The 137,329-nt window shown below is 40.9% G+C and overlaps 13 protein-coding genes across 16 annotated transcripts; 8 read left to right on the top strand and 5 right to left on the bottom strand.

The window, feature by feature from the left end:
* Positions 1-4,696: 4,696 nt before the first annotated feature.
* On the top strand, positions 4,697-16,774 carry slc6a16a (solute carrier family 6 member 16a). The gene is made up of 11 exons (XM_085453900.1): positions 4,697-4,982; positions 5,773-5,930; positions 6,567-6,693; positions 6,766-6,941; positions 9,840-9,950; positions 10,122-10,363; positions 10,516-10,696; positions 11,567-11,768; positions 11,953-12,112; positions 12,208-12,370; positions 14,107-16,774. Exons 1-11 carry the CDS (start codon positions 4,697-4,699, stop codon positions 14,455-14,457), a joined length of 2,157 nt encoding a protein of 718 aa, XP_085310026.1. The 3' UTR covers positions 14,458-16,774.
* Positions 16,775-17,728: 954 nt separating this feature from the next.
* slc17a7a (solute carrier family 17 member 7a) lies at positions 17,729-32,003 on the top strand. Its single transcript, XM_085453901.1, has 13 exons — positions 17,729-17,850; positions 24,293-24,545; positions 25,294-25,412; positions 25,609-25,723; positions 25,813-25,900; positions 26,114-26,200; positions 26,392-26,534; positions 26,631-26,780; positions 26,961-27,093; positions 27,802-27,912; positions 29,258-29,385; positions 29,510-29,579; positions 29,663-32,003. The coding sequence occupies exons 1-13, from the start codon at positions 17,789-17,791 to the stop codon at positions 29,953-29,955; spliced, it is 1,752 nt and encodes a 583-aa protein (XP_085310027.1). The 5' UTR covers positions 17,729-17,788; the 3' UTR covers positions 29,956-32,003.
* Positions 32,004-35,568: 3,565 nt separating this feature from the next.
* Positions 35,569-39,810, top strand: LOC146711150 (GTPase KRas). The gene is made up of 5 exons (XM_085453899.1): positions 35,569-36,044; positions 36,250-36,362; positions 37,415-37,593; positions 38,092-38,251; positions 38,348-39,810. The coding sequence occupies exons 2-5, from the start codon at positions 36,252-36,254 to the stop codon at positions 38,459-38,461; spliced, it is 564 nt and encodes a 187-aa protein (XP_085310025.1). The 5' UTR covers positions 35,569-36,044; positions 36,250-36,251; the 3' UTR covers positions 38,462-39,810.
* Positions 39,811-40,427: 617 nt separating this feature from the next.
* pold1 (polymerase (DNA directed), delta 1, catalytic subunit) lies at positions 40,428-50,446 on the bottom strand. Its single transcript, XM_085453898.1, has 27 exons — positions 50,159-50,446; positions 49,508-49,703; positions 49,247-49,360; positions 48,906-49,046; positions 48,577-48,702; positions 48,154-48,322; positions 47,693-47,807; positions 47,433-47,562; positions 47,127-47,293; positions 46,917-47,021; positions 46,617-46,757; positions 46,397-46,507; positions 46,124-46,315; positions 45,958-46,046; positions 45,744-45,860; positions 45,224-45,337; positions 44,938-45,085; positions 44,410-44,505; positions 44,181-44,318; positions 42,202-42,377; positions 41,872-42,024; positions 41,677-41,779; positions 41,454-41,586; positions 41,163-41,276; positions 41,012-41,064; positions 40,803-40,900; positions 40,428-40,701 (listed from the first exon to the last, which is right to left on the bottom strand). Exons 2-27 carry the CDS (start codon positions 49,692-49,694, stop codon positions 40,614-40,616), a joined length of 3,318 nt encoding a protein of 1,105 aa, XP_085310024.1. The 5' UTR covers positions 49,695-49,703; positions 50,159-50,446; the 3' UTR covers positions 40,428-40,613.
* A 2,172-nt stretch (positions 50,447-52,618) lies between these two features.
* On the top strand, positions 52,619-62,923 carry gys1 (glycogen synthase 1 (muscle)). 2 transcript variants are annotated; one of them, XM_085453895.1, is made up of 16 exons: positions 52,619-52,799; positions 54,705-54,823; positions 54,921-55,102; positions 57,276-57,467; positions 57,618-57,803; positions 57,966-58,110; positions 58,504-58,621; positions 58,756-58,876; positions 59,022-59,128; positions 59,226-59,285; positions 59,543-59,735; positions 59,984-60,110; positions 60,192-60,287; positions 60,386-60,549; positions 61,294-61,374; positions 61,509-62,923. In XM_085453895.1, exons 2-16 carry the CDS (start codon positions 54,706-54,708, stop codon positions 61,752-61,754), a joined length of 2,136 nt encoding a protein of 711 aa, XP_085310021.1. In that variant the 5' UTR covers positions 52,619-52,799; position 54,705; the 3' UTR covers positions 61,755-62,923. The 2 variants fall into 2 exon arrangements, with proteins under 2 accessions (XP_085310021.1, XP_085310019.1); XM_085453893.1 differs by having other exon boundaries at positions 54,665-54,823.
* aspdh (aspartate dehydrogenase domain containing) lies at positions 62,451-66,761 on the bottom strand. 2 transcript variants are annotated; one of them, XM_085453896.1, is made up of 8 exons: positions 66,604-66,761; positions 66,441-66,497; positions 66,196-66,340; positions 65,947-66,031; positions 64,585-64,734; positions 64,273-64,496; positions 64,052-64,191; positions 62,451-63,144 (listed from the first exon to the last, which is right to left on the bottom strand). In XM_085453896.1, the coding sequence occupies exons 2-8, from the start codon at positions 66,493-66,495 to the stop codon at positions 63,107-63,109; spliced, it is 837 nt and encodes a 278-aa protein (XP_085310022.1). In that variant the 5' UTR covers positions 66,496-66,497; positions 66,604-66,761; the 3' UTR covers positions 62,451-63,106. The 2 variants fall into 2 exon arrangements, with proteins under 2 accessions (XP_085310022.1, XP_085310023.1); XM_085453897.1 differs by having other exon boundaries at positions 66,667-66,761.
* A 622-nt stretch (positions 66,762-67,383) lies between these two features.
* Positions 67,384-68,859, top strand: tmem86b (transmembrane protein 86B). Its single transcript, XM_085453892.1, has 3 exons — positions 67,384-67,683; positions 67,849-68,092; positions 68,281-68,859. The coding sequence occupies exons 1-3, from the start codon at positions 67,633-67,635 to the stop codon at positions 68,730-68,732; spliced, it is 747 nt and encodes a 248-aa protein (XP_085310018.1). The 5' UTR covers positions 67,384-67,632; the 3' UTR covers positions 68,733-68,859.
* A 406-nt stretch (positions 68,860-69,265) lies between these two features.
* Positions 69,266-73,801, bottom strand: hspbp1 (HSPA (heat shock 70kDa) binding protein, cytoplasmic cochaperone 1). The gene is made up of 8 exons (XM_085453891.1): positions 73,503-73,801; positions 73,153-73,283; positions 71,542-71,758; positions 71,236-71,460; positions 70,684-70,839; positions 70,035-70,131; positions 69,830-69,941; positions 69,266-69,574 (listed from the first exon to the last, which is right to left on the bottom strand). Exons 2-8 carry the CDS (start codon positions 73,270-73,272, stop codon positions 69,494-69,496), a joined length of 1,008 nt encoding a protein of 335 aa, XP_085310017.1. The 5' UTR covers positions 73,273-73,283; positions 73,503-73,801; the 3' UTR covers positions 69,266-69,493.
* Positions 73,802-74,264: 463 nt separating this feature from the next.
* On the top strand, positions 74,265-78,582 carry tufm (Tu translation elongation factor, mitochondrial). The gene is made up of 10 exons (XM_085453890.1): positions 74,265-74,419; positions 75,146-75,192; positions 75,283-75,421; positions 75,546-75,712; positions 75,835-76,104; positions 76,369-76,501; positions 77,205-77,309; positions 77,439-77,590; positions 77,812-77,931; positions 78,112-78,582. Exons 1-10 carry the CDS (start codon positions 74,287-74,289, stop codon positions 78,280-78,282), a joined length of 1,437 nt encoding a protein of 478 aa, XP_085310016.1. The 5' UTR covers positions 74,265-74,286; the 3' UTR covers positions 78,283-78,582.
* Positions 78,583-86,989: 8,407 nt separating this feature from the next.
* Positions 86,990-94,115, bottom strand: kcnj12b (potassium inwardly rectifying channel subfamily J member 12b). Its single transcript, XM_085453889.1, has 2 exons — positions 93,563-94,115; positions 86,990-89,440 (listed from the first exon to the last, which is right to left on the bottom strand). The coding sequence occupies exon 2, from the start codon at positions 89,342-89,344 to the stop codon at positions 88,061-88,063; it is 1,284 nt and encodes a 427-aa protein (XP_085310015.1). The 5' UTR covers positions 89,345-89,440; positions 93,563-94,115; the 3' UTR covers positions 86,990-88,060.
* Positions 94,116-101,345: 7,230 nt separating this feature from the next.
* LOC146711142 (uncharacterized) lies at positions 101,346-116,774 on the bottom strand. Its single transcript, XM_085453888.1, has 17 exons — positions 116,755-116,774; positions 116,193-116,253; positions 114,464-114,800; positions 114,160-114,262; positions 113,902-114,037; positions 112,929-113,038; positions 112,513-112,772; positions 112,123-112,346; positions 111,784-111,894; positions 107,713-110,526; positions 106,298-106,445; positions 106,010-106,115; positions 103,755-103,911; positions 103,421-103,507; positions 103,007-103,148; positions 102,769-102,851; positions 101,346-101,776 (listed from the first exon to the last, which is right to left on the bottom strand). The coding sequence occupies exons 1-17, from the start codon at positions 116,772-116,774 to the stop codon at positions 101,720-101,722; spliced, it is 4,956 nt and encodes a 1,651-aa protein (XP_085310014.1). The 3' UTR covers positions 101,346-101,719.
* Positions 116,775-122,586: 5,812 nt separating this feature from the next.
* natd1 (protein NATD1) lies at positions 122,587-126,561 on the top strand. The gene is made up of 3 exons (XM_085453887.1): positions 122,587-122,941; positions 123,905-124,023; positions 124,871-126,561. The coding sequence occupies exons 1-3, from the start codon at positions 122,842-122,844 to the stop codon at positions 124,985-124,987; spliced, it is 336 nt and encodes a 111-aa protein (XP_085310013.1). The 5' UTR covers positions 122,587-122,841; the 3' UTR covers positions 124,988-126,561.
* Positions 126,562-128,028: 1,467 nt separating this feature from the next.
* On the top strand, positions 128,029-131,192 carry tmem11 (transmembrane protein 11). 2 transcript variants are annotated; one of them, XM_085453885.1, is made up of 2 exons: positions 128,029-128,050; positions 130,139-131,192. In XM_085453885.1, exon 2 carries the CDS (start codon positions 130,146-130,148, stop codon positions 130,653-130,655), a length of 510 nt encoding a protein of 169 aa, XP_085310011.1. In that variant the 5' UTR covers positions 128,029-128,050; positions 130,139-130,145; the 3' UTR covers positions 130,656-131,192. The 2 variants fall into 2 exon arrangements, with proteins under 2 accessions (XP_085310011.1, XP_085310010.1); XM_085453884.1 differs by lacking the exon at positions 128,029-128,050 and adding an exon at positions 128,069-128,194.
* The last annotated feature ends 6,137 nt before the right edge of the window (positions 131,193-137,329 follow it).

Below are 137,329 nucleotides of genomic sequence, written 5' to 3'. Positions count from 1 at the left end.
TGCAGACAATAAGAATTAAAGTGCTATGTAGAAAGAAAGATATGTGCATGAGATATACATGAGATATATACATGAGAATAAGAATTATGAGTGCTACGTAGAAAGATATATACATGAGTGCAGGTGGTGATCAGTGCCAGACATGAAATGATGCAGTGACACAGCGTAGGGTCATGTGTTAGTGGCGGGGACAGTCATGTGGTTATTGTTCATGTGTCCAACAGCAGAGGGGAAGAAACTGTTCTTGTGGCGAGAGGTTCTGGTGCGAATGGACCGGAGCCTCCTGCCTGAGGGGAGCAGGTCAAACAGACTGTGTCCAGGGTGAGAAGGGTCAGCTGAGATCCGAGCTGCACGCCGCAGTGTCCTGGACGTGTACAGGTCCTGCAGAGATGGGAGTCTGCAGCCAATCACCTTCTCAGCAGAGCGCACAACACGCTGCAGTCTCTGTTTGTCCCTGATAGTGGCTCCAGCGTACCACACGGTGATGGAGGAGGTGAGGATGGACTCGATGATTGCAGTGTAGAATTGCATCATCGTCCGTGTTGGCAGGTTGAATTTCTTCAGCTGCCTCAGGAAGTACATCCTCTGCTGGGCTTTCTTGATGACGGAGGTGATGGTGGGCTCCCACTTCAGGTCCTGGGTGATGGTGGTACCCAGGAAGCGGAATGAGTCCACAGAGGTGATGGGGGTGTCAGTCAGGATGATGGGGGGGAGTGGGGCTGTGTGCTTCCTGAAGTCCACAATAATCTCCACTGTCTTCTGGGCATTCAGCACCAGGTTGTTGTGGCTGCACCAAGACACCAGACGTTCAACCTCCCTCCTGTAGGCAGACTCATCCCCGTCAGAGATGAGCCCAATGACGGTGGTGTCATCTGCAAACTTGATTAGCTTGACAGACTGGTGGGTGGAGGTGCAGCAGTTGGTGTACAGGGAGAAGAGCAGAGGAGAAAGAACACAGCCCTGAGGGGAGCCGGTGCTGATGGTCCAGGAGTCCGAGACATTCTTTCCCAGCCTCACGTGCTGCTTCCTGTCCGTCAGGAAGTCAGTGATCCACCGGCAGATGGGATCAGGCACATTCATCTGGGAAAGCTTGCCTCGGAGATGGTCTGGAAGGATGGTGTTGAAGGCAGAGCTGAAGTCCACAAACAGGATCCTGGCGTAGGTTCCTGGGGAGTCCAGATGCTGCAGGATGAAGTGTAGGGCCATGTTGATGGCGTCGTCTACAGACCTGTTGGCTCTATATGCAAACTGCAGGGGGTCCAGGAGGGGGGCCGTGAGGGTCTTGAGATGGGAGAGAACTAGGCGCTCAAATGACTTCATGACCACAGATGTCAGAGCCACGGGTCTGTAGTCATTTAGTCCAGTGATCCTAGGTTTCTTGGGGACAGGGATTATGGTAGAGGACTTGAAGCAGGCAGGCACATGACATGCCTGCAGTGAGGAGTTGAAAATGCCAGAAAACACTGGGGCCAGCTCGTTTGCACAGTGTCTGAGGGTGGCAGGAGACACACCGTCTGGGCCGGGAGCTTTCCGAGCATTCAGACTCCTAAACTGCTTCCTCACATCTGCTTCATGAATATGAAGAGTTGTGGTCGGAGGAGGTGGTGTGAAATCCTCTTTTGTGTGGGGTGAGGGGGCGGGTGTTGCAGGTGAACAGTTTGAAGGTGGTGATGGCTCTATGGAGGGGGGAGAGGTGGGGGAATGAGTGTCCAAAGTGCCTCTATTGTTGGGGTCGTTGGAGGTGTGAAGGCTGCCTGATGGCTCGTCAAAACGGCAGTAGAAGTCGTTGAGGGTGTTGGCTAAGAGCAAGTCATCAGTGGAGTGGGGGGTTTTAGGCTTGTAGTTTGTAATATTCCTAAAACCTTTCCACACAGAGGCCGAGTCATTCTCTGAGATCTGCTCATGCAGTGGGTGATGTGGGTTGTTCATGATGGATGTCAGCTTTACTAACATCCTCCTCTCGCCAACCACCTCCACAGACTCCAGGGGACATCCCAGCACGGAGCTAGACCTCCGCACCAGTTTGTCAATCCTGCTCCTGTCCCTGTCCCTGCATCCACTCCCCCGGCAGATGCTACCACAGTGTCATAGAATGTCCTTAACAGAGTCCTGCAGACTCCGAAGGACCTCAGTCTCCTCAGCAGGTGGCGTCGACTCTGGCCCTTCTTATACAGGATGTCTGTATTTGTAGTCCAGTCCAGTTTATTGTTGAGGTGAACACCCAGGTACTTATAAGAGTCCACTATCTCAATGTCTTTCCCTTGGATGTTCACCGGTGTTGTAGGGGGTGACTTCCTGCTGAAATCTATGATCATCTCCTTTGTCTTGCCGGCGTTGATTTGGAGTACGTTGGTCTCACATGTGGCTGTCATGATCGAGCTTCTTCACTGAGTAATTCTACACCTTAGGGACGGCTGAACCACTGCTGCATGATTTTATCCAGAGTAGAAACATAGAAGAGTGGTTCCTTGTTTCCCAAACAGTTCCTGGGACAGATGCTCACTGACCAGGAGACACAAATTTACAACCAGTGCACGTGTGCTTGTGTGTGTGCTGGTGTGTGCTTGTGTGTGTGTGTGTGTGTGTGTGTGTGTGTGTGTGTGTGTGTGTGTGTGTGTGTGTGTGTGTTGGGGTTTGTTGGTGAAAGGAGGACAATTAGGGTTAACCAAGTATAGCAAAAAGGAAAGGGGGGAGAAACCCAGTAGTTATTTTGAGAGACACTGCATTATGTATTTTAAAGTGGGAAAATGTGTTCAAAATTAGAAACATATCAGCCAGAAGTGGAAATAACCACTGAATACAAATACAAAACCCTCTCATTTGTCAAATGTGTATATATTGATAATCTTTTTCAGTAAATTAAAAAACCTAATACAGACTTGTTATGTTCTTGTGGTTTCATAATAGCAAAGACAGTGAAACACTGAAGAGTTGAACAGTATCAACTTGTACTTGCAGGCTCATGCCAATGACTTGTTTTGATGTTAGAGAGATGTAGTAATGTGTAAAAGTCTTGAGCCAACCTCATTTCTTTGTTTCACTAGTAGAAAGTATTTGCAGTGATTTATTGAAACATGTAAACATACATGGAAGTACAGTTTATAAGGCAAAAACAGAGTTTGTACAATTCTAATGAGCTTAACAGTCAATGACCATCTTTATTCATCAACGCAGTCTGAGTTCTCATATTTTACCTTATCTGTAATTTCTTTAAGTAGTCTTCAGGAATATTTCTCCACTCTTCTTGAAGGACATTCAAAGCTCCTCTTTGGAAGCCGGCTACCTTTTGTTCTGCTCTCAGATAAGATGATCCTATGCTACTTCAAAAATGTTAAGGTCACCTTTTAATAATCAAGTAAATCATAACAGTATATTCCATGTACTGCTAAATTTTCCAAGGAGTTGACCAATCAAATAATCTACTAGTCACTTCAGCTCTATAGAAAAGTGTGTTTGCTCTAAGGTAAGTGATCAAATGAACTCACAGGAGTGTGTGAAGCAGACTTTTTCAGTATAGTTTATAGCTCAAACACATGGATCCTTGAAGCTTAATCAAGCTGTTGACTTTTTAATTATTTGTTCAGCATACCCTGATAGCCCTAACCCTAACTTTTTTCCTATATTATTACCAACTGTACCCACTTTGTGGTTTACCCATGCACCTCAGCACCACCCACAGTATGAACCAATGCAAGCCTAACACCTCCCAGCGGATTTCTCCCTCCCACTCCCAACCACACATCACTGTATGGCTTCTGTCCGCCCCACTTTCCCCTCCTTTCTATTTGTGCATGCATATATTTGTCACAGTCTCACACTCTATGCATGTGGGCATGGATATTTCTGAAATCACCTGCCCTATCCGGCCGTGTGTTTTGAACAGCCATGAACTCTTTCTGGGTCTTGTAATTTTCCATTCTAACCAGCTGATACCAGGAGAGGTCATGTTCTGAAGCCAGCTTGGCTTGTGTTAAGCCATTTTGGATCCGTCACTTTCATCTGAGCTGACATTTAGTGTTCAGTGTGGCGGTGATTCAGCTGAATGCTTTTTTTCCCCCTGAAATGCACACCATGACCCTGGTGTTTACATTAAATGAAAGAGAATTGAGGTGATGCAACAAAGTTTTTTATCTGGATAATTTCATAATAAGAAAGAGCACAGTAAGTAACACACATCCATTATTTATGCATTCTATATGCATTTAAACCTGCCATTATGTCAGTCTTGCTAATGAATTGCTAACACCTGGGTGTACTGATGAAGCATTTTGAAAGGTCAGTCACAGTTGGCCTTCACCTCAGTGCTAAATATGCCAGTTGAATGACTTTAACGTAAAAGAGCATCAGTAGGAAATTCAGTGTCTGCATTAGCATTTCTTTATACATCTGACGTAGTGATGGGAGAATGACGAGTTAGAGTAAAGATAATGCCTTAATGTTGGATTACGTAATGCATTGTCTCACTGCTGTGTTTTCACACTGATAAGGAGTAGTGATATAACCTTTGACAACATGACAACATAACAACATAACAGCAAGTGCTTTTCCTCTTTGTTGTCCCTGATAAATTTGTGATAAAGGTTCTTCCATCATAATTTAATTCTTTCCTTACATAATTTTGTGCACAGAGTAGTCTGTTGCCACACATATTTACTCAGCATAACTACAATGACTTTGTGCAGACTTACACGTCAGGATGAAGCTTCAACTGATAATCGGTTTAGTTCATCATATTACTTCTTCTCTTTATAACAAGACAGAAAAGCCTCCGCTGGACGGCAGCGAGGGCAGAACCTGGATGGAAGAAGGCCGGTCCCAAACTCAGCTCACAGCTGTGGATGGTCCCGATGAAGCTGCGACAGACGACGGAGACCGTCCAGCATGGGATTCTAAGATTCAGTATGTGCTAGCCCAGGTGGGCTTCAGTGTGGGCTTAGGGAATGTGTGGAGATTTCCATACCTCTGCCATCAAAATGGAGGTGGTGAGTGTTAAGACAAGATTAACTTACAGGTTTAAGTTATTAACTTAGTAGCTGTTTTGGTGCCAAAGCAATGCAACATGGAGAACACAAAATTGGTCCAAAAACCTCTCATGTTCAGCTGTTTTTTGTAAAAAGATAACAATGTTAGCCTTTTCTGCAGCTATGGGGCATATATGGTATCACTCTTGGCTGGAAGCAGTGCTTAAACAATGGAAAAAACACAAACTTTGTCCAAAAACCTCTCATGTTTAACTGTTTTCCACTTTTTCTTTGGTCATTTTAGCCTTTTTGGCCAGGGTGAAGGGAGTGTCTGCCATCAAACAAGAAGACAGCCGCATGTAGCTATGATGGTGTTTGCTAGTTCACCTTACATGCATTAATGTAATAACGTGGTTAGCCTGCTCAACGTAAATTACACACGAGCACACGAGATCCTGCGAATGTCACTGTGTGAAACTGACTTTTCTTTCTAGAGAAGAGTAGAACTCTAAACCATATTTTATTTCTAGCTTTACAACACATGCATGCAGCATGTTTGGTTAGAACATGAGACTCCAAGCATCTTTTAGAGAGGTTGCTGACATATAAATTTGCTTATTTTTTCCAGCTTCAATGGCAAATTATGAGTTTGTGTTTAAAAAAAAGCCAAAAACTGTTGTTTTTTTTAATGTGCTTAGTTAGACTGTGTTTGCCTGTAACATGTGCAAATGCAAAGTTTTTTTTTCCCTCTGGAACTACAGGTGACTTTGGGTTTGCCTTTAAAATATATCTCCTCCTTTGTTCCTTCCAGGCGCCTTCATGCTGCTGTATGTTTTTCTTTTGGTGGTTGTGGGAGTTCCACTGTTTTTTATGGAGCTGGCTGCTGGTCAAAGCATTCGACAGGGCAGCATTGGTGTATGGAAGCACATCTCTCCAAAGCTGGGAGGGATCGGCTACTCCAGCTGCATGGTGAGCATTTTCTTTTTTTTTCTGTCTGAGACCTTTTTCTGTTTACGTTCATGTACCTGTGTGTTCTGATAAGGCTGCTGTTGTTTGACAGCTGACTTGCTTTTTCCAAGTCTGGGTTTCAAAAGTAGCACCGGGGTCAGTATCTTTAATCTCTTCACCTTCACTTATCTGGCCCCAATCCTGCATCACGTGTCACCGCCTTTATCACCTTTCTGTAAACACCTTAGCCAAGCTGCATGTGTGTGTATATACTTACGCACACCCATGCTGTAACATGAGAAAGGTAGTGTGCTGTGCGTCTGTGCTGGCAGTTGATTGCGTAACAAGTTGGGGAAAACACAGAGTACCCAAGAACGTTTTTGTCCGCACACACAACAGAAATCTACGACTAGATAGCCTGTGGTTTTTATAAAGCGTGTTTATTTTTCTTTAAATAGACCTAACCTCTGTTTGTCATTGTTAAGGTCAATGTCGAACCTTATGGCTACATTCCCTGGGTTAGCCTTTACTTGTAGGCTACAAGTATAAAAGAAATCACAGCATTACACTGAAGCTGCAAACAATTTGCAGCATATTTTAATAATATGATTAATAATACTGATTATTTATTGATATAAATGCTTTCTTCTTCCCCAGGTCTGTTTTTATGTGGCTTTGTACTATAACGTTATCATTGCATGGAGCCTGTTCTACATGGGTAACTCCTTTCAGTATCCTCTGCCATGGGAGAAGTGTCCAACGAATGTAACCTCCAATGACACAGGTAATCACATGACCGAGTGAAATGAAGTGATGTCTGATGAAGCCTACAGTGTTTTCTTTTCTCAATCAACAGTGAAAGAATGCGCAGGCAGCTCCCCAACGTCGTATTTCTGGTTTCGGAAAGCTCTCAACATCACAAATTCCATTGAAGAATCTGGAGAGTTTAACCCCATCATGACAGGCTGTTTATTGGCTGCTTGGGCAATTGTTGCCTTGGCAATGATAAAGGGCATCAAGTCTTCTGCAAAGGTACATGAACACCAGTCCCACCGTTAGCACACAAATATAAAGTGTTTGTGTTAATGTTAGTGTTATCTCTCAGTTAAACATAAGCTGCAGCTCGCCCCTTTTCTGCCTCAGGTTGGAGATCCGTAGCGTTACAGAAAACAAACACTGAAATATACACTACAATGGGAAAGTACAAGAGAAAAAAAGAGACCTCTACTCATGCTGGGCTCCTGTGGGAGGACAGCATGAGAACAGGAAATAAAAAAACTCCTCTGCACAAAAAAGCACATAAATGTCCACAGCACAACATTATGGAACACGTGACAAGCCACAGGGTCGGGTGGGGGGTGAGGAGTAATCCGAAGCAAACACAGCAGCCATCCTGCCCAGCGCTACCATTCCAGCGCGGGCTCAGACACGCCATGTTCCCACTTACATTAGTATTTTTCCATATATTCACTGTGCTTACTTGACAGCTTGTCTTAAATGTATTCGATGGAAATTAGTAACTGCATTTTCAATTATTCTAAACTTTTTGTGTATCTGACAGTACTATAATCTTCTACAGTGATTATAACATTTTAGTACACATTAACACTAAGAAACAGACACGCAAAATCAATGGCTGGGAAAAAGCTGCTGATGTTAGCTAGCCATCTTAAACATGGACACCTGCACTGACAACGCATCTTCCAAAATGGGCAGAAATATTTTTAGTGGGACCTTCTCACAGTGGCTCAGCAGGATGGAGCAGGATGTCTACAAATCGAAATGTTGGTAGCTCTTCCAGGCTTCATGTCAAGGTAATCTTGGCAGGATTATGAACCCAGAGTTGCTCCTGATGTATCTCTGTGAATGTTAGAAAAAGTGTTAAAGCAAAGGTAAAAGCATTGTGTGAATGAGAGTTGCAGTAGGAGGCGCTTTGTGTGATCAACTTGGGTAGAATGGCTAAGATGACAACCACAGTTTTACATTTGGCTGTATAACCTTGAGCCAAATGTTGCACTTACCCAGTAAATATGTTGACATTTGATAACTGTTGGCTGACAGCCTTTTCTCAATGTCTAGTTATGGTGGAAAATCCTATGGGCTCAAAATGTGGTCATAAATATTTTGTACTTGTAAATCAGTTTTGTACTTGTAAATCAGGATTTGTATGTGTAAAAAAGATTTGTGTGTGCGTAAAAAAGATTTGTGTGTGGACTTAGCCAAAAAAAAACCTGCAAGTTACAAGTACGAATTTTGACCCTATTTTCTTCCTTTCATCTGATTGGTCAATGTCATGTCAATCACAAATGTAACAATCCAATCAGAGAACAGATGGGTTTGGCTGTCGGAGGGGTGCTTTTTTTGAACTGCAGGCCTTTGAAGGGAATAAATGCCCTTTTACATGCCAACCCAGCGTTTTCCTTCATCACCACGAAGGAAAACAGTCTGTGGTCGTCCGAGTTTGGTGATTTTTGTGTCACAGGACTACGTGTTTAATACAGGGACTTCCACAGCCTTTTCAACAGCGCTGCGGACCGCAGGGGGGGCAGTGTTTTGGAAATGACAGTCTTCATTACAAAGCTTTCTTCATTATGAATTAGCATACATGTTTTTATTGAACATTTGAAGAACTAGCAAAAAAACCCAGAAACTCTTGTAGAGGACATAAAGTCAGAGATAAAAACGACAAGGAGCAGGTGCATCTAGTACAGGTAGAGCTGCTGCAAAAACCCACAGAGCCCAGCAGCCAGCGCAACAAATTCTGGATCCTTTGCTTTTAGTTAGCAGTTAGCATTAGCAGCACATCCTGCATCCGATGTGAAAGGACTTTTATGCTGCGCACTGTGACTCACAGCAATGGTCCTGGGTCAGCCCTGACATTGTGTTAAATTAATCCTAAAGTAATAATGATATTTCTAACCACTGACATACCACAACTTTATCCTTTCAACAGCAGCTGAAAGTAAGGGGACCTAACTGCTATCAGATATTTATATAGAGATTACCCTTCAAGGACCTGCAGTTCAAAAAAGTTCCCCTCCGACAGCCAAACCCATCTGTTTTCTGATTGGATTGTTTAATTTGTGATTGACATGACATTGACCAATCAGCTTAAAGGAAGAAAAATAGGGTCAAAATTCGTACTTGTAACTTGCAGGGTTTTTTTGGCAAAGTCCACACACAAATCTTTTTTACGCACGCACAATTTATTTATTTATTTTTACACATACAAATCTTTTTCATGCACGCACAATTTTATTTTTTTTTTTGCACATGCAAATCTTTTTTACGCACACACAACTTTTTTTTACACATACAAATCTTTTTTACAAGTACAAAACTGATTTACAAGTACAAAATATTTATGACCACATTTTGAGCCCATACAAATCACTCCAAAATGAAAGTTGAACCTGCATTGTGGACGTTTACCACAATGATGATTCAAGTTACCATGGTCTTTGTTCATAGGAAGGTACAAACCACATACATGCCGTGTGATTGTTGGGGTTATTTTTATTATTGTCATGTCCGTGCCTTGCAAAAAAAAAAAAAAACAACAACACCTTGAAGCGACTGTTACTGTGAATAAATAAAAAGACAATTTTTTGCAATACTCTAATCTGTGTTTTTCACCTTGTAAGAGAGGCTGATGCAATATTTACATGAAAACACCATAAACATTCTAACATTTACGGTTCAGTTTTTTTGGTGCTGTACCATGACCACCGTGTTTGCTGGGTATGCACTCAAATTACTAAGTTTAAAAATAAAAGTATGCAATTTGAGGAACCTGAGGGTTGGTGCTTGGCAGGTAAACTGGTAAACTTTAATTTTTAATAGTGAAGTGAGATTGAGAAAAGCAAATGATCATATTTTACAAAATGCTGCACTGTTGAAATCATTATCCATTTCTTTTTCCAATCTTAGGTGATGTACTTTTCCTCCATTTTTCCCTATGTGGTGCTTTTTATTTTCCTGATCAGAGGATTACTGTTGGACGGTGCCTTGGAAGGAATCACCTACATGTTTTATCCTAAGGTAAGCAATATTCTCTCTCTTCCTTTTTCTTGACATCTTTTCTTTATTTTCATTTAACTAACAAAAGACAAACACCTCAGTGATTACAAAAAAAAAAACCATAATAAAACATTTTAAGCTTTGACGAAAGAATGTAAACCTAAAGATGCTTTTATTTTGTCATATTTGCAGCTGGAGATCTGGGGTAACGTGCAGGTGTGGCGACAGGCTGCTACACAAGTGTTTTTCGCCCTGGGCCTGGGCTATGGTTCTGTTATCGCGTACTCCTCCTACAATCCAGTCCACAACAACTGCCACAGGGATGCTCTGATGGTCTCCTGCATCAACTTCATGACATCCGTGCTGGCCTCTCTAGTGGTTTTCATCGTGCTCGGTTTCCGTGCCAAGAACATTGCACTACGTTGTGTGGCTGAGTACGTATGTCTGTGCATGATTGAAATGGTAATTCAAATCCAACTAGCGAGCACTTTTAGATTGGCAAACTGCCGTAACAATCTTAAGGTGGACTGCTTGTTTGATTGGTTATCTTAGATTTAATTATTATTTTTGTGTTTAACCTTTTCAGAAATCTCAGTGTACTAAACTTATTGGCGTCCAGTGGATCTAACCAGCATTGGTGGCCATGGTTCAACATGACAGATGTAAGCACTGTGACTTTAGCTGAATACAGAGAGTGGTACCATCTCTACAGCTCCATGGTGGGTCCTAAAATCACTGACTGCAGTCTGGAGCAGGAGATGAATAAGGTAATCTTGAGATATTAATAACAACAGCTTTGCTTCACAACATGATTAAAAACAAGCGACTTGAGGCACAAAGTTTAAAACGTCAACATGTCAAAGGTAAAAAAAAACAACAAAAAAAACAGTAGTGTTTTTGCAGTAGTTTAAGGGATCTAAGAAACTGGAACAAGTGGCGTGTAAACGGTAACAAGATGGGAATACACATCTATAAGCATGCGTGAAAATTAGGACAACAGCTGAGATTTCTTATGTATATATGGTCTGTATTATAATACATTATAGGAAGAGGTATGTCCAATAATAAAGAGCAGTCACTGGTATTAAACTGAGTTTCTAATGTGCTGCTTCACTCATCCAGGATTACAAAGTGTTTTAAAGACAACTTTGCATAAATGAAAGAACTGCAGGTGTCCTACGAGGCACAAGATGCTGGATCGGTTACAAAAATCAAAGTTGAACATTTCAGTAACAATTATAGCGCCGAGCGCCGATGTTCCCAGGACCTACGAAGAATCTAGGAGGTGCTATAAAATATCAAGCAGGCAAGACAATGAAAATGTATTGGAAATTGTATCTTGCTGGTTTTCTAGGAAAAATGAAAGCAAGCTGTGATACTAAAGAAGGAGATACTAAAGAAACAGGACAAGATGTACAAAGAGTCATGTTATCTCACGGTGTTTGTTTTATTTAAAAAGAAAAGACCTATTCTCTGTGTTAAAGAGCATGTTATGCAAAAGGTGCACAGGTAATTTACTGGAATAGATTAGCTCTGGAAACAGCATCACAGTTAACACACATTTGTTGTCTGTTAGACTGAGTGGATCTGCTTTTTCCCACGTATTTCCACTATCTTACTATCTTGTGTGCGTTCAGGGTGTCGAAGGGACAGGCCTGGCATTCATAGCATTCACTGAGGTGATGGCCTTCTTCCCAGCCAGTCCCTTCTGGTCCGCCCTGTTTTTCCTCATGCTGCTCAACCTGGGCCTCAGCACCATGTTTGGAACAATGCAGGGAATCCTCACACCTCTCATGGACAATTTCAGCCTCTTGGGGCATCACCGAACCCTACTCACGGGTACTGAACATCAGTTGACATGTGTTCAAACTCTGCTGCTGTATTTTATTGTTATTTTTTTCTTAAATAAAACTACATAAAAACCAAAAAAGTGCAAGATTCTCGTACTGCAGTGGTGTACTATGGGAGATAAATGTAGTCTTGTTGTCTTTGAAGTGGTCTTTAAATGTTTTCTGTCTTTTAGTGTCCAGCTGTGCTTTGGGGTTCATTATTGGATTACTGTTCACTCAGCGCTCTGGCAACTATTTTGTGACCATGTTTGATGACTACTCTGCAACCCTGCCTTTGGTCATTGTGGTCATTTTTGAAACCATTAGTGTGGCGTGGGTTTATGGAACAGATCGGTAAGCAACGTTATCTCTGACTTTCACAGGTTTTTTTGTCTTTATATGTTTGTTTGAAAAGATGCATTTTAAGAAAAGCATTTTGATTATTGCAGCTTTCTGGATGATATTGAAATAATGCTCAAATGGCGCCCTCCGGTGGTGTACAAGTACCTTTGGAAATATGTGTGTTTGCTGGCGATGGTCAGTCTTCTGGCAGCCAGTTTGCTCCGCATGGTCTTCAAAGGGCCCACGTACACCGCCTGGAATCAAAGCACGGTGAGATGTTCGACTTCAACTTTCCATCAAATCACATGATTTTAAACTTCAAATAGCCAGTTACCATTTTAAAATATCAGGTGGTGTTTGCATAGCTCTTTTCTACTATGAGCACTCACTGTGATTTTTAACACAAGCCTTATTCACCCAAACACTCACACTCTTTCTGATGAATACATCAGGAGAAAGTCAGAATTCATTGTATTTGTCCTGAAGACTGGACAATCTGGGATCAAACATCCCACTCCACTTCAGTAGACAACCTCCTGACCCACAGTACACACTATATGCATGTGTGTAACACATATATGCATGCTGGAAGATGTTGTGGTTTTAGCACAGTGTCCAAAACAGTGGAAAAGAAACTTTTTTTGTATCAACTCTGATGATCTCACAGACCTTCAGTGCAACCACCATCTCAATGTTCTGGATTCTCATTTCCTTTATTGTGATGCTCAACAAATGGAAAGTGCTTAATTTATACTGATATTAGGAGATTCACTTGGCCAGACAATAACATTGACCTTAGGAATCCTGAACTAGAGTGTTTATATTTATTCTACATATGGCATTTTTGTGCAGTTTATTCAGGTTACGCAGGGAAGACCAAATACACTGATGATGTGGACGTCTGAAAAACTCTTCTTTTTTTTTTTTTCTTCTTTTTTTTAAATGACATCAGAAACAGCAGTATGCGACATTACGTGATGGCAGAGCTTCAGTTCATCCTTTGTCTTTTTTTTTTTTTTTTTTTTTTTTTTTTTAATAAATAGGACAGGGGGAATGAATGAGAGAAAGAGGGGGAGAGAAAGAAAGAAAACCAAAGGGGAGAAGAGACGGTGAGAAGGGGGGGGAAGAGAGAGAGAAAAAAAAAAAAAAGAACTCCTGGGTCACCTGTATGGAGAAAAAAAAACAAACAAACAAAAAAAACAAACAGAGGAGACAGCAAACAACAAAGAGCAACATAATAATAGAGAAAACAAAGCACCATCACAATAAACTAGCTAGCCATAGATATCAATATTTACTAAATAATAAACGATATTGTGCAGCACGCAAGATAGACAGCGCACAGTGTGCTTTGAGCGCATGCATGTCTTAAAGCCAAGAAAGCTTTAGTCCGCGTCTGTGAATACCCATGTGTGCATACCTGTGTGGATCAGCATGCTTGCATTCCAAAGGTTTCTCCATGTAATGATCTGCTAGGGAGTGTGGGGGGGCCACAGCCCCGTCCTCCAGGGTGAAAAACTCTTCTGACATTATAGCGTTAAACCTCATCATCACCTGTCCTTCTGCATCATATTGACTCCCTGTATGTTTAGGATTGTTGTCCTGCTGACTGGTGACATATTTTCCAGTGAGCGTTCATTCTGAAGCTTGTAACAAAATCATCAGTAAACGAGAGCGTGTGGTTTCATTGGCACAGCTGTGCAGTGGTTATACTCACACCAAGATGCGATCCAAATACTTATGTCTGGATTCATCTGCTGTGACATAGCACAACAATATCTCTGTATTTATTCTTCATAAGAATAGTGAAGTTAGCCATTTTTTGTAGCGTCAACCTGCTTATCTGTTAACTGCATTTTTATGCTTTTGGTAACGAGTTGCTTAACCATCTCTTATCTTTTTAATTTTATAGCTCCTTTTAATCCCACAAGTAAACATTTATCTACAGCCAAAGGTAATTCTGCCGGTGTTTGTCACTCTTAAGCTCTGCGTCTCTGCCTCTTCAGGCTTCTGAGATGACTCTTGAGTACCCTGGCTGGGCCCTGGCTATGATCATCATGCTTATAGTGTTTGCCAGCTTGCCTGTACCTGTCAGCTACATCTATTCCTTAGTGAAGAACCGCTGGGTCCGTAGCACTCCCTCCCAGGTTGAAGTCGGCCAGGAAATGCGTCGCGAGTTGTACACCAAGTGCAGCTCTACCGAGCAGCCAGATTCCCATTTCCAACCTGTCCACTTCAGGGAAGACGAGGTTCATCCCAGGCCTGCCTTCCTGTCGGTGGGCAACGAACATTACCGGCTCCTTTCCCAGGAGGAGGACGAGGAGGAGGAGGAGGAGGAACAAGACACGGGGGTGTGAGCATGGTGGTCAGAAGGAAGTTGTTTGAGAAAGGACAAAATTCAAATAGAAAGAAAAGTACAAAGACAAAAAACTAAAGCAAGCAGAGCCATGAACAGCGTTATCCTTGGATTTTATGTCTTTATATTCAGTAAACCTTTGAGAAGTTGTTTTAACTATGTATTTATATTGTATCATCCTCCTAGTGCCTCCCTATACTTGTTTTCTGAACCAGCTTTGCTGTTCAGAAGATAGAAACAGTTGTACATAAACAATAAAACAAACAGTTGTGTTTTTGAAAGGATTTAAAGTAGGAAACGTATGCAACATGCTGGTGACAGTCACTACTTTCATGTCTGGTGAATGCAGCAGCTCATAAAAATGCTTATGGGATCTTTTTTTAGCTGAAGGACTAATATGTATTTGCATGAAAACATTCTGCCTTTACAAATGCAAATCACTATCATATTTTCTGGGACTGTCACGTTATTAAAACTTATTGGAAGGGAATACATGCAGCAACACAAGAGACATTTGGAAGATATTTACCTTTGGAAAGTAAAACTCTATTTTTTGGACTTATGGCAGAAGGATGGACAAAGAACGATAAATACTTGTTTAATATTTTACTGGCAGCAGGCAAAAAAGCCATCACAAAAAAATGGCTTTCTTCAGAGAGCCCAACTATGAACATGTGGATGAACATCACAATGGACATTTACAGAATGGAGAAAATGACAGCAGATGTGAACTACAAGAGGGACCTGTTTGTATCACGATGGAAGAAATGGATGAACTACATTAAAAAACGCAGGCCAGTTTTTGCTTTAGATTTTGACTTTGTTAACTACTAGAAGACTAGAGGAAATATTAGTTACATTAATGGAAACAAAAACACACTCCCTACATTTATTTAATTATTTTTCTTTCCTTTTTCTTTTTCCTTATGTATTTTTTATTTATTTATTGTTTCCTGTTTTGCTTCTATTTCTTTTCTTTTTTTTCTTCTTCTTTCATTCTTATTGTATGGATATTTTAGTTGTTTAAATATAGAAAGAAAAAAAAATATATATATATATATATGTACTGACAAATTGCTGAAGTTGATGGTATTGTATAGTGATTCCAAAATGTCAATTTAAAAAAAAAAAAAGAAAAAAAAGAAAAAAAAAGGAAACGTACAACCTTCACTGCAAACTAGCTTTATCAATGAAAGGTTTCATTCTGAGACAGCTTTCTGCCTTGAACTGAAAACTATAAGAACTTTTGTTTTAGTTATCTGTGTTCCAAACTGGAAATTAAAACTAGTTGTGAAAAAAAATGTTTTAGTCAGCGAAAAATAAAAACTTCAGATAATAAAGAAAAAAAAAAATTCAAAAGATTTTGTGAACTTTTTTTTTTAATCCTATCTCCCACCCCTCACCCACAACCGGTCATGGCAGATGGCTGGATGTGGGTGTTTGTATCTCCTGAATGACATAGTTGGTGTATGCTCATGTGTATGTGTTTTTATGTGTCTGTATGTCTAAGTGTGCTAGTCAGTGAGTCAGTTTGTGCGTCCATAAGTTATTAAAGAAGAATGTGCTGGCTGCAATGAAGAGAAGCGAGCTTATCGCCATTCTATAGCTTACCCTGTGCACTGCAAAATTTTGTGCTACTGAACAGACCGGATCAGCAGCTCAGAATTTTAGTGGTCCATGTACATGTTTTTTGGCCTGCAAAAACAAAGCTTTTATTTTCATATTTGTAAATATTTATAGAATATCATGAATAGAAATATTGTATATATTTCACTTTAAATCTGTCAAAATAATGCCAACGTTCTCTTTTCTTCACATTGGAATCTGTTGATCAGGTGGTTTGATGAAGGACTCCCACCAGCTTTTTCCCAATTAAAGGTTTTACTGGTGATCACAGTAACGGGTGGTGCTGTTTTGAAGGCTAGGAAAACATTTTCCTTCACTCCACCTGAGCTCACCGTCTGGTTAACAGCTCAGTCTCTTTGCTGTGTTTGTAGACCCTGGCTCAACATTAAACTATGAGATCATCATAGTGTAAAAAAAAAAAAAAAAAAAGCATTCTGCCTTGAGTAACTGTGTGTGTGTGTGTGTGTGTGTGTGTGTGTGTGTGTGTGTGTGTGTGTGTGTGTTTGAATATTTCTGTAATGATTTAGGCTGGTTTTGAAATGTGACAGGGTTTTTTTTTTACTTTTTTTTGGTTTTGGTTATTTTTGTATTTCTATCATTTTACCTCATAAGAGCACAGCAATGTTTTTACGTGTTCACAAAAAATGTGCAGTGTAGCAGTATTTTTACTGTATTTTAATAAACCTCTAGGTGGCAGCAGCCTGATTCTCTGCTCTATTATGATCCACAAACATTCATTTGTTTTTTGGTCAAGAAAATAATACCTAAACATGGGTGGGTTGTAAATGGACTGGGTCTTATATAGCACTTTTTTACTCTGAGTAATCAAAGCACTTTACACAACTTGCCTCATTCATACAAGCACTTTTGTTTAGGTTTTTAATAGGGCCAATACACAAATATTTTGCACGCCTTCTTAGTAACATTTTTTTGCCCTTTAACCTTGAAATGTTAAATATTATATTAAAATTTACAAATCTATCTATACTTCATATATGAACATACATGCAACACAAAAGCACTTAATTGTGGATCGATCAGTGTTATAAACTGACTTCATGGTGAACACAACAATATCGGAGCATAAAGATAAATTAAAAACAGAGAAAGATTAGAAGACGTATTTCATATGTTAACATGCTAGGTGGCATTTCTCCTGGACATGGATTCAGCCTTGTCTTAATCAAGGGGTCTTGAGCTTGAGGCTCCATCTCCACTGTCTCCCTGTGGTGGTGACAAACACCCCAGATGAACATGAATTCAGATTTTCATAGATTTTGGGACAAGGAACTTAATCCACGTGTGAGAAACCTGCTGAAAGAGTACTACAATATCAGCCCTGCTACTTTTTTTTACACCACACGCACAAAACAGAGAAGACATCATATTCCACCATCTTATTTATTCGTGTTTTCCTGCACTATCGCTAAGGGCAACAGTGAGTATATCTCCTGTTTGGAATAAGCATAAACGAAATCTTACCCAACTCGAGAGTCCATATCGACCAGAGGCTTTCGATCCTTTTACAAGGAAGCCCGGAGCCTGAAAGGCCTACACCTGTCGGAGCGGAGGGGGCAGTGCAGTGAAGGAGGGATTTGTGCTCGATAGAGAGAGAGCGAGAGAGAGAGAGAGAGAGAGACGCGCTCGGGCAGGACAGGAGGGCGCACGGGACATCAGCACACCGGCCGGGTCAAGGAGCTGCAAAGATGGAGATCCGACCAGACAGGTTTAAGGCGGTCGCGGGCAAAACTTTGGGGAAAATTCACAGGTACACTGATATTTCAAATGTTCTCAACTCACCCCGGATTTGTGCGCGTTTTTACGCCTTTTTTCTTGCAACACATATCAGTGCTGTTGGTGCATCCGTCATCTCGCTCTCCTCAAAGCAGTAATTTTTAACACTTAAAAAGTTGGTTCTTTTTTTATTTTAATTGTAGAGGAATGTGTTGGGTTTAACCCTTCACAAAAAATAGCGACAGAAGTCCGCGTTTGCGCAGTAGGGAGTTTTGATTGTCACAAGTGAGAGGAGAAGTGTTTTATAATGGATGAAATCCATAATATTTTGAATAATTTGGTTTATTAGGAGGAAAAAACATGACACACTGTCGTCGCTGTAACAGAAGCCCATAACGGGTACTCCATAGTGTTACAGAAGTTATCAGTGAGAGAAAAAGAGTGTTTGTTCTTTCTTTCTTTGTGGTTTGATGCTTTATTGCATTTATGCTTTTTTTTATTGTTTGCGCTTTTGTTCGATGTTGTGAGGCTCAAAGTGGTGTTGGAGAGAAGAAGAAAGTCTGGTTACATAATGTTTCCGTGCGTTATTGGCACGACCAGGCTGAATGAAAGCGCTGGCCAGATAAAACCGGAAAGTTTAAATCTTTAGTTTCCCGGTATAAATTACATTTCTTGCGCTCCAAATTGTTTTTGCCGTATGTTTTTTTTTCTCTTTTAAATAATGTGACTTAAAAAATGATTTGCAGTTTTTTGTTTGTTTGATCGTCTTAAAGCGAAAGAAGGATTTCATTTTAATTGTTATGAAAACGTGTTTTGGATTATACTAAATGAATGAAATGAATAGAAACGACTGGAATACGGTGTGAATTTCTAAAGTTTTTTAATATTTCAGGCTGAGTTTTGAGTGACAGGCATATAAACTGTTATTTTAATAATCACCTGCGTGATAAAACACACAAAACCTTGTGGACACGTTTCCTTGAAACTGTGTTTTTCCACATCTATTTTTTTCCTACCTGACAATACAAACCAAATGATTATTGGTTGTTGCCATCAATTAAGAAAATTATATGTAGGTTAATTGAGACTGAAAATAATTGTTAGTTGCACCAATAAATAAGAAAGGTCGATATAAAAAAGACAACTATGTCACTGCTGGAGGTGCATGCAGGTACTTATTTTAAAAAAAGAAAAGAAAGCTTCATAATCCTCTCTGATTATGAACATTTCAAAGTGCTGCATATGTGTAAATAAAGTACACATGAGTGTGAAAGTTGCTACACAGATTGATGTACTGATAATATTTCAGTTTAAAAATAAATAAATAAAAAAAAGGCAGATTAAAGACAATCATAGAACCTCATGCAATAACCATTGCTTTAAGCTTTGGCTCTCCCAGGATTTGAGGTAGCAACCAAACGTATAAATCCTGTCCTGAAATAGCCTGTTTTTGCAGTCCAGCTGTCGAGCCATGCAAATCCCTAAACTCTCCCCTCCCACTCATTCCATCCCATGCAAGCCATGTCACTTCCTCCAGCCACTGCCTCCTCCTCCTTCTTCCTCATCCTCCATCCATTGAGACACCAGCAGCTTTCAGCCTACTGGGGTCTCTTAAATCAACACACACATGCCTGTCTCGTTTCTCTCTTACTGTTCCACACATGCGCATCATCACCACAGCTGATTCCATGAGAGATGTGATGTGTTGGATTGGATTCAGGTTGACTTTAGTGGGCGTTTCCTCAGCTTAGCGTGACCTCGTGGTTTTATGCGGTTGCATGTGTCAAGTGCAGCCAAAGAATAAGAGAGCAGTGTGTTATGGTTTTGTGTATGCATGTGTGTATATAAAGCTGTATATGTGTGAATGCGTGGTGAAACTTGGGCATCCCTGCACTGTGTAAGCAGACGAGTGTGTCTGCGTGCAATCTCACCACCTCACAGACAAAACCGTGATCCCTCCTGATGAAAGCAGCCAGGAGTTCATCTATTATTTAAACATTTTCTCCATCAGAATGCATCTCCTGTTTCTATATTAAACTCCACTAGGTAAGCACAAACTTCAGCGCTGTAAGGTCACTCCACATCTCTGCTTACATTATTTGCTCTTTTATAACGTTTCCAGATGGATCCCCCAAATCTGGCTATTCTCACAGCTCTGCATGAAATATAATCACACAACTGCTTCTTGGTTTTAATTTGGGTTGTGTGCAAAAGTTACTAATAGTACCCCAAAGACGCTATCATAAAAATGCCTCGCTTCGATTTATTAAAAGACTTTTAAATGCATCTGCAGGATTGCTTGGCTACACAATGAGAGGCTGTGCTGTACTACATGTGAGGCAATACAGAATATGACAGGTAATCCATTTTTAATCCATCTTACTTGCAGTGGAGTGCATTTTTCAGCTACTACAGTTCAGTGTCATTGCAGAAATGCTCTGAATAAAATTTTCAAATAACGGTGAAGCGAAAAAATAATTATTTGATATGTTTGCTTGTGGTGAAGCACAGGGAGGAAAGCATGCCATCATTTAATCCCAGCATTTAGCATTAGTTTTTGTATCATATGTAGGATGTCTTTGTCATGGATTTCCTGTTAGTCTTGATAAAGCTATGTCTAAGGAAAAAAGCAGGTTCAAGCTTGAACACAAAAGGCAAAATCTTACAAGACACCAAGTCCACATTTGAGACACTTCTGTGTTTCCTATTCTTATCTTTTATCCGTTCATCTGTCTCTGTTGTTTTGTGTGGAACATGGGCACAGGTTTGTGAAACAGTCTTCACAGATGACCAGAGATTCATCTACAATAGCTGTGCCACTTTGGAGAGTCAGCTGCAACGACTCAGCATGCCTGGTTTTTGGCAGCGATGCTGTCCATGCTGTCGATTTCAGCATTTAGTGTCTGCTTCACTTGTTCAGTTTGTGAGGAAATATTTTAATGTAAGCTAACACGTGGTTCGATTATCATATTACGACCCCGTGCAGCTCATTGTTGAAGTGTTGTTCTCTGGTGAATGTAGCGAGAAGTGTTGTGTGTGTGGAGACAGCACTCATACTGCGACTGAGTTATACTGTGTGAGTATTTAGATAATACGTCTATGAAGGTCACACGTGTAACTGTTAAACGTGTGTGTCTGTGTGTGTGTGTGTGTGTGTGTGTGTGTGTGTCAGCAGGAGAGAGAGAGAAAAAGTGGTGTGACAGGATGGGGAGGAGGGTGTCTCCCTGGGTGACACAGTCCCACCGAGACCCAATCTGTTCACTTCAGGGAGAGCGAGAGGCTCTCAAAGGATGGGAGAGGAGGGGGACAACAACAAAATCACTATTAAAACTACAAAGTGCTCGGAGAAAAAGTAAAAATCTAATCTTTAAGCTACTTTGCGTGCTCCAAAATGCTGAAATGAGACAAAAAAAAGAAGAAAAAGAAAAGGAATAAAATCAAGAATCAATTTAAGCTCACAAATATGGAGAAATAATCACCAGGGTGTCTGGTGTTATATAATATTTTTACTCCCTCGCTGTCTCACTCTCAGTCTCGATCATCCTCATATGAGAGGATTACACCGAATACTCTGTGAATTGGTGATTTTAATACAGAGTCTAATAAAGGCCCCGAGTCACCTGAGAGTCACTGTGATTTTATCAAAGCTGACAGAATATTACAGAATCAAAGTGTGCTTACAAACACTCACAGTTTAGCAACAACTGTTTTATTTTTTTATTGTTTTAAGGAGTTTCATATAACATACTTTTAATATATAATCAAATTTGTGTAACACCTTACACCAGTTAAACTCAAGAGGTATTGAAGTCTTCACGCTGGGGTTAAACAGGTTTTAGGACTTTGCTTCTTTTGTCTAGGTGAAAATCATGAGCTCTGTTTGAAGCGTGTGCCTCCACTGAGCCTGCTACTATTGTAATTATGATATTTCAGAGAGCCCCAGGTCGCAGGACTCCTGCCTGCTCATGCTCGCTTGCTCATTAATTGTTGACAGCTGAGACCAATCAGCTCCATCAGATGAGTGGAAGCAAGCAGTATTGTGAACCTGTGTCTCTTCTTCAACACAGAGCTGGTAAATTTTACCAGTCAGCATGTTAAGAAGTAAGAAGTTTGTGTATAAGAATCTTTTAAGTCTTTGCTTCTAAGCTGGAAATTCCCTTGCTTCAGCTTTGTACACGAACACAGGGGGTGAGGCTGCCTTTTAGTGGAAAGCATCTGTAATTAACGACCATTTTTTGCTGTGGGGTAGCCTCGTTAGCTCTTAGCATATGGGCAGGTGTCAAGCTGCAATCTGTCTTGAGGTTTAATGAGGATTCTCCTGCAGCCTTCACCAACTATGAGGGAGGAGCTCCACGCGGGGGGACAAGTCAGCACATTTGTTTAGCGGCAGGAGCGTGAACAACTGATTCAACAAATTTATGTGCACGACTTTGCTTCTGTCGTGCGTCGCCCTTTTCAATGCTTCCAGGATTTGGTTGCAGTTTTTTAATTTCTTGTATTTGATCCACTGGGAAACACATTGCAAATCACGTCCTTAGGTCAGGACACTTTGTATGAAAGGTCAGCAATGAACACATGATGGTCCCATTTCCAAGTCAGTCAGATGGGCCATTCTATAAAAATGTAGACCATTAACTAACAGGTGAGGCACAACCTGAAATTTTGCAGCTTGACGCAAAAGCTGAAAAAGGCTTTCTGAGTTACAGAAGGACTAAAAAACATGACCAGCATGAACTCAACAGCGTGCCGTGATAGAGGGAGAAACGTGCTGAATCGTGCCCAGCAGAGTCAGTCTGTCCATCCATATTCATTTCCGGAAGTAAATCATTTTTGTAATCCTAATCTTAGTGTAGTGACAGATTAAGAGGGAGGGAGGGAGATGGGATGCAGCCTCTCTAATCTCTCACAAATTCCAAAAATGTTGCTTTCCATTGTGTTTTCTGTTATCTACTGAAGAGTAGAATATTTCTTTATGTAGGCAGTTTTAATTATACTCGTAATTGCACTGACCTGTCTTCTTGTCTTGCGTTTTAGTTTGTTTTTGACAGATTGCATGGATGCATATCGAGATTATACAGAGTGTGCTGTGTGCAAAAGGGGGAGGGAGTGGAATTCACACGCATAACTAAAATAAATATAATGACAGCGGTGGATGACAGACGGACAAATGGTGGCAGATTGTGGTGTAAAAGCTGGAGTAAATAATTTATCTAAAAAAAAAAAAAGGTCAATAATTAATCAGCATCAGAGGCTGACTTGTCTCGACTTTGCACACTTGCTTTCTAACCTTGTTTAAGCCCCGACCTCCAATGAAACACTATCTTTAAAACACAACCATCGTCACCTCGCCAGCCTGACCCCCGTGTTGATTGTGCTTTTTTCTGTGCACGATTCTCCAGCTCACTGGCTAACTGGATCACCTCAATGGAAAGTGGATGGCGGACACATGATTCGCTCTGCTGCGAACTCAAATTTAACAGACAGTGAACACTGATATATACATTCACTGAAAAAATGGTGACACTTTTGTCTAATGTATATCTGTAGGTGTTGTTTACTTAAATCTGATGGAAGTGTGTGTGTTTTTGTTGTGAGTATGAAGGTTGTAATACACAGATGGCTGCTCTCTGACTTCTCTGTATGACTTCTGTTGAGGGGATGCTCGACATGTTGTTTTACAAAAATGGTCACACAAACTGAACAATAGCCTGGAAAACAAGCAGATCACCTCACATGGGCTAAAACCATGGGATTTTAAGCGGTTAAAAAACAAGCAAACACATTTTAGACACTTGCACCCCTGTCTTTGCAGCTCGGTAAAGTGTAACTCCTTAAAAGCTGATTTCCTACAAAAGTTCCTTTTGTAGTTTTAAACATAATGCTAATTTGTTAAGCAGATTCGGCTGAATGATGTCATAAAAAATGAAGGCATTTAGTGGTGAGGACACTATCAGAGTGAGAGGACCAGTAGGTTCCTTGGATCCTGAAGCAGAGACGACGCGGCTGTCGTAGCTCCTCGGCTTGTGACAGCTGCTTCCACACACTGGGACGTGCTGAGTCAGGCGTGACCCCGGTGTGGAGCATGATGTCAGCCTGGAGGAGTGCGTTTGTAGGAGGAAAAAGAGAGAGAGAGTGCAAAATCTTTGCAGTTTAAAACATGCATGAAGAAAAGATGCAAACTCTTTGTCACAGGCTCAAAATAATCTGGTAACTGCCGGTGATGTCAGCATGGAAGCTGGAGACTGAACCTTTCATAGCTCCTTTCTAAAGGAAGCTCACACTTTTGTGTTCCTGCTTTTTTTTTTTGCAGTTTTACTTTGATTTGTTAGATCAGATCATCTGTGAGGCTAGGCATAAAGATCACCGAGGCATCGATTTCATTGCAGCACATTATAATACACAGAATTTTGTCTTTTGCACCATTTTGTTCACTTTTACCCCAAAAGCCTAACACATATTCTGCTGTCTCCCATCAGGCTGATTGAGAAACGGCAGCCAAATGGAGAAACTATTGAGCTGTCGGCGGAGGGTCGTCCTGAGCTGGTGGAGGAGAAGGAGCTGCCTGTGGTGGACTGCACCTGCTTCGGCCTGCCCCGGCGGTACATCATCGCCATCCTGTCTGGCCTGGGCTTCTGCATCTCCTTTGGCATCAGGTGCAACCTAGGTGTGGCCATTGTAAGCATGGTCAATGATCATACTGTCTACAAAGGCAACAAGGAAGTACTTGTGGTGAGTAGCAGAAGAGAAATTAAAACTTCTGTGCCTTTATTGACCTACTTTATGAATTTGATATTAAGCCACATCTGCAATAATTGTGTTGGAACACAGGTAACATGCAGTATTTTCACAGTACCAATGAAAGTTACTGTCTTAAGTCTTTTTCTGTGGGATCACTTTAAATCTTCATTGGACTATATCTAATGGTTTATATTAATCACAGTATGCAGTGTGTTGTATTGAGGCTATCCCTTTTACAATGTAGTTGGTTGGAGAAGAATAAAATTTTGTAATTATGTAACTTTTTAAATGACTTGATAAGTCATAATAAGTAGTGTCATGTATTAGAGTATTAGACTAAAGCTGAAAAGTTCTATTAAGGCGTTTTGATGTTGGCATCATCTTAACTGCTGATAAACAAACTTTACTTTGTGTAGTGATATCAAATTTTCTAAAGTCCTGCAGTCTAGGCCAGCTCTGTGCCAGCTTGCCTTGGCTGTGGTTCAGGAGTTAAAACAGTTCATCCACCAATCGAAATGTTGTTAGTCGATTCCCCAGCTACTCAGGTCTGCACGTCGAAGTATCCTTGAGCAAGATACTGAACCATTGGTTCTATTTAATGTATTTATCAGGGACATCCAACTCGTGGGCTTTGTGGTTGGGGATGATGAACCAGAGTTGCCCTTGACCTTAAGTTTTCAAGGTAATCTCCTCTGTTGTGAAGTGAGCTAAAGTCATATAATTTTTTTCTTCTCTCCAGGCTGCACAGTTCACCTGGGATCCAGAGACAGTGGGGATGATTCACGGCTCCTTCTTCTGGGGCTACATCGTCACACAAATCCCGGGTGGCTTTATATGTCAAAAATTTGCAGCAAACAGGTTAATATCTCCACATTTATGGTGTCAGATCTGGTTGAATTTGCATACATGCTAGGTGTGGAAAAAAGAATAATTTGAATCAGAACAGTAAGAGGCAAAGCAGCTGAACCAGCATTCATAGAAAATGCCAGTATTGGGATGTATTGGGATTTTTTTATGTTCTGATGCCAGTGTTACTGTCCTTTGTGTTTTTAAGAGTTTTCGGCTTTGCCATCGTGGCCACATCGACGCTCAACATGCTGATTCCATCTGCCGCTCGCTGCCATTACAGCTGCGTCATACTTGTCAGGATATGCCAGGGCCTTGTAGAGGTAAATATGAGTTTTTGTCCACATCTGGACTCTGTGTAGGACTATTCCCACATGCACAGGTGTTTCCCTGACTGTATTCTATCCTTTAGGGCGTATCATACCCAGCCTGTCATGGGATCTGGGCCAAGTGGGCACCTCCTCTTGAGCGAAGTCGATTAGCCACGACAGCTTTTTGTGGTAATGTCAGCTTCCTGTCACCTCACAGATCAGTATCTACAATGTCTGCACAGGTTCTGTGGGTTTGAAGACACGTTTGTGATGAAACTGCTAGAAGTTCATCTAACGTTTAAGAGTTTAAAAAGACTATGATGGATCTAAAACATGTTGAGTGCAAGAAAGAAAGATATAAACAGGGTTTGTGCCTTCTTTGTGTGTGTGTTGTCTTAACAGGATCCTATGCTGGGGCAGTGGTGGCCATGCCTTTAGCTGGGATACTGGTGCAATACACTGGGTGGCCTTCTGTATTTTATGTCTATGGTTAGTACAAATATGTGTTATGTTACTTTTATTACTATCTTTCTCACCAAGACTGCTCATGCAAATTTCCCTAAATGTCCACTATTTGATTCTCTTTAAATTTCCACAACTCCTTTAAATTCTCGTTCTCTCTTAAATGTTCTCTTTGTCTCCTATGTCTGTGTCTTTCTTTCTCTCTCTCCCTCTCCCAGGCAGCTTTGGGATATTCTGGTATTTGTTTTGGATTCTGGTGTCATACCAGAGTCCTGCAGCCCATCCCACCATCTCACCAGAGGAGAGGAAATACATTGAAGATGCGATCGGAGAGTCTGCATCATTTCTCAATCCCCTTCAAGTATGTGTATTTAGACCCATGCACTTGGCTGAGTCTGCAGTTCTTAATTGGTGGAGTTGGTGCATATCATTAATATCTTATTACTTTTTGTGGTAGAAATTTAAAACCCCGTGGAAACACTTCTTCACCTCCATGCCAGTCTATGCCATTATTGTGGCCAACTTCTGCAGGAGCTGGACCTTCTACCTGCTGCTCATCAGCCAGCCGGCCTACTTTGAAGAAGTCTTTGGCTTTGAGATCAGCAAGGTGAGTTAGCATGGCATCCAAGCTGTAGGGTCAAAGCAAGTAAAACTGTAATTTTCCCACTTGGTCAGGACAAATTTGAACATCTCATCATCCTCCCTTCATTTTCCCCCCAAAAACACTATTTTTGCCTTTTTCACGCACATGTACACACTGTCTGCCTCTCCTATACATGACTTTCAGGTGGGCATAGTGTCAGCTTTGCCCCATCTGGTGATGACAATCATCGTGCCTATTGGGGGCCAGTTGGCTGACTACTTGAGAACCCACAACCTGATGTCCACCACCAACGTCAGGAAGCTCATGAACTGTGGAGGTGAGGCTATCAAACATAAGAGCATGGCTTATGGTTTATGAGCAGAAACTAAATAACTCTATACAGCTCTGGTGAACCGTCTTAGTTGGCCAACAGAGCCTATTAAATGGGTATGAGGGTACCATAATTCTCTGACTCTGCAATTGTCATCTGACACTCCTCCCAGAGCACCAAGGTCTACGAACCAACTGCTCTTAAATATCTTTAGACCGTGGCTCAGAAAACTGACAAATTATTATTTCACTAAAACTTCATCCTATTATCAGCTGGAAATTATAATAGCATTTCATTTTTGCTGCAGAAATGGCTGCAAAAAGTTAAACAATTCTTTCAGTACTTTCTGACACATCACAGTGATTAAAGCTAAATTAGAAGCATTGCAAAAATAAATAAATAAATGTGTAAAGATGAACTTATTAATGATGCTGTAGTTCTCCTAAAATTAAACATATGAAACTATGCTGTCAGTTGTGGGGCATTTAGCAGCTTGCAGTTAGAATATTTAAAGTGCAGTAGCTGCCAGCATTAGAAGCAAATTAATATTTCAGCACAACTTAAAGGTCAAATCAGCGTGTGCATAAACACGTGTACAGCTTCAAACACTGAAAATTACGGCATATTGGCACTGCCTTGACTGTAACAACAGGGTTTGTTATTAGTGTTCGTAATTCCTTTGTGTTGATGTGGATTTCTTTGGAATTTCCACAGGTTTTGGGATGGAAGCCACCCTCCTGCTGGTGGTGGGCTTCTCTCACACAAAGGGTATTGCCATCTCCTTCTTGGTCCTGGCGGTGGGATTCAGTGGATTTGCTATCTCAGGTAATCTATGTTCTAAACATGTAAGGTGAAAACCTGACTTGTCGTGTTACTGTTGCTACATGAAGGTGATAGTAAGGTTTAATGAGAGACAATGGAATTTTAAGTATTGCTTTAAATGTGAGCAGGACACCGGTAAATCAAGTGTTTTGGATAGTTATAAGTGAGGAAGAGACTGGAAAGAGAACAGGGCAGACACACTGCAAAGGACCAAGGGTCAGAATCGAGCCCAGGCCTCGTGGGGTGTGTTAACCTGCTCAACTACTGAGCTAAACTGGTTCCCGTTAAAGTTTTAACTTAAAAGTATGAAAATGACACATTTTCTAGATTCTGTTGACATGTGTTGCCCTACTTACATTTTCCCAAATGTTTCCAACAATATTTAAAAACAAAGAAATCTGCACAATGGTTTATTTAATTTTGTTGTGTGTCATCTCCCCTTTACTCATCCCAGCCATTGTTTTATAGTCACAGCACCTGGGAACTTTGCAGTCATAGAGTCAACCACGAGCTCCTCTGTATAACAAAGTATACAGAGTGAAATTTGGGGCCATCTGTTTGATAGATGAAGCTTGGCTAAAATTGTGTCATGCAACAGGACAATGAACAGAAAATCTGCAACAGAATGGCTGAAAAATAAAGAAAGAAATGATCTTGAATGGTTCAGTCAAAGTCCACGCTTCAACCTGAAAGCATTGCTGTGGTGAGACATTAGGAGAGGTGTGTATGAATCAGTTGATGCGAATCACAATTAACTTTGTAAAGTTATAAAGAACAGTTGGGCCAAAATTCCTCCACATTGATGTGAGAGACTGATGAAGTCATAAGAAAATTGTTATTTCATGTTATTGCTTCTGAAGGTTTTCACAGTATTATAAAATCCTGTTAAAAATGTTCCAATTTACATGACTGTAAATGAATTTGCCATATTAGTTAGCTAGGTTAAGTTTGTTTAATGGTAATTTACCAATCAAAATTAATGAGTTTTGACAGTTTGATTACAATAAAGCTACATAATGAGAATAAAACTTGACATTGATAGGACTTTAAAATATGACCTAATTTGCAAACATGAGTCTGTCAGTCAGCTGTAGTGTTTTCATTGGCAGCATAGACTGTATATCAAAGATGGACATGGCATCCCCAGTTGGTTTGTGGATGACAAGCTGTGCCCGCTACTACCTGGAAATGGCTTTATATTTCACACACAGACAGATATTAGATCATTATCTTATTAAACTGTTTGAAGTGAACGTCGTTAAGACGAAAATGTGTTTTTAAAAAATGATATCATTTTTTCTATCCCCTAAGTGTAAAAATCATTCTGTGTTTTTGCTCTTTCACTCAGGGTTTAATGTCAATCACTTGGATATCGCGCCTCGATATGCCAGCATACTGATGGGCATTTCGAACGGAGTGGGAACGTTATCTGGAATGGTGTGTCCTCTCATAGTTGGTGCCATGACCAAACACAAGGTGACTCATTCACGTGTATCAACAAAGCTGAGCATAAAGCTCAAGATGTTTAATGAGTAAAGACACACCAGGGAGACTTGTTCTTGCTCTTTCTTGTGCTAAAATACCTTTTGAATCATTTCAGACGCGTGAGGAGTGGCAGTACGTCTTCCTTATAGCCTCACTTGTTCATTATGGAGGAGTGGTTTTCTATGGTAGGACTTTGGCTCTACAGTGTTTTGTAACGCATCTCTAAAATATCGCAGTTTCATTGCTGATCTGTTTTCTTCTTCACTAGGACTCTTTGCATCAGGAGAAAAGCAGCCTTGGGCAGACATAGAGGACACAAGTGAGGAGAAGTGCGGTATAATCGACGAGGATGAACTGGCCAATGAAACAGAAGAGATGTACCGTGGAGGGGGGCAGTACGGAGCCATAAGCCAATCGGGGGCTGGTTTCAACGGTGGAGGAGGAGGAGGAGGAGCAGGGTCAGGATGGGTGACAGACTGGGATAAGTCTGAGGAGTATGTGCAGCCGCCCGGATATAACTCCTACATGTACGGGGGAGAAGTAGAGAAGGAGCTCACATAGAAGACTGACGTGACACAAGTTTTAAAAAATAATAATAACAAGATAAAAAAAATGAAAGAGGAAGGGTGTTTCTGGAGAACGACTGCAAGAGAGTCACTGAACAGACCTGCTGTGTGCTTCTTAAAATTTATAGCAGCACATATCAAAAGAGTGGATCAGATTCATTCCACTGTAGGTGTGTGTGTTTGTGTGTGTGTGTGTGAGAGAGAGAGAGACAGTGTGCGTGTGCAAGCATGTGCATGCAGAGTGCTAAATTTACACAAAAAAACTGATTTCATCTTCATCAGAACTCATCTTACATCCTGATGCTGATGCTCATTGTGATTGGTCAGGAGTTCTGTATCCGCAACTAGGAAATCCTGTGTGTGTGTGTGTGTGTGTGTGTGTGTGTGTGTGTGTGTGTGTGTGTGTGTGTGTGTGTGTGTGTGTGTGTGTGTGTGTGAGAGAGAGAGAGACAGAAAGAGCGAGAGAGTTGTGGGCCTGTATAGCAACTTGCTGAAGCCACTGGGATTGTGTTGTTTTTAATTTTTTATGTGTGAGTCATGCATTTACTTTTATTTTGCTGGGAAAGCACCTTCAGAGCCTCAGTTTTAAAAACCTCACACTTCTATTCAATGCAGAATTCATCACCAAATCCAAGCTCTCAAAGCTCCCAGATAAACTAAACAGACGCCACCAGCCACGACGCCACTGAGTTTAACTTTCAAACTTCCTAATCAAAGTGAAAAGAAAAAAGGTGCTTAGGTGTTGTAAAGTTGTACGTAGATGAGTGTAAAGCTGTAAAACTTCCCTTCACCTGTGTGCTTGACTTTGCCGCCTACAGTTTCTCACTGCATCTCATGTCCAGCCACGCTTACAGGTCACAGTCGCCAGTAATCATCTGACAATTCCCACTTTCTATTCAGTGTGTATAGTCTCCCTCAGCTTGGTACATATTTATAACACTCCCAGGCCTCGCAGCACTTTCTGTTTATGCCTTTTCTTGTTTCTCTGGCAGCCTCTCCCTCCATTTTTCCTCCTTGTCTTATCTTTCTCTCAACATCAGTCGTGTTTGTGCGGGTAAATCCAAGCTTTTCAGATCGACTGTGTGTGTCTGTGTGTGTGTGACAGCAAGTGTGCTGTTGTGTTGGGTGCAGGTGCTGAAAAGTTGTGCAGTGAGCATATTTAATGGACACAGTGGTGCAGTACTGTGCCAGCCCTCATATTTTCCCTTTTACACACAAACACACACAGGGGGGCTAATTTCATGCGAGTGCACAGTGAATCGTGCAGACAGAGTTTGATAGGCGAACATTATTAGAGAATGTGTGAAGTTCAGCTTCACTTATATCTTGTAAGAGTAGAGAACCTCAGCTTCCTGCCTGTCAAGCGCACTGGCAGCTGGGAAATGGAGTACAGTCACATACGGGCGAGGTAATCTGTAGTAGTACTGGACTTGTGTACACACAGACACACACACACACACCACTCCTGCATCTGTTCGTGCTGACAGACAGTACATCTGTTGGTGGTACTCAGTGGGTCATGTTTGCGAGATAAAACTGCAGTGCTGGACTGTTTAAAAAGGACGTGTTTGATTCACTTGGGGGTTTAGTTTTTAAATGTGTTGCTGTGTCGAATAATTACAAGAAAAAAAGTGCAAAAGGTCAGTTGCCATTTTTTGAGTGAAAAGTCTTAAAGACGTGAATGATGATAACTGTGAACAAGTTCATTTTGTGCGTGTTGTATCAGTGTATCTTTGATCTGCTTTTTTCTTCTTTGTCTCAGTTTATGGCTGCTCCAATGTTTTCCTTCCCATCCTCAATGAAATGTGTGGTTATCTGGTGGGATTTGGTGTAAAAAAAAAAATTAAAAAGACAAGAAAAGATCTGTATTTAAAAATGCAAATATATGGAAAATATTTTATGTAAAAAAGTGTACATGTGAGATAACCTTGTGTATAATAAAATTCAAGCAATTTAAGATGATGTCACTATTTCAGTGCAATTGTGTCATCGGGATTTTATCACCTAAAACATGATGACGCATTAAAATGGTGTTGGTTTTCAGATTGTCGGTGCTTTGTCTTTCACTCTCTCTCTTTCTCTCGGAACAGATGGATGCAGGATTATCGCTGTGATTTTAGGCAAAGATTAGATAGGACAGCAGATGCACTCAGTGGGAGAGTGAGGGGGAAACATGGACGTCACAGACAAGGGAAGTGAGCATGATGGATCAGGCAGGGCCTGTCCACGCCTGTTTGTATGTGCGGTGCCGCTTCCTCTAAAGCGCTTGTAAATAAAAAAAAAAAAAATTAACGATTCGCCGCAATAACGTATTTATTTTTGCTCTATTGAAAGAATTGAGTTCTGCATTTTTTATTGTTACAATTATAAAATCATTCTGTTTCCAACGGAGCTGAAATAATCTCCCCAAGCGATTTTCATCGTCATCTTTTAATAATTTAAAATCCACTCAGTCAGCGCCTTTATTAACGGTTCAGTTGGTTCTTTATTTTGAAAAGAATTTACCGGAAGTATTGCCTACATTGACATAACTCAAGGGTTTAAAAGTTGCTTTGAACACTAGAGGGCAGTAAAGATTCGTGATTTTTAATAATCAGGTCCAAAATTCTACAACCCTGACTCCAAAACAAAGGTTGGACTCTGTGTAAAATGTAAATGAAAAGTGAATGCAATGATTTGCAAATCTTATTTTAAAAAAATCTCATGTACCATTTTAACAAACACAATAGGGCAATTTTGAATGTAGAATTTGAAAAAAGGTTGGGGCAGGGCCATGTTTACCACCTCTTTTTTTAACAACAATCGATAAACATCTGGAAACTGAAAGATCCGCTGCTAGACTTCCAGATGAGGAATGATGTCCCATTCTTGTTTAAAATAAGATTCTAGCTATGCAACAGACTTGGTATTGTTGTATTTCTTGTTTAATGCTCCTGATGTTTTCAGCTGATCTGAACAGCACACAGACCAGTTCAACACCCATACTCTTCTACTAGGAACCAAAGATGGTGTAATCTGATTACTTTTTTCAAGTAACGAGTAAAGTAAGGGATTACTATTGCAAAAACGGTAATTAGGTTACTTTCCCGTAGGAACGCTGCGTTACTGCGTTACTAAAACCATGATTTTTTGCGAGAATGTCTCACGACAGTGACGTAAGCGAGTGCGTCGTTAGTGACAACAGCTGTGTGCAGATCATATCGATTGTGGGAGAGAGTATGAGCTTGCGGCGTTTAAAGCGTGGAAGTACTGACCTTACTTTGAGTTTGATTCCATAAAAAGTGACAAAAACATTAGCGTCCGCTGCTCACTGCGTGGGAAGAAAACTTCTTTTTACACCGAAAAAAACCCCTAAACTTCCAAGCAAGCACCGAGTGCGCAACAACGTAATGGGAAACTCACAGAGAAACTCGCGGATTCTTCAACTGACCGCGGCACACCTGCACCAGGGTAAACCTCCGCCTACCCTACTCCTGCTTTACAGGTGAAAATAGAGCAAAAGGACCGCTGAGTCTTTGACATTATTTATTTTCTGCTGTGTTTTACTTGCATCTATTTGAAAGACTGAGTGTAAACACAAAAAATATTTTATTTTATGTGCTGGAATGTGTAGAAAATAGGTTTCAATGTTAAACTAATTTATTCAAGTCAGAATGTTGCATATAATTAAATTTTCACTTGATGCATAAAGTTAAAAGATTAAAACTGATAAAACAAGTTAAAAAGGAGACTTTTCCATTTGATTACATTTTGTATGATGGATTATGCAGAAAAAGTAGAATTGGGCTGAAAGATCTATCACTTTATCACCTATTCAGGTTGTAAATCGTGTTTTTAAAAAGTAACTAAGTAATTAATTACTTTTGAAAATAAGTAATCAGTAAAGTAACGGGATTACTTTTTTGGGGAAGTAATCAGTAATTAGTTACTGATTACTTTTTTCAAGTAACTTGACCAACACTGCTAGGAACCCATGCTGCTGAAATAGATGCAGTGCGCGGTTTAGCATTGTTTTGCTGAAACATACATCCCTTAAAAGAATATCATCTGGATGTTGCTGTGAAGCCTGCCTTTTAGCACTGATGATGCCATTCTAGATGTGTAATTCCACAGGATTTACAATGTTACTCCATACTATTGGAGGTCCTTCTCCTCTTTAGTCTGAGATGCAAATGTTTTCCACAAAGAATTTCACTTTCAGTGGCTTCTTCTTTGCTTTAAATTGCATTTTTGGATGCCAACTGTGTTCAAAGACAATGGTTTCTGTACGTGTTTCTGGGTCCATGCAGTGATATCAATGACAGAATCATGCCTGTTTTTAATGCAGTGCAACCTGTGGTCTTGATCAACTTTGACTTTTGGTCTTGTTCTTTGCACACAGAGATTTCTCTTGTTTCTCAGAATTTGGGGGTGATGATCTGCAAATTATTGCCTTCCATTTTTCATCCATAGTTTACACAGTGTCACATTTAAAAAAAAATGTGCAATTGGGGTTGTACTACAGATGGTAAGGGTGTAAAACAAAGAATATAAAACATGGAAATATGAAACCACTAGTGCGAAGTTCTTGGACTAGCTGTACCACGCAGCAAATCATAAATAATTGTCAGATGATCCATTAAATGCCACTACAAACATGGCTAGAAATCCAGTTCAGTGACTCCAGCTTTAGGGATAGAGTAGTGGTTAACACACGTTTGCTTACCAAGCAAACGGTTGCTAGCTCAATTCCTGCAAGAGACAGAAATTCCCCTTGGGGATGTCAGACAGGAAAGCAACCTGCTGTGAAGACCCATATTTTTCAACTTTGGAGATTACCAGCAGTTAAAAGTTATTGCCACATGGTACTGCTGGTTGTCTTTGATAATTTAATTTTGAAATTATAAAGACTAGCAATGATTATAGCTACTACCAGTGATTTGACAATCAGCAGTGACTCCCCCAGCTTTACCCGAGAAATAAATAAAATATTTTTGTGTAGGTGTGTAATATAGATAATAAGACGAGATAATAAAACGTAAAACAAATCAACACCATGACACACCACTAATAAAAAAATCGAAAAAAAAAATCTAAGTGTTCCTAAAGAAAGGTATTGCATGAAGTAAAGCGCTTTAAAGGCAAGTAAAAGAATATGTGTCTCTATCCCACTTGATGATTTGTTGAGTGTGCTGTGCAGTTCTTGTCTGTCTGTAACTCTCCCTATAAACCTAAAATTAAAAGTTTTTATCCAGGTTGAACTGCAACAGGTCTGCGAAATCCAAATGTCATTTGGGAGACATAAAAATAATATTCCCATATTACTATTATTTTATTTTATTTATGTTGCTGTTTTTAACTATGGTTTTTAAAGGATTTTATTAATATAATAATTGCTGTATTAATAATTACATAGTTATTGTGCATTAACTAATTTGCTGTTGCAGTTCCTCAATATGGCCACAAGGGGGCAATGACCACACATGTACTGTATAGTGCCGAGTTAAATATCGTAACACTTCCCATAAGCACTTTGAGCATTTACAAAGCTGCTGTTTGCTTCAAACTTGTTTTTTGGACGTATAACGTCGTATTGTTCGGTATTCAAATTAAATTTAGTTCTCTTTGTGAGCATTTCGAGGAAGATTGCCTTTTAAATACCACGCCCGTTTTAAGCCGTACCTTTTTATAATTGGACCGCAGCAACTCTGGGCGAGGTCACGAACCAGTTCCCTGCTGTGATTGGACAGTTAAGATGTCCGTCTTCGTGCTGTGGTCTCATAGGCTGCTTCACCCGGGGATTAACGTAAAGAAAAAACGCTCTACTTCCAATGAACGACAATGAAGAATAAGTAGGAACTCGAACGAATCTGGGATTTTAATTATTTAATAACATAAATTCTGATTTTTACTAGTGGCTCAACAGTTTTACTTCAATATTTTTTGGACGCGCGGGTCAGATAAGAAAGTTCTGGACACATCCTTAAGTGTTTCTACAAGTGTCTAAAACAAGGAAATCAGGCTAACGTTATGTAGCGAGCTAATCTCATTTATCTAGTCCAAAACTCCGTTTTCATTTTACGCCGTTATAACTTCTTCACAAAGGTAAGCCAAGCAGTTTATGTCTCCATTTGGTAATCATTTCAGTCGACTCTACATTTTTGCAAAAAAAAAAGAAAAAAAGAAAGACTTTAAATGTCTGCCGATAAATCTGGGTCAGTCAGTGTCTTCTTCGCCATGTCAGCTCAGTGAGGAAGGGGGCAAATTATTAGATGTCTTAATGGTCACCTGTTGGCTTCATTCTCTGCAGGTATGACCGAGTACAAACTTGTGGTGGTCGGGGCAGGAGGTGTGGGCAAGAGCGCTCTCACCATCCAGCTCATCCAGAACCACTTTGTGGATGAATACGATCCAACTATCGAGGTAAGTGACCAGCAGACGCAAAGTGCTGTAATACATAGTCTAATCTGGCGCTTAACTAGCATCCGTACTGCTCATTAGTGCTACAGATGTGTTATTAATCAGGTTTTTATTTTATCTATCAGAATTAGTCCGGTTTTAATGGTTGATATGTCCCGGTGTTGTTGGAAGAATTGCCGCTTGGAGCAGTTATAAGGATCCCGTGTTTATTTAATAAATTCTTTTCATTTCTGGCAAATGTTTGTCCATAAAACTGAGTATCCAACACAAGCAAAGTCCCAGTTTATGCCCTCAGAAGGAGCGTTTCTTTTAAGTATCGCCATTGCATATTAAAAAGAATCAGATTAATGTAGATTTTAGTTTTACAATAGTGCAGTTACATCACAGGATTGCTATTCCTGCTGCACGACCTCGTAACAAATCTTTTAAAGTGTTTTTGTTTAACACTGAGCTGATTTTAACACAATTTAATTTCATGTTTTTCTGTTAAGAGATTCACAGTCTTTATATATTTTGTGTCTGCAAATGGTGTACGTCACCACGTGGACTGCTGCTGTCACAGTCAGGCCAGAAACCTTGTTAAAACCTGCCCAAAACCTTCTAACACTGTAGTCCTCTGCCAAGGCAAGAACTGGAGGTGCAGCTTTGTCAGCAAGACTGTGCATGAAACACCAAGATGAATAGGTGATGCATTGGGGCAAGGGATGAGCAAATATCCGTTAAATTTCTGTGCAAATCCTCTTTAATTTAAAATTGTTAAACAGACCTTTTGCCTCAGCAGAGCTCATGTCCTCGGGATAACCTTCTAGTTTAAAGATGGCAATATTTGATAAAAATATAATCATCTTACCTGCAAATAACTGTCACGTTCTAATTTATCCCGTGTAAATAAACGTCAGCCTTCGTGCCAGTAAATGGTGCGATTCCATAATTGCTTATAAAATATTCACACTTGAGCACATTGATTTCAAAATCACCAAGATCTTGTTGCTACATGATGCAGCAGCGTGAGACTCAGGATGATGCATTGCAGCCTAACTCGTGCTGTCTTGCAGGACTCGTACAGAAAGCAGGTGGTGATTGATGGAGAGACATGTCTGCTGGACATCCTGGACACTGCAGGTCAGGAGGAGTACAGCGCCATGAGGGACCAGTATATGAGGACGGGAGAAGGCTTCCTCTGTGTGTTTGCCATCAACAACAGCAAGTCCTTTGAGGACGTTCACCTTTACAGGTAAAGGAAGTTTCGCGGGTTCACGCCAGCACAGACAGCTGGACAAAGAATTCAAACAGTAGTCTCCAAGTAGGACTAATTCCTTATTTCAGTCACACAGAGATTTAAGACAGCTGTGCATAGCTGTCTCAACTGTGCACATTTAGGCACTCAAAGGCTATTTCCTGTTTAGCGAGAACTGCACTTACTTGTCTACCAAATATCTGCAGATAAACTTAGCGTTTCTGCAATTTGTGTGGGGTCATTTGTAGATTTCGTAACTGTTCCAAAAATGTTTTGACTTGTAAATATAAAACGTTGCAAACAGGGAAGCCACAGATAAAAAGTGTAACACACACAGAACCCAGCGAGTGTTGCAACACCAACTAAATTATTCTGTCTGCAAATGATAAAACTAAAAAGACCACAGGTCTTCAGTCTGACCTGCTGAATAATATCGTCAGTCTGAACTGATCGACCAGCGTTTGCAACGTGCTCTGTCGCGTGTGTTCTCCTCAGAGAGCAGATCAGTAGGGTGAAGGACAGTGACAGCGTCCCCATGGTGCTCGTGGGGAACAAGAGCGACCTCAGCACCCGCACAGTGAAGACGCAGCAGGCGCAGGAGCTGGCGAGGAGCTACGGCGTGCCGTTTGTAGAGACCTCCGCCAAAACCAGACAGGTAACGGTAACCTGTCAACAGCACTCATCAATCCATTCTTGTGTTCCTGAATAAAACCTCCTGAAACGTCGAATCGGCTTCTTCTCTATTTTGCAGGGTGTGGAGGAAGCTTTTTATTCTCTAGTACGGGAGATCAGAAGATACAAGGAGACCAACCGCAGCAACAAGAAGAGCAAGAAGAACACTCAGAGACGTTGCATGATACTATAGCAAACCACACACAGAGCCAGCATCACTTACAGCACTTGTTTCTTCCTCCCCTCATCCCCACAACTGCCCCTGCACCTTGGAGACATCGCACACACCTCCACACAAGGACGTAGACATGCGGGGAAAGAAAAAACATCTATTTTTATTGGTGTTAAAGTTTCCAGTTATAGTGTGTATTCACAAGGTTTGTTATTCATACATTCATGTGCAGTGTCAATTTAGCAGCGTTTGGGAAAGTGTACTTTTTAAATGTGGTTTTATTGGAGTTTAGTGGGTCATTTTTAGCTTCTGTTGACCATTTAGATGTCAGGAGTTCACGGTAATGCATCACTGCACTTTACACTGTCACATTTCCATTTGTTATTGTAGTGCTCAGCACATTTCCACTTTTTTTTTTTATAAAATTTGCTGAATGGTCAGTGTTTGACTTCATGAGGAAACTGTTTAAGTGAGCTGGAGAGTTTGGAGGTTGTGTTATTTTTTTCCTGTGAGACCACTTTACCATGGAAACGTAGTTAGTCAAAACCTTTTCTAAAATCGTTCCCCTTGTGTGCATTTTTTGAAATACAAATAGGTTGGTGCAGTCTCTGGGGCTTGAAACACATCAGCATTATTTACTTTTGAATTAATTTTTTTCTAAAAGAAAAAAAAAATCTTGTAGGATTTCCCCGTTAACAAACCTCAAAACTGTGTTTCAAACTCCCAGGTGCACTTTAGTCACTTCCTGTTGTGTGGTGAATGCAGATTTTAGAATTAGTGCTACTTTAAAAGCTACTCAGGAATACAGCGTCGAATCAGACGCTGATTTATAACAGAGAAAAATCGGACGATCTGATTCCTCTGCTCGTCATTTTTTTAAGGCCGTTATTGGTGTGAACATTCACACTTGACTCCAAAGTCCATTTTTAACAGTTATTTTGCCAGTGTTGTTGTCAGGGGTTCATTACTGTGTCCAAACACTGTATATGTGACACCAAACTCCACCACAGCATGTAGTTTGTGAAAACAACGCTGTGGTACTACACAAAACATGTCGAGCACAGGAACACTCGTGAGGTGTGGTCATTTTTCTGTTGAACTACAAACATCCGACAATTTAAAAACCAGCATCTGTGTATTTACTAAAAACGACGTCACTGTTCAGTGAACTAACTTCAGGGGAGTTGCATCTTGCTAACAAGTCAATCCATCCATGTAGGATTTTTACTTTTTTAATTGTCTTAACCAGAGGGCTCTGACTGCCTAATGCATATATGATTATTATATGATCAAGGAGGTTAACTGAGTAAGACGTTGTAAATCTGTAATGCGCTCTGCTGTAAGAAACGAGTAAAAGTCTTCAGCTTTTACATGGTGTCCGTTTTGTTCATATAATTGTTACTTGCGGGCTTTTGAGAGGGAATAACTGATAGGCAACAGGTGCATGTACCTGAATTAGGATGCAGCTTATGATGTAAATTTCCAACGTTTAAGAGGTTTTTTGGCAGCCCTGCCTTGAGAAAGCGTCACCTGCACTTGCACAGGTGATCTTCAGACCAAGCCTCACAGAAGTTATCAGACTGACTTTTCACCAAACATTGTGTCAGCTCTCAAAAAAGGAAATGAAAAAAGGAAAAAATTGTTTTACCTATCAGCGCTTTTGAACATGAAGTTGTACTAGCGGTTTCCCCAGACCTGCTTTGCTCTCCCGTTGCCGCTTGCAACTATATTTACGGGTTTTTCTTCTGAAGTGCAAAATCAGTGGGGAGGAAGGGCTGTGGTTTGAGGTTTGACTGAGACAAAGTGCTGAAGGTAATCAAGTTCCCCTTTTCATTTCTGTGAAATTATGCACTTTGATGTCAAAGACTCGGGTGTGTAAGTACGTACACAGCTGAACAGGGTCATTCAGAAACTGGAGATGTGACGCTGTTGACGTGTTGATTCATCACTTCTAATGAGATTCCCTTTTAAATGTTCAGTGAGTAAAAACCACAATTTCTTTTTTGATTTTATTTTACAAAACTCTACTTATTGTCATTTATTCATATTAGAAAACATTAAAAAAAAAAAATAGTCATATATATGCATTTCTTTTTTTTTTAACAAAAGAAAATACAGTGAAAGGTCGTCTGAAATTAGGCACATGAGCGATCGCAGCGAGCTAGCGTCTCCCTCACCATCCGAAACGAGACACCAGCTTGCTCTGGTCGTCCAGGTCTTTCTGAACCTTTTTCCTCATGTAGAAGATCGGACAATCCCGGCTGCAGAGGAGACAGCGGGTACAGCGTTATTGTAATTCTGCTGCAAACCAATCAACCGTTGTCCGTTATCATGAAAATGATCATGTCATTCATATACACACCTGGTGCACAGCACATCTTCATGGAGTGAGCCTTGACAGCGCTGACACTGAGTCCACAAGCGAGAGAAACGCTCCTCCAGCGCATTCAGGTGAAAGATCTGTGGTGATAATGTGGACTAATTAGCAATGCACTAAGACCTAAATTTTATTGGTTTTGTTTTTATCTCCCGACACTGATAGAGCAGAGCTATTCTGCTCTGCCACTTTACCTCTTTTTGGTAGAGCTCAGATTCTTTCTTCTTGCAGAAATCACACACGGCCGCTGCAAAGATGCACATTACATGTTATGTGCAAAACTTCCAGCTTTGTCATTTTCCAAAACACCAGCTGAAGTAAAGAAGGTGGAAATTGCACACACACCATCTGTCTTGAGCACAGCTTTGCAGCCAATACAGGTGCTTCTCTTCTGAGCAAACGCCATGAGGCCTCCAACCTTTGAGGTTAACACAGTTTTACAGCGTGTGTGGTCGCCCTCTGAAACACATCACCAAAGAGCAACGATAAGATTCACAGTAACACATCACACCTCTTACGATTATGTTCACAATAACGGTTTTTGGAAAGTCTAGTTCTTATTTTTATTTCAGTTAACTTTTTTAAACTTGTATTTTCCATACATGTTAAAATACTTGGTCAGGTGTGCTGACTTACTGAGCAGGATGCTTTCTGCTTTGCTCTCTCCCAGGATGGGCTCAAATATTCTCAACAGAGGTTTGGACAGCTGCTGCTCCAGGTAGTATTGTGTGTCAATGGGAATGTTGTTCTCCAGCACGTAGATGGGGTCCTGAATGGAAATGTGGTATGGGGATCATTATCAAAGCTGAATGTTTCCACTAAGAAAGAAACAGATGAAACATCAACACGCCCTACACACCTCTGACTTCATGTATGCCGCTGCTCCCTTCGCAGCCTTGATGATGACATATGGGACTCTGTCTCCCAGGTTGGGGGCGCTACCTGCATCTCTTTTCCTCATCCTGTAAATCAGATTTAAAGGCTTAAACGTTTTTTTCTCTAACATCTTATTTGAAGGAAGACATCTTGGTATCTAGTTATCAACCAATCGGACCTCTCTGCTAGCTCCACGTGCGCCTGCTTGCCAGCATACTCCTGGGCAGTGCGCGTTAGCTCCTTGGTGATGACCAGCTGGCTGATGTCGATGCGATTGCAGAGCAGGTCTGAGATCACCTCTTTGGCGTGTTCCACGGCCCCCTGGGGATCCCTGAAGAAACATCACAACAGCTCTGGTTGTTGTTTTTAAGCCATGTCAGCATCTCTGGTTCATAATCAACCAGACTGTCAAAGACAGAGCTGAGCAAATTAAGTCCAAAGTTTAGAAATCATGACTTATTTCTGGACTCCACAAAATAAACTGAGTGCAGCCAGAGTATGCGTTTACCTGTCTATGAGGATTTTCTGCAGACAGGTGTTGATGAGGTTAGCCACCAGAGGGCAGTTGTCTCTGCGGACGGTCTCAATACCTTTGCAGTCCATTTTGTCATGCGTGCTTGCACTGGAGGAGAAATACAGGCCTGCGTAGCGCTTCTTATTGATCAGCAGATATGGGTAGTACACCTGGTGAAATATTAATAAAGACATAATTAATACAACAGCTCTTTGAAAGCATCAGGTCTAAGCTAAGAGGACCTGACTGCAAACCCCGGTCACCTTTAGACCTTCACTAGGACTCAGGATAGAGGAAGACCGTGACACATACAGAAAGCAAAAGGCCAAACACGGGGCAGCTGAACTGAAACATGACACACAGTCCTGGACTGTGCTGAACAGCGCGAATCTGGTAAATACTGGAAATTACTTGCTGGCTTGTACTGCTTGGTTACAATTGAAAAAGAAAAAATCCATCTAATTATCTTTCTAATTATCTGATATGCACCACAGCAAAGGTAAAATAATGAAGGTCATTCCAAATTAACCAAACTCTCAATGCAAACTAATTTTCAATCACAAAGTGAAAGTGAACTTTGTAGTGTTTGTTTTTATTTTTATGTGGCCAATTATATTCACAACACAGACCTGCATCATGAAATAAAGCCATAATATGAGCGCCCCCTGTTGGAGTTGGGGGGGCAGTTCCTGCTTCAGTGACAACAACAGGCTACAAAACTGTTCGGGACTTTATTATCTTGCAGAGTCAGTTTTTCAGGTAATAGGTCAGTGCTTTTTGAACATTAAGATCTTCAGATCACCTCATCTTAATCCATTTGAATCACATTTGAGGTTTGAAAACTAGAACCCTGCCTTGCAGCTGCATGTTTCTGTCATACAGTCACACTGCCGTTCATAACAGTGTTTAACCAGATTCATAACAGGCTGCTTAAATAAATTAAGGGGAACGCTTAATCATCACAGCATAATGCAAAATTATTTCAGCTTAAGGGATGCAAGTCTGTTCATTTAACCTGCACCGATGTTGAGGCGCCAGCAACATTTGCAGCATGAACGGTATGAAGCGCATGTCGTGGCATGACTAGATTGTATTTGCAGCGAATAAAGTGGGCGTAAAATGCAGAGACAAATATTTACAAGATATAAAAGATAAATAAATAGATCTGCAGCTGTTATTTATTAAACTACATTCACACCAAAACTAAGAACTTCAAGACAGACAAACATGATTCCATCACATTTTTACACTGGTCGCTCCCCAGTTGGCCTTGCACCCAGCACATCCTTGCTGTTGCTCCACTGGTAGCAAATAGGTATTTACATTTTTTCCCCCTCAATCAAAAGAAAGTTTTCCACAGTCATGCATTTGAGTGAACTGGTGGACATGCGTACCGGATGTACTGTATATGATCAGTTTTCCTACATGTATTTTTGATGATCCTGATGGAGTCTACAGGCCAAAACACACTGGTCAAAGAATGAAGTTGTTCTTCATACTACAAGTGTTGCTGAAGCAACTTTAGCTTCTTCAGCCGTTTTTGGATCTGCCAGTTCTGTCATTCCCCGGCAAATACCACTCAAGCTGCACGCCACTGGGCTATATGCAAAGGTCACAGTAAAAGCTGTCAGACCCTTATACCATGGTCATGAAGCCTGTTCCTCCAGGAGCAGATGACAGTGCTGCTGTTGGGCTCAGAATCTTCTATGTGTGCTTTGTGTAACAGACTGTAAAACCAGTCAGGAGGAAAGAGGAGAGACCGTGACCACCACCTGGAAAAACCACTTCTCTTTTTGGGGGCCATCTTGTTGTTGCCTTTGGCATGCACTAGTTGTCACTTTCATTTGCACCAAAACAGCTGAAACTGTTTCACAATGGCTCATCTGTCCTAACAGGACAAAAATATCGAGACCAAGTGTTTTAAGCAGTGCACATGTAGAGAAGTCGAAGACATTTCTGGACTGAACCGGTACCTTCTCAAACTCCAGTTTGATGGGTGGTGTGAAATGGGATGATACCCACTCGGCCGCCTCTCTCCCGATATCCATGGCCTCTTTTACTGTTGCAACTCCGAGCTTTACCATGACAGAGTCCGTGTCTCCATAAATTACCTGAACAGGACAACAAAACATATAACGTGTCAAGTGTTTTTGATACATCAGATCATCAAGGAATAAGAGATTGGTTCATAACTGGGCTCACCCTGGCGTCAGCCTGGTAGCCATTGGAAAGTGTGTACTTAGACTCCACCAGCTGCTTGGTTTGCTCAATCATCTGTCTTCCAAAACCAGTGACACTCTGGATGAGACAAAATGCAATATTTCAATACATTTAAATCACTAAATTACCAATGATGCTGGAAAAACATTTAGCATTTCAGCCACACTGCAGGTCAGAAGTTTTGATGTTTAGGGAAAAGATCTTCTCACAAAACAGCCTGAAACTGAGATCACTGTAGTTCAGCTATCACCTACAGAAAGTCTTTGTTTTTGTATTTTTTCAGGGGGGGTAGGGTAACATTTTTCTCCACCTGTTCTGTGGTTTCTTTTTCAACACTAATCTTTGCCCTACATCTCTGATGTTTTCTGTTTACATCTGTGCACAATACAAAGTACTGTGCAAAGTAGTTTAATGAAGGCAACCTGGTTTAGACTGACAAATGCAGTGTTGCAGATCCTGAATTGTGAACATTTGATGTCCAAAACAAGTCATCCAATCTAAAGCGCTGACCTGTGAGATCTCTAGGCAGGGCAGTTTGCCCACTTGGGCCCCCGTGAAGCCATACACAGAGTTCGCGCTGATTTTGAGGGCCAGCTGTCGGCCGTCCAGCACCTGCTTCTTGAAGGGGTCTGTTTCCTTTTTTAGCTCTGCTTTGGCCCTGCAGACAGACGGTGGGATCACACAGGTTGTGAACTCATAGATCAACTATTTCCAACTCAACTCTTCTTCTACAGCTTTTGGAAGATCGTCATTCCAGTCCAAACAGTTTCTGTGATTGATTTTAAACAATTCAAACCTCTTTCGGGCAGACAGCAGGTTTTCCAGGATCTCTGGGAGAAGTCCCTTTCTTAGAGAACTCTTCACAAAGAGATCGCCTGTTGGAGTCTTGATGAAGTCCTCGGGAGCCAGGCTGAACACATACAATCGGTTAATGACTCAGCTTTCACTCAAATATAATATAAACAGTGCATGAATAAAGTGAATTCACATCGTGCACAACTGTTCTGATCTTAACTTGGTTAATGGCCTTAAACTAGCTAAAGAAGCCTACCTATAAATTCAATTGCTTTGTTAGTTTCACATGACCCTTTGAATACTGTTCAATATAATTTTTGTAGTTTTCAATGGAAGTAGACAAAACACATTAAGCTTGTTTGTCTGCATGCTTTATTTGGCTGACTTTTAACGCTGGTTCTCTGTCCTGAGACAACCCCAAAGGGATGCAAATCTCAGAATCTCTGAATCCTGAGTTTTGCTTGTTAGGAGAATGCATAAACCATTACACCACAGGATCACCTAAAAAGAAAATTGCTTACCCCAGTTTCTCCACTGAGCCTTTCTGCAGCAGAGTGGTGTAGCACAGATTGTGAGCCATCATGATGGACGGATACAAGGAGGAGAAATCCAATGTGGTAATGGGAAGGCTGTAATATCTACACGGAAGAGAGCAGGGTAGAAAATTACATGACAAGGCTGCAGATGTAACACGTGAAGACAACAGTGGACTGACACAAACATAGATGCATTTACCCTTTCTCTGGCTCAATGACAGTAGCTCCAGTGTAGTCCTCGCCTCCTTCTGTCTTTACAACGGGCATTACCAGATCCTGTTTTGTGGCCTAAACATAAACACGCACTCAGTTTCCAAATCCCAGGTATGCAAATGCAGGAGCCATGTTCGCTTCGGCATTGTTACCTGTCGCAGCAGCTGAGAGACTACTTTGATCTGCTGGCCTCGTGAGAGCAGGTACGTGAGAGGCACACCGGTCACTCTGGCCATCTCCATGTAGTTAATCACACACATTAGCTTCAGCAGCAGGCGCAGGGGCAGATAGGCGTCTTTCAGACAGTAGACTGCCAAACGACGGCGCGTCTGTTCATTTCCATTCTGTGACAGAGGAAGAAAGGGAAAAACAAATTAATATTAGATAGTTTTTTTAAATTCCCAACAAGGCTGTCTTGATCTTACCTGCAAATCAGTGATGATTGAGTGCTGCACATCCTCCTTCTGCTCTTGCAAAAAGTGGAAACTCACAGCGTTCAATGTGTATGAGCGCAACTTATAATCCCTGAGAAGAACCTGAAAGAAAAGGCACCAACTCAAAGCTCAGTCTTCCCCTAACAACATTCCCAAATACAAAATGTACCGCATGTCTTTGTTGACCTGCACAGAAAGAGAAAGTACTGACCTGCAGCAGGTCGAACTGAACACGGCCCTCCATGTTAATGGTCTTGTTTTCTCTGCGGCCCATCTGCTTGCTCTGAAAATTCAAGTCTTTCAAAACTGATTTGATGCCTCGCACTCGGCCCAAGTACGGAAAATAATTCACCTGAAAATGAGAGAACATTTATCACCTAGTGGATAAACACGGGAATGAGTGCGCAATTAGGTTTTTCCATTAAATCGTCAATATACATGTTGAAGCTTCATCTTTCAAGAATATTTCAGGCTTTGTCAGTGGACTAAAATAAATGAAGCTCCATCTAACCTTTAAAGCAGCTGCCCTGTTGAGCAAGTACGGAAAGTCAAAGTTTTGGATGTTGTAGCCAGTAATAATGTCCGGATCAACAGTCCTCAAAAACTCAGCCCAGCTCTGCTCATACAGACACAAAACAAAAAAAATATGACTTGAAAGGAAACAAAGAAACCATATCAAACTATGTATGCATTTCACTGCTTTAAGTGTACACGTGTATACCTGCAGTAACTTCGTCTCTTGTGTAAAGCACAGTATCTGAGAGCCAACGATGCTGGCGCAGGACTGCAGGGTGAAGACTGTGCGAATGAAGGGCTCCATTTCACCCTGACGCTGCACCATAGATGCAATTTGAATCACAGGATCTTTGTCCGGTTCAGGGAAGATTCCTGGAAGTAAAGAGGCAACACCAGAGTCATTTGATTTTCATCAAGTTAGACCAGCCTTGGTCATGCGCTTAAATAACGTTTTAACAGTTATTCTAACGCGGAGTAAGAACTCCAGAGAATTCTTGTGTAAACAAAGCACCTTTTCTTCCTGCGCACTCTATGTCAAAGCTGAGGACTCTGAGTGGTGCAATCCTCTGCCACTCTCCCTCTGCGGGGTGACTTATCAGATCCTTCCATCCCACATCCACCTCATACTGACACAAGGAGGCCTGGAGGAAAAGAACAAGAGTGGCAAAGTTCACAAACACCATTTACCTATACAAAAACATTAAAACCGCACGATCGAACATGAAATTAAACTAGTGACCAAGGTAACATCGTGAGAGATTGTACACCCACCTTTCCTGGGGACTGAGAACTCGTGTTACCCGTGCTCTTCTCTTCGCGCACTCTGTACTTCCCTTTTGGGAGCTCAATCCAACAGCAACCCACCACGTTGCTGTCCACCATAAACCTAACAACACATACACATGCATGAACATATACACACACAGTCTAAAGAGACACAATGTTGTTGTTTTTTTAAATTTACTGGCAGTTTTCTACATACAACATTTATCCACATAACTTCGTTAATTACAATAAATGGCTTCCTTTGAACACTTTAACAATGCTGGGATTTCAACAGTGTTTTTGCATCAACAAAACGCTACAGTGAGTATAAGTTTAACCTTCGGTTTCTTTTGGTATTTTCAAAAAAGGATACAGCTTCCTTTTGTGTATTTAAACGATAACGGTCATTTTCATCTCTCCACCATGTTTTCCAAATTATTTTGTACCTTTTTCTTAAGCACACACACCTGATTTCAAAGTCTATGTTGGCCTCGTAGGATTGGTAATTGCTGGTAGGGAAATGGGCAAACTTAAAGCCCTGTTCCAGCAGTCTCTTTGCGGGGGCGATGAGACGAGGCATCGCCATGGTTATCCGCAAGAAATCGATAATGCATTTCCCATGGTAACCATACATGCCTGTGAGAAAGAAACAAAAAACAAAAACAAAAAGAGGGATAAGTGACGTTTTCATCTCAAATGAACACCATTTTGTTTTATAATCGTATAAGATTGTAACACACAGTAATAAAGTATAAAAGTTAATGTATTACTGAATGTTGCTATCCAACAAGGTTCAAGACCTTGATCACAATACACATCTGCATTTGTGCTTGTCTTCACAGACTCTGTTTTTTTGTTTGTTTTCCACTTAATAATAAACTTGTACTCACTCTCTTTGCGGGTGATGTCCACAGCCAACACTGTGACTGAGATATTGTCCTTATTGGAGCGCATGTCCTTCAGGACAGCAGAGTTCAGCTCCTTTTTAAATTCCACCAGGTGAGCAGACATGAACCCTTTTCAATTAAAGCAACCAGAGGGCAACATTAGATTTAGAGCATGAATTACATTTTTATTATTTTCTCCCTAAAAGCAGAAATTAGACAGCTCAGAACAAAGAGAAGAGGTTACAACTGTAACAGCTACTTTAAAGCTATTTATAGTGAGGAAACATAGTATACCACATAAATGCAAAGTCAACATGATGACAAGCACTCACCATTTGGAGCAGGGACGTAGAAGTAAGGGGCAAAGCCGTGAACATGGCAGCACACGCTGTTGCCATTGTCTGTTACACCAAACATCCGAATGATTGGCACTTTTCCTTGCGACTGACCGGGCATGCCCGCTACCGTTTCCCCTGCATGACACAAAACCATTGAAAGCCAAATTACACACCACAATATTCATAAGCAACAACGAATATGCTCTGAAAGGTTGATATAACTGTAAGTCAGCTCGGATGTTTTCATATCATGCTACAAGCTCGCCAGGTCGATATTTCTGGGACTCAAATTTAGAGCAAAAGCCGCTTTGACAAACATTATATTTGATAATTACCCAAATAGTAGTCCAGATCAATCTGCTGGAACACCAGAGTATCAGATGATGGGTCCAGTGAGGGGGCAGGAGGACGTCGCCAGCGAGGGTTTAGGTCTGCTGAGAAAAGGTCACCTGACAGGATGGAAGAAGAAATTAAATTATCATGCTTGAGGGATCTGTAACTTTACTACAGGTCACTAAATAACTCATTAAATTCCTCCTGTGTGATGAGAACATTTACATCACCTGTGAATGTGCGCTTTGCAGTTTAATACTCACCTACTGGAATAACATCGTGTCCCGCCTGCCCCTCCATTTCCTCTGCATCCATATCTGCTTCTTCAAACATGGACAACTCCTCTTCAAACTGCGAAGGACTGTCCTCCCATTCACCCATTGTTTTACCCCGTTTGGCCTGGGATGGACCACCCATGAGACGGCTGCCGTTGTGTCGTTTATGATCCATGCCTGCAAGCTGATTTAATCAGAACACAGTTTAAAAGGGAACACATGCAGTCTCGACACCGACCGTCAAAAACACAGTAAAACAAACTGGTGCTTATTAGTCATGGGACTAGTAGTAATCATCCACAACCTTCCCACCGCACAGCCTGTTGCCATGTTACTGTGAGTGCTGTCGCACACCTTGTAGCTCCACACAGCACACTACACAGTTAGCCTAACATCCAAACAGTGCAGGTCTCTGTCCCCTTCACCTCTACATTTGTGATAATTCATCCACGTGTCAGTGGCGTACTTTCAAATGTAACATTTGACTGGAAGGTATGAAATTATATGACACTCAATAATGGAGCAGTAAAGCCTCATGACAAGGTACACGGACGTTTCTTTTCTTTGTAAGAGCTAAGGCAGTAAGCTAGCGCGCGGGTATAAACACATACAGGTCTCGCGCCCTCGGGCTAATCTTACCCAGTTGTAGAAGCAATCCTTCCGTGAAATCTGCCACGAAAACTTATCAGTGGCTGCTGCGTTTCTAACTTCTAAACGCCTAACAATGGCACTTCCTCACAACAGAACCGGACTGAGAACTGCTCCCGCCACCCTTCTTTGATTTGCAAACTTTCACCGACGAACGCGCGGAAATTTTGCGTCTAGATACCAGGCTAAGAAATAAAGCAATGGCCAACCACGTCACAGAATGGGCGGAAACCTAACGGCATAAAAGAGGAAGTTGAGCGCGACTCGACTAAACCCAGTGCAAGAAAAAGACGGTGTTTTCCCGGCAAAATGACGTCGGATAGTACGTAGTAGTAATGGAGGGAAATTTGCTTTTTTTTAACCGTCTTTCCTGTTTTTTGTTTTTTTTTTTAGATAGACAGATAAATAGATATTTGGCATGCTTCATTCATTTAAGTAGTATAATTGAGTTAGAATTGGCAAATTAGTTAATTGTTTATTCATGCATGCTTATACACGTATTAAATAGTTAATGCATGCCTATATATGGATATAAATTACTTTATTTTTCTTATATACTCATAAGAACAGACTGAATATATAATATGTGTTGTCACTTTAAATGACTTCACTTTTAATAAAAACTGTTAAATCCTCATGGCAGGAGGAAATGGCTGATAAAGTGTCTGCACTTGTATCTGAACTCAACAGTCTCATCCAGCGAATACGTGATGGACTGGACTAAATCAAGACTATACTTTCTAAACTATGACTGCTCCAGATGTATTATTGAGCAATAGAATATAGTTTGGAGATAAGCTGTTTTGCACAATTTGGAGTTGACAAGAGGAAGTGTACTAATCTACAGGTGAAAGAAAAACGTAAAGTGGCTTTCGTAAAGGGTAAGGTTACCACGTGCCAGCACAACACTTTTAGTACTGGTTCTTCCAGCGTCCTCGGAGCTCTGCTAAAAAATATGAACATTATAGTCAAAATATTTTCTCCATTTTGGTGGTTTGATGATTTTGTGCTGGGAAAAGGTTATGGATTGCACAACACTGGTCACTACATTCTTCATTTCCAGTTAATACTTGTACAGCTGCTGTTATTGTGTATATATATATTTATATTTCTTCATACATTCTTATATAGTTCTATATTGTGTATTTTGTTGTACAGTTATTTTATTTTCAACTTATTTTCAATTTATATATTTTATCTTTATCTTATTCTTTCCCAGTTAAATTTACCCTTCATTCTAATTTGTGTTGTACAGTTATTTCATTTTTAACCTTAATTTATATTTTATTCCTTCCTAGTTAAATTTACCCTTTTTAATTTTTCATATTTATTTCCTATCTTATTCATAGCCTTTTCCTTTTTTGTTTTCTTTAGGTCACGAGCAGTTGTCCAAGCATTTCACTACATATCGTACTGTGTATGACTGTGTACGTGACAAATAAAATTTGAATTTGTTGTATCTTACAGTAAAGTACTGGCATTTAAATGCATCTTTTACAGTATTATTACTGTATTCGCATTTACAATACACTACTACTGTGTACTATTTTAAATGAAGTTACAAAAGAAGAATTATAGCAGTGATTTAATATTTTCCAATAATCTTTTGCAGTTAGAGTAATATACTCTATACATATAGTACGGTTTCTTACTGTACACATAGGAAAACAGCATTCCTAAAGAAAGCTGAGATCCTTCATTGTGTGCAGCAACATTTATAGAGTGGCAGCAGAGATCATTTTCGGTGGAGAACACCGTCACACTGGTCCAGTGTCTCCCACAGGGGTTCGGTGGTGGCTGGGATCTAGTGGAGGCCATAGCATATGATTCACATTCTCATCACACCATTCAGTGACTCCCTGTGGAGGAGCACTGCTGTCCAGGAAAAGACCACTCCTATCAGACTATAAATGCTTTTTAGTAAGTTCAATGTGATCACTCAGAACTACTCTGTGTCCGTTTGCCCTGACCCCTCTCTCAACAACATGCCAGCAAATATCCGCCCGCAGCATAACAGAGCCACTGGATCTCTTCACTGTAGGGATGGAGAGGTCAAGGTTTTACTTTAATCTGATACCTCTAAGTAGCTCCATAGGTAGGATAGTCCACGAATGTCTCTAGTCATACTGTATTTTTTAAAAACTATAGCCCTCTGGGAAGCTTATAAATAGCTCTGGCTCTCCCCCTTCTCACAGGAAACTAGAAAAAGCTCCCTGCTGTACGTGACTCCCCTCTTGTGTACGGCTAAAACATTCGTTCACCAATAACAGCAGCTCTTTAACCACTTCCCAGCCAATCGCACGTCCCCGCCGAGGAAAACACCCAGTTCCTGTGGTGTTTTATGTAAAAGGCGGAGACACGGAGAAGCCAGGGGCCAATAGGAGTGCAGCTCATGAATAATGTGTGGGCGGAGACTCCAAGCTCACCAACCCAGCCTCCTTCCTGCATCGCAGGCCATGAGCGTCCCGTCCCTCCGCACGACCCGAGCGCACCGGGCCAATGTGAATCGCTGACATTTAACCAACGCCGCCCCCTTCTTCTTCTCACTCTGCGCTGTTATTATTTTTATGGACGGACTGCGACAGCTGCCAATGCGTGCTTCATCTTCGTGAAGTTGGGACAAAACTGAAGGGTAAGTGAACATCTTTATTTCAGCCTGCCCGGTGATAATAGAATACATCCTAGGCGTGCGCGCATCGGTTCGGGACGCGGCGTCTGTGTTTTTCCGCAGCAGTGATGCAGTAGGTGCTTCATGTCACGTTCGCCCCGAAACTCACGATAGACACGCACACAGGCGTGTTGTTGCTCCCTGGGGTCTCAAGACGTGCCTGTCTTGGGACATTGTGCCCTTTTCCCAGCAATGTGGACCTGCTGAGCAGTAACCACTCTATTCACTAAAAGGGACGTCAGCAAGGTCACGATGGTAATGATGATGATGATGATGATGATGATGATGGTTTACAATGAAATCCTAATGAGGCAGATAGGAACCCCTTCACAGAGCCGGGGGGAATCCCATGTGGATTTCCAGAGAAAGTTTAATTCAGCAGTAAGGTGTTTACGCTCAGGATCGGTGTAAAGCATGGTGATGATGGACTGAGGACCTTTCATATCTCGCTATAAAAACACAATCAGAACAGAATCTTCGAGGGGCTACATCCAAAAAATAAGAAGGCAAATTTATGCAAAGCTTAAGTGTTTGGTTTGTCATCAACTTGAAGGCTTCTCCGTCTGTGAGTGCCCGGGGTCAGCCTTGTGTTCAGTGCTATCAGTAGCAGCTCAGCGCAAACACGCTGGAATTTGAGTATCATCTTCTTCCTTACAGTAAAAAAAAAAATTACCTTAAAAAAAAATCAAAGCGCAGACAGGATTTTTGTAACATGTGGAAGAGGCTATTGGTTTGCATGCATGAACATCAGCTGATTGCTTTTTACAGTAGCTCATCATCAGCAACATTTGCTACAGGATCAAGTTTATACCTGATCAGTGTCCTTATCTGTTTATCCGTTCTCATGGCTCTCCCCACTTTGTGGGGCTCTCTGTCCTGGTCGTTGTGTCCTTGGGCAAGACACCTACCGCCTACTGGTGTTGGCCAGAGGGGCCGATATGGCAGCCTCACTTCTGTCAGTCTGCCCCAGGGCAGCTGTGGCTACTACAGTAGCTTGCCTCTACCAGTGTGTGAATGTGAGAGTGAATGAATAGTGGAACTGTACAGCGCTTTGGGTGCCTTGAAAAGCGCTATATAAATCCAATCCATTATTATTATTATTATTATTATTATTATTTGTGCCAGAAGTTTCATCAGATCTACAAGCAGGAACAGAACACCCGGTTTTGAACTCAAAGTAGAGGACTGACCTTTAAATGTCCAGTACTAATGATGCAGGTGCAGGAGTGCTTGGAAATAAAATGTTCTGTCAAAGTGATGTGCATTTCTGTGCATGTGTGAAGAAGAAGCCCTGTGGTTCTATTAGATGGTGACCCAAGGAAACCTGAAGATAGACTACTGTTACTCAACACTTTAGTGCGTTTGTTTGACCAGGCGCTTGGTTCCTGTGAGAGCAGCTGCAGGTTTATCTTATATCAGGGAAAGAGGTGAAATGTGTGGAAATGAGACTTGTGAAAAGAAGTGAGATATGTTGAGTTTGGATTCCAGTTGTGTAATGTCGTAAGAATGATGCAACCGGGTGTGTTGTTTAATGAAAGCGTAAAGGTTTCATATAGCTATGTGAGGAGATGTTGGTTAAGAGGAAATTGCTCATTGAAGCCGCTTGAGGTTAACCTGGTGAAGTTTAAAGATTAAGAGTGGCTTTTGTTTATGATTTAGACAACGTATTAAAAAACTTGACATGCTTTTATCAAAGATGAGGAGTTTAAAATCAGTGTGTGACAGAAATAAACAAGCTGGCAACGTGTATCCAAGTACATGTGAACTGCTTGGAAATAACTGCAGCACATGACATTTACGTTTTGTGTCTGTGTGTGTGTGGTTGTAAGGTGTCCCCGTCTCAGCGGAGTGTCTTCTATATTTACCCAGCATGCCGCTGGCTCGAAGCCTGTCTGTCACGTCCCTGTCAGGACTGGAGGAATGGGACGAGGAGTTTGATTTAGAGGATGCCGTCCTTTTTGAAATAGCCTGGGAGGTTGCTAACAAAGGCAAGTGTTTGGTGGTTTTTGAAGATAATTAAAAAAAATTATGCCAAAAGACAATGTCGTTTGTGTTGAATCACATTATATCTTTCTATGTGTGAAGTTGGAGGCATCTACACCGTCATCCAGACCAAAGCCCGTCTGACCTCAGAGGAATGGGGGGAGAACTATTTCCTGGTGGGTCCCTATGTGGAGAGCAATGTGCGCACTCAGGTGGAGCTGATCGAGCCCACAAACCCCGCACTCAGGCTGACCATTGACAAGATGAACTCCAGTGGGTGTAAGGTACTACCATATGTAAACTAAAACACAAACACCCCTACACACACACACACAGACACTGAGTTAAATTTATACGATCCACTGACGGGCAGTCATCCTAACAACTCGTGGCTGAGGTACTAATAGTTTATTTGTGTATGCATGCAGTGAATGTGCGCTCTAACGCCCAATTAGAGTTCATCTTTCACTCATCTTTTACATCTGACACACTCCCACTCTGCCCAGCCTTCTGTCCTTGACCACAACTCAAAACCCAGTGACATTTCCCCCGCAAAGGTTAGAAGTTGTATCAATGTCTCTCTATCTCTCTCTTTCTCACAAATGCGCTCCAGAAATAGATGACGGAGTGTGATACTTCTAAAGCTTTGTGCTGTGTCAGTCTGAGTGTAATGTGGAGTTGTGGGAAAAGGTTAGGACTGGTAGCGGTACGCTTTTAAAGGGGTTAGTGCAGCCAGGTCAGTAAAGCCGGTATGGTTTACTTTCAGCCACAATTGATGGGACAAGAAGAGAGCAAAAGCAGGCTGCAGCAACACTGAATTTGCATGTTTCATATTATGTTACTAGTTCCTTCCCTCTCCTCTGCTCTTTGTTTCTGTGTGCACATGTGGTTCAACAGCAGAGGCATCTGAAGATAACATTACTTATGTTACATTGCTAATAAGGGTGTCCCAGCAACACTCGGTGTGTCTGAAAGTTTGGTTTGTAATGATAGTTTTGTTTAGTTTTGCCCAGTGGATTACAGGTATCATCCCAGGACCCTCCCATTTTCAAACAAAACGTCTAAGGTTTTATGTACCGGTATCAGAACATAATAAAAATCTATTGATTCTTACTAAATACTGAAATAATTTATATACAACCTGATGAACAACAGTACATGACATATTCACTGTGCCATTGTTATTTTGCAGAAGCAGTGTGGGGGGGGAAAAGAGTGCACCCCGTGACTCAGTAGTTTGTAGAAACAGCAGCAGTAACTTTTAGGGATTGTTTTGTTTTTTGTTTGACATTATCAGTCTCTGATCATGGTTGTGGTGGAATTTTGATCCACTCTTCTTTAAACGGTTGCCTCAGTTCATGCAGCTCTTTGTTAATGTCCCACCAGAGTATTTCCATCATGTTCAGGTCTGGACTCTGACTGGGCTAAGAAAATGCATTGATTCTATTCTTTTTCAGCCACAAATTTCCTGCCGTCCTTGTAATCATTGTCCTGTTGCAGGACCCATTTTCTACCAAGCTTTAGTTATCGGATATTTGGGCTCACATTTGACCCCTTAATACTTTGATATACACACGGGTTCATAGTGGACTTCATGACTGCAAGGTGCCCCAGTCCTGGGGTTGCAAATAAGCCCACATCATCAGTCCTCCACTGCCGTGCTTGACAGTCAGTATGAGGTATTTGTGCTGACGTGCTGTGTTTGGTTTTCAACAAATATGGCTCATTGAACAGTTTGACCTTGAGGGGAATTTGCTTTTCCACTCATGGGATGATTGAGGGATTGTTAACACATACCTGAATGTTCCAGACAAGCAAAACTGGCAAAACGTCTGCTTTTATAGAGCTGCTCACAGTTAATTATCATTTGATTGACTAATTTAAAGTTATCCTATCAATTCCCATGCAATGTCTTTGTTTTTCATGCACTTTCATGCAACCTTTGTTAAATAACAAATTTTTCAGACCTGCTAAAGACTGTAGTAGTGGTAGTAGTTGTGGACACTGAATGAATGGGGCCCAGGGTTGCTTACAGATGCACAAGTGGTGTGGGGGCAGGGTGCCAGCAGTGGAAAGTGGGAGGAGGGGAAATAATTTGCCTGTTCATGGTTCTGTGCAGCCTAAATAAGGCTGAAGGAACATAAGAACCTCAATGTCATTTTAAGAATTGAAGATGGTGATTTGATTACCAGATGATGTGTTTTTAAAGGTTTATTCATTGCTGGTACAAATTTTAGATCATTAGTTTTGGCATTAGTGTATTAAACTATTCCACTTTAGTTGCGTTCTAAGCAGCATGAATTGCAATTCTAACAACGAGAAATACTCAATCCAGGCTTTCTTAGACTGGAATACATTTTTGTAAAGACATAGAAGTCATTCACTTACGTTATGTTAGAGAGAGAAGGACTAACCAGTTTTTTTTTCTCCCTTTCGCCCTTGTCTGTTTTCTTACAGGTCTACTTTGGCCGCTGGCTTATTGAAGGTAGTCCCTACGTTGTGCTCATTGATATCGCGTTCACCGCCTGGTCTTTAGACTCCTGGAAGAGCGAGCTGTGGGAGCTTTGTTCCATTGGCGTGCCATGGTTTGACCGTGAGGCTAACGATGCGGTGCTGTTTGGTTTCCTGACCGCTTGGCTTCTGGGAGAGGTCAGCAGCTCAGACTTAATACTACACAGCTGATGAGAACGGGCATAAAACATAAAGATGGATTATCTGTAGGTCCTCCAGCAGTTTAAAGGGCTCTTTAAAGCAGCATATTAAACTAATCTGAACCCTTTCTTTCCTTCCAAATCACAGTTTGCAGCCCAGTGTGAGCAGCCTGCGCACATTGTGGCCCATTTCCATGAGTGGCTGGCAGGGCTGGGGCTGGTGTTGTGTAGACAGAGACAGCTTCCAGTGGCAACCATCTTCACCACACATGCTACACTCCTGGGGCGCTACCTGTGTGCTGGAAACGTGGACTTCTATAACAACCTAGCAGAGGTATGTAGCTGCTTTTTTATTAAGTATCAGTTCAATAAATAAATAAAGATGCCATCAAGCAGTTGTTGGCTTTGAATGTGTGATTTATATGAATATAAATATGAACTATTTCAAAAAATAGCTGACTACATTATAGACTCTCTGTGGTCTGTCTGTGTTCAGTTCAATGTAGACAAGGAAGCGGGCGATCGACAAATCTACCATCGCTACTGTATAGAGCGTGCAGCGGCACACTGTGCCCACGTCTTCACCACAGTGTCTCAAATTACTGCCATTGAGGCTGAACACCTGCTCAAGAGGAAACCAGGTGTGTAGCAGTGGACTGGTGTGTGTAAGACGGCAGCATGCCTCCAGCTCCCCCTGCAATACTCTGAATATAGAAGTCTGAATATGTAAAATATAATATATATAATATAATGCTTTCAGTGTAGTATTATTTTAAATTAACCCTTAGAAAATCCTTAAAAATCATGACTCATTTTGTCTTAAGAACAAAAAAGTAACAGCTTCCCAAAAACCACTTTAAAAATGTTACATAGTAATATTTTTTTCCACTTTAAATTACTCACTCTTTTAAAACTACTTCAGCCTGAACTATACATATCGAGTATTAATTATGCTTTGGAGATTTTTAATCTACCTGACTATCAAATCATCACCTTTTCTCTACTGCATGCTTATGCTTTGCCTGCTTCCACAGATATCGTGACTCCCAACGGGCTCAACGTGAAGAAGTTCTCAGCTATGCACGAGTTTCAAAACCTCCACGCTCAGAGCAAGAGTCGGATTCAGGAGTTTGTCAGGGGACACTTCTATGGGTTAGTCCGCACGTCACAGCGTGTGTAAAGTGCTTAAAAGTTAATGAATTTAGCCAGAAAGGGGAAGTGACAAATCAAGTTGTGTATTTTTTTTTTTTTTTTTAATTGTATGTTGGTGACCATCTGACCATCAGACACCTCGACTTCAACCTGGACAAGTGTTTGTTCCTCTTCATCGCTGGGAGGTACGAATTCTCCAACAAAGGAGCCGACATCTTCTTGGAGGCTTTAGCCAGACTCAATTATCTACTGAGAGTACGTATGTGTGGCTGTGTTCACAGATGTGCACATGTGTTCACAGATGTGGAAGGAGAAAGGTCAATCCTAGGTGTTTTTTTTTTTGTTTTTTTTAAAAAGATAAAACAAAATCTAACTCCAGTGTCTGTATGGTCCATCAAAGGTCAACCACAGTGACGTGACAGTGATCGCATTCTTCATCATGCCAGCTCGGACAAACAACTTCAATGTGGAGACCTTGAAGGGCCAAGCAGTCAGGAAGCAGCTCTGGTGAGGTTCTTTAAAGATGTAGTTATTCATTTTGAACTTAAAGGAGTAATGGATTTGAATTTTTATTTTATTTTTTTAATTTTTTTGTCCCTGGCAGGGATACTGCTCAGACTGTGAAGGAGCGCTTTGGAAAGAAACTTTATGAGTCACTTCTGGTGTAAGTCGACCCCTTTTTAATCCTGCCTCTTAAAAACTGTAAGATGTAAAAAGTATTAGACACCCAGCTTATTACAACAAATATCTCCTAATAAATAGTCCCCAATAAAGTTATGCATTAAACTTGGATATACCTGAATTTGTAAAAATGTTGAAATCTTATTGGTTTTATTAAATTCAAACCTGCTAATTATTTGATTTTTTGTTTTTTTTGTGCTGTGAGTTTCGTTTTAACATTAACTCGAGCTTTTTCTTCAGTGGGCAGCTGCCAGATGTGTCGAAGATGCTGGACAAAGAGGATTTCACTATCATGAAGCGCGCCATCTTTGCCACTCAGAGACAGTGCCAGCCTCCGATCTGCACTCACAACATGCTGGAGGACAGCAGCGACCCCATCCTCAACTGTGTTCGCCGCATTGGCCTTTTCAACAGCTCTGCTGACCGGGTCAAGGTAGGTCACGTGGCAGGAGGTGACCGCTGGAAGATTCCCTGTCGCCTTTCTGGGATTTAAGTTGTTAATTTATTTTGATTTATTTTTTTTAGTTTGTGAGGTATCATAGTCACACCTGAAAGAAAAAAGTGTTGTGAGCATGATTCTGTAATTTTATTTTTTCCTCAATCTGAATTACCCCTCATGCTGCTGGTTCTGGCAGTGTGCCCTATCTGTCTGTAACACTGAATTTCTTCTTCATCTGTTAGATTATCTTCCATCCCGAGTTCCTTTCATCCACCTCTCCTCTTCTTCCAATGGACTACGAGGAGTTTGTAAGAGGTTGCCACCTTGGCGTCTTTCCCTCTTACTATGAGCCCTGGGGCTACACACCTGGTATGATTCATTCATGCTGACAAGATGCATCTATGTGTGTATTAATATAAAAGTACTAATTATTGTTTCCCTGTTTATCAGCTGAGTGCACTGTCATGGGAATTCCATCAATCTCCACTAACCTGTCAGGTTTTGGCTGTTTCATGGAGGAACACATAGCAGACCCAACGGCATATGGTGCATCTTCATGCCTTCTCTTCTAAATTCTACTGTTTTTCAAAAGAAGTCCTCTTTTTAAGATAATCAGGAAAAACTGCTGCTTTTTCGCTTTGCAGGTATCTACATCCTGGACCGCAGGTGTCGGGGTGTGGACGAGTCATGTAACCAGCTCACTTCCTTCCTGTTCCAGTTTTGCAAGCAGAGCCGCCGCCAACGGATCATCCAGAGGAACCGCACTGAGCGTCTGAGCGATCTCTTGGACTGGAAATACCTCGGCAGGGTAACATTACAAATCCTGTTGCACATCTCTGGACCCCTCGGCCTTCATTGTCTTTGTTGTTTTCCTTCTTGATCAGGGGTGTCAAACATAAGGCCAAAGGCTCCAGTTCAGCCTTTTTGGCAGGTTTGGAAAATGTGAAGGGGGGCATACATTTTTGAGCTTTTCCTGCTGTTAAAGTCCTCCCCGTGGCCATTCATACTACAAAAGTAATTGAGTAATATATAAACAATTAAATGACAAAAGGAGAAAAAACAAGGAACTATCTACTATAGAAATGTATGCTTCTACGTTTGGTTCACATTTAAAAAAACAAAACTGAACAGTCTACACAATGAATGAACAGAACTTTTTCTGTGATTTTGCACATTTATATCTTATGGTTTAATCCAAAGAGACGCACTGACAGGCTTTTGTTTATCACGAGATGTATTGTTGAAATTGCACTTCTCTTTCTTATGTCTCAGGAGTTAAATGTGTAATTAAAATTCTTTAGACTGACAGACAGGAGAGTTTCACTCGTCGGCCTTCTTGAGCTCAGTGGGCTGTGTGTTGCCCACCATCTAACATCAGTTTGAGATCCTTGCTCTAGATTTTACTTAAAGTTCTTTAGTTATTGAAAGAAACTCCTTCTTTGGAGTTTCTTGTGTATTTCTCTACTATTTGCAACAACGAGTCTCACAGATAAAATCTTTACAACAGTTATTTATTTATTTATTTTTAATTTCTCCTTCTTTTCTTCATTAGTATTATATAGCTGCCCGCCACATGGCCCTGGCTAAAGCCTTCCCTGACACCTTCATATATGAACCTCAGGATACAGCCCAAGTAAGTTAACTTGTATTTTTTTTTAATAGACACAGTATTTAAAACAAATGTGAGGTTTTTTTTTGTTTTTGTTTTTTTTTCTTGAAGCGTCCTCTTCCTGTTTATGTTTTTAATACTTTCACTCCTGTCCTCAGACCGCCGGTTTCCGTTACCCCCGACCAGCCTCAGTGCCACCATCTCCAGCCCTGTCCCGCCACTCCTCCCCGCACCACAGCGAGGCTGAAGACAACGAAGATGACGAGTGCTACGACGAGGACCTGGAGGCCGAAAAGGACAAGGTGAACATCCGCCAGCCCTACACGCTGCCTATGAAAAACAAGTCCATCGCCATCATCGGGGCCAACGGGAATGGCGACGAGGTGACGAGCGAGAAAAACTGAGACCGACGCACTACTGCTAAACCTCACTAGTGAAACTCTTATCTGTGGTTCAAGTTGTCCGTGTAGACGACTGTGGCTGCGTGAACGCGTGTGACGAATTTAATATTGGCATGTTGTGACAAAATGCATTACTGTCAGTGTCTTCCCAACCTGTGCGTACCTCAGAATTTTTAAAAACAGTATCTGTCAGTTTGATATATTTTGGTATTGTTTCAGTTACACCAGCAGTGTGACCGGTAGTTTGCTTTGTGAAGTAAATGCAGCAACTTAAAAGGAAAAAGGTTAACTGACAGATCAACACATAGGAAAACAAATCAGGATTGCTGGATTTTTGTAGAATACTAACAGTGAGTAACGTGGATCTAACAGAGGATCATTAATATTAACAGCAAACTGTGGAGTCGGATTTTATACTTCATTCAAACGTAGGTCAGGGCTGGGAGAACAGCTTATCTCTCCTTTTTTTTTACCAGCTTACCATCTCTACAAGTTCAAAACGGGAAGCTTCCTGTGAAAAAGCCCACATAGCAATATTATGCATTAAGAGCCAGAAAGAGCATCTGTTCTTTTTGTCGTTTTCACTCGTGCCCCACATGATGTGACAACCATACAGTGCTTCACACTTGACTTTCTACCTTTTTGTAGCATTTTTTTTTCTTTTCTTTCTTTCACGCGCCTTGTTTTTTGCATAACCTCTCAAAATAGAAACAAAATGAAGAGCACACACTGATAATGCTGAAAACGCTCTCGTTCGGAGAATGGTATCGCCTTGTGTGTGAGTGTGTTCTCATTTTGTTTGTGTGCCTTACAGTATCACAGTGTGTCCACTGTACTCCTACTGTGTTTGTGCGCGCTTGTGTGTGGAGATTATTCCTTGGTTCGCCTGTTTCAGCAAGTATTTATTTGTGAAATGAAAAGAGGTAAGACAGAGGGGAAAGGGTACTGTGTCCTAAGATGGAAACTGTGTTTACAGGTAGAAGACCTGACAGAGAGAAAGGGCTGAAAAACAAGCTACTGTATGTCTTGAGTATTTGTTTTGGAAAAAAGGAAATGGTTTTGCCAGCCGTATACTGTCACTATCACTCCATTTCTCACAATCTTGCACCAGATGAACATATAATAAAATTTAAATATCTATATACACCTGTTTGGTGTTTTATAAACAGTAACGGGCTCTTCTTTCATTGTGTTTGTGCAGTTTATTGGAACAAATATATCCAAAGATTTGCTTCTTTGTAACATACTGATCTTATCTACACAGCATCTCCTTCATAAATCATTCAGATCAGCTGAAATGTTGCAGTGAATCCTCTTCTTCCGTTGTAGGTAATCCTCCAAAGTGCTTGGCTGTTTCAGCACAGGTAAACTCTGCCCCCGTGACCTTTGCAAACTGAGAAAAACAAGAATGTAAAAATCTGAGTCTTCACATGAAAAACATACTGAAACACACCGTACTCCACACTCAAAGAGGACCTATGATGCTATCACACTTAATATAATCCCCATATATCTTATGTTTGGCCTCGGCGCAGCTCCCAAGTTCATAAACTAAGAGAAACTTCCTTTAGGGCCTTTAAGGGCATCTGTGAGCCAGTTTTCTTTCTTTCTTTTCCTCTTGGAAAGGAAAGCTTTGAGCAGCAGGTGTCATCATGGGTTTGAAATCCTTTATTCTCATGGTGCATGTGCTGGAGATGACTATAATAAATATATGTGCATTTACTAGCGTCATAAAAAGCCATCGAAAAAACTGTAAAACTGAATACTTTTACAGTTTTATACTTTAATATGAGCACTCACCATTGTAATAGTGGTGTGTGTGTGTGTGTGTGTGTGTGTGTGTGTGTGTGTGTGTGTGTGTGTGTGTGTGTGTGTATTATGGAATAAATTAATGAAACACTTAAACCACACATAAGATATTAATATGAGTAATTGAGTGAGAGCGAAATGATTCAACAACGGTCACCGGAAACCAGCCATTAATCATTTGGAGCCTGAATTTAAAATTACAACAAAAAATGAAATCACCACCGCTTTCATCATCCAGGAACTGCCTGCACGCTCTGCACACATGAGGTCAGGCATTGTCTTGCACCACGAGGAACACAAGGCCCACTGCACCAGGTCTAAAAATAGCTCTGAGCATTTCATCCCTGTTTATAACTACTTTAAGGAGTTTGCTGTGCTTAAGTACAATTTGGAGGTGTTTGTGTTGACATGATAGATACCTTAAAAGGGTGACACAGAGTGCTTTACATCAGATTCACTGAGAAAGTGTTTGGCAGTCATTTAGGACTTACTGAGTAAACTATTCCAGAAAGAGCTGTAAGTTGCGCTGCCAGTAACAGCCCCGAGTTTGGCTGGATTCCTCCTCACTGTGTGTACTGAGAAACCATCAGGCCCAGTCACCTCCACTTCCACCACATGGTAGTCTCTTAACCTGCGGCATGAAGGTACATGAAGCTGGAAGATGCAGGCAGGATGGTTTCAAACAAACAATCCGACTTTTAGAAGCACTCACGCTGTATCTGACACAATCTCTCCCTGGACACCAGTGAAGCCCAGTGTCCCTGCTGCCACTGCTGCTGCTGCCATGGTGTTCACATTGTTAGGAGCGAGTGGGCACAACTCTGCAACGGAGCCTCTGAACAAAACACGCCTGCCTTCTCCCTCCGTCCAGTCAGTGAGGACGTCTCCTGTCAGCCGAAAGCAGGAGGGATGCTTGGACATTCTGATGAACAAAGCCTAAAAATAAACCATGAAAGGAAAAAGCAACATTAAATCGCTTATGTTCATTTCCATGGTTTTAAACACTGGACTATCCTTGTTTTACCTTTATTTTCCCACTGTCATTCAGCCTCTGGATGTCCTGGCCTCCCCATAATGCACCACTGGGGACGTAGAGAGTCCTGCCATACTTCTGAGCAGCCTGACTCAACTTCTGGTTCAGATCAGGATCAGCGAGGGCAGATGGAGAGCCCACCTAGAGGAGGAAAAAAACGAAAAACAAAGGTGCAAAACAAATGATGAAGTGTCGTTGACTTCTCAAGTGTTTGTGGGTTAGGATGACCGTCTGTCGACTCTGAATTTTGAACCTGTTATTGAATTTAAATCTACAAAGCAAACGCTATCAAACCAAACGCCCGTGTACATGCGAAACTCTTCAAACATTAATGTGGAGATATATTTAAAATGTGATTTGCAGAATGCTTCATAGTCACAGCTGCAGTGGAGATACCATGTGCTTGGTCTTTTATGCATTTAAATCCAGTCTGTGACTGAGAAGTGTTAATTGGAAAGTATCAAAAACAGATGAGGGTGAATTAAGACTTTGCTGGGGTTAATCCTGAAGCATATGAAAGACTATTGTCTGCAAAAAAGTGAACATTGAAGTATAGAAATGAGCATTTTCCTTATTTGCAAAGCAAATAGCCAATTTAAATAGCCAGATGCTCTCTCTGCCATCCTATTTCTGATGGTTGAGTAAAAGTTATGATTAACATTAACAGTTTGTTTCTCTATGTGAGGAATGAGTAGTTTGTGAGAAAGAATTGTGCTTAACAGTCAAATACTTTTGAGGGGTCCGTGAAGAGGACAGTGGAGGACTTTTCTCCAAGGAGGAGAACATTTAATAACCTTCAGCTGGACCGAGATGGCGATTGTTTACAGTCGAATGACATGATATTCTGTCCATTTTATGTACGCTCACAGTACCTTAAGGAAACAGTACCTCAACTGACCACTCGTTAAAACCAAGATATGCAGAAGAGCATCTCTCAATGCACAGCTTTGAAGCAGACAGGCTACAGCTGCGGAAGACCACATCCTGTCAACTAAGAACAGGAAACTGAGGCCACAGTTTGAACATATTCACCAAAATTAGTCAAAAGAAGATGCTGCCTGGTCAGATGAGTTTTGATTTCTGCTGTGACATTCAGATGGTAGGGTCCAATTTTGTTGTAAACAACATGAAAGGATGGACCCATTCTGCCTCGTATCAGTGGTTCAGCCTGATAATGATTTAATGGTATGAAATCATAAAAATGACAGATTTAAATCAAACTGTATCAGTCAATTAAAATAAAATCTGTCAAGTACTATAAATAAAATATAACATTGGAAGAATCTATCAAAAAAACAAACAAAGAAATGTACTAGCTGTTTCACTGAAATAGCAAAATCAGAAGTAGCTCACCATGAAATGAGACTGAGACAGAAACTGGAGCCCAAATTCTTTAACTATTTGAGGATGGCACACCTCAACAATCACATCGCATCGCCTGCAAAACACACAATGATTATTCTTCAAAGTTCAGAAGGGAAATTCCCGAAGATAAATACAGTACGTTTATAGCGTTCCTGATTTAATACATAAAAACACGTGTGCACAGAACAATCATGCTGTGTGCACGTGGGTTTTTAATGCTTATGCACATGTTTGCACCTTTCTGCAAAGGACGATAGATCCCCGAGTATGAGTTCAGAGGGGACTAAACCACTGAGCTTGCCAGAATTCCTGTTCCAGACAAAACCCAGAGTCAAACCGAGGGCAGGTCCATCTTTATTGATCCTCTCCACTAGGTACTGACCTAAATTGCACACACATACACACACATGCACATGCTTTCAGGAAATAATATACAGCAATTTAAAGAGTGTTTGCCTGGGATTTAAAAGGGGAATTCCGACCTAGATGTCCAAATCCTACGACTCCAATCCTTAAAGAGGAAGAATCGGTCGCCATAGCTGTACAAAGGAAGCAAACAAAGCAGATAAAAGCCCAGAGTGCAGTCGCAAAGCAAACCAATACACATGCACACATATACATGTCTATATTGACCTTAAGCCCTACCTGATATCAACCCCTTCTTGCACAGTTACTGCATTTATTACTCTATACACCCAGTAAACTTACACCCCCTCCAGCGTTGTCCCACACCTTGAATTTCAATAACCAGCCCAGAGCTGCAAGAACTGTGTTCAGGCAAAGCACAAAGTTTGACTCAGAGTAGCCTGTAGTTAATCATTGTTGCAGTTCTGTGAAATTATTACACGCAGGGCTCCTCCTCCATCTGCTTGAACTTAAATCTCAGCTTCAGAAAAATGTAATTGTTTGAAATTTTCAAAACAAAATCCAGTCAAGACGAGCACTGAACATCATTCAACATACAAAGCATTTTATTCTTCTTCTATGTCAGAATGTGTGTCATACTTTCTTTGATCACAAACAAAAGAAATGTGTCATATTCATCAGTATCTATGAGCAAACGAGCCCTTTCCTTTACTTTAAATGTGAAGCACTGGAAACTGGATGGGGCTTTGGCATAGCGTGTTTTTCATAACCATCCACATTTTTTTGAACAGTTGCCACAAAAAAACCCCCCAGTATTGTTATAACAAATTTACAGCTGTTTATCAAAGAATCCAATCCTTTCCTGTAAAATGAACTTTTTTTTTTACACATTTGTTTTATGAAACATTGAGACATAAAAAAGTCTCAACAACAACAATCATCAGGTTTTGTCAGTTTCCTGATATTAAAGTTTACATTTCACAGTGATAACACCTGCACAGTTCAACTTTGCTCCTTCTGTGCTGATGTCACCAACGTAATCCTGCTGGTGAGGTCAAGGGTGAGCAATTTGACCAGCAGAACTCAAAACAGGGAGCGAATTGATTATCAGAGCGCAATCAGACAGTGAGGATCGGTCTAAAGTTCATCGACATGAAATGCAGGCAGATTGAAAGACACGACAGAGGTTCAAGGCGAGGGGTACAGGAGCTGAGGATCGTTGGAGCTGAGGATCGCTGGCAAACAAGACAGTAAAGACACTTTTATCCTTCTGAGACGTCTGCCCACAGCAGTGCTGTTTGAGAGAAGATGGACATCCTTGAGACTCACGCCTATCACAGGCGGCAGAGGAGAAATAAGGTACAGTTCACCTCTATTTACAGCCAGTATTTCTTTATTTCTAGCAGCACTTTGCTTAGTGAAACCAGATGGAAAGGAGATGTTTGAAATCATAACTTGAATCTACTTCTGTACAAAAACTTGATGCATCTCTCCCTTTTCTTTCTTTTCGTCCATTTCTATCAGTCCTGTGCTCTCTTTCTGTCTCTCTTGCCTTTCTTTTTGTCTGCAGCTCTGTACTTCTACCTTTGGACTCCTGCTTCGCCCCCGTCCATCATGTCTGCAGGTGTCAAATCTGCACCAGTACTCCTATTGGCTGCAGTGGTGCTGAGCTGGAATGGAGGTCAGAGTGTCCTAGGTGTGGTGGGAGGACTGGTCTTCTCTGCTGTTGGTGACTGCTGCCTGGTGTGGCCTGAGCTTTTCCTGCATGGTAAGCGCTGGTGGTGGATGAGTTCAAAAAATTGAGCATTTTTTTCTTTTATGAAATGTCTATTGCTCGCACATGCCTCATTATTGTAAGAAGTATTTGTAATAGTTACTTTCAGAGAGTAAATTTAACACTCCAGGATTCATAAATTGCAAATCACATGCCCATTATGTCCTCAATATCTGTTTCAGGAATGGGTGCATTTGCTGTGGCTCATCTGTTGTACTCAGTTTCCTTCCTGTCCAGTCGTTACACAAAAAACTCCTCTTCCTGCTGGAGCCGTTTTCTCTATCTGATCCTGTTTATGGTTGGAGGAGGTTATTACACATTTTTATTTCCATTTCTGCAAAAGGACCCAAACTCTGAAGTGCTAACTCCAGCTGTTGGAGTCTACTTTGTCTTAATTACTCTAATGGGTCTATTAGCAGCTAGAACTAGCAATGTAGCAACACTTTTGGGAAGTCTGAGCTTCATGGTATCCGACGCAACGCTGTCTCTGCAAGTTTTTAAGGTGGTGGCACCAATGCAGCACGGTAATACTGTTGTAATGGTGACCTATTATCTGGCACAGCTTCTAATCGCTGTGGGTGACATGCAAGCAGTAGAGGACACGGATGAGTTTTCAAAATGGAAGAGGTCCTAACCAGTATCCCTGTTGTACTCCAAAAGCTTGTACTACATTAGCTCTCCATTTCCATAAATATTTGTTGTAAGTGGTTAAAAAAAGAAGAAGAAAGAAACAAAGAAAAGGAAATACATTCAATTTGCAATGTTCTAAAAATGAAAGAATTTATTTCCAAATGAAATGGAAAAACATTCAGTAAACTTCAGTTTATAATATTTATATTCTGTGATTTAATGATCAAAATATTTTCTTTGACATGCATGTTTACATGTAGATTGTGCATATGGTGGCATGATGTGAACTGCTCATTATACTGTATGTTTATACACGCAATCCCATGTTTTATTAACAGTAATAAATATTATGTCAACAACTGGGAGTTTTGTTTCAAGAAAAACTGAAAAGAGACAGGAAATGTAAAAGTAAAGCATACTATAATAAAATAAAATAGATTTAACTAAATTCAGCATTTGTGTTCTGCCAATTAAAATACATACTACCTTTAATGGAGATGCTTGGGATGACAGTTAAGATATTAAGAATGGCAAACATTGGACTGAAATAGTTGTTTTATACATTACAATATACAATACAATTATTTACACAGTGAAATCCAGGTACTGGATCATGTGCAACTGTCTTAACAGACCAAACAACAACAACAACAACAAAAAACATGTCCCAGCTCATGAATGTTCTGTTATCTTTTCATACTGATGCCAAAACATGTCAGGGTAAAAAAAAACAACAACAAGCAAACAAAGAAAGAATTAAAAAAATCAACGATCCATCCCAGTGTCATCTGACTGCTGCCTGGAGAAACACATAACCCTGAGTCGCTCACAGAAATCAAGTTCTTCCTGTTGGAAACAAACATGTGACTTTAAGAGGAAGAAAAATAAGATTCAGCTTATTTTTTTAATTTTCAATCTTTTAAACTTAAAAAAAAAAGCAGTCATATATCTCTTTATTGTTTACAACTAGTTAGCCTTTAACCACAATCACCTCTAGTTTTACATGGAAAAAACACATTTCATGACTGAAATGAAATTTTGTAGCATAATCACAACATTTCTATCGAGTTTTACGATCTGATTCTCAGGCACATGAATTACCTGACTTTCTTCTTTGCCTTGGAGCTCTTTGGATCTCTGTCTGAGTAATTCCTCCAGGCCCAGAGCAGGATTCCTGCAGTCATTGAGCCCTTGTGGAAAGTCTTCGACCAGACTACACCACCATCAGTAACAAGGACGGGTACAGTTACTAAAACCATCCATGAAATAATGTCAGATTTTCAGTATCATAATGAATGTTTCTTACCAGCAAAGGGCACCAAGCACATGTTCATGGACGGGTGAATGCGGTGTACGGAGAACTGATACCAGCTGCTGTACCATACCCATGGCAACAAGCGTGTCTGCGGGGGGAAATAATCAGGAATATGCCTGAGTTTATATTGAGTCAAGCCATTTTTAAGGAAAGCTTGCAAAAACTTTAGATAGATGTTTAAAGAGTAAACCAATTAAATATCCAAAGTAAAAAATCTGCTGTAGTTCTTCTTGTTATGGTCTACTATGTATGTGTAGTTAAGATTAAAATAGTTTTTCCATGTTTTCCCCAGACAAAGGTAGCAAGATCAGTGAGAAACACACATACTGCAAGGATAAAACTAAAAGGGAGAAAGTATAAAAGTTTTAACACGAGATTTAATTGCTAAAAAAAATCGTTTAAAAACTTTTTATGTTATTTTACCCTTTAACTGCAGAACTTGCCATATTGGCGACTAATCATGGATGAAGAGCAAAGCTGCAAATAAAATATCTTCATTTTCCACAGAAAAGGTGTCTCTATAAGCTTTTAGAGACATTATTAAACCATGTTGTGTCTTAATAAAAGGCTACAAAGTGTTGTATTGGTACTGGTGCAGGTTTACAGCGCTATCCTGTCTGAATGTCCTTCCCATCCATACCTTTCTGTTCGGGATGCGACATCAGCAGATTGAGCAACAGGAAAGCCGACTTGGTTCTGAGCTTCTCGTTCTCTGACTGCATGCCTCGCATCAGCACTGAGAATCCATCGTGGGACAGGAAGGCCTGGAGACCTGCCTCCTGCTCTCGAACCAGACCTATGATTACGACAGGACACAGTTTTGTTGAGGGTTGTGAAGCACAGAGCTGGGACAAAAAGACGGTGCCATGTGTCATTTGGCACTAAAGAAGAAAGCAACAGATAATTTAGGCTTAAAGTTGAATTGACAGGAAACATGAGATATAACAATATCATAAACACAGGCGATACAGTTGGGAGGCTGGCCACTAAAAATAGCTGTTGAATAGCCTGTCCATCTAAAACATCAACTATGGGAACCAACTGTTGACCGCACTAAAATTCGCAGACTGTCACATGGACAATCCGAGGTTCTGGATCATGTATGTGAAATGACTGATGTGCAGCAATTGGTTGCAGGCTTGTTGTCATGAAGCTCAGTTTTGAAGCATGCGTGCATTATGGCTCTACTCACATGAGACAGCGTAAAGAGCTTTCACCCTGACGGTGGGGTTTGGGTCAGAATCTGTCAGCTGCAGAAGCTTCGGCAGCGCCCCGATGCTAAGCAAGTGGAACTGCAGCTGTGGCATGTTCTGGGCACAGGAGGCAATGAGCTGGGCAGCACGCCACCTCAACCCACTTTGAGCATGATTAAGATACTGGGAGACGCACAACTCCAGCCCACCAAGGGTCATCAGGTCTGCAGAGGACAGGATGCAGTGAGCGTACAGTGAACACACGCTGTCTTTAGCGTGCCCTCTGCTCTAATACCATTTATTACCTCTGGCATTGTCCAGATTCTCACACAGCTCGGACAGCATCTCAAAGGCCGTTTCCCGCTCACAGTCCTCATCATCATCTTCCCTATCTTCCTCTCCACCCCTCTCCCTTTCACTTCCTTCTTTGCACAGAACAGCCAAGCACTGCTTCATCTGCTCCACTTCATCCATCTGCCCTTTGCACAGTTCTGTAAGAGCTTCTCTCAGCCATGTTTTCCTCTGGAAGAAAGGCACAAAAAAGAGCCTGAAGTAGTTTGTCATGCTGAATTCAAATTCTCTGATGTGATACCTCCAAGCACGCATTAAGAAAAAAAATAAAAATAACGTATGTGGACATCAGTGTCTTACTCAGACACATGAGATTTCAAGTGATGTGCAATTATATATTACTGTACGAAAGTCTTGAGTCACTCCTCATTTCTTTATATTTGACTTCCAAGAAAGACTTTCTTTGAATTTTTAAGCAATAGTTGAGCAATAACTCTCCAGGATTTCCAAAGGTCTTTCAAAGTTTTTCTTTCAACATTGGCTTCTTTTTTTAAAAACTGACTTTCAGTCCAGTCCTTCTACCTGACCATTTTTAGAAGAATGCTTCTTTGTTTGTCTGTTGAACCACTTGACATTCAAGCACAAAAAAGGCATCAAACTTAAGAGACAAGGCCATTGCTGTGTCTACACAAGACAGAAAACTTAGCAAAAAACAGTTTAACATTTTATCTTTAAACATTGTTACAATTTCTTTAATTGAAATTAAAAAAAAATGTCAAAGTTTTTAATAGTTTGAAACAGTGTTTTAGAGCCAACACGGTCATTCCCAGAGAGCTGCATGGTGTGCAAGGTTTCCTGAATTTGCGGAAACTGCACAAAGGGAGGACACAAGAGGAAGTAGCACGCCTGAAAAACTATCTACAGCAAATTAACAGTATACATAGCACTGTAGGTTTAAGATATCAAGCCCCTAAGTAGTATCAGTTATTGGCTGACAATTGAATAAAAACATTTGTGATAAATCAAGCTAAGAGAGAACATCATTGATGGCAATGGCATTTATTTACTTATCAAATTTAAAAGTGTTGTCAAAGATATCCCCTTCCTACCAAAATACTGAGGACTAAGTGGGGTGGGGGGCTGCCAGCAGTTCTGATTGATATAATTTCTATACCTTGTTCACTACTTAAATTAAAAGTTTTCTGTGATCCAGTTTTGTCCTGTTCATTTCTGGCCACAATGTCCGGCTTTCTGTTTGAATGCAGTATTATACTTTTGTCTCTCAAAGCACTCTGAAAACTATGAAAATGTGATATATCAATAGTTTATGGTGGGATGTTTTGCAAAGCGGAGCAACACATGTTGCTACTGTAAAAACAAAAATATTTATTATTGTTGTTGTTATCATTTTTGGATCTACTCTACTATATTATTATTATATCCTCATGCAAATAAGGCTTTTAGTTGACTAGTTGCTCATTCTACTTATTTAAGCCGTAGTTCTGTCAAAGCCACATTGTGAAGCTATGCTACAAGCATGTGTGTCCTGGTGTGAGCTACAAAGTCGACACCCAACAGTTTGTGTGGTCATCTGGCCTGATCCTGCTTAGGGTACAAGTACGTACCTCTTCTGACATGGGTTCAGGAGGGGCAGGACCCTCTGCAGCGGATCCAGCCTCCACTGCGAGCTGAAGGACCCCTTGGAGGTTCTGGGGATGTCTCCTGGTCTGCCTGTCTTCTGACATGGTGTTAACAGCTAAAGGGTAAAGTGGAGAAAAGAAAAAAAAATCAACAAGACAACTAAAGGAATATTTCAAAATAACCTCAGATTAATTTAAGTGTACTAGCAGTGGTACCAGGTAAAGCCCCACAGTTTATATACCAGGATCATACTTTACTACAAACATACAGCTCTGCTAATAATGCAAAACCTGCTGCTAGCCTCTTATAACAAAGGGTATTATTGCCCACTTACCTTTAAACTGACTCAAAATCAACGTAAAGGTAACAGACAAAGTTTCTCTCTGAGCTCAAATACAGCTCTCTCCCTCTATAAACACAGAAACGTGAAGCGCTGGAACGTTCTAGCTAGCTCTTCATCTCACGAGCAAGAGCTCACGAGTGGCAAGGGGGGCGCCATGTTTTACCGTAAAAACTAAACCAAACGGGCAAGCAAAGTAATTTTTGGATACTCTTTGCTCTCAAATCAACGTCATTTTAGACTTTCCATTTTTTGCTTTAAAGTCAGCTTTTCAAAATTATAATGCTGAACATCTGACTGACAGTATTACCTCAATATTTAAAAATTCATAGACGCAATTTTTTCCTATACTAGTATAGTTACGGTAATCCAGTAACGCTGGTACGCACAATTTACAAAGAGAATTAATTACGTCAAAATAAATATATGCAAATCCCAGAAGAAACGTGTCAGAAGAAACTAAGGCATATCGATTGCGATATGTTTGGTATTATTTATATATCTGTTATAAAATACACACACCTTAATAATGAATGTAAAAAATAATATTTGCCTTTTAGATATCAGCAAACATATTATTAACAAACATTAAGTTCAGGTTACTTGGGATTGCTCTCTTAATTTTTTTTTTAATATTAGCTACATAACTCATACTTTCTTTAAATGGGTTTCAGTCTTTTGCTTAGTCTAATATAATAACATACAATAGTAGTATTAGTAGTAGTTACATTAATAGTTACTGTTTTGCAATGTGAACATTTTACGCACCAACTTAAACATGCGCATGTGCATGTACGTAAAGGAACGACATCGTTGGGGCTGGGAGATTATTTTCTTGAATTCCGATCGTCTTAGGTTTGTCAAGCCAGGAAAGATGGCGGCGCTTGTGGGGCTGCGTGCGTGTTTGTCCGGTAAATATTGTTTAATTCATTTAAACTATGTGACTCTGCTTGCATTTCTGACAGTTAATTGATTTACACCACCTTTATTGATTTATACATAATATCAAACACTGTTCGGACATTTAGAAGTACAAGAATATGAAAATAAAATGTGATGCTGTGTCTTCCGACAGCAGAGCAAGGTCACGTTACCAGTGACGGTTAGCTAACAATAAGACTAACCGAGGATGAAGAATGATTACTAAAATCAGCACCTGGTAACCAGAAACGAAGGAAAACATACTGCTGATATAGGTAGTCTTTAAAGAGAGGTGACGCCGTCCTTTTTGGATCTAAAGTCATCAAAATTGATTAATGTTAGCTGCAGCTGTTAGCATGATATAACCTGCCTGGTTTATGCAAAACTCTTTTTATTAGCGCTCTATATGGCACAGAAGCATCACGGCCGGTGCGAGTGCAATACATCCGGAGCTGTGCAGACATGCTGGCTGAGATTTTGAGGAAAAATGTGTGTGGCAGTCAGTGCTAATCTCATCTATGTGAGGGCACGACTGCACTGATTGAAAGGGAAATAAGGGCATGGACACCTAAATGTTCACTGACACAGAATTAATACATATTTCCGCATTTTAGAAAGATACATAGTTTAAATATGTTTGGCAATGTTTTAATTATTGTGTTGTGGCACCAAATAGTCACTCTTTATGTAAGTTTTTTTTGATTCCCTCTTCTCAGCCCTTCAGCTTTCTTCACCAAGCCTCCTGCACAGCTCCTTCAAATTGGTAAGTAGTTGCATGAAACGGCATGCTGCACGCTGCGAAGCACAGATTTTTTGCAGTGGTTAAATTATTGGGTTCTTCTTTGTCACGCAGTGTGCTGTGCCTCTGAGCCGGCGAACCTTCGCTGCGGAGGCGAAGAAGACATACAGCAGAGACAAGCCCCACGTAAACATCGGGACGATCGGCCACGTCGATCATGGCAAAACCACCCTGACGGCAGCCATCACAAAAGGTAGACCCACTCAAGCTGCTGCTGTCACACCGGTCTGGACACAGTCTGGTGTTAATGTGTGTAATAACTTTGTTTAGTGAATTTTGTAAGGTGAATTTCTATCACTCAATTCGATCCTCCCCAGTGCTCGCTGATGCTGGTGGTGCCCGCTACAAGAAGTATGAGGACATTGACAATGCCCCTGAGGAGAAAGCCAGAGGAATTACCATCAACGCCTCGCATGTAGAATACACCACAGCCAACAGACATTATGCTCACACAGACTGCCCTGGACACGCTGACTATGTCAAGGTATTCTTTTTTTTTTTTTTTTTACCTTTTTTTTTTTACCTGGATGCAGCCTGATGTTACCAGGTTGTAATCCTGCCTGTTTGTTTGATCATATTAGAAATGTGTCTGCTTTTCTTTTTCAGAACATGATCACAGGCACAGCTCAGATGGACGGCTGCATTCTGGTGGTGGCAGCCACTGACGGCCAGATGCCTCAGACACGTGAGCACCTGCTGTTGGCCCGGCAGATCGGTGTAGAGCACGTGGTTGTTTTCATAAACAAGGCAGACGCCGTGGAGGACAAGGAGATGCTGGAGCTGGTGGAGATCGAGATCCGCGAGCTGCTCACGGAGTTTGGCTACGACGGCGAGAACACACCCGTTTTGATTGGCTCTGCACTCTGTGCTCTGGAGGTGAGGAGAAACACTTTGTCAGTCTGTCAGTCAAAGAAATTTCAGAGCAATTTAATTTTGACATCCAGAAGTCAAAATTTTAGGTGATCTCAAATATTCAGCTTCTGAGAAAATAAATTGAATTTTAAAGCTGTCAAGTCAAAATTTTGAGGTGACCTCAGGCAAGTTTGTATTTTCATTTATTTTATTTTCCTCAGTGGTGGAGAACAAGTTTCAAACTAGAATGTGATGTGTTTTAATCAGATTTTTCCCGCTCTATTTCAGAACAAAGCTCCTGAGCTGGGGGTGAATGCAGTGATGAAACTGCTGGAGATTGTGGACTCTTACGTTCCTCTGCCCAAAAGAGAGCTGGAAAAACCTTTCCTTCTGCCCATTGAAGGGGTTTATTCAATCCCAGGTAGGAGAAAACACTATCTGATATTGTCAGTCTGAAGCTAGTTGGGTAGAAATAATGGTGATTTCTCTTGATTTCCATTGGTTGCATCATGTAAAGTTGTAGGCAAATGGAAAAACAAAAGAAAATGATAAACTGTTTTTAAACCAGGATGCAGACCCCAAAAATCTAAACATCCAAATCAAGATTCACTCTTTTAAGAAATAAGGCTGAATTTTTAACCATCCTTGGCTCCGTTACTTTGTCAGACGGTCTTCATGCACAACAATTCTAAATATTTTAGGCAAAGTACAAATAAAGATTTAAAGAAATTTATAAAAGAAATTTATATGCAAACAGTAAAATCAGTCAAAAGGACCTGAGCTTGAAAATCTGGGTGTCAACTTTGCCATAGAGAGCGATGCTCCAGTGATGTATTGTGCAGTTTTGTCACATGTTGCAGAGCTTTGCTGTACTGAACAGTGCAGCTTCCAGCAAAGCTCCAAAGAAACATTTGTACGGTGTTTTTGTTTTTCATATCCCACCAAGGACGTCTTCAAAGTTAATTTTGTCATGATGCAGTCACAGCTTTGGAGCGTCAGTAGCACAACTCATTAGTGATTTTACCAATTAGCAGTAAGAAGATTGCAGATCTCTGACTCTGTTTCTGATCTGAGAGCGAAAGCGTCGTGTACTTTGAGTCTGAAGGTTCCTGCTTGTGTTGCAGGCAGGGGTACGGTTGTGACGGGCACTCTGGAGAGGGGCGTCATCAAGAAAGGAGACGACTGTGAGTTTGTGGGTCACAACCGCAGCTTCAAGTCTGTAGTGACAGGTGAGGAACCTCCTATGATGTTAAGATATGAAATCATGGATAAAACATGACAGTTTGCAAATGAAATGTATCTTGAAGTGTGCATCCCCTTTATTTGGATTTGTTTGTTTTTATTTTTCTTGGGTGCAGGTATTGAGATGTTCCACAAGTCTCTGGACCGGGCAGAGGCAGGAGATAACCTGGGCGCTCTGGTCCGAGGCCTGAAGAGGGAGGACATAAGGAGAGGGATGGTGATGTGCAAGCCAGGGTGCATCATGCCTCACCAGAAAGTCAGAGCTCAGGTGTGAGAGCCACAGAGTTTGACTACAGAGGGTTTTAATTATTTAAATTGGGGCAGTGTGACACTCAGTGGACAGATCAGGAATAGCACCACCTTTTATTGAGATTTAAAAAAAATAATTTCATGAGTTTTCTACAGTTATCACAGTTTTATAAGCAGTAGTACGTGTTTATATATAACTGGAACTCTGCTGTGTGTGTCTGTGTGCGCTCTGTGTTACAGGTCTATGTACTGAGTAAGGAGGAGGGAGGCAGACACAAGCCGTTTGTCACCAACTTCATGCCCGTCATGTTTTCTCTCACCTGGGACATGGCCTGCAGGGTCACTTTACCTGCTGACAAGGTGTGTGTCTGTGTGTGTAGTTGTAAGTGTTGTAAGACATCTTAAACCTTTCAAGTGTTGTTTGAAGCATTGAGTGGTGATTAAAGCTGGTGTTGCCTCTCATTTACTGCTTTCTGCATTTATAAACACGGATTTCAGAGGAAACTGATGGTTTTCTTGCTCTTTTTTACTTTCCTTTAGGAAATGGTGATGCCAGGTGAGGACACCTCATTGACGCTCACTCTCCGCCAGCCGATGGTTCTGGAGAAAGGCCAGAGGTTCACTCTTAGAGACGGAAACAGGACCATCGGCACCGGGCTGGTCACAGAGATTATGACAACTACAGATGAAGACCAGTGTAACTGGGGCTGAGGAGGGCCTCTGCAGAGGGCTGGGCTCACGGATGGAGTGGGTTGAGGGGGTGTGTCAGGCAGGAGGGTGAATGTGTGGCTGTCTGTGTCTGGTCAGATCAAATAATTCTAGAAATACAAATGAACAATACATAAACACACACAGATGAACAGGATTCAGGAGAGGACCTGCAAAAACGCATGGCTCTGTTGTGCAGGTGCGCCTGACTAAAACACCTGTGATGTTCCACTGTCAGTCAACATTGTCATTTATGTAATAAAATGTATTTAATAATAAAACCGCCTCCTTTGTTTTGTGCTACTTGCTCGTGTATTCATGTGCTTGTTAAAACAACACAGATGCTGCAGAGAAGATTTATTTTATTTTTTAACCAACATGATCGCTGACAAAAGTAAATAACTGCTTTGGATTCACTGCAAAAAAAATTAAAAATCAATAAAGTTAAAAAGAAGAAAATTTCCTGGTAATTTTCTCCTACTACATTATGGACATTTCCCTAAATGGGAACATTTATAGTTAGGTAAAAAATAAATAAAACTACTAATGCAGAAAATTCATTCATTTAAAGCTATGTTTTATTGTATTTTTAGGAAAGTCTCCTCGAGTCGGTCACTTACAATTATATTTTACACAACATGACTGCACAGCACAAACAGTATCCCTGTGTGTAGAAAGATTAAGAAGCCACAGGAGGGCAGCAAAGAAGTTCCTCATCAAAGAGTCAAAGTCTGTTGTATCGTTTATGAGATATAACACACTGAAAACGCAGGATTTTACCGAGCCACCTCATTAACAGTTTGATGCTCAGCAATGTGAAAAAGTCGACATCCCACAATAGGAGCCAATCTTTGAGCAATAGCTCTTTAGACTTTTTTAAGGTCCTTTAAGGAGCATTCATGATTGTTTTTCTTTGTTTTCTTCAGTTACATGTGTGCTGCACCCATCCTCCCTGATTTGAGCAAAGGTGGAGGCTGAGGGTGAAGTTTCTTTAAAAGCAGAGGCCAACCAAATGAACTACTAACTAACATGAGGATAAGTAACGTTTACATTAAACGGTGGGTGCATACAGTGTATAAAACTCACCCAAATACTCATTCAAAAAAGAGTCGATACTGCAGGTCAAATTTTTCAGGTTAAGAAAAACTGTTGTTTTTTTTTAACATAACCAAACAACCATGTGCATCAAATGAGATTAATGGGATGATTGTTTCATAGCTGTTGGATGGTGACAGTGTTCGACTTTAGCAGCAGGTCTCAGCCAGCCTGACCTCAGTGTGCACTGAGCAGTCGGTGTCCCTCTGCTCGTTCATTCCCAGAAGGAAGCGCTCCAGTTGCTCCATGTTTGCTGTCGGTATTTGAGTCAGTGCCTCCTGTAATCCAATCAGCTCCGTGCTGTAATCAAATACTGTATGTCTGCAGGAATCAAGGCTGGAGCAGCAAGTACTACTGAGTGATGTGCTCAGCTGGAGGGTAAACATCTCCATGAGCAAAGTTACCTCTGCGAGACAGACACAGATGACCAGACTGAAAACCGTAGTATGTTTCACTGATACAAACCTTGGCTGTGTGTTAACACTTAATGCTGAATGTGGTTCAGTTGTGTTTAAACCTGCTGGGGATGTTTGCTGAATCATGCAACAACAGTTTTCGTCTTCATTTTAGCAACAAGAGATGTTTTAGGGTCGAGACTTGGTTACAGGGTTAGGTTGGACCTCTGTCAGTTCTCAGCATAACTTGTTTGGTTGCCTGAATTTAAAAAAAGACAGTATAAAATTTTATTGATTATAATCATGTTTTGATAAAGACTGGTTTAAACATTTCCATTCGCTTCTGCTTATCCTTTTCAGGGTCACAGGGGGTGCTGGAGCCTATCCCAGTCTGTCGCAGGGCCAACACACAGAGACAGATCATCATTCGCGCTCACTTTCACACCTATGGGCAATTTGGATTCATCAATTAATCTATCCCCACAAACTGCATGTCTTTGGACGGTGGGAGGAAGCCGGAGAACCCACGCAAACACTGGGAGAACATGCAAACCCCACACAGAAAGACCTGATGGTGGCATTGAACTCAGCACCTTCTTGCTGTGCGACAACAGTGTTAACCACCGTGCTGCCCGTTTAAATGCTTTTGTTTCCCCAACTATTAAAAACAACAATTAGCAATAAAATCAGTGGAAGGAAGGAAAGTATACATATACTCACTGGCGATTTTATTAGTTACACCTTGTTAAACTTAGTTGGATCTCGTTTGGTCAGCAGAACTGCCTCCATTCTTCATGCCATAGATTCAATAAGGTGCTGGAAACTTGCCTCAAAAATTTGGTCTATGTCACGTTGACATGACAGCATCACACAGCTGCTGCAGATTTGTTGTCTGCACGTCCATGATGTGACTCTCTTGTTCCATCACATGCTAAAGATGCTCTGCTGGATTGAGATCTGGTGACTGTGAACTCACCAAAACCAGTTTGAGTTGATTTGTGGTAAATCTTACTGGAAGCAGCCATTAGAAGATGGATTCAACTACAAGGCAGAATGGGTCCCTGCTTTCACGCTACTTAAATTCTTACAAAACTCATCAGACCAGGTGACATTTTTTCCAAACTTTTGTATCCCAATTTTGGTGAGCCTGTGCAAACTGTAGCTTGAGTTTCCTGACAGGTCAGTGTGGTTGCACCTGTTGTGTACAGTCACATTTCTCACATTTTAGATTTTTCCCCCTTTTCTTTATTACATAATGATATCCAAGCAGGCTTCTTTAGCACAGCCTCTATTAGAATTTGATCATAGTTTACACTGCAGTCAAAAACGCCCTGATTTCCTCCCACAGTCTTTCCCAGACAGGGTGGTGTTTTTCTTACCAGCTATGTTACGTTCACGAGTGCACTACTCTAACCTTTAAGCTGCTCACACCCTTCAAAAGAATAGCATGACGCCGCCTTAGCTGCTCGGTGTTGCTGTTAATGGAAGGAAAAGCTGCAATATAATATAATAATAGCAAGAAGACGCTGGTTTCCGTGACATGTTCAGTCTTGGTTAGAAGTGACACTGGAAGGCCAGCGAGAGCTTTAATGGTTTCGTTATCAACGTGAAGACTCATTACCCAGAGCCTGATTATTAGGACATGAACGTTGGCTAACTAGGATTTATATCAAGCTGAACTAGGATCTAAATGCAGAGACCTCAAATCAACTTTTAAGGTTTTTCTGAAGTGATGATTAACGACATGGGAGCTACGTTAAGCTCCAGGCTGTTTTTGTTATTGAACCTGTCCTAAACATTTTCAACTCCACTAAACTGAAATGAGGAGGCAACAACAGTGCTATTTTTGTCTTCTCTAAAAGGGCCACATAGAAGAATTTTTTTTAAGAATTTGTCCGTTTTGAGATTAAACTCAAAATACTATTTAGCACATAGACATGGTGTGGTGACGAGTATACAGACGTTGAACAGAGTGTGCAGAAAGCTGGACGAGTCGGCTGGATTTGTGCAAGATGTAATAGTTGGCAATGGACAGATGCAAGGATATCGATGGTTACACCCTTGAGCAGTATAGAGGGGGTATGTTGTATCACAAGACACAATAAGACTAGTTGTTTCACTAACTCATCTACACTGGGCATTTTGTAAGGGGGTATAGCAGCCGTGGCAGTGGTTTGACTTTTTGGCACTTTTTGGCTTATTAGCAAAATTAGCAATCCTTCTGGGTTTTTTGCCTTTTTTAAACGTGTTTCAAATACTGTCTCGTAACATTTAACCTTTTTTAAAAACAATGTGTTGCATTTTAACAACAGATAGAACACACAGGAACAGGAAGCAAAGTGTTAAGAAGCACCCATGCCATATATGTTCTTGCACAGAAAGAGTGTGTCATATTTTGGGGTTAAGTTTTATTTTGTTTGTTTGTTTCTTGACCAAAAGCTCCAGAAACAATGAGTTTGCAGCGTTTAGTAAGTTCCACAAATTGAACTCTATGCGTGATTTTATAGAATATAATCTAGGTCTAAAATGTCCGGAGTTATTGCTTGAGGAACGGAAATGCAGCTGTTAGTGCTGCATCATGTTATTTTCTTTTTTCCACACTCCACCTCCTTCTAGGAGCTGAAGTAAAGAATAGAGCTGGTCCAATTAAGGCTGAATTTGCCTTTCAGCAACCCACTCTGCATGTTTGAAGGCTGACCCTCAACGGCTTCTCATCCTCCACAACAGTGCAGAGTGGGTGGGAAGGATCCCAGGTTTATTCTCAGTGCTCCTTCCATCACACACAGCACATCTCAGAGGATACAGACGGATAAAAGTAAGAGATTGTGCTTTCATTTGGCACTAATAGCATGAAAGTCAAATGTAATTATACACAGAACAGTTTGCCACGAGTTTAATATTTCTCACAGCCTCACTGATATGCCAGGTCACATTAGCTGGTAATTGAGTAAAAGTAGATCTGGGTAGAATTACGATTAGACAGAGGTACCACCAGCACATAGGGGCAATAAAATATTTGCACATTTTAACCAAATGTGGAGTGTTTTCTATCAGTGGAGACTTTCTGTGACTGTGAAAGAGAGCTAAAGAGAGTGAAAATAACCTGTTAAACAACAGCAGGAACAGTGACGAAGGCTCTACATTAGATTTCTGTGGTGTGAGTATATGTGCATGTGATCCCTCTACAAGTGCTCAAGGTTACAGGGCAGCGAAATCCAAAAGAACTGCCAAGTCTTGCGTGTGTGTATGCAAAGACGTGACTGATTGGTTGCATAAGAGCGAAAGAAGAAACCTCTGACCCCAACCAGATACCCTCAAACCAAATCACAGCCATAAATCAAAGTCCATTCCTTTCTGCTTATCAAACGGCTCACTTACTTTCCTCAGTCATGCTACACCATACGCACTCATCAGATGCTTATTGTAGGATTATTCATGTCGTTAGTGTCTGACTACCACAAAGGGCAAAAAAGAAGGAAAGCTTGGCTTTATCAGACAATTTTATTGTGGTAATGAGAGGAGGAGTCTTTCTTTTTTCTTCTTTTTTTTAGTGCATCTCCCACTTTTAAGGTGTTGTCTCACACAACAAACGAAACTCTGCAAGGAAACAAAAAAAGTGTGGCTTCAAATGCATTTAGTGGAAAAGAGCAAAATGAGGTCAGAGATGTTCAGTTCATTAGATGTCATTTCAATCCTTTAGGCAAAAAGAGTATTTCCAGTTTATTTATTTCTCAAGACACTAAAAATTCCAATCCCTTACTTTTATAAAACCGTGTGCCAACTTACACTCACCCCCCATTTTATTAGGTAAACAGTGTGTTCACCTGCCACCAGAAGATCACCCGAAACATTAGACCATCAACACCTGATTGAATGGTTCAAACAAGGCAGGATGGATCCATGCTTTCATGCTGTTCATGCCAGATTCTGACATTACAAGACCAGATAACCTTTTTCCAATCTTCCACTGTCTAATTGTGGTGAGTCTGTGCAATCTGTAGCCTCGGTTTCCTGTTCTTAGCTGACAGGAGCGGCACCTAGTCTGGCGTTGTGCTGCTTTAGCCCATCTGCTATAAGATTTCACGTGTTTTGCATTTGGAGATGCTCTTCTGCATACTTTGGGTGTAACAAATGATTATATGATGCTTTCCTTGAAGCGGTCTGGCCATTCTCTTCTGACCTCTACCATCAATAGAGCGTTTTTTCAGGGAGCTCATTGAATATTTTCTTCTGTTGTGTGGGAAGATCTCAGTAGATGAGCAGTTTCTGAAAGACTCATACCAACATCAACAACCGTGCTATGTTCTTTTCTTCCCCAGTGGCTGCAATGTGATTGGCTGATGAGACATTTGATTAAGAGAGCTGGACAGCTGGCTAGTGAGTGTATATATCTCTCTGTCTATAATTATGAGCATTCAGCCTGACAGATCAGAAGCAAAAAATGTATTTACAATACACTGACAGATATATTAAACTTTTTGCTGTTTTACATGGAAAAACTCTTTGATCAAACTCTTGGTGCATTTGAACCAACATTCGTTTTCTAGAGCAAACCTATTCTGATAGTTTCAGCGCGAGTCAGCAATATATAGAGATATACAAATGTGTTGGAATGTGCTGAAATGGCAGTTAGACGCCTAAGTTAACCCACATGGAGTTTTTGGTTTGATGAATATGGAGGGGAAACTAATTTGTCTCTCCTGAGATAAAACACAGTCTGACCTATTATTCTTATTAAGACGAAAAGGAAGATTAAGACAGTATTTCCTCCTCAGGAAAAGCATCAGACTGTTAAAAATAGATTAAATACCAGAACAAAAATTAATAAAGTGCATCTGTTCAGTGGCTGTTATCATGTCTTTTTTTTAGCCCTGCATGTAGTCTTCCACCAGATGAGCAGGTCAGAGTAAAACTGGGACGCTCAGGGTCACTTTGCTTTGCTTAGCTTTTTTTCACATTCATTAATCTCAATGAATAAACAGTTCAAGGTATCTTGCACAAGATTTGATTAGCTTGCACTGATTGTGAATATTAAAATGTTCTGATTTTACTCTAAATACCTGTTTTGCAGAAAAAAATATGACATATCTTCTGAAAATCCCCTCTGATCTGAGACTCTATGAATCAACAGACTTTATATAAACATAGTTGTTGTGTCAGGCATCCCCTTCTGGATTTGTCCTCATAAAGGGCTCAGATGTGCCACAGTATTAGCCCACTCTGTGTCCCATGGGTCACATATGGCACAGTGCTTCATTTCAGATGACTTTAATTAGACGCTTCTGTTGCCAATGGGGTCCCTCCAAAATTAACTTTCAAGTTTTGTTTTGTTTTGTTTTTTTTAACCAGTGAGTCGTTAGATCTTATTAGTCTTTGCTTATTTCTAAATATATTTTTTCACATCCACACAGCTCAAGTTGACATTTTGATTTGCAGGATAACATTTATAAGGAGAAGAGTGGGCGGTTTTATTTTTATTTTCATAGTCTGTTGCCTCTGAGAAGAACGGACAGATTTATTTCCAATGAGAGTTTTCTAAGTTCTGACTCAAACTGCGAAATGTACAATCGTAGCTCAGGGGCTGTAAGTGAGCAAAGCATGTCTGAAACATTGCTGACCTTGGTAGTAACACCAGGTGAAGTTATCTAGGTAAACCTAGCAAACATGCTTACTTTACATTATTACAGGGTTCAAACATCCAAAGAAATGATCTTTTTTGTGCAGTCCCTGGTTTAGCAGAAGATAATAAAGGACGTGCTCAGATCAAATCCATTGTAAGCTAATGTTAGCATGTTAGCATATCTGTGGTTCATTTTCCATGGTCTAGTTTCATCACCAGCCAAGCTATAGTTGCAACATTTACTGTAATACTGATTGTAAAAGCCTTTTCTCTGCATTTTTAATCTGTGGAGGATACAAAAGGCCCACTAATAAAAATATAATCTCTGTCTTGATCGTAGTTTATAAGCTATGCCACGTTTCCTCAACAAAAGAACTTCTACTTTTTCTTATCATAGTTATATGGAGGAGTGAAATCTGTGATAGGGGACATGGGCTGTTCTGCACTATAATCTACCTCCACAGTTGTTGTGGGGCATCGGCGCTGATTTTGGAGTGGATTTGTGGGTCTGTGTGTTTTTACAATTGCTACGAGGCAACGACTGTGCTTTTGTTGGGTTAATTGAAAGCAGGTATATTTGATTGTGCTTCCACTCTAGTCTACTTATACTCCACAGAGCAAACAATGCTGCATATTTTTTTCTTTTTCTCTGGCTTGCTGAGGATGGGGTGGTCGTTGATCTAGCAGGATAACTGTGATTAATACTTTCCACAGGACCACTCCCAAGGGCACAGCCATACTAGGGGTTAGATACCTGAGATTCTCCACCACTTGTTTTAAAACTGAAGAAGCCTCTTGGGTGATAGGCAAAATGTTCTCAGGAGCTTAGAGGAGTCCAGTTGCCTTATTTTCAAGCATTCAGGACTGTGTTTTGTATCCATTTTGCAAGTTGGACTCTGTCCCTCCCACCCCCCAACTTTTAAGCACAAAATACTGTAGCTGGGATTGTTTCATTCTGATTTAAGTGTTTGTCTAATAATTCCCTGAAGTGATCTTTTTTCTCATAGATGGCTTTTGCTCAGACCTAGAATTTGAGTGTTACAAATACCTATTTATGTACAAGATCAATGCACTTTCTTTATTAGAAGGTTTTATGCACTGGTTCTGCAACTTGTGAGAGTGCACGTTTTGGGCTTGAGGCTTTTAGCCTTAGTCTTTGTATCATGATAGTCACAAGAATTTCTATATTTAAGAACCCTTTTCTTGTTTTAAAGACTTCACAAAGTCAGCTGGACACAGCCTTTTCAGTCAGATCGCGAAACTAACAATACCTTGATTAAGCAGCTAGGCAGAGCAGTTAAAATCATTAGCCAGACAAAACCGATAGTCCCAACCTGGAAAAACTGATCCTGTTTATCGGGAACTGTCTCTAATTAAGGAGCCTTTGTTTGGAGCTTCTATTATGAGAGTAAACTGCATAATGTGTGCAGTAGCAGTGGAAAGTTTGACAATGATAGTAATAGTTACCAACAGAAGTGAGCAAACTAGTTCTTCAATGGTATATTAGCAATGAAAACAAGTGATATCAGGTTACAGCATACTTGGAATACTTAATACATAGTAAAACAGTTCTGCGCAGAAAGGAAAACAACCAAAAAGGGAAAAGGAATCATGTGTTTATTCACTGTAATGTGGTGTTAGTTTGTTTCTATGTGTCAATATTGTAATATATAGTACATAACAAGAATAATTGATTTTATAAACATTTCTAAATTCAATTAATTATCCCACTCGTTCCCCTGCTGTCTAGCACCACTTTCTCTGTGTAAGCTTCTTGCAATAAATTTAATTTAATACACACTATGAAGTGTCATGACTTGGTGTCCCGGGTAAATCAAACTAGCAGGGGAAACAGTTTGGAGCTCCAAGATTATCATAATTTCCAGCAATGTAACAAGCTGTACAGGAGAGCTATACAAGATATTGCCTTATCCATATTTTGTCTCACTCCTACTCGTAATGCCACTGAGTTTCTAGTAAATGCAAGTAATTCAAATGTAAATTTAAGATCCAACATTTGTCACTGGCTGAAATAAACAGAGATGAATAGTTTTCCCTGCTATATACAAAACTTACAAATGATGTGACATCATTTGTTTCCCCTTTGTGATAGAAATATGTATAACTCTACCTTTTCTTGTGCTCATAACTGCATTTGTGCCAACCAGCCAAGTCAGTCGCTAACGGTGTTTAATGAAGAGCATTTAATGTTGTTGTCATTCAAAGAAGTGTTACGTTTGCTTAGAATGAAAATCTGTCTCTCATCCACTTTTGATTTGCACTTTAGTTTTTATCAGTTGAGCTCGGAGAAGTATTGTCCAGGTTTAGTTTCCTAAACAATAACTTCAAGTTCAGTCAAGTTCACTGCACACCTCGCTGCAAATTTGAGGAACCTACAGATAGTCCCGCCATGACTGGGAAACATTTCTCAAAATATTTATACAAAACTATGCTATTGTCATGCATTTTATTACTAGGAACTGCAATTGTAACATGACAGCTGTTTTTCCATAAAACTCAGTGATCATCTCTGGAGAGCCTGAAACGTCCACGGACGAGCTTCACTACTCTGTACTGCTGGTCCTCCACCTGCCTCAGCGGTGTCCTCATATCAGCAGGATGACAGTCATAGGTCACTTCATGTGGCGATGTTCAAAACAAGCATCAAAGGTTAAATCTCAGATTCTCTACGAGAGGGCGTTTCGTGTTCGGTAAATGACGACTCATTCACTAACTCAGATGGACACTCTCTGTCCTGCTCTTTCTCCATGTCTCCCTCGTCCTCCTCATCCCTGCTGATGAAGGCCAGCTCATTCTCATAGCAGAAAGAGTTGGCGGCAGATGTTGGGAATTTTCTCTCCTCCATGTCTTTGGCGCTGCACCTAGGGGTGGATGGTACTTCAAATGTTTTGTGAAAGTAGGCGTAATCTATCCTGTACTGGTTCTTCTCCTCGAAAATGACGGGCTCAAAGCGGTGACCCCACAAGATCTCCGAGGGCAGGTATGAGCTGCGTGCTTGCGTCGTCATGGCTGTGGCCTCCACCATCCCTTCAAGTATAATTACTATCTCAAAGTCGGCTGCTTCGAGATCTTGTTTGCTGATGCCAAAGAGTGGACTTTCTTCATCAATTTCGTGTATGACGGTGAGCGGGGCAACCAGAAACAGGCGGTCCGTGCCTTTGTCGTATCCGACGTTCATGTCGATCTGATCCAGGGGGATGTACTCGCCTTCCTCTGTGTAGCGGGGCTTCACCAGCTGGGCTCTCACGTGAGCTTCCACGATGTGGCTCTTCCTTAGGTTTGCAACTCTGAACATGAGGCACAGCTTCCCATCACGCATAGCGATTACTGCATTGTGGCTGAAAAGTAGCGTCTCTGCACGCTTTTTGGGCCTTGCCATCTTTGCCATGATGGCGCCAATCATAAAGGCATCAATGATGCACCCCATAATAGACTGAAAGACCACCATGAAGACAGCTGCTGGGCATTCCTCTGTGACAAAGCGAGCTCCGTACCCAATGGTTGTTTGGGTCTCAACGGAGAACAGGAAGGCTGCCACAAAGGTGTGAACGTTCATGACACAAGGAACAAAACTCTCGTCCCTTCCTTGATTGTCCATGTCACCATGGAGCAGGCCAATGACCCAGAATGCAAAGCCAAACATTAACCAGGACACCACAAACACCAAGCTGAACAGCAGGAACATGTATCGCCAGCGGATGTCCACGCAAGTAGTGAAAATGTCAGATATGTACCGCTGTGACTTCTCATCCATGTTTGTGAAATGGATGTTGCATTGGCCGGTCTTGCCGACAAACCGGCTGTGCTGTTTGCGTCGTGTGTGGATCTTTCCATTGCCAAAACTGCCCACAGCAGGCATAGTGCTCAGTCTAAAGCCTTCTTCTTCACAGGACAAGAAGCTGTGGTGGTGGTGGTGGGCTCTTCCCACACTCATGCCTCAGTGGTGCACAGCCACAGGGCTTCACGCTATCAGCCTGGCTCATACAAAACTGACCAGGCTCAGGGGAAGTGCCCAGCACTGTGAAGGTCGCTGTAAAGGAAACACAGGCAGAATATTAATACACAACATCAAATAATAGGGACACAAAGAGAATTGTATTTTCCTTCATTTAAGCAAAGAACTGAGATAATCATACAGCTTCAGAAGGTCACATGGTTATCAGCATTGTGTATCAGATTCATTAGTCAAGCCCAGTGAAAATGATGCTCTTTTCTACTTCAATTTCCCCTTCCTGAAGTACCTTTGGCATGATTGCATTAATTTTTCTCTATTCATTTTGATGTCTTCTGCCATCCACATTACAGATATTACATTTCTTTCTCCACCAAAGCACGTCTACACTTATAAATGTGTCACTGCTGATTTCGGTTCAGCTCTCCACGTAGCTAAAATGATCATCTTCAGGGTTTTTTTTAAGTTGCTTATATGTTGCTGAAGTAAAATAAAACAGACATTTAATAGATAAAAGATTTTTAATGGTATCCAATTAAAAAAACAACAACTCTGCTTTGCTTTCATTCCACCTCTTCTGTCAGAAATTCTGCGGCATATACAATGAATGTTTCACTGTTCAACAAGGTACAGAAATAGCCAGCTAATCCAATGCCCTGCCATTTTATGTGACGTGTCTTCTGTTTCTTCCAGCTGGCAAAACTATTAGAGTCACTGGAGTACAGTGATGAGGCTGTGTGATTCCCTTGTGAGGCTGAACTGAAAAGTAATATGGGCTGAAAAAGATGGGGCAGAACAGCGGGTGCCATGGAGATAGAAATGGTTTGATGGCAGAAATCAATGGCATCACTTCAGGCACTTAATGGGATTTTTCTTTCTGAAAAAGGTGCACTTTATGTGGAGTAAACCCTTTTTTCACATGTGTGTTGGACTAAGTAATAATGTTTTACAGCATGCAGAAAGTAGATTTTCAAAGCAAAGTTTTACAAAGCTTTTGTATGACATTGCACCTCCTTCCCAACCAACGAAAAACCCTTCAACTTACTGTGATTCAGTGTTAAAAATAATCTTTGCTCTCTTATTTTCTTAACTGTATTACACCTTCAGTTGCGCAATATGCATGCAAAGGTGCATATAAAAGTTTCTTTTCAACAAAATGAGTAAATGTGTTGGACTGATCTACCCACACCTCATTTTTTGAAATGTTTTACCCAAAATGTAATAACCGTAGAGAGTTTTCATTTCATATTTGGTGCTGACTTAAACAAAATTCTGCTGTGGACAAAAATTTTGGTGACTGTTAATTTATGTTCGGGGGGTGTACGTTTAGCTGGACACTTGAACCAAACGGAAATGGAGAACACAACACAGCATTCACAGGGGGATGATAAAATGAACATAATATATACAAAGTAAGGATTTATAGTGGAATAGATTATAATAGAAAAAAATATATAGATATGAATCATCGCTGTATGTTTGACAACATTTGTGCAAAGTTTTGTTTGATTAGTTAAAAAAAATCTGAAGAGAGCATGAAAATTTGCAGACTGGTAGATTTTTAAAAAAAGATTCTCTGTTGTTTTGAAACAGGGCGCGCACGCTCTGGCCAAATCTGCAGCTGACATCTTGTTTTTAATAATGGCCAACATGGTGTAGGTTCCTTAATTATTTAGAAGTCGGAAATTCTGAGTTTCCAGATGTAATTTTTTTATGGAACACCTCCTCAACTCGGATTTCCCACTCGGAGAGTCGGAACAGACCAACATACCCCGAATTAGCAAGCCAAGATGGCGGCACTGAACGTAACCAGTAGCATCTCTTCTGCTACTGTTGTGTATTTTTCACTCACTAAATAAGCCATACACAGAGCACTGATCAGGCTTTATTCATGAATGTGTGCACAAAATAAGTATTATACTGTATTGCTAGTGATAACTGAATGGCTTAGCTAAAAACCAAAACAAATCCTGTTTGCCCTCACTTTTTCTGGAAGGTGCTAACTCATGAGTGACGTCACTCCTGAGTTTTAACTTCAAGTTCTGAGGTATCTGAAATAGGTTACTGGTTTGAACAGGTAACTCATATACAGTAAAGCTAATGTTGAGGCCTGGGTTTGAATTTGCTCCGACGCTGTTAACCACATTTTCTTTGTTTTAGTTTTCTTATCTTATGCCTACTGTCCTATAAAGGCTAAAAAACACAAAAATATATATGTGTATTAAAAAACACCTATTAAAATGCATGTTTTGAGAGCACACTGAAAAGGTAAAAGCCTCTGCGCTTCTTTTACATGTGGCTAAAGCGTAGCTGCACCTGTGATTAGGTCTGTGTCACATCGAATTGTTTGCCATAAGACTGGTGTAAGGTTTTATGTGATATTAAAATGTTACATTGCGACATTATTGTTATAGCTGTGTCATCAGTTTACACTCCCCAGTGTGAACAACAATGCAACAAGCCCGGACGTGTCTGTGCTTTGTAAAGTAAGCAGAAAAAGAACATTGTTTTTAGTCAAGATGGAAATAACAAACTCGTTTCACCACTCAATGCTAAAAAATGTGCTGTAGAGTGCAACCAGGTTGTGAAGGACGAGATTCTAGTGCGACCCAAATGTAAACAAACAACTCAACCTAGCAATGCTAGCTGCTTTCCATGTGACAGGAAGAGCAAACGGTGACACAATGGAACAGCAGGAGTTTAGGCAGCTGGTCAAAAACCTCGACCCAAGATTAAACATCCCAGGTAGAAAATGTTTTTCATTCTTGTGCGACAAAGTGTTAAACAGTTATTTTACACCTTTACTTTAAATTTCATGGGGAAACACCACCTAGGCTACTTTTATGCTTGCATTTGATTTATGATGTTTTACTACTAGTACACTATATAATGCTACTGCTGGTGCCTAAATCTATTGAAAGTAGCTCATTGGAAAAGAAGGCTGCAACCACCATGTTTTTCTATTGTCAGAAATATTGTTATTGTAAATATTCTTGCCATATCATGATGTAATTTTAAGACTATACCACCGGCACAATTTTATTAAACTCAAGACTCGGCTATGCAAGGCAGGGCTTGGAGCTAAATGCTAACATCATCTTGCTGACTTGGTGATTGTTTCGTTTTTCACGTTAATATACAAAAATGTGTTACTGTGTTGTGTGAGCCATGATCAGAGAAACCCTGAATGCAAACTTATGTGACGTAAAAGATGATGTTAGGAATATAAATTCCACGGAGGTAAAATATGTTTTTAAATCTCTTTTTGCTGTCAGAGTCAGCTAACTTGTGAAGCAGTTTTCATCAAATTTAAATGATGATTATGAATTTTTGATTGTGCTTTTCCAATGTCCTGGTGACTACTGAAGGTAAAGTTATTTTAAGGTATTGCTTTAAAATAACTGCCCACGTAAATGCCCAAATTGTTGAGTAGAGAGACTTCTAGAAACATCTAGGAAATATTATTATTATTATTATTATTATTATTATTATTATTACTAATTTTATTTATTTTTTGGTTTCCACTGAATTGAATGATGTGGCTGCATTCTGGTCTGTTGTACCTTAAATAATCTGAATTCAAAGAGCCCTTAAATAGGAGGCAGTCACATCACTGCCCTGGAAACAGAAGAGATTCAGTGGAAAACACCTCAACTACAGGTTTGCACAAGCTGTGTCCTGCTTACTTTCAGATATTTTTATCATGCTTTATGTTGTTTGGACTCTCTTTGGTATGTCTGAGAACATTACAGGAGGCTTGTCAGGTGATAAATAGGATAAGGGTATAAAAGATGCATTAAAAAACAAAAGTTAAAAATAGAAGCTGACCACACCATGGGTAGTTAGACATTAATACCCAGTACATATAACAGACCACACAGAAGTCAAGAAGGGATGTATTTGTTAGAGCTTAAAGTTCAGGATCAAGGATGACACTTATAATAACAAATCTGACCATATTTCCCCTGTGAGTGAGTGTTTCTCGAAGGTCTAGTTGCTAGGAAGCAGGATGTTGAGTGTCCAAGGGATATTAATATCTAATTATTTGTGCGACTGCTCCTTGGCTCTCTCAGGAGCCACACTCTGCCTGCTGGGCTGTGATCTTAACTCAGGAGCAGCGATGAGTCTTTTTATCTGCTGGCATTTATCACAGCAGAAACTGTTTTCACCGAAAACAGCAGCAAGAGGCAAGCGGCTTACCTTATTCGCAAGAAAACGCTGATTTCCAACTTTCCTTTTCTTCCAAATCTCCAAGCTTTTTAGCCAAGCTGCTTCATGATTGGCTTCCTTCAGTTCTTCTCTTCTTCTATCCTCCTGAGGTAGAAAAGTAAATAGCCACAGAGTGTCTTCATCTCTTTCTCCACTGAATGAGGAGAGCAATCACTCGTGCTCTAAAATACTCCAGGGTCACCCCCGGATTGATATCCAGTTGATTGGGAACAGACCAGAAATAACAAAATGGTTTTCGTGAAGCAGGGAAGTTGTAATTGTGATCTTCAAAAACCGAACGGCACCTTGATGGCAGTCATCCCAAATCAAATGAATGTAGTGGTCACGTGGCCTGTTGAGTCCAGTCCAATCAAAAAAGTCAATTCTTCACAGCTTATTTTAGAGTCTTGGGAGAGTCGACAGTCTCTCTTCTTCCACGTGTCTCACACTTTCTGAGTATATCTGCTATCTGATCTCGTTCTGCTGCAGATCCCACTCTGTATCCCACATCTAGTGAACTATTGCTCACTGCTCAGCTCCAATCCTCCCCCTCCCTTCCACAGTGTCACTGTAGATACTTGGCATTTGGAGACTACATGCGCTTCCCCTACAAAGTGTTGACAGTCAGGTGATCATCAGTGGCGTTGAAAGAACCGACTGGCTTATTCAGGGCTGTTGTGTACCACAGAGCGATGGGGGACACACTGGTTTCTTTGGGTTGTGTTTTTTTATGACAATGTATTTGATTATACTTTGGCAGAATCGCCTAAAGAACACACCACACTGCTTCTGCATGAGTAAACTTCTTATTTCCAAATATAGATTATACTTCATATGTATACCCTATTTTCTAACTAGAATCTAGCAGATCACCGAGTGGGTAGTCTCCATTTTTACTCAGTGAGAAAGCAGAGCAGCTCTTGTTGAATATGCTGGACTTTGAAGAGACCATGTAGGCAGTTTCTGAATTTTGTGTGCGTGCCTGAGTGAATGAGGACGTCTGTCAGCGTCTTGTACATTGCAAGGCCACTGAGAAGTTGTTAAAGGTTGCACTTGAAGCTTAAAGCAGTTATACCTATGGATGGTATCAGCATGCCTACGAAGTTGAAATGAGACTATGTTGCGAATTTCTTACAATAGTTACCATTTGAATTCAGTGTGTTTGGGTGATTCATTCATTACTTAGCAACTGAACTCAAACCGCTAATCCCAACAGGAATATCAATGTTTTTAAAGGTGTGTAACCATGATTAGACAAAGCAGCATTTTGAAATGATGGTCATATGATGAGTCACGTGAGTTTGCAAGGTTGTTATCTTACAGTATAAAATGCCTTCACACGACTGGTGTTGTGATTGTGGGAGAAAACTGGAGTAACTGGAGTGAACCCACGCAGACACCGGGAGATCACGTAGATGCCACACAGACTGGGTTTGAACCAGCAAAGCCAGGACTGCTAACCAGCAGCACTGCTAACCACAGCACAACCATGCTTGCATAAACATATCTAGAAAAAATTCAATTGACTGTCTAAGTTCTAAATAAAAATAGACTGGGCTTCAAATCATTTAAGGTATATTTATAGTTCAAAAAAAGAATATCTGATGTTCAGACTGACAAATGGTTTAGATGATTTGGATGGCTTTAAAAAACAAAATCAACTTCTGGAAATTGGGGGTTTCATTTTCTGAGCCATTAAAAGAATCAGAGAAACCTGAAAAGCAGCACTGACCTTCATGACTGGATGACCTCTTATGGTCTGACTAATGAAAATCTGAAATTCTGGTAATTCTGGTCGCTGCGTCCTCTGTAGGAGGAGAGTCTGTGGAGGTTACAGGTTAAAAGCCAGCATGTTATGAGCGGTGCATTAGTGCCCAAGGCAGTGATAGCCTGCACCTATGTGAACATCTAATTACTGAATATATGCAAATCTTAGAGCAACATATGCTGTCTTCCAGAGGGTATCTTTTCAGGTAAGGCCTCACTTATTTGCTAAACTGGAATTTTCACATATTACAAAGTGTGGCTCAGCAGTCTGCCTCTAGTCCACAGATGTGAGCAAGTGAAAACATTTAGAGATTATGAAAGAAAACAGAGCAAAGGAAGCCCATCTCTGCTGGGCAGCTGAAATCTTATAACATGCAAGAACTGCAAAACATTTGGCTTTCAAAACTGCAGCAGCTGCTCCTCCAAGTTCTATAAAATTTGCAGAGTGCTACTGAAAGGGAAGATGATGCAACACAGGGGTAAACGTGTGCTTGTACATGTATAATTTTTTTTACAAATATTGTGATTGTAATGTATTTAAACACAATTTACGTGTGTTTGTGTTAAAAATTGCATGGTTGGACTGAACATGGGTTATCTACAAGCTGTGTGTAGCTGTCCAGCACTTTGCAATTCTCAAACAAGACAAAAACAGGATTATCTTTCCAGTGCTAGCCTAACCCAGGTTCACTGGAGAACGTCACAGAGCAGAGGGATCGGTGGAAGGTTTACGTGCAACGAGCCACTATGATGGCCTGCAAGGAAGCTAAGGCGAGATGGCTTCGGTATCAGTTTTCTAAATATAATAGGAAATAATATTTGACCTTTGTGAGTGTTAGTCCCACTGGATCTGTTTTGGGTGCAAGCATCTTGCATGTGATTCACTGGCTCGCATACAAGATAATGCACACAAAAAAACAACATTCATGAAGAATTGGCCAGACTACAGACAAACACAAGCACTACAGATCTTAGCTCTCTAAGTGCTCATAATTATTACTGTACATGTACACTATGAAGTCTTACTATGATGTCAGACCTGTAAATAGGTTATGGGTTCAGTTAGGGGATGGCGGCCCCAGATGGGGATGTGGAGTGTGCTATCAGGACAAAGTGTGTCCAGTGCCCGGCCTATACTTCATACCCAGCGAGTTATTTAAAGAGCCCTTCTCTGCAGCAGGATAAAGTGGGCCAGGCTCGACTGCACTGATAAACATACAAGTGTTTGATCACCTTTAAGATTCTCAGCTCAATGCTGATCAGCACACTACACTTTCATTTCAGGTGTTTCACCATGTTGTGGTTATCCCTGTGTGGATAAGGGCACACGGTTTTTACTCAAGCTCCGTTAAACAAAACTATTACTGCTATTATGCAGTAATAACCCAGCAATACTCTATACTGCTGTACTGGTGGTAGCTTGTAATGTGCTCCTTGTTAAAAACAGCAGGGAGAAACGAAGTCAGAGTAGTTAGGGTGTAAACTTTGCAAAGCTCCAAGACAAGCTTGTTTCATGCAGCAGTGATCAAGGAAGAGAGAGAGCAAACATGAAGGATGAGATGCAGTACAAAATATCTGTTGGCAGCCAACACAAACTGTTCGTGAGTGGGGAAGAGAGGCGTTGTTCACCCAACTGACAGAAACAAAAAGCTGAACATACACAAGATACATGAAAGTAGCTGTTCTCCAACCTCCCTGTTCCAGTTAGTGAATATGCTTCAGACCTGCATAATGAACATAATAATAAAGCACTCTCAGTTCCAGTAACACATAGAGGCAATGATAGCTCCACACTGGAGGTTGAATCCAGGTCACTCTTTACTGTACTCAGTCAAAAGCCTAATTAAATCTTTGTTTCCCTTATTCTGCCCTATACAAGTGAATAATGAAAGAGTGTGGATTTTTTTAAATCACATTATTTCCATCAGTCATTAGATATAAAATAAATAAATAAATAAATAAACCACGGTCTGGTCTGTCAAATCACAAACAGATCTCATGAACCAAACTTGTTTAGTTTGTTCTTGGTATATTTTCCTTACAGCACAAACACCCATCAGCCGCATCACCACCCCTGGTCCCAAGGCTGGTATGCTCAGGTGAACAACGAAGGATTTATCCATTGTCATGGAAACGCTGACGAGTTTGAGTTAAGTTGCATGTAGGTCACACGCCTCTAGACCTGATTTTATAACAGTGTGGTTCAAATCAAAGTGGATATGAAGTTTGCGCAGCTCTATGCCGATTTGAGAACACAAACTTGGGCTCCCGTCGCACAAATAATCAAAGCCGTGGTCCCGTCAGCAGCACTGAAGTGTATCACTGGAGAAGCGGACTGTGCAGGTCTCCAAGCCAGTTGCAGTAATTGATCTTTGCATGGCTAAATGGGCCACTTATTTTTACAGCTCGAGCAGGTGCACCTGTGTACTGGTGTTTCTTCACCAGTTGCTGATCAGTCATGAGGGCCTGGTGAGTTTGTGGGGCAGGACTAAGAACAAACCCTGCAGGTGCACATGAAAACACACACACACAAATACAGTGAGGAAACTTTATGTTTTCCAGTCACTATTACTCTGATGTAGCAATTTGAATACATTTTACATAGTTATTTGAAGAGAGGATCATTTTAAAAAGTACATGGTAATGGTTTTATTGCCATGAAGAATGATTTCTAAACAGGTTTTGTATTTAAATTCAGTTCTTGGTTGACACTGAGTGTCTAGTAACTGTTCTGAATGATGAGGATGGAGAAGATTAGGAATGAATGCATCAAAGGGACAGCTCAGGTTCAGCCCTTTGGAGAGAAAGTTCGAGGGACAAAGCCGAGGTGGTTTGGACACGTGGAGAGGAAAAGAGCAGGAGGAAAAGAGGATGACCACAGTGATGGAGAACATGGAGATCATCTGCTTTGGCAGCCAAAAGAAGAAAACTGAGTAGATGTAGAAGTATTTAGAGGACTGTCATGAATCATCTACTTTATGAGCTTTAATTAATGCAGCAATATAAACTCAAAAATTATATATACCAGGAACTCTGTCACCCTGCTGATACAAAAAGAAACGGGGCATTAGGATCTGGAATAAAATGCTTAAATTACAAAGAAATTCAGTTAATGTTTATCTGATGGTACTTTTCTGCATTCAATTCCATCAGTTTTGCCAACAGCACTTGCTGAAATGCCACACGAGAGTTGCAGCAAATACTTAACTTTTCAGTAAGAAAGCATATTTGTCACTTTAGGACGCAAAATCTTACTTTGTGTCCAAAAATAAAACGAACATGGATTTTCACACACCAGCTTACAAATTACATCCATGATGCATAACACAAAGAATCAGCTTTGGTATTTCAAAGTGTCAACTACCATGACTGGAGTTTCACAGGCAGTCACAGGGAAGGAAAGATGGGTGTTGGGTTTTAATGAGGTGCGATGTTCCTTTTTGGAAATGCGACTCCAAAGAACAGGGTACCTTCAAAGTTATGTGCTCTGCAAAAGCACTGAGAGCTGTGACATAGACAGAAATGTGATCTCTGGAGATGTGGGTCAGTGTTTCCCAAAAATAAAGCTTAAAAACATGTTTTAAAAAGCCCTTAGAAATGCTCTGCTGATTACACTAATTAATTAATAAATACATTTTAGCATACATAAATCTTCAGGAGCTATCTGAGCTGTGTTTGAGTAATATGAACCAAGTCTGTTTAGTAAGACAGTTATTTTAGAAGTAATTAGAAGACTGTTTCTACCTTGGAAGAGACACACAGTTTGATCCTGAGCTGTGCAGCAGCAGGTTTTTGGTGACCAGACACCCTGGCTTCATCCTGTAACCCTAACAGCTCGGCTATATCTACACACGGGATGTCCTGTGAGTAGTTAAATGAACATTTCTGCATAAACATAAAGTCTAGTCAACTTTTTTATGCTTTGGAAAGATTTTTTTTGTTCTGGAGTAATGTATGCTACCGGTATGTTGCCTGATCCAGACTAGCAGGGGCGTCAAATATAAATCCCGGGGGGCAGAGGTAGCCCAGCAAAGGCATAAATTGGAAAATATAAAGGAGGGCATAAATTTTTGGACTTTTAAATTTATTTTTACAAGTTTTACAGCTTTTTCTTCTGATACTTAGCTTCCCCTCAGTCATTCACACTACATCGAAATAGTTAATCAACAGATAAACAATTAAATGACACAAAAGTTCCTTTTTTTCCATTGTATACTAAATTTTGTTTAGAAAAAAGAAAAAAAAACATCAATCAACTAAAACTTTATGTTTTATAAACATGGAAGAGTCTGGCCATTGAGCGACCAGAATGTTTTCTGTGTTTCAAACATTTATCATGCGGAAAAACTGAGACATGCTGTTGAAATTATACTTCTTTATCTTATATTAGGACATCATAATTTATTGAATATGTAGTTAAATGTCTTTTCACTGACAGGAAGTGGAATTTCACTCATCCAGTCCACTTAAGTGTAAAGTGGTCTGTATGTGGGCCTCAATGTAAAATGAGTTCAGTTAACTTTATTTTTTTGCGTCATTTGTCCTCAAGGGGCAGTTTCCAGGTAACATTATAAGATCACTAGAGTCACATTTTACATGCTGAGGTCAGATGCCTCTAATGGTTTCTGTTTAGGTTTGGACACTGTGTGTAAGAACGTAAATAAAAACATAATGCAATGAAATCTCATAAAAACATTAGAAGTTTAAATGTTTAAGTGGGTAATTTTTAATTCGATGGTAATAACACGTCTCTAAAATGTTGTGACAGGACTGGGAAAATCGGCTGGAAAATTAAGTGGTGGTAAAAAAAAAATTCAGCAGTATGAGGAAGTTTGAGGATCATTAGGTTAAATTAGTGATTGGGTATAAAAAAGACCGTCTTAAGAGAGGCAGAGTTTCATTAAACTGCAAAAAAAACCCTACGTCTACAAATTATGGAACCTTTTCAGAATAATGTGTCTCAATATAAGATTACAATGACTGTGAATATGTCATCATCAGTACAGAGAATCTCTGCATTCTGTTTTTAATCACATTTTACACAATTTTCTTGCTTTTTTAAAAAAAATTGGGCTGTACTTTACATCAGTTAAATATAAGTAAATCTTTATTGCTCTCCACTTGTTTTAATTTGTCTGTTTAAGGCCATCATTTTCTTTTTTCTGATTGATCAAACAATTTAATAAATCACTGATAAAATCAACAAATTCACTGATTATAAGTGACTAATAGGGAACAAAGGAGGGAACAACTAAGCTGTAGTGCCTCTTCACCTCACTGTGCAATACCTTTTGTGCAATACTTTTGTAAATAGTCAACGGTGCAATAGACTCAATACTTGAAATGTGCAATTCACTTGTATTTTTATTTTTATTCCTATTTATTCTATTTATCCCCTTCGTATATTTTATTTATATTGTCTCTGTATTTATATATATGTGTGTGTGTATAACTCTGTAACTTCTGTCGGTGCTGTGCTTTTTTGGAAATCGAATTTCCCAGAGGAACCCACCCGAGGGATTAATAAAGTTCTATCTTATCTTATCTTATCTTATCTTAATAGTTTTAGTTCAGCTGTCATAACACAGCGAGACACAAAATAGATGATGTGTCGCTGTCACAAAAGGTAAGTCAGATAGACTAGGAGACACATAAGATCTAAGCAATATATAAGCAACAAATTATAGTAAGGTGTAAACACTGTGCTTTGGTGTACTGTTTAACAGATCATACAAGGAAACCATGTTTCCCTTTCCTCCTTTCATTACCAGAGTTTATGTTAAATGATATTACCCCATTCTAAACTGTTTTTCTTCCTTTTGCAGGGTAATTATGATTTTAAAGTCCCTTTTTCTTCCTGAAAGCGTAAGATTGTGTACATTGTGTGAAATCCAGTCAGTGTTATTTTGTTTGTAGGAAAAATCCAAACAAGCACAGAAACACTGACTTTAGTTAATGGTTGTTTAAAAAATAAGAAAACAGAGATCCACATTATTTTTGACCAACCTTGTTTTACTTGAAAGCTCATTTATTTGAAGTCATAAAGCAGCTGTTTCGAATAAATATGAAGGTAATAAAAGTACAGTAGCATCTCTTCTCTTTCAGGAATGTATTTCCTCTGCTGGAAGGGTAAATGTTGCGTTATGTGGCCTATAATGTCAAATACAAGTGATCCAATACGCTTATGTGAGCTGTGTTTCAATAAAAATACAGTTTGTCTTTAAGTTACAAAACCTCTGTGTAATGCACTGAATGCATGTGTAAAATGACCTGTGTTTGTTGCGCCCTCTAGTGTCCTGTTCTGATCATTCAACACACAAAAAGGTTATAATAAAACAGATTTCTGAAAAGCTCTGATGTCAGCTGGTCATCTTCTCTGGATCAGAATGACTCGAACAGCTTCATCCTTTCTTGGACAGAAAGGCCCTCTTTTAAACTCTGAGGAATGAAGAGATGCACAAAAATGATTTAAATAATAAATCTTATCTGTTAAATGTCTTTTGTCATGATAGAGGGCAAAAGTTGTAGTCATGTGATAGAGAAAGTGAACCCCTATAAAAAAAACCTGACTACACCTCTTCATTTAACTACTTGAACCATCTTTAGCGGCAATAACTTGAAGTAATCAGTCTCTGCATGACTTTATCAGTCTCTCACGTTGTTGTGGAGCAATTTTAGCCCACTCTTCTCTACAACATTGCCTCAGTTCATTGAGGTTTTTTGAGGGGGAGTATTTTTTTATACACAGCTTTTTCTTAATTTGTCTCCACAGCTCTTTGGCCAAGTTGAGGTTTGGATCTCCTGCTGTGCCTCGGATCATTGTCCAGTTACGGGACCCAGTTTGAGCCAAACATTAGCTGCCAGAGAGACGGCCTTACATTTCACCTTAGAATAGTTCATGGTAGAATCAATGAGTGCAAGATGCCAAACTCCTCATCCCTCCTTCACCGTGCTGGCAGTTGGTATGAGGTGTTTACGATTATATGCTCTGTTTGGTTTTCTGGTGCTCTGCATTACGGCCAAACATCTCAATTTTGGTGTCCCAGAAGTCCTGTGGTTTGTTTAGATACATCTTTGCAAACCTAAACTGAGCTGCCAGGAGTCCACGCTGGACGCCCACTCCTGGGAAGATTGTGGCATTGTGCTATAACACACCTGAATCCTGCAGACCAGCAAACTGAGACAAATTCTGATTACATGGAGTTGCTCACTCTTGCTGATGATCAGGTAAGTAGCAGCCAGAAGCTTTGATTAGCAGCTTCTGACTGCTACTTACCTTCTTCATTTCTATGGAATTAATAAGAGGAATCTGTAAGTGCGCTTTTTTAAAGTGTTTGCAGACAAGATTGCAACAGTAGAATCTACTTTTTAAAGATTTTAAAACTGATACTTTTGCCTTCTGGTCAAACTGAAGACGCATCAGCTCTTACCTTCGATCTGACATCTCTTATTTGTCGCACGAGGGATGATTTCTTTGGAAAAGTAGCAGTGTTTGTCTTTCCCTCAGAGTCATCTGAGGGGGGGAAAGAGGAAAGACAAAACAGTCTATACTTGAGTTTAACTTTATTACCTATGTGCTGATAAATGATATCAGGCTTCACACTGAGGCAGCACACTTTGTATGAATGTCACACACTTCACACTTTCACATTGTGAAACGTGTCTCACCGTGGCTCGGCCCTGCAGTGACTCTTCTTCGAGACCAGGTGGAGAACTTAAAATCTTCACCAAGCCTATTGACATGTTGGTGGGGTTCACCTTGGTTGTTTGTATAGGGGGTCTTGAGCCTATTCTCAGCATATATTTTGTCCTGTGTGACACACACACACACACACACACACACACTTTGGATTAGGTTATATATATTACTACATACAGGATATTAGGTTAAATTGTAAATTAAACATGGTTGATGTGGATCACTTGTTTTTTTGGGGGGGGGTTGTTTTTGTTTTTTTGCTGTTATATTTATCCACTAATTCCAGTAAATAAGTAAATATAAAGCACGACATAAAAGTTGACATATAACAAAAGTCTAGTCTAACAAAGTTAAAAAAGATAATAATAAATTAAAATTACTACCATCTGAGCAATCTTCAACTCTTCTCTGAGAGAATGAGATTCCTGTCTGAGAAACTGAATTTCTGCCTCCCTCGACCTCAGAATCACCTGTAACATAGATTAATCGTATCAACACACACACACAGCCTATAATTTCCGTCTAACTATATTAAATATAAATGAGATGAGCAGATAAGGAACTGGACTATTGCTGTTGCTGATGCCTGTTTGGAATAATTAAACATACAGGAGCTGTATTTTCTGGACTCTGTTGTATGGACAGCAGGGAGCACTCCCTCTCTGTGCGTCTCTCCTGAGATGCTGATATAAGCTCAGTGAAAAGAAGTCTGTCTACCTGTTTCTTTTTGAGTTCCTGGTTTTCTTTTTGGCACTGCATCATTGATTTTCTCTCATCTTGCAGTTCCTCTCTGAGCTGAGAGTTTTCCAGGCATTTCTCGGTGTGCTGAACCGACAGCATCTCCAGCTCCTTCTGCAATAACTGGATCTCCTTCCTTTGATGACAAAGCAAAGCACAGATGATGACGAACGGGAAAGCAAGCAGTTGTCTCTTCCTCCATGATCTGCACTGGTTTATTAATTCATGAATCTTATTGCAAGTAAAGATTGTGTTTTAAAACAGCTATTATAAAAGAATGTGTATTTGTCATTTGCCATCTGTGTTTAACAGATTTCCAATGATGACCACTCTCATTACAGTTTTTTACAGACGCTAGGACACATTTCTCAATACTTAGGTCACTTTTGCAAAACTCCTCACACGGTGAGCACAACAGAAGTCTATGTGGGCTAAACTGAGGATCAGTTATCATTGTTTTGGCACAAAATGCATTCAATGACTACATCTCTCAAATTTCATGAATTATTTTCTCACTCAGACACAACAACTGCCAAAAATCTTTGTACGTACAGGACATTTTGCATGTACTTACATACTGTTTTCAAAACTGTTAAACTTATGGCCAAAACAATAACACAATGCAAAACTTGAAAAGACAGCAAAATTCAACAACAATATTTTATTGAAACATATTTTAAATCTAAAAATGCAGTTTACATCCCACAGATTTACAATCTTGTTACAGTTTTTTCTGATTGCTTAAGCACATTTTTTGTAACTATTGGCTAATTTTGCAAAACTCTTCACACAAATAAGAAAACCTGTCACCCAATAATCAAAACATTGTAGTTCTCTTGCAAAAGCAAACACAGCTAGATTAACTCTTCACACCTTCGTAAAAATGGTGTTTCCGTATCAAACAGTACACACAAGCCATCATCTCCTAAGCACACAATGCGCCAACTGCACACTGATGGTATGAATACAAAACACATCTGGCTTTTGCTTTCTCTGTGCACAAGGTAGGCTATGTCAGTTTGAGCTCATACTTCTGTCATAGATCCATAAGCATAGAGGGATCCAAACTTCAAGTATTGGTGTTTATTCAAACACATCAAAACAAACACAAGTGTTTATTTCCAAGTATAGGATTATTTGCAATCGCCATAATGACTATATGGGTTACTTGGTCTGCAGTGAACATGCTTCCTCTGCCCCCAGCATCTGGTCATCTAGCAATTCTGTAAAGTAACAATTTCAGTATTTTTACATCAATGGTATTGGTGTGTTTCTCATTGGCATATGGCAGTGCTACAAATCTTTGTGCGAAGTGACTGTACTCACCGATTCTCATTTCAAGATGTCCCTATGGTGCTTGCTACAGTGTAGCGGCTCGAGTTAGGCTGGACCCGTTGGCCAGCTACCCTCAGGGTCATTCCACGGTTGATTACATGGTCCACTATTGTAGCTCTGATGTCATCAGCAATTCTATTTCTTACTCTTCCTACCCTTCCTCTCCCCCCTCCTCATCTTCCTCTCCCCCCTCCTCATCTTCCTCTTGCTCCTGCTTGTCCTTGTCGTCCTCTTCATCCTACTTCTTCACCTCCACGTCCTCTTCCTCGGCCTCCTCTACTTCTCACTCTTTCTGCTCCCTCCATTGTACTCCGCACACACAGCTTACCTGTATTATAGTGCTTAGGCTGATTGCAAAGTGAACTAATTATCTAAGAAAGTTTTAACATGTGAAAGTGTGCCAGACAGTTGGCAAATTAGTGTTAATGATAGCCATACATGTGTATACTTTTGCTAGGAGTGTGTTGGAAATTTGGTAATTGAGTGTTGTGCAGTGAATTGTGCCTACCGTTTTGCAAAGTGTGTGTTACAAAATTGCAAACTGAGTGCAAAGCAGTTTTTGTGCTTTTAGTTTTGCAAACTCAGTGAGTGGTTTTGCTATAAGTCTGAATAGTTTTAGAGATTGTGCTACAGGAATCACAGTTAGGGTTTAAGCATTCAGAAAAAACTGTAAATGAAAATGATGTTGCACACGGAGGGAAAAAATAGCACGAATTAACCTGCAGTTCTAGAAACATTTCATACCATTAACACTGTTACCTGCTCACGATATGAAGTACAGGTAACAAGTACAAATGCAGTACAACACCTCTACAGTAAATGCTGCAATAAAATACAAGCTGGTTTTTTTTGGGGGGGGGGGGGGTTTGGCAAACATTTTGAAACCACACGTCACTCACTCGTATTCGCCGTGGAGCAGCGTGACATCATCGCTTTCCATGATGCGCTGGGACTGTCTGCTTTTCTCTAGCTCCAGTTTGTGAGCCCTCCTCATTGCCACAATAGCTGTCGAGAAGCAGAACTTACTTTCAGTACTGCCTTGGTGGAATTATTCCTATCAGGCATAACTCTAATATAGCATTCTTACAACTAATTAATCAAATGTATTATTAATTAGTATTAAACACAACTTAGCAATAAAAATGTTTTGACAACAGTGCATTTATGTTCCATGTTTTCTTGCTTGCCTGCCATTGTCGCGGCTGTCTCCTCCTGCAGGAGCTGCTCTTTCTCCTTCAGAAGTTCAGCCACCTCCTTCTGATGCTGCTGCTGCAAGTCTTCTATCAGATCCCTGTGCATTTCCTCCACAGCAGTCAACTCCTGTTCACAGGAAGCCTATAATGATATTTAAAGGTGGTTGTTGTGCGATATGAGTGGCTCTGTGGTGTGACGGTTTTCACATTTGCCTAATAGGTTTAATTTTAGGAGGATACCCAAATCCATCGGGTGGTGTGTCAGGAGGGGGAGGTAGCTGCTGCGACGACCTTTGTGAATAAGAGAGCAGCCAAAAATAACTTTTGTGCTTGATATAGTCTATATACACTCAAAACGGCTTTCTTAAACATAACAAAGAGTTAACTGTACTCAAATGGCCTCCACAATCGCCACATCTCAATCCAGCAGAGCACCTTTGTATCAAGTATTTATTTATTGTCATTGTCAAAGAACAATGAAATTGCGTTTGGAGCTTCCGTACAACCCGTTAAAATAAATAAATAAATAAAATTATAGTGTACTATAAATTATAGTAAAAAACAATTTTCCACAAACTGCAGACAATTTTTTTGTTTCCTTGCCAGCTTTAGTCAGGCATTGGAAAAATCTCATTAAATACATTTTTTTAAATCTACCAAGATACAAATTTTTATACCCTATAATTAGTTTGGGATTTGGTGAAGCAGGAGATTCGTGTCATGGATGTAAAGCCGACAAATCTGCAGGAAATGTGTGATGCTGTCACATCAATAGGGACTAAATTTACATCACTGTGAATCTGTGCCATGATATAAGGCAGGTCTGAAGGCAAAAGCATGCCCAACTCTGTACCAGCCTGGGGTACTAACAAAGTGGCTGATTATTATATATGTAAAGTGTAGAGAAATCTACACCAGCAGCCATAACACTGAAACCAGCAACAGGTAAAATCAGTATCATTTATTTATTTAGAATTCAATGTTCTGCTGAGAAATCATGGATGCTGCGGTATATTCATTGACTAGCTGGGACCACATCCTCATTTAGATTTAACAGCATTTCTAATAGGTAATGGCAGATGGAGTAAGCATGAATTGAGGGGAAGGCAGAAGTCAGTGCTGATTTCCCAGGAGGAGGGAAACCAAAATCAAGCAGGTGGTTTTACAGTTGTGGCTGATTGAGTGATTGTATTTTTACTTTTAGGAATAGTGTTTGTTCCATAGTTACATTGTAGCCTTGCTAATTCTGATGTAACCCTAATTGATTTAAGGCTTCAACTAAGTAAAGTAATGAATAAAGTGATGAAAGTAGAATTTGAACTTGATAGAGAAAAATAAATCTGTAAAATGAATTTTAAAAATACATACTTTAAGACTAATTATCTCACGTGATGCAAAGTCTTGGTTACCTGAATGTTTTCCAAATCTTTCTTGTAATTCATTTGGATCCCAAAGTCCTCCTCTGTTTCCCGCTCCATCACACTCTGCTCTGGTAGACAAGATGTATTTGGGATGTAAAGAGGTGCCTCTGTGCGGGATTTGCTCTGTTTCTCTCTGGAAACACAGGACTTGGTGTAGTAGCCATGTAAGTGCTTCATCTCCTCTTCGTGGATCTGCTGCAGTTCCTTTATCTTCTCCTGAAACTCGCCTTCCAGTTTTTCCACTCGTTCTGCATGATAATCCTCAATCTTCTGTATGTCTTCTAGGAGTTTCTGGTTCCCGGTCTCTACTGATATTATCTTCTTTTCAGCCAGCTCCAGTTCTTTTCTCAGCGCGCCGTTGTCTTCTTGAAGCTGGCATATTGTGTCATTTAAGGCCTCCTGCTCCTCTATTCCATCGTTGCGCTGCTCTTCCAGTTTGTTCACGTCAATTTGAAACTCCTGCTTTAAATCCATGTACATCCGCTCTGACAAATAAATTAACTTTGCGTGGTCCAGCATACATTTTAAGTCAAAGGCAGCAGCTTCCTTCCCTCTATGCTCCATGTCATCACCACCGACAGGTCTGCTGTCATCAGAGTTTACCAGGCAGAGCTGGTGTAAAAATGTAGCCCTTCTCTGCAGCCGGGATATTAGCCTCTCTAACCAGTCTGGTTTTTTCTTTTCCTCCATTTTTTTGTTATCTGATTGGTCCTCTTCTTCTGGTTCTTCCAAGCCCCTGGCATCTTCCTGCAGTCTCTCCTCATAAGAAGCCAACTCCGAGGGACTGATATCTGCCAGACCCGTCATTCGGTCCTCAGCGTCTTTGCTGTTTACTGGAGTCACACCCTCGTACTGTTGATGAATTTTTAAGGCAGCATAAATTAGCTCCTCTTCAGCACAAACTGTACAGATTAAACTTTCTAAAAGTTCATCGCTGTCACACCCTGTTCTCTCAGATCGCATCCTTTCTTGTGCTTTTAACGCTATTCTTCGAGCGATTATGTTTTTGTACCTTTGTGCCACATCCCCCTCATCGTTTCTTGATATTGAGGTTATCTGACCATGTTGGCTCTGAAGGACAGACACGATTTTTTCTACTACGAATATTTCCCCCATTAAGCACCTCTCAACACTTCCACCCTCATCCAAAGAGGACCAAGTATTAGTCGGTTTACTCATGTTACTCTTAGCCCCGGCTGATTTCTCTTCATTGAGGATCTTGCCCTCTCCTTTGCTGACATTATATGATTCATGCTGGTGTTTCACTGCATCTTTCTCTCCTTGCTGAAGACAGGCAGCGACCGTAGCCAGCTGTTTCTCCAAGTCTGGAATATCGAGGGGACTAGCATGAAGTCTCTCTCTGCAGGCCTGTATGATGTTCTGAGCCACCTGAAACCTGCCGACTAGCATCCTGCAGCGATTCTCTGTCTCTTGGGCAAAGCGCTGGCTCTTCTTGGCCTGATTGTGAAGAAGTAGACTGAGGTGCTGGGTAGTCGCTCGACTCTGGGTCAGCTGGGAGCAAAGCTGGGGGTCCCGGCAGCTGATGTGACTCTGGTGTTCCTCCAGCCTTTGTGTGATGTCTCTTAGCTTCTCCTCCGTTACATAAAGCTTGGTTTCAAGCAGCTGGATTACAGACATAAAGCGCTCTGGGTCATCTCCTGCAGTGATGAGGTATTGATATGATTCATCCAGTGATTTTGGGCCATTTTCTGCAGGTTCTTTAGAATTCATCATCTCCGCTGAGTTATCCTGCAGCTGAGAAGAGGCACAGGTGCATGCTTTCAGCACCTCATTCAGTTTCACTTCCGTCTCCTCCAAGCTGTTACCCAAGACTTCCATCTTTAGCAAAACTTCACTCAGCTCTTGCTCCTTCCTATCAAGTTGTCTCTCATATCCTTCTCTTATGTCCTGCGTATCAGACTCCCTTTGCTGCAGTTTTCCCAGTGCCACCTGCAGTTCCTCACAGACTCTCTCATACGTGTGCTCCAGGTTGTAGTAGTGCGTTTCTTCTGTTTTCAAGCGCTCCTGCAGCTTGCCCACCTCCCTGTCTGCCTCTGCTAACTGATCCTGCAGCTCAAGGCAGCGACGATCGAGTTGCTCCCTTTCCTCCTGGAGTCGCTGTATGGCAGATATTGTACGTGCCAGCTCTTCCTGAAGCTGCCGTTGTGCCACCTCGATTTCTCTCGTCCACGTCTGGGTCTTAGTGAGACTCTCCACCTGCTGCTCAGACCTGTCCAGTTTCTCCTGGAGATCTTGTGAATGCTGCTCAGCCTGCGCCAGGCTTGCCATCAAGCTCCGTCGCTCCCTCTCCTGACTTGCTTGAAGAAGCATGAGGTGCTTCTGTAGCCGAGCATCTTTTTGAGCCTGAGTCTCTTCATAGTTATGAAGCTTTGCTGACACCTCATCAAGATTTTTCCGCAGCTTCTCAGCCTCCAGCTGAAGGTTTTGGTAGCTATCTAATTCCTGCTGAAGCTGTGTCAAGCGAGACTCGGACTCCCTCCTCTGCTCCTCGCTGATGTTCAGCTGGGACTTCAGTGAGGCCACACAGCGCTCCCACTCCACCTGCCGCTCCTCAAACCTCTGGCGATCTTGCTCGATATGGGCTTGTGCGAGTGCAGTGGCGTCACCCGTAACCAGCAGCTGAGCTTGCTGGGCTAAGAGATCTACTCTTCGCCGTAGTTCTGCCTCTCTGGCTTCCTCCTGACTTCTCTTTTGTGCTTCCAGCTCAAAGCGAAGGTCCTGATTTATCTTCTGCAGTCGCTGTAGAGCCAAAGATTGCTGTGAAGATGAGTTGGTGTTATTCTACAAGACAAAAGGTTTTGATTAAGAGAAAACTTTATATTGTATTGTATTGTATTGTATTGTATTAGGGCTAGAAACTCTGACAGAAAAGAAAAGTTAACGTTTCATGGATGGAATCTGCTGCTTTAAAGCATTTTAACTTGGAAATTTGCTCAACATTTAAGGATGCACCGGAATATGAACTGAATATCACTACTAGCCAACAATGCCCTTGCTAATTGATACTATCATGGCATTTATCAGTGTCCATGGCTGATGGTTAACTGCTAAGCTTCACTGGTTTTGTTCCAACAAAGAGGGAAATCACTATTTATTTAGTTATTTATTATTTGTTTATTTATTTTAATTTAATCTTTACCTTTTATTTTTCAAAGGAGACCTGCCAAAGAATCCACACCAGTATGAAAGGAAGTCAACAAGTAAAAAGCTACTTTCGACTGTTGCATTATTCATGAACAGTCAGCACAGCACACAGCTCAGCACGTTTGGATTGACATATTTTACAGAACAAGCTGCCTGCATGTAAATTATTTAACTGTAATCAAGCGCATTTAAAAAAGCAGCTTGTACATGTGTTTTCTTAACAGATACATTAAGACAGGCCCTATTTCAAACTCAGCCTAACCTTCCCTTTTTTCAAGTGCTCAATATGCTCTCTGAAGGAAAGTCTGCCATCGGACTAGATATATGTCATGGTCCCGGAGTCAGATTTTGACTTCTGGACTTGCGTTTTTGAAAGTGTAATATAACGATGTCTGTCTGAATATGTTGTTTTCTAAGTTATGATAAGTTTTGTGTTTGAGCTTCAGTCTGCTGTTTATGTTCTTTGTTCTAGTTTCTGTGAGTTTAGTTTCATCTTTTGTGCCTCCTTTCAATATCCTGTAACCCAGTTGTGTCCCAGGTCATGTACCCATGTCTGTCTCCATTCTCCCTCTTTCTTTGTGTGTGTGTGTGTGTGTGTGTGTGTGTGTGTGTGTGTGTGTGTGTGTGCTGGCCTTTCCGCATTGCTCTGATGAGCTTCTTTGGGCAGCTTCATAAGGAAGCAACAGTGGGTTAGTCTTGCTCTGGGTTGTTGCCTTGAAAGCAGACAGTGAAGCTCTACTCTTGCTCTTGTTACAGTTTGGAATTATTGTTATATTCAACAGTCTGTCCCTGTGCACGGAGTCAGGTGTGGTGAGCTGACTCGTGTGGATTCTGGGAGAAAATTGATATAATCTAGATTTAAATAGAAGACTTAAGGAGTCTCATGCATTATACCTGTGCGCCAAAGCAATCCCTTGAATGGATCTCTTTCTCTCTTTGCAGCTCGTCCTGCAGATTCCTGTTTAACTGCTGGAGTCGAGACAGTTCCCTCTGAGTTTGTTCCAGCTGATAAAAAAGAGTAATAAACTGGATGTGTTCATTTATTCGACTGATTCATTCATTCATTTTTCTTTAGTAGATTAAAGATATCTGTATTGATGTTTCCTAAAAATGCAGACCAAAGATCAGACTTTTGTACCTATATAAGTTGGACTCTGCTTTTTGGTTTGATGCATAAGAAAATATATCACGTGTGTTCTTGTTATTGTGGTGGAAATGCAAATACAATCTCACCTCTTTGACAAGTTGCCCAGTTTGCTGCTCACATGCCAGAGTTTCCTCAACTTTTGTGCAATCACAGGTGCTGTTTACCTGCTGGTCTTCCCTCTGGAGACTCTGTTTAGTCTGATATTCACTTGCAGTCTGCATGTTCAAACTGTCATTCACCACGTCCTTTGGCAGCACCACTGAGCTGAGACTTTGGCATTCTTCCCACCCTTTGCACAGAAGACCACATGCTTGTTTGTTTTTTTAAAAAAAGAAAAGTATATATATATAATATGTTAACATACATTCTGTTAGATTCATATTTATGGCATGTGTCAGTATAACTAGATATGATTTTAGATTTCACAGCAGATCATTGAATAAGTTACCTAAGTCTGAGTTCGTTTAATGGCTCACCAGTTTGTGTGGTTCCACTAAGAAATGAGCATTGGTGAGCAGCTGTGCCCTCCTCCTCCACCTGGGATGGAGAATCGGTAGGAGCTGGAGCACCAGGTGAGCCAGGGAGAAGAGACAATGAAGCGTTTCCATTGACTGAGCTCTGCACTCTTTCTACCTGCACTTTGGAGTCCTCTTTTTCCTGCTGCTGATGTGAAACTTCTCTCTGGTTGCTCATTCCATGTTCTTGCAGCTGCTGAGTCTCCGGCTCTGAAAGAGAGCTGTGAGTACAATTTAAGTAAATTCATCTACTAAGCTTGATTATAAGTATTTAGACTATCATAAACCTTCCAAAAATCATCCCATACCCACTAGAATATATATTAATATAATGCAGCACTCCAATGATGCAGCACTTATCTTTTAAAAAAGTCTACCTTGTGTTGTCATGTGTAAAACTGGGCCGCACGTTCTTGAACACTGCGTGGACCCAGTTCCGTTTCATCCCAGCAGTCATTGCACACAGCGTGTACACCCCGTCTGTGGTCTGTGAAAGTGGACACAGTTTTTATCACCGAACCTTTAAGGATTTTTTTGGCTTAAAACGGTTTCCCACTGCAGTGACACCAGTATCTTTACTTAAAATGTTGGATGACTTTGTTATTTTTCTAGAAAACTTACAGGGCTGTGATAAATTTGGGTTTTTGCATATTTGTCACACTTTAATGTTTAATATCAAACAAGTTTTCCTCGAAATAAACGATCATCACTTAAAAACTGCATTTAATATTTCCTCAACTTATCTTGGACTAATATTAAAATTTGTTTAATGATCTGAAACATTAAAGTATTACAAATGTATTAAAAAAATCAAGAAGGAAGCAAATAACAAGCTGGATTCTTGCTACCCAGCCCATGCACTAATGCACAGATGCTTGCCCTTTATTGTCAGTTTTGTTTTATGCAGTAACTGCTCATTTAAATGGTAAATGGCCCAAGGACACAACGACCGAGACTGTCGGAGCCGGGGCTCGAACCAGCAACCTTCCGATTACAAGACGAACTGCAAACTCTTGAGCCACAATCGCCCACATTTAAGGGCAGTAATGGGAGTTGTAGTGTAATAAAGGTGTTGTCCTTTCTCAAAAATAGTGAATGGTGCAAAGCCAATGACAGATGCCTGTGGCACAGATTTAATAACCTGAATAACTCCAGCCAGGACCATTCCTACTGTCTAAATATATAAATATGGATATTTAAATTCTTGGGTTTGCCTTTATGTGGAGTGATTTTCAACCCACTATCATAAGATATTTACAGAATGGTCTGTAGCTCATCAGCATGAGCGTGTTAAGATTTAAACAGAAAACTGTCATATATACATAAATAAGATCTCAAAATTAACAGTACCAGTTTCTTTGCTTTGATGCAGTGATGGTGTTGTGCACTGGTGGAAACCAAAGAGGAGGAAGGCTCTGCTAGCTGAGGGGAGCTGCTTGTTTTCATTCTGTCAGCATTATTTCCATGGCATGGCTCTTTGCTACCTCTGATTAAAAACATAAAAGCAGATGGACAAAACAGGAAATACTGACTGCAGACCATATGTAACATTTATTTTTCATTAGAAAAACAGCAGCATTTCAGCGTTTTAAACGAATTTAACCAAACCTGATTTTCTCCAAAGAGGAAGACAACCGACTAGAGTTCAGGGTCTTCTTCCCAGAGGCTTGTCCTTTCTTAGCTTGTGACTTCCCTAATGCACCGTCTGACTCTGACATAAAGGCAGCAGTGAAGATAAAAAACAATCTGTGAGTCCTTTTCAGTGTATTTATCATTATTTTCTTTCTAAATCAGCAACTTCTTCATCTTTAGATTAAGAAAACTATTTAGGAAGTTAGCCTTAATGGATAGTCTGAATATTTATTTTAAAACTAGAAAACTAGACACAAAGATGAAACATGCGTGGAGTTACCTTCTCCGGCAGATTTCTGGTCGAGCCTGTTGAGAGAGCGGCTGCTTCTCATGAAGGGAACAGCAGAGAGGGAGGTGGTGTGGAGGGATGAAAAGCTTCGGCTGCTGCAGAGGCGGGGACCTGCTCTGGCTGTGTGGGATGCTTGTCTGGCAACCGGGTGACCAGCAGAGCCCGGGTGGCTGAGGCTGCCTCTTTTCAAACTCCCGCCAACTTTACTAACAGCTGCAGTTAAGTTGCTGCCTCTGCCCAGGCTGCTGCTCCGTCCGCTGCTGACACCGGCTTTAGACACACTGCTGCCGGCCTGCTTCCCTCCAGGTGCTGGTAGTGATGTGAGGTCCTACGTAAGTGATAGAGAGAGAAAACGGAGCCTCAGTGGTTGTGTGAGGAGAAATCAATCACAAAATGATGAAGTTCTGCATGTTTTTCACTTATATCTCATGTTCACCCTCCCATCCTAACTTCCCGTCTTTGACACACACAATGAAGAGCACAATTTAATCCTGATTGGAGCTCTTAATTTGCTTAAGAACCATCTGACGACACTGCAACCATGAACACGCACACACACACACACAAGCTGTAAACTTAATCACACTTGAGCGCTTGAGCGCACTCAGAGAGCCAGCAAATCTATTCCAGTCTCAGTAGATGCACCCTCACTAACTGCAGAGGTAATGAATCTGCGGCTGGATCTCACGACAGAGAAATCAATTAGAGGATGCTCGACTAAGTCCTGACTTGGCGATATGTGCAGGTTTTAACTGCACCATGTTGATCTTTAGCCATTAATGGCTATGTAAATCAAAATCAAATGCGTGAAAATCTCACAAAAAACAAAAAACATGCACTCAGTCTGAGGGAACTGTGCGTGGTTACACAGTCTGAGACTAAAGAAAGGGGTGCTGTTTCAACTGTAATGTGTATCTGCTGCAGATGATCAATACAAATCATAAAAGGAAATACTTGTTTTGTTTTGTTTGTGAGCATAACACAGCACATTCTTTCACTAAAAGCTTGGCAGTGCGGTTTAATGTCAAACTCATTTACATTGTGGCCCACATACAGCCCACACCTCCCAGTGAAACACCCCTTTCCATCAGTGTAAAGTAGTTAAACTGCACATTTAATCCCCGAGTTATCTAAATAGAACAAAAAAGAGGTGCACTTGCAACAGAACGGCTCGTTTTTTTTACATGATAAAGAAATGTTGCTGTAGTTAATGAAATACATCTGTTAGCACGACTCTTTAGGCTTAAATTGTAAGAAATAAATGTTAAAGCTAGCTTGTTGTCAAGACAACCCTGTAATTTTAAAACAAAACATTTTGGTAATTCACAGAAAATTTCTTATTAGATTTATTTATTTTACTGTGAACACATTTAAAAAAAAATTCTATTGTAGATAGTGAAAAACAGGAACTTTTCTGCAATTTCATTCATTTATGTGCTCCTTTTCCAAAAACATCCAGTGGACTGGATTCGAGTATTTTCCGGGATACTTCTAGCCTCCAGGCCTAAGGCTTGCTACCCCTGATCTAAGGTATGTTAGGAAGAGTTTAAAAAGGATGAGACCAGTGTCCTGTCAAACCTAAATTACAATATTTAGATGTTTGAAAATAACTTGTTGGATTATAATCTGTAAACATATTTTAACATATAATAATCCCCGTAATTACATCTATAAAAGCAACACTAAATGATTTTACTGAGAGTTTTAAACCTGCACTTACCTTTCCCCCTTTCTTCTGTGTGGGATTGTTGGTCTTAGTGTTCATTGGGGTCTCCTGCCACCTGCGATAGATAAGATTAAGGCAGCTTCACATAAATCCTGGCAACAGACAACCTGAACTTTCCCAAAACACTTATTTAATGTTATTGTTTTATTTGGTTACAAAGATAAAGATACTACCTTTCTTTTTCATATTACTAGTTTCACAACAGCTGCATTGATATTATATTTTACTTGTAAGAGAGCTTGTGAAATAAACCCAACAGCACACAGCCAGTGATGACTGCTGCTGGTCAAAATGATAACCTGCGCAGATACTTTTATTCATGAAAACATAACGATGAGGCTCACATGCCAAGTAAACAGCAAACATCAAACTAGGTTTGATTCATGAAAGACTATGAGGTTAACAAGCATAATGATGTAACAATCTGCTAAAGTTTTTACTTTAACTGAGAAAAAAAGCCAAAAATTAGAAGAACTGTTGTATAAGGTACATTTAGTTTATACCTGTCTTCATATCGACTTGTTTTAATGTAATAAATAAGTAAATAGGTACCTACCTTGGCTTCTTGGACATCATTTTCAGTCATACAAGGTTAACACCCTGACAGAGACTAACTAAACGCAAGAACTTTTGGCTCACATTGTGATCTGTCTGGTAGATGTGAGCTCTGTTTTACTCTGGCAAGATCGAGAGAGAGAGAGAGAGAGAGAGAGAGAGAGAGAGAGAGAGAGAGCAAATCACATACAGGTCTGTACCACAGAGTCCCAGAGAGACACATCACATGCACACGCACACGTAATCCCACAGCGAGTTGGCAAACTCCATTAGAGTTTTGCAGGATTAGGTCAACATCTTAACTGGATTACTACACAGTAATTTTAGTGAAGTTAATGTAGACTTACATTGTCCTTATAGCCTACTCCTGATGTCTGTCAAGTATTCCTCTCACATAGGCACAAGTGTATAGTGGAGAAAAACACACAAGCTCAGTTTGTGTCCTGGGTTATCGTCCGCTGACTGTACGCTTGATGTGCTGAAGACGCGCCTGCCACTGCGAATCCCTGAGCTGTGACCTGACCTGAGCTATCAAGAGCAATTTCTCAGACACAAACACCTGTCTGGATAAAATCCCTTCTTGTGTGCAAATGTGCCATTTCCCTCTTTAAGACAAATTCTATATCTGTTAAACATATTTTAAAATATCACACCATGAAATGAAAGCTAAAGTGCCATAAATTAGTCGTACGGGGGGAAAGGTGTAACTGTGATACAGTTATAATAATAATAATATCTTTATTTGTACGGCACTTTTTTAAAAACAGCTCGCGCTTCACAGTTTGCATGAAATCACACATTTAGGATATATATATATCTATATCTATATATATATATATATATATATATATATATATATATCTATATATCTCTCTCTATATCTATATACATATATATATATATATATATATATATATATATATATATATATATATATATATATATATATATATATATAACAACAAAAAACAAACACCCAGCACGCCCCTGCGGGCGGTTTATCCTTCAAGCTCGGGTCCTCTACCAGAGGCCTGGGAGCTTGAGGGTCCTGCGCAGTATCTTAGCTGTTCCCAGGACTGCGCTCTTCTGGACAGAGATCTCCGATGTTGTTCCCGGGATCTGCTGGAGCCACTCGCCTATCTTGGGAGTCACCGCACCTAGTGCTCCGATTACCACGGGGACCACCGTTACCTTCACCCTCCACATCCTCTCGAGCTCTTCTCTGAGCCCTTGGTATTTCTCCAGCTTCTCGTGTTCCTTCTTCCTGATATTGCTGTCATTCGGAACCGCTACATCGATCACTACGGCCGTCTTCTTCTGTTTGTCTACCACCACTATGTCCGGTTGGTTAGCCACCACCATTTTGTCCGTCTGTATCTGGAAGTCCCACAGGATCTTAGCTCGGTCATTCTCCACCACCCTTGGGGGCATCTCCCATTTTGACCTCGGGACTTCCAGGTTATACTCCGCACAGATGTTCCTGTACACTATGCCGGCCACTTGGTTATGGCGTTCCATGTATGCCTTGCCTGCTAGCATCTTGCACCCTGCTGTTATGTGCTGGATTGTCTCTGGGGCATCTTTACACAGCCTGCACCTGGGGTCTTGCCTGGTGTGATAGACCCCAGCCTCTATGGATCTTGTGCTCAGAGCTTGTTCTTGTGCTGCCATGATTAGTGCCTCTGTGCTGTCTTTCAGTCCAGCTTTGTCCAGCCACTGGTAGGATTTCTGGATATCAGCCACCTCCTCTATCTGCCGGTGGTACATACCGTGCAGGGGCCTGTCCTTCCATGATGGTTCCTCGTCTCCCTCCTCTTTCTTGGGTTTCTGCTGCCTGAGGTATTCACTGAGCACTCGGTCAGTTGGGGCCATCTTCCCAATGTATTCTTGGATGTTCCTTGTCTCATCCTGGACTGTGGTGCTGACACTCACCAGTCCCCGGCCCCCTTCCTTCCGCTTAGCGTACAGCCTCAGGGTGCTGAACTTGGGGTGAAACCCTCCATGCATGGTAAGGAGCTTTCTTGTCTTTATGTCAGTGGCTTCTATCTCCTCCTTTGGCCAGCCTATTACCCCAGCAGGGTACCTGATCACGGGCAGGGCGTACGTGTTGATGGCCCGGATCTTGTTCTTACCATTCAGCTGACTCCTCAGGACTTGCCTGACCCTCTGCAGGTACTTGGTGGTTGCAGCTTTTCTAGCGGCCTCTTCATGGTTCCCATTCGCCTGCGGGATCCCCAAGTACTTGTAACTGTCCTCTATGTCTGCAATGTTGCCTTCTGGTAGTTCAATCCCCTCAGTTCTGACTACCTTCCCTCTCTTTGTTATCATCCGACTACACTTCTCCAGTCCGAACGACATTCCAATGTCATTGCTGTATAGCCTGGTAGTGTGGATCAGTGAATCGATGTCTTGTTCACTCTTGGCATACAGCTTGATGTCATCCATGTACAGGAGGTGGCTGACAACTGCTCCGTTCCGTAGTCGGTATCCGTAGCCAGTCTTGTTAATGATCTCACTGAGGGGGTTCAGGCCTATGCAGAACAGCAGTGGGGACAGAGCATCTCCTTGGTAGATCCCGCACTTGATGGTGACTTGTGCTATGGGCTTGGAGTTGGCCTCTAGTGTTGTACGCCACATCCCCATTGAGTTCCTGATGAAGGCTCTTAGGGTCCCATTGATCTTGTACAATTCTAGGCATTCCAGTATCCAGCTGTGTGGCATTGAGTCATAGGCCTTCTTGTAATCAATCCAGGCAGTGCACAGGTTGGTCAGTCTGGTCTTGCAGTCTCGGCTGATTGTTCTGTCTACCAGTAGCTGGTGTTTTGCGCCTCTGGTATTCTTGCCAATTCCTTTCTGTGTCCCGCTCATGTATATAGCAGCTGGATAGCGTAGTGGTTAGACTACACGCCTTTGGAACAGAGGATCGCAAGTTCGATTCCTGCCTGGGGCGTCTGTATCCAGTAAGGGTCCTAAGGCTAGACCCCCTATGCTAAGCAAGCCTACCGCAGACATGAGCGAGACAGATAAATATGAAGGCATGCCGGCTCGGACGTCGCCCGGATCAACAAGGTCCGCGTCAGGTGTTGAGGAACCAGGGCACCCTGACGAAAAGTGGGCTACTGGAACAAGAAGGCATCGGTGGGCAAGGGACGAAAACAGGGCGTTGTTGGAATGCTACTACGCAAGTAACCCCGGCGGAAGGGGCTACATGAATAGGATGAGGGACCTATGGATTCTTCGATACCCAACATCCACAATGACGGCGAAACAACTAGTAGCTCAGTGTTCCAACATTCGAAAGAAGGGACTGCTCTCACAGCTAGAGATTGACGAGGTACAACACAAATATATATATATATATATATATACACACACACGCATACATACACACACACACACACACGCAGTGGGGCAAAAAAGTGATAATCTCAGACCTCTGATGACAGAGGTCAGTAATTTGCACCAGAGGTACACTTCAACTGTGAGAGACAGAATGTGAAGAAAAAAATAATCCATGAATCCACATGGTAGGATTTGTAAAGAATTTATTCGTAAATCAGGGTGGAAAATAAGTATTTGGTCAATAACAAAAATACAACTCAATACTTTGTAACATAACCTTTGTTGGCAATAACAGAGGTCAAACGTTTACTATAGGTCTTTACCAGGTTTGCACACACAGTAGCTGGTATTTTGGCCCATTCCTCCATGCAGATCTTCTCGAGAGCAGTGATGTTTTGGGGCTGTCGCCTAGCAACACGGACTTTCAACTCCCGCCACAGATTTTCTATGGGGTTGAGGTCTGGAGACTGGCTAGGCCACTCCAGGACTTTCAAATGCTTCTTACGGAGCCACTCCTTTGTTGCCCGGGTGGTGTGTTTTGGATCATTGTCATGTTGGAAGACCCAGCCTCGTTTCATCTTCAAAGTTCTCACTGATGGAAGGAGGTTTTGGCTCAAAATCTCACGATACATGGCCCCATTCATTCTGTCCTTAACACGGATCAGTCGTCCTGTCCCCTTGGCAGAAAAACAGCCCCATAGCATGATGTTTCCACCCCCATGCTTCACAGTAGGTATGGTGTTCTTGGGATGCAACTCAGTATTCTTCGTCCTCCAAACACGAGTTGAGTTTATACCAAAAAGTTCTACTTTGGTTTCATCTGACCACATGACATTCTCCCAATCCTCTGCTGTATCATCCATGTGCTCTCTGGCAAACTTCAGACGGGCCTGGACATGCACTGGCTTCAGCAGCGGAACACGTCTGGCACTGCGGGATTTGATTCCCTGCCGTTGTAGTGTGTTACTGATGGTGACCTTTGTTACTTTGGTCCCAGCTCTCTGCAGGTCATTCACCAGGTCCCCCCGTGTGGTTCTGGGATCTTTGCTCACCGTTCTCATGATCATTTTGACCCCACGGGATGAGATCTTGCGTGGAGCCCCAGATCGAGGGAGATTATCAGTGGTCTTGTATGTCTTCCATTTTCTGATGATTGCTCCCACGGTTGATTTTTTTCACACCAAGCTGCTTGCCTATTGTAGATTCACTCTTCCCAGTCTGGTGCAGGTCTACAATACTTTTCCTGGTGTCCTTCGAAAGCTCTTTGGTCTTGGCCATGGCAGAGTTTGGAGTCTGACTGTTTGAGGCTGTGGACAGGTGTCTTTTATACAGATGATGAGTTCAAACAGGTGCCATTCATACAGGTAACGAGTGGGGGACAGAAAAGCATCTTACAGAAGACGTTACAGGTCTGTGAGAGCCAGAGATTTTCCTTGTTTGAGGTGACCAAATACTTATTTTCCACCCTAATTTACGAATAAATTCTTTACAAATCCTACCATGTGGATTCATGGATTTTTTTTCACATTCTGTCTCACATTCTGATATATATATATCACATATATCACATATATCATACATATATGTGTGTATGATATTGAATATGCAATTCCGACACACTTTTACAAACCTGTTTTCTCTGCACTGGAGGGAAGAGAAATGAAAGTCAGTAGAAGCAAGACAGAATGTGTGTGTGACTGATAGGTAGACAGGTGTAATAGTGAAGCTGGAGGGAGCAGAGGTGGTGAAGGTGGATGAGCTTAAATACCTGTGACCAGGCATCCAAAGCAATAGACAGTGCATAAGAAATGTGAAGAAGAGAGTGCAAGCCAAGGTGGAGTAGGTGAGGACAAGTGTCAGGGGTGATTTAAGGTATTAGTGTAGCTATGATGTGTGGTTTAGAGATGTTGGCACTGACTCGGAAGGACAAGATGAACAGGATTAGAAATGAGTATATGAGAGAGACAGCTCAGGCCGAGTGGTTTGGACACAAAGTTAGAGAGGCAAGGCTGAGCTGTTTTGGACATGTGCAGAGGAGGGATAGTGCAAAATGGGGCTGACAGGCAGGAGGAAAAGAAAATACCTCAGAGACCTCATCCATGAATGAGGACATGCAGAGGGCTGGTGTGACAGATGAAGATGTTAGGGACAGGGCCGATCATTTATCAGTTCAAACTGACGGATGAACAAATCAATATATTTTATAGCAATTGTATTTAGAGACTTTATACTATACCTATTCCTACCAGAATTAAACAACAAAACTTACATTTCAATTCTCTTAAACTTTATTTTAAAATAATAATAAAGAAATAAAGTAGCAAAGATATAATAATTCACAGGGATTGTAAAAAAATACAAAATGAGCAGAAAAGGTACAAAAAAAAACCCCGTGTAAGCAGCAAGTTCCTTTTATAAGACCCACTTTAACAGGTCTTTAACGGACATAATTGTTTATGATCCCACGTCACGTGAATGCAGCATGTGAAACGTTTGCGTTCGGAGTCAGACAGTTGGTTTTATCGTTTCTCAGCAGGCGTTTAGAGTTTATGATCTCGAGGGGAGTTATCTTACAAAGCCGCTCTGTTTTCGCCTCTCTAAAGACGACGCCTGCGATTGGCCGCGCGTCACGTGACCTCACAGCTGATTTCGTTGGATGAAGTGTTTTGCTTTTGTAGCCATTTCTGGTTAGCAATCCCGTAGGGTAGCGTAGCAGTCATTGTTGTGACTTTTTAACGGCGCTACTATGGCACAGGCGGCACAGACTAATGCCTTTGATGCAAACAACTCTCCAATCAGGGTGGAACACGATAAGAAACGTCGGCAGTTTGTCATCAGGCTGAATGGTGAGTTCAACATGTAAACATTAGCGTGCCAGCTGATGCTAGTGTTAGCTTTCGCTCTTGCTAACGTCGTCGCTGCTTTATTGATACCTACAGCTGCCATTTCAGACACAGATGGCTGCTCACATATAGACGGAGCCTGTCTTCTGACTTTACCACCAGTACCGGTGCTTTACTTTTCTTTCTTTTCGGCGAGACCAAAGTATTTGGCCTCCAGACCTCAAACCAAGCACGCAAATTTGAAAAGCACACAATCCCAAATACACAAATTCCAGTATTAATCTTCCAAGTAAAACTCATTTGTAGCAAAATACCTTCCCCTACGGTTATATTAAGATTCAAACACCATTTCAGCTTTCCAGAGTCAGCATTTTATCTGCCAGGCCTCCAAATGTGCTGTGCTACTTCCTTTCAAGCGTTCAGTTCAAGTGCTTTAAACATATTTTAAAGTTTTACACAGTCTTATTCGTTTTATATATATTAATCCTTTACGACACACTAATATTACTGTTTTAAGTGTGTCAGTAGTCGTGTTTGTCCTGGTCAGTTGTGGGTCAGCTGTTAAGAGGAAAATGGTGGATGCCATTGTTGTGCTGAATGGAGATCTTTATCTTTTCTTCACCCAGCAACACGACCCTTCCTCCACAAGGGCATGCCTGCACCTGGCCACTCGTGCCTCGTCTTTCCCTGCAGCCATGTTGCAGCGCTACATGCAAATTAAAATCTGCTACCACACCTTAATAATGTAACTGGGGCACTTAGAGTCAGCTTTAAAATGCTGAAACGTTGAAGTAATTGTGGGATGAAACTTGTAGTGTGCACAAGCAGGGTGGCAGGCTTCTGCAGGTTCTGTTCTTTGTTTGTTTTGGGGGGGGGGTCATGTTTTTTCCGATAATTAGTAAATCCTAGCAATAGTGGAGGTGAAGACCAACCTCTGCCAGAGATAATATTTGTGTTTGCTCTTAGGATCCCATGATCGTGCGGTTCTTCTGTACGAGTATGTTGGGAAAAAGACGGTGGACCTGCAGCACACCGAAGTTCCAGATGCTTACAGAGGGAGAGGAATCGCCAAACACCTTGCCAAAGTAATTTTTTAAACCCAGATTTTGCGTTTGTTCACGAAACAAGAAGGTAGGCTCTGGCAATGCTCAGTTGGTATTAAGGTGCCAAAACTGTGTCTAGAAAATATCCTCCACACCATTAAACCACCATCAGGCTGAATTGTTGACGTAAAGCAGGGTGGAGCTATTCTTTCATATTGTTTACACTAAATTCTGACCCTACCTTCTGAATGTCACATCAGAGCTTAAGACTCAATGTTTTACTAATCTTCTGTTGTCCAATTTTGTGAGCCTGTGCAAATAGTAGCGTCAGTTTCCTGTTCTTATCTGATAGGAGTGGCACGTAGTGGGGTCTTCTGCTGCTGTAGCGCTTCTCCTTCAAGGTTTGACATGGTCTTAATTCAGAGACGGTCTTCTTCATACTTGAGTTTTAATTACTGGTTATCTAAGTTGTAACTATTGTCTTCTAATCAGCTTAAAACAGTCTGTGCATTCTCCTCACAAGCAAGTTTCTCGATTATTGCCATTCTCTGTAAACCCATAATATGGCTGTGTTGGAAAATCCCTGTAGATCAGCTTGTTTTTGAAAATCTCAGATCAGCTAATATGACACCAGGAACATTCCCAGTCTCTTAAATCAACCTTTCTCCTCTATTCTCATGCATGGTTTGAATTTCAGGAGGTTTCCTTGATCATGTTTACATTCCTTTTTGAGGTTCTGCCATGTGATTAGCTGATTAGATATTTGCATTTATGAGCAGCTAAAAAAGTGTACCATACATTGAGAATCGAAAATGTTTCCACTTAAATTGTTGTCCTAGGAAAGGCCAGATGATTTTGATGTGAGCTGTTATGCACCATGTCATTGCAGGCAGCCATGGATTTTGTGGTGGAAGAGGACCTGAAAGCTCACCTGACCTGCTGGTACATTCAGAAATACGTGAAAGAGAATCCTCAGCCTCAATACTTTGAACATATTTATCAATGATCCTGCATGGCAGCGAAGGAAGGTGGCAAAATGGACTCCAAGGAGAGAAATACTGCGTGGCGGCATGCTTTGGAGTTACAGGAGAACACGCGACAAAGGATCTTCTAGGCATGGTTAAACACAACAGTGACTGAATCCAGAGAAATAGCTGAATCTCGGACCATAGACGCCTGTGAGTTGACCGTTTGATCGACTGATAGCTCTCTGCATAAACATGAGGATACACACTCGCCACAGGCAGGAGGGGAATCAGCCTATCACGACTTGTACAAACAAAGCAACCAAAGGTGAAGCCTGTTACCTCAGACAGAAACTTCCAGGACCCAACACTGACAGAGCAGATTTGAGTCAAATGTTACAGTGTGTTGCAGATTTCTGTCCTCAACTGGACTCACTGGTCATGAGCAGCACTACAAGGTGACCACCCCTGGTGTTTTTGTCTTTGATGACTCCACTGATGCTCAAATACTCTTTTTTTTTTTGTGTTATGTAAATTGCAACCTCTCTTTTTCATTTTTTTTCTTATTCTTTGCAAATAATTCAATTTAACCCCTTCTTCTCAAGTTTTTAGAAATTCTGTTTCTTAGAACTGATATGCTAGTGTAGAAGGTTATGTATGCAAAAAGGCTTAAAAACAACAACACAAATATAAATTTGTTTTGTAAGTGTCAAAGTGGGAAAGCCGAATCTGAATTTGACCAATATTCCTCCTCAGAGAGCCTTGTTTTAAACATCACTCCATCTACTTTCATTCCTCCTCCACATAACAAAAATGAAGTTATTCCAGTCGTATATCAATTCACCGAGCGATCAAAGGTGTAGAAAACAGTGACGATGTCTGACTGAGCCTCAAGATAACTCCTGCTCTTTCCATCGTACATTAAATGTTACAGACATTGCTGATGAACGGGGTCCTGGTGTGGTGTGACACATCAGTGTGTGTATGTATAGATGTCTCTGTTCGAACCAGCAAACAAAAACGGCACTGTTCTTTTCAGGGCATTCACATTTATGTGGTGTCAGACGGCCCATTGTCCTGTCATTGAGGAATTGCACTGGGTGGCTGTGGCTGTTTTGTTATTTGATCCATATTTCCTCTTGCCCACAAGGCTACTCTGCTCAGCTGATATCAAAATGATAAAGATCTCTGTTAAAAAGTAAAATATCCCCCCCACCCACCCCTTGTTTTTTTTGTACTCTTCAGGAGGTTTTGCTGTTGACAATCTTAAGGGTTGAGGAGAAAAAGATACCTCAGGTAACTCGGCACACTCTGGCAGGACAGTGCAGATTCTTTCTGCTGAGCTCACCTTGAGTTAATTGCAGGAATTTCCCTTTTGTTAAACTTCCCTTTGGGTGCAACACACCTAAGGATAGGCCAAGGTATTCGAGGTACTATTTCATTCTGTGTATGTGTTTTGTCTAAATTTGTGTGTTTCCTTGGAAGGAAGCAAATGTTTCATTTGAGCGAGTGGCTCTCACAGAGGCATCAAAATCCAATCCATATTACACTGTTTTGTGATTTGGACTTTTTTTCTGTACTTGCTGTCAATAAATGCATAAATAAATCAAACACACATCAGATGACTAATGCTTTATGTACCTTGGCAGGAGCAGAGGAACATTTGTGATTATTTATGGAGAAAACATGTGATTGTGTACAATATACTTTTTATAACCACTGTGCAGTCGTCACTACGGTGGTCATACACTGATAATAATTATCTACAATGCAGTTCGTCTTGTGCTGTTAATAGTTTCAGCATGCAAACTCCTTCAATACTTAAGCTAAACTATTTTTACACTGGCAAACCAGAGTGTTAATGGTATGGGCTTTCGCTTATTATTCAATTAGAGTAAATGTAGAAAATCGAGGTGGCAGAATAGTTTCAAAATACAGAGTGAGGACTGCTGTATTTTTTTTAAATACTTGATCTTCTAACATGTAGATGCACAGTGTAAAAGTAATAGTGTAAGACTTAAAATGAAAGAAAAGGTGGAATTTTTACCCTCCACTGAATATATTTATCAGTCCCACACGTCACAGCTAGTGATGGAGTAGATTCGTGTTCTAGATTACTGATGACAAATATCTGTACGTATATATGTATGTATTGGCGCCATCCAGTGGCAAATTGAAGTTATTAGATATAAATGCTCTCCATTGCTAACAAGTTAAAACTCGTGGACTGTGTAAAAGACAGACGTTTGAGAAGTCCTGTTTCACAGCTTCAAGTTGATGGTTTATTCCTGGTGGTGTTGGTGTCACTGACCTAATACATTTAATTTAAAAAATATATTCAAAAAAGGTAATTGGTACACTGAAAAAGCATGGTACTTGCTAATAACTCAAAATGTGTGGCTGGAACTACTTTCTTTCTCTTGACTTCTTTTAAATTGATAAATCCATTAATTTATTTAACATGTCTACATGTGTTTTAAGCTAAAAAAAATAAAATAAAAATGCACCTTTAAATAGCCTACAGTCCTTATCGGAATAGACAATTCCTCACTAAATTCTTAAAATTACCAGGCTTAAATATCATTGGAAAGCCACAGCTGTCAATAGCCTTAGTTGATGTGATTCGTGCTGGCACAGCATTTGTTCCCAACCATCTCACATTCCTGAACGTAGCCATTATACTTGTGACAGCCAGCGCGCGTCAGGTTTCAGCACGCGGACAGGCAGCGCGCACGAACACAGCCAGAGCACGCGAGGACACATTATGGGTGAGTACCCAAAGGTCTCCACATAAATCCTATTACAAAACGAGATGACGGAACAATGTGTCATATATTATAACAGACCTGACTATGCATGTAGTCTGTTTGGATTATTATGGGTTTAAATATTTAAATGGAGCCGGTATTTTTCCTGCTTAGTTTGGCTGTGCTAACTTCATGGCTCGCCAAATTTAAATAAACATACCTTCATTCAGTTTGTTAAATCTTTTCAGAATGTGTTCTGACCTCCCCAACTTCTATGTACCATTATAAAATACGTAAAGGCAGGTACTCTGTCCGAACAGCATCATGGGAATAGTAGTCTGCATTCGAATTCAACTGGTGAGTCGAACAGAAACTGTATTTTTTTTACACACTACAATACCCATAAAACTGGGCGCTGTCTTACGTCAACCGCAATCACAGTTGTATCTCCAACATGGCGTCGCTGGGAAGGAGGCGCGGTGTCCCAGTAAGCAGGGAGAGGTCAGTTACTCCACATCTTGGCCATTAAAAGAACGTGTTTTAATATGAAGTATTGTTTGGTCGATGACACTACTTGTCAGGTTCCGAACGTGCTTCTCGTTTGGGATTCAGAGTTAAATGTCAACGGGAGAAGTCTGGATTTTTTTTAACCCAGGGTTAGCTCATGTTAGCGGGCTAACGCACACGGCTAGCTGTCGCTAACGAGCAGCTCATGTGATGTTTTGATTATTTCACAGCAAGTGATTGACTGGGAAAAGTTTGGTTTTGCCGCTCGTTGGGGCAAACAGCAGTGCTGTATGTGACTGTCGATGTGCCTCACGGTATTGGCTCGGTTCGGAGTGTTGACCGCCTCGTTGGTCGACCTGCTCGCTCTGTAACTTAGCTGGCCGGTCCTCCAACTTTCTGCCAGTCAAGCGAGTTTTCTGTTGCACCTAACTGAAGTACAACTTTCCCCTTGCTCCGTGAGGCTCAGTCGATTTTCCCTAGTATCTTAATATGTCATAAAACTTCACACCTCTGGTGTGAGAAGCATAGTGTTTAGTGTTTTAATGTTTGTTTGTTCGTTCGTCTAAAAGAAGGCCTTATATTGTGACCATTTGGTACTTTTAGCATTGGTTAATTGGGACTTTATGGAAAGCAGCTTCCCCAAGTCCTATGTTTTTAAATGTGGTCATACACATGTTAAGATCTGTGTGCTGTTTGGACACCATTATGATGTTATGATCCCTAATTACAACGATTGGGTGGTGGATTTTTGGTCTTTAACTTCTTTTGAAATCATAAATTCAACACTTTCACGCACACAAAATGTCCACACTTTTGATTGAAACATTTTGTTATTTATACACAACATTTCGAACACCTAACCTAATCTAACTGCTATAGGATTAGTCAGTTTAACGTGGTGAAACTTTAGTGCCGTCAGTGTAAAAGTCCCGACTAAAACATCAACCTGAACAGTGCGGTTTCTCGGACAACAGTTTGTCCAGCTGTCTAATTAATTACTAGAAAAAGATAATAGCATTCAACATCTTATGCGTTGGGTACAAATGTGCTAGTTAGCTGCAGGTCTGCTGAATCCAGTTTTCAGCTGTTGTATGTCATTGGCTGTCTGTGAATTTTGTGTTGTCTGCGTGGAATTTCGAAAAGCGTAACCACACATAAGACTGCTTTTAGCCACATGGTCTTGCTCTCATTCTTACTCCAACATCCGATTTAGAGTTTTGCAGTGAATCTTTGTAAAGCTTACAATGTTTCCTATGTATGTGGCCAACGCTGTTGCCAACACCTTCTGTGCAGTTGTGTCCTGGAGTTTTCGATGCAAAGGCAGCCATGATAGAAACAAATAACGTTCTGAGACTTCTTTTCCTCCTTTGCTGTGGTCAGTTGATTTCAAAGGCAATTATATTGGTCCCGAAAGGTTTTTTTCTGTATGTTCTCTCAGCAATCTCCCTCCAGGAATTTGCCTGCCACCTTTGTGTGCTTATATTGAGGCTTCTGATTATTAGTCCTGCAAAGATGCATTCAGTTACTGAGCTGGAAAAGCACTGAATGAATCAACCATACTTGATGGAGCAGTCAGAACAGTTGCGGGCTGTATAGACATGACCATGCTTACACTCCTGTTATCGACTTAAAACGGTGTTAATTCAATTCAATTTTATTTATATAGCGCCAAATCACAACAAAAGTCGCCTCAAGGCGCTTCATAGATACAGAGAAAAACCCAACAATCATATGACCCACCTGTTAGAAGTGGGTGAATGAGCCTCTGGTTATTGGTTAGAGAAATATCCTTCCCTTTTATGTTTGTTAGATGGTGATAGAGTGGACATTTCAGCAGGCAGGAAAAGGGGAAATACAGTCTTTGCTTAATTAAAGTGTGTTTAATGTCATCTGTTCTTACACTCACTGTTGCCTGCCTGTTCCTGTGTTTCTGCACAGGGGTGTGATGGCGGCGTCAGACTGCTACATCGTGCACGAGATCTACAATGGGGAGAATGCACAGGACCAGTTTGAGTATGAGCTGGAGCAGGCGCTGGAGGCCCAGTATAAATACATTGTTATCGAGCCCACGCGGATCGGAGACGAGACGGCCCGTTGGATTACTGTTGGCAACTGCCTGCACAAGACAGCCGTGTTGTCAGGTGCTGCTTGCCTCCTGACGCCACTTTCGCTGCCTGTCGAGTACTTGCGCTATGTGGCGTTGCCCGCTGGCGCCCTCAGCGTGGCCTGTGCCGCCCTCTATGGGATTTCGTGGCAGTTTGACCCCTGCTGCAAGTACCAGGTGGAATATGACAGCCAAAAACTCTCGCGGCTGCCCCTGCATACACTGACCTCCTCAACGCCCGTGGTATTGGTACGCAGGGATGACATCCACAGAAAGAGACTCCATAATACGATAGCACTGGCTGCCCTGGCGTATTGCGCCAAGAAGATCTACGAACTCTATGTGGTATGAGTGCACTCTGAAGAGGATTTAAGAACCAACAGAAAAAAAAGGAAAACCGAGAAAAAAAAAAACAAAAAAAAAAACAGAACCTACCCACCCCCCATGTAAGGAAAAAGAAGTCACAATCAAGTTCAGCAGTCAGCTCCACGTGTGGTGGGTGCCTCTTTTTTGAACTTTGATCAGAGGGATATAGTTAAAACTAGAAGGAATTGTTTTTTTTTCCCCTTTTACATTTCCTTTACTTCTATGTGACAACAACTGCACACTTATCTCTGTAGTACACTCTCACCCTCTCCCCCACTTTCTCCATCCTTGACACACAACAAGTTAGCGCACAAGGGTATGGCAGCAGTTCCTCCGGACAGAGGTGTATTGGAATGACAATGGACAGACATGTTTTGTGTACCAAGTTCTTTCCCTGTTTTCCTCGTAGTTTTACTGTACCCCTTTCTTGCTGATCAGTACATCACCATTTCATTAAACATTAGGATATTTCAAACTCACTTTTCTGTATTTTGCTTTTTACATTAAATGGATTCAACACGATGTCTGGGAAGGAGCAAGTAGATCCAACTTCTTTGAGATTGTGTCTTGTTCATGTTTGATTTGAACGAGTGCAAGTAAGGTCTTATCATATTAATAATGGGGATCAATATCTTTTTTTTTTTCTTTTTTTTTTTTTTAAACAAAAACCCATGCACACTAACTATGTACACTACTGGTCAAAAATTTTAGAACACCTTTTCCTGTTTTTATTGAAATTCAGGCAGTATAATGTGTCATTGTACTCTTGAATGAAAACAAATAAACAACTGAAGTTTTATTTTTTTTTAAAGAAAATATCGGAAATCATTTATAAATCAAAATGTTTCCTAAACCTTTGATTCATCAAAGCATCCACCTCTGGCAGATATAACAGCTTGTGGCAGTTTCCTCTACAATGGAAATCAAATATTCTTCCCAACCCTGTTTTAGAAGTTCCCACAAATGTGTGGCATTTACGTGTTGCTTTCCTTTTATTCTTCTGACCAGTTAACTTAAAACAAACCAGCAACTAGGGATGGGTATTGATAAGATTTTCACGATTCCGATTCCATTTTCGATTCTGTTTAACAATTCGATTCTTTATCGATTCTCTTATCGATTCTTTATAAGAAAGGAGAACACTAAGTTCGATTAGCTTGGAACTTCGTTTTATATCTTCTCTTTGAACAAAATAGAAATTTAAGAGTAACATGGCCTTACAAACCCAACAGTGAGATCTTAAGAGATCCAGCCTACGGCTCTTTAATGGGTGTCACAGGGTCCCCAGGAAAAAAAATTGTAAATGTAAAATAATAAAATAAATATTCTTCTGTAGCAATAACAAAGTATAACAAATTATTCAGTAGCAATTATACAAGAATATCCAGTAATGTCCCTGCCTACAATTAAACACATTCACTTACCTAAAATCGGGGGCATCTGCTGTGGCAAATGGGTTCAAGCCTTTTACCACAAACAGAGTCACTGCTCGGTGACATTTGTCTATCCTGGCCTGAAAGGAGACGCTACCGGTAGACTGCAGCGAGAACTGCCAGCATCTGAGCCAGCCAGACTCTGTCTGTCTCTCTCATCATGGTCACCTAAATGCACAGTAATGGCAGGTTTTGTAATAAGGCAGATCGCGCTAACATAATATGCACTGTTAGTTGATTATTTACCTGCCGCATTAACGGGAGAGGACGTGCAAACGTTACCGCTGCTGCTGGGTTGAGATTCACGAGTCCGGAGCGGAATTAAAAACACGACATTCATTTAAGGTTATCACGTGTTTTCTGAGCAAATGCTTTTGCATATTCGTAGTGTTTCTTCCCTTAAATGAAGTATCTACTTTGCAAGTTGCCCTGTTGTCATCCGTTCCAGTAAAGTGTAACCAAACTTTTGAGCGTTTGAGCCGCTTACGCGCCGTGTTTCCTGCCAGGTAAATGACGCCCCGCAACGTGGTGACGTCATTCGGGGCGACTGGAATCGATAAGGGAATCGTTTGCAAAAATGGCAAACAATTCCAAGGAATTGAAACAGTGGGAACCGGTTCTCAACAAGAACCTGTTTTCGATACCCATCCCTACCAGCAACCCTATTTTTTTTCTTCTTTTTTTTCTTTTTCAAGCTTACCATCTTGTTCTGTTTTTTTCCTAAGGTAAGTCTGCCATACCTTGGACGTATGTTTTGAGTCATTATCTTGCTGTTGGATGAACCCCTGACTTGGTACATACCAAGATTCTGCATGTTGATGCAGAATCTCGTTGTAGCTGTTGGTTCTGTACTAGTCTCAATCTGTACTAGTCATTCACCCTGGATCCAACAAAACAGCCCCAGAACATCACACTTCCTCTGCCATGTTTGACATTTGATGTCACAGACTGAGGAACCTCCTTTTCGCCTTCTCAATGGCATACAAAAATCCTGAATGATGAACGGAAGATTTCAAATTTTGAAAGTCTTCAGTGGTCCATTGGTGGTGTTTCATGGCCCAGGGAAGGCTTTTTTTTTTTTTTTTTTTTCTTATTCTCACGTCAAAGCTATGGCTGCCTTGCTGCAACTTGATCTGTCAGTCCTGTATCTCAAAGTCTGCTTTTTGCAGTTGAAACTGAGACTTGCTTACTATTAAGCTGTGGTCCCGTGAGCCACCTATCACTCTAGCTGTTGAGTCTATCTTGCCTTCTGATTTTGTTGTGGCTTTGGGTTCTGCAGACCTCTTCCTGTCAGATTCCCTCAGTGCCTTTTGATAGTAAAAGAGACTGTAATCCCTGATACATTGCCTTTCTTCACAATTTCTCTGAAGGAAAAACCTACACTTTTATGTTATGATGGTTTGTCTCTTCTATTGTTAATTGCCTTTTTCCTCACTATTTTTCTGGTCAAAAAGTTACTTTCTTTAATACAATACTGTTTGAACAATGCTCACAAGTGTATGATGCCACAGTGTGTTCCAACACTATTTTTTTGTAGACTCGGGAGGTTGTCAGTAATCAAGAAAAAGTTGGGACACCTGTAGGAACCAACTTTCAAGTCTTGATCAACTTCGATTGCTGCAGAACCTCTCGCAGGTCACCATTTACCTTTATACCATTTCAAGCTATTCATGTGGACTTGAACTGCTTGAATTTCAGTTAATAAACTAGAAGAACTGGGGTATTATAAAACTTTTGACCAGTAGTGTCTACATTAAATAATTAAAAGACAAAATTGCTGTGCTTGAGAGCCACCATCTACCGGAACCAAATTCCCTGTATGTGTCTGCACATATACTTGGCCAATAAACACGATTCTGATTCTGATTCTGAAATTAAGACTGTTTGAGTCAACAGATAAAATGAAGCCAAGTTTATGTGTGTTGTCACGGTTTGGGTTCCTTAGAAATACCGATCCCTGTAAATCAATACAAAGTTTTTGTGAGTGATCACCCTACTGTCCTACTGATGAAAGATTTCCAGTTTCCAAATAACGTCAGGAGGATGGAAATGATCGTATGTTCCTTTTGCAGTCACCACCTTTCAACCCATTTCAACAATGTGTGTGACATTTTGGACGGACACAGAACTGACACACCAGAAAGTCATATAATGGAACTTTTTGTTTTGGAAACGGTTAATGTTGCAAACATTAACTCTAAAGGTATTCCCACCTGTAGAGTTTCAGAGAGCTTGAGACTCAAGTATAAGGTGGATTGAGGCTCCTCTGGTGGCACATGGTGGCCCAACACCTTAATAAGTGGCACTTAATAAAGTAGCTTGCTGTGTGCATTTTTTTTAAATTTGCCATCTGTCTATTTATCCTATAATAAAAATAAATAATAACATGAAGTGAAGCAGAAATTGTAACTGTATAAGGCAAATGCAGTTAAATATTAAGTGACAGTTTGTTAAAGGAGATTTTATGTTAAACTGTTTAATAATAATAATGTACCTGTGTTCTTAAATTTTCTGGAGACAAAAGTAAATTTGGAAGCTTTTCAGAATATAAATTTCTTTAGTTTGTTTCTAATATTGATCTGATAACATAACACGGTTGCTGAATATTTGTTGGTTCCACTCCATCAAAAGAATCTCCTGCTCCACCATATCTCAAATGTGCTCTATTGGATTGAGATCGAGTCACTGAAGAGGTCATTTGAGAACAAATAACTTATTCTCATGTTTAAGAAACCAGTTTGAGATGATTTGATTTGAGCTTTGTGAAATGAACTGTTAGTCGTGCTGGAAGCAGCCATCAGAAAATGAAAAAACTTCAAGGGATGGACATGCTCAACAGCAGGTAAGCTGTGGCATTTAGATAATGCTCACTTGGTACTAAGAAAACCTCAAAGTGTGTCCAAAAAAATAACTCTCACACCATTACACCACCAGCAGCAGGCTGAATTGTTAATATAGGGCATGATGAATCCATGATTTATAGCATCAACATTTCTCCAATCTGTTGTCCAGTTTATTGGACCTGTGTGAACTTTAGCCTCAGTTTTCTGTTCTTAGCGGACCAGAGTGGTCTTCTGCTGCTGTAATGCATCTGCTTCAAGTTTCAACATGTTGTCAGAGATGCTCTTCTGCATAGCTTGGTTGTAACAAGTGGTTATTTCAGTTACTGATGCCCTCCTATCAGAATGGCCATTCTATGACCACAACAAGCCATTTCTCCTTTTCAGACTGTTCTCTGTAAACCCTAGAGATGGTTATGTGGAATAATCTACATAGATCAGCAGTTTCTGAAATACTCAGACCATCTGGAACCAACAGTTATGCCACATTCAGAGTAAGTAAATCACCTTTCTCCCCCATTCTGATGCTCAGTTTGAACTTCAACAGGTTGTGTTGAGCACGTCTCCATCCCTTAAGTTGCTGCCATGTCTTTGGATATTAAATATTTGCGTTAATGAGCAGTTACACTGGTGTACCTAAGGAAGTTATCCTAAAATTGCTTGTTTTTCCAAATGTCAGGATGGTGCTTTGCTAAATTGTGTTCTTTTTGTTTTTGTTTTGTTTTTTAAGTGTTGTACAGAGTGGATGAAAATGCCTCAGACAACTGAGACCTAAATGCTTGGAAGGTCAGGGAGAGTCAGTTAGCAAGGTTTTTATTCATACAGACTTTTCAAACTCAGCCTTGATGTGTTTTCGCTCTTGGGTCTGGAAAAACAATAACCATTTCCAAATCATAGCCCTTAACCTGCTCAGCTTGAACCTAAATTTCTATAACTTGTTGGAAGGGCAAGAAATGAAATGAGGAGACAGCAGGCAAGTGGTCTGAGATAACCTCATTAGTTTGCAGGTTTGTGACCAGAGCAGGCTAATTATTTGTCAGCTGACCTGATACTGGTACCAGCTGCTTCCAACAGCAGTTTGCATACTTAAGATGTCTGTGAAGGTTCTCAATCAGGTCATCGTAGTCTAAGGAGCTTGGAAAGAAAAGCATCTGGACTTCTTTAAGTTGCTTGAAGATGTTTCACCTCTCATCCGAGAAATGTCTTCAGTTCTAGGGTCAAATGGTGGAGAGTCCCAGATTTAAACCCTGTGGGATCGTCCCCCCCAAGAGGGACAATGGACCCCCTAATGATCCTCTACCTGATCACATGAGCCAAGTCTAAAGGGGAAAAAAGTTTAGTAACAATATAAACTGATAACACACTTGAAGGTGCAGACAGGTTAAGAAGCAGTTTTTCAGTCAAAGATTTTCTACATTTATTGGGGTTACTTGACGCACCCAGCACCCATGGGAAAAGATTTAAACAGCGAATACTGAGATGAAAAAAACTGAAAAAGTGAGATGTTCAGAGGTCTTGCTTCATGGTATCGAACAGCCCACACAAAACAGATTCTTTATGATTTAATTTAAGTGCTGATGTAAACCACAATGTTCAGCAAACATCTATCAGGTCATTGGACTGTATTTTTTTAAAGCTTAAGTATGCGCACATGGGATATATTAAAAACTGACAAGCCGTTTGAACACATGATGTGAAATCACTTAATTAACCTGCTGGATTTGCCAAAAGTTAAAATATTTATACTACTTTGGCACATTGCTCTTAACTTATTAAGGTGGCTATTAGTGAGGGTCATGATAATCAATTCAGTTGAGCAGAAGTGACATTCTTACTTCGATTCGTCCAAATTCATGTGAGTTCCAGTCTGTTCAGCCTGTTTCTGTGTAGCACCAAGCAGTAGACCTAAACCTGGATGTGCTTCTGGGTTCTGCCTCTAATGAAAACGGATGAGTGTAAAATGCAACCATTGTTTGTAGTTTGCTGCCACCTACTGAGTGAAAAAAGAACTGAAGTTGTAAAAAGTCACTATTCCTAATGATAGGCTTCGTTTTGTTTCAGTTTCAGTTCACTATACAGCTCATCAAACTGTTTTCCCTTTACGTTTTGATATAATAGCTTTTTAGTACTACTGAGACACATACTGCCTTTTTCTTCCGTTAGAGTAATATTTTCTTGAGCTGTGTAACTAGAGGTAGTTTGGATTCACTGACACAGGAGCCATACGCCCTTTCTGCAGTTTCTATGCTTCCTTAGCTCGTTTATGTCGCCATTGTTAATCCTGTCCTGTGCAAAGAAAAGCCCAAGCTACACTTGTCTGACTGACAGAAGGTTCAAGAGAAGGACATTTGCTCTCAACTCTTTCCCTGTTGAAATGTTATTCCAA

The sequence above is a fragment of the Copadichromis virginalis genome, linkage group LG4 (genome assembly GCF_057382275.1).
Source record: "Copadichromis virginalis isolate Kocher_CV1m ecotype Utaka linkage group LG4, C_Virginalis_male_GT1.1, whole genome shotgun sequence".
Classification (NCBI taxonomy): domain Eukaryota; kingdom Metazoa; phylum Chordata; class Actinopteri; order Cichliformes; family Cichlidae; genus Copadichromis; species Copadichromis virginalis.
Note: the sequence above shows the minus strand (reverse complement) of the source record. Positions and strands in the feature narration are given on the sequence as shown.

Excerpts from the sequence above, each read along its gene's own strand:
- kcnj12b (XM_085453889.1), bottom strand. The coding sequence starts at position 89,344 with ATGAGTGTGGGAAGAGCCCACCACCACCACCACAGCTTCTTGTCCTGT.
- tmem86b (XM_085453892.1), top strand. The coding sequence starts at position 67,633 with ATGGACATCCTTGAGACTCACGCCTATCACAGGCGGCAGAGGAGAAAT. Across the intron at positions 67,684-67,848 it reads GGCGGCAGAGGAGAAATAAG|TCCTGTGCTCTCTTTCTGTC; the intron begins GTACAGTTCACC and ends CATTTCTATCAG. Across the intron at positions 68,093-68,280 it reads GCCTGAGCTTTTCCTGCATG|GAATGGGTGCATTTGCTGTG; the intron begins GTAAGCGCTGGT and ends TATCTGTTTCAG.
- LOC146711150 (XM_085453899.1), top strand. The coding sequence starts at position 36,252 with ATGACCGAGTACAAACTTGTGGTGGTCGGGGCAGGAGGTGTGGGCAAG. Across the intron at positions 36,363-37,414 it reads AATACGATCCAACTATCGAG|GACTCGTACAGAAAGCAGGT; the intron begins GTAAGTGACCAG and ends GCTGTCTTGCAG. Across the intron at positions 37,594-38,091 it reads GAGGACGTTCACCTTTACAG|AGAGCAGATCAGTAGGGTGA; the intron begins GTAAAGGAAGTT and ends TGTTCTCCTCAG.
- tufm (XM_085453890.1), top strand. The coding sequence starts at position 74,287 with ATGCGCATGTGCATGTACGTAAAGGAACGACATCGTTGGGGCTGGGAG. Across the intron at positions 76,502-77,204 it reads AGGGGTTTATTCAATCCCAG|GCAGGGGTACGGTTGTGACG; the intron begins GTAGGAGAAAAC and ends CTTGTGTTGCAG. Across the intron at positions 77,932-78,111 it reads TCACTTTACCTGCTGACAAG|GAAATGGTGATGCCAGGTGA; the intron begins GTGTGTGTCTGT and ends ACTTTCCTTTAG.
- gys1 (XM_085453895.1), top strand. The coding sequence starts at position 54,706 with ATGCCGCTGGCTCGAAGCCTGTCTGTCACGTCCCTGTCAGGACTGGAG. Across the intron at positions 58,877-59,021 it reads GACTCAATTATCTACTGAGA|GTCAACCACAGTGACGTGAC; the intron begins GTACGTATGTGT and ends GGTCCATCAAAG. Across the intron at positions 60,550-61,293 it reads ACTGGAAATACCTCGGCAGG|TATTATATAGCTGCCCGCCA; the intron begins GTAACATTACAA and ends TTTCTTCATTAG.
- natd1 (XM_085453887.1), top strand. The coding sequence starts at position 122,842 with ATGGCACAGGCGGCACAGACTAATGCCTTTGATGCAAACAACTCTCCA. Across the intron at positions 122,942-123,904 it reads GTTTGTCATCAGGCTGAATG|GATCCCATGATCGTGCGGTT; the intron begins GTGAGTTCAACA and ends GTTTGCTCTTAG. Across the intron at positions 124,024-124,870 it reads TCGCCAAACACCTTGCCAAA|GCAGCCATGGATTTTGTGGT; the intron begins GTAATTTTTTAA and ends ATGTCATTGCAG.
- tmem11 (XM_085453884.1), top strand. The coding sequence starts at position 128,148 with ATGGCGTCGCTGGGAAGGAGGCGCGGTGTCCCAGTAAGCAGGGAGAG. Across the intron at positions 128,195-130,138 it reads GTCCCAGTAAGCAGGGAGAG|GGGTGTGATGGCGGCGTCAG; the intron begins GTCAGTTACTCC and ends GTTTCTGCACAG.
- LOC146711142 (XM_085453888.1), bottom strand. The coding sequence starts at position 116,774 with ATGATGTCCAAGAAGCCAAG. Across the intron at positions 114,038-114,159 it reads TCCTCTTTGGAGAAAATCAG|AGGTAGCAAAGAGCCATGCC; the intron begins GTTTGGTTAAAT and ends GTTTTTAATCAG. Across the intron at positions 106,446-107,712 it reads AAGATTTGGAAAACATTCAG|GCTTCCTGTGAACAGGAGTT; the intron begins GTAACCAAGACT and ends ATATCATTATAG.
- aspdh (XM_085453896.1), bottom strand. The coding sequence starts at position 66,495 with ATGGCGACCGATTCTTCCTCTTTAAGGATTGGAGTCGTAGGATTTGGA. Across the intron at positions 64,735-65,946 it reads TGTCTCAGTCTCATTTCATG|GTGGGCTCTCCATCTGCCCT; the intron begins GTGAGCTACTTC and ends TTCCTCCTCTAG. Across the intron at positions 63,145-64,051 it reads TTTCTGGAATAGTTTACTCA|TTTGCAAAGGTCACGGGGGC; the intron begins GTAAGTCCTAAA and ends TGTTTTTCTCAG.
- pold1 (XM_085453898.1), bottom strand. The coding sequence starts at position 49,694 with ATGGATCATAAACGACACAACGGCAGCCGTCTCATGGGTGGTCCATCC. Across the intron at positions 47,563-47,692 it reads GTTCTCAGTCCCCAGGAAAG|GCCTCCTTGTGTCAGTATGA; the intron begins GTGGGTGTACAA and ends CTTTTCCTCCAG. Across the intron at positions 45,338-45,743 it reads GGCTCAGTGGAGAAACTGGG|CCTGGCTCCCGAGGACTTCA; the intron begins GTAAGCAATTTT and ends GTATGTGTTCAG.
- hspbp1 (XM_085453891.1), bottom strand. The coding sequence starts at position 73,272 with ATGTCAGAAGACAGGCAGACCAGGAGACATCCCCAGAACCTCCAAGGG. Across the intron at positions 71,461-71,541 it reads GAATCTGGACAATGCCAGAG|ACCTGATGACCCTTGGTGGG; the intron begins GTAATAAATGGT and ends TGTCCTCTGCAG. Across the intron at positions 70,840-71,235 it reads AGCTCTTTACGCTGTCTCAT|GTCTGGTTCGAGAGCAGGAG; the intron begins GTGAGTAGAGCC and ends TCGTAATCATAG.
- slc6a16a (XM_085453900.1), top strand. The coding sequence starts at position 4,697 with ATGAAGCTTCAACTGATAATCGGTTTAGTTCATCATATTACTTCTTCT. Across the intron at positions 4,983-5,772 it reads CTGCCATCAAAATGGAGGTG|GCGCCTTCATGCTGCTGTAT; the intron begins GTGAGTGTTAAG and ends TGTTCCTTCCAG. Across the intron at positions 9,951-10,121 it reads CCTACATGTTTTATCCTAAG|CTGGAGATCTGGGGTAACGT; the intron begins GTAAGCAATATT and ends TCATATTTGCAG.
- slc17a7a (XM_085453901.1), top strand. The coding sequence starts at position 17,789 with ATGGAGATCCGACCAGACAGGTTTAAGGCGGTCGCGGGCAAAACTTTG. Across the intron at positions 25,724-25,812 it reads TATGCCAGGGCCTTGTAGAG|GGCGTATCATACCCAGCCTG; the intron begins GTAAATATGAGT and ends TCTATCCTTTAG. Across the intron at positions 25,901-26,113 it reads AGCCACGACAGCTTTTTGTG|GATCCTATGCTGGGGCAGTG; the intron begins GTAATGTCAGCT and ends TTGTCTTAACAG.